Below are 144,179 nucleotides of genomic sequence, written 5' to 3'. Positions count from 1 at the left end.
TTCTGTGGAGAAATGTCTATTTAGGTCTTCTGCCCATTTTTGGATTGGGTTGTTTGTTTTTTTGTTATTGAGCTGCATGAGCTGCTTATAAATTTTGGAGATTAATCCTTTGTCAGTTGCTTCATTTGCAAATAGAAAAGGCCCATTTGGATGGATGTACAGTTAGAGGAAAAAATGCCTCTTAGCATGCATGTTATTTGTTACAAAGCAAAACGAATTTGTAAGCATCTTATTGCAGATGCAAGGGAGGGAGATCCTGAAAAAATTTCCTGCAGTCTTGAGACAGCAAATGGAAAATGAGTTGTATGGTACTGATTGCTGCTAATTTAAGACATGAAAATCACTGATAATCTCTCAGTGTTCTTTGCTTTTTTATGTTATTTATTAAAGGTAAAATAGTCATACTTTTTCATACATTATCTTTATCTCTTTATCTCATTTTCATGTTAAGGACATATGTTCCTTAAACACGTCTACTGCTTCTACTTAGTTTTTTCAACCCACTACTCTTTGTAAGAATTAAATCCTTGTGCTTGGGATTCATCACCTGTGCACTCTCCTTGCCTGGAAAGCCCTAATCTGTCTGCTCTGCTTTGCAGGCTCCTACTCTTCAATCAGCCATCACCTTCTTTGTGAAATGTTCAATACCACCAGCCATCAATGGCTCTTTCTTCTTTGGTTCCATGGGACACTGTCAATGTTTCCTTTATAGCATCTTTTATATTAGGCTCTAGTTCTTTGTGTGCACATCTGTCTCTCCCTTTACACTGGGAAATCTTTGTCAAAGATTGTGTCCCTCCTTCCCTTTCTTCCTCCCAAGTTTGTCAAACATGTATTGTCAGGCCCTGTGACAGGTCTGGAGGGAAGATTGCAACATAGTGTGGGAGCAATTAAAGACCCAGGCACTGAGCTTAACATGACACAATTCCCTCATTCCATCCTCTAAATGACCCTAGAGGCACCAGTTATTGTTCTCATTTTACTGTTGAAAAGCTCAAGTCAGATAGGAAATAGAAGTTGCCAAAGAACATAGTTGGCTGCAAGTGGTTGCAGATTGGTGTTGGGGGAGGGTCAGGAGACCCCCTGGAGGAAGCAATGCCCAGCAAAATCGTGACCCTGAGAAGGATTTGGCCAGGTGAAGGAGAGCCAGAAAGGAATTCCAGGTGGAGGGAGCAGGTTGTGCAAGAACCTTAGTCATCACCTCATGCCCAATATTTGCACAGAGTGTGCCGCATAGTAGGTGCTTATTAAATATTTGTTGTAAGAATGCATTTCTGTTGCTTAAGTCCCCAGGATTGGTAGTTCAACTCTGGGTTCAAGATCATGACATTCCGCAGGGTTCTTTCAATAAGTTTTCATTTTTGCTGAGGTCCTGGGGATGCGAGGACCACTGTCCCATCTTGGTAGAGCATGTCCCCAAATTGTTTTCATTCCACCCCCCAAAGATACAGTACAGAGGCTTCTTCCTCTACCTCCACCCTTTCGATGTCCAGAGAGCACGCCCCAACCCACAGGTTAGTCAGATTGAGCAAAGCTTTGAGCATAGATGGGCAATTGCTGGGTGGACAGCTGGTAGGGTCCCTTGACTGAGGCCATCTATAGGCCACACAGCCTGGGGTACTCGAAAACTGCCCCTTAATGATGGGGACCACACTCAGGAAACATGAATCTTAGGGAGTCTGCTTATGGTCTGGCCATACTGCCTAACTCTTCCTTCTCATCATCTCCTTCCCATCTCTCCTCTCCATAGCCTTGGGGAATATCGTTCTAGTCTAAACTGGGGTGAGGGAGCTGGAGACTCTCCTCTTCCTCTTGCTTTTGCTCAAGCTGCTTTGTCAAGGACAGGAATCTTCTTTCTTTGATAGCATGGAAGTTAATACCAAGGACTCTGGAGCCAGACTGCTAGGGGTTCACAACCTGGCTCTGCTTCTTACCAGCTCTGTGATTCGGGGGAAGATATTAGTTTTCATACCTCAATTTTCCCACTGGTAAAATGGGGTTAGTAACAATACCCATTTCATAGGATTTTACAAGAAAATTTAAAGGAATTAAAGCATTAGGATAGGGCAGTATCTGGCACATTGTTGGTACAATGTATGTGATGATGATGATGATGACGATGATGACGACAGTGATAATGATTAAAATTACACAAACCACTTCTTCTCTTCTGGTTCTTTTGTATACTAAAAGTTAATGGCCCATGGCCCTAACTAAATGGAAATAGTTCTTTTTCTCTAAGAGAAGGTGAGCTTAGACTTTCTTATTGTCTAGAGCAATAAACAAAGGGAAGAAAAAGGAAACTATTGCATTTCACATTAAAATAGTATTACTGCTCACATAAATGTTATACCCAAAGTTGTTTGAGTTGATATGTTACTCAAAACTGGAAGAAACCTAATCTAGTCCATGTACTAAAATTATGATGGGTAAACTGAGACTCAGAGAAAGGAACTGACTAATGCATGGACCACAGACACAAGGCTGGAACTTGAACCCATGTCTCCTGATCCCTTTTCATGTTCCCTGCATTGCCCCACAACCAAGGGAAGAAATACAGGGAAGAAATACAGCCATTTTTTGGAAGGTTCTCTAATTTCTTCTATGACAGTGGTCAGTGAATATTTTGTGTGTGTGAAGAGCCTGATAATAAAATGTTTTCTGCTTTGTGGGCCATATGTCTCTGTCACAGCTACTCATCTCTGCCATTGCAGAGTGAAAGCAGCTGTAGACACTATGCAAATGAGTGGATGTGGCTGTGTTTCAGTAAAACTTTATTTATTTATTTATACTTTAAAAATTTGTTTATTTAATTTATTTATTTTTGGCTGCGTTGGGTCTTCATTAATGCACATGGGCTTTCTCTAGTTGCGGCGACCGGGGACTACTCTTCATTGCAGTGCCTGTGCTTTTCATTGTGGTGGCTTGTCTTTGTTACGGAGCATGGGCTCTAGGCACACGGGCTTCAGTAGTTGTGGCACATGGGCTCAGTAGCTGTGGCTCGCGGGCTCTAGGGCGTGGGCTTCAGTAGTTGTGGCACACGGACTTAGTTGCTCCGCGGCAGGTGGGATCTTCCCGGACCAGGGCTCCAACCCGTGTCCCCTGCATTGGCAGGAGGATTCTTAACCACTGTGCCACCAGGGAAGTCCAGTAAAACTTCATTTATAAAAAAAGATGATGGGCCCTCCCATCAGGAAACTTGCACAAGCCTCTTAGATAGCCTCATCCACCAGACGGCAGACAGCAGAAGCAAGAAGAACTACAATCCTGCAGCCTGTGGAACAAAAATCCCATTCACAGAAAGATAGACAAGATGAAAAGGCAGAGGGCTATGTACCAGATGAAGGAACAAGGTAAAACCCCAGAAAAACAACTAAATGAAGTGGAGATAGGCAACCTTCCAGAAAAAGAATTCAGAATAATGATAGTGAAGATGATCCAGGACCTTGGAAAAAGAATGGAGGCAAAGATCGAGAACATGCAAGAAATGTTTAACAAAGACTTAGAAGAATTAAAGAACAAACAGAGATGAACAATACAATAGCTGAAATGAAAACTACACTAGAAGGAATCAATAGCAGAATAACTGAGGCAGAAGAACGGATAAGTGACCTGGAAGACAGAATGGTGGAATTCACTGCTGCAGAACAGAATAAAGAAAAAAGAATGAAAAGAAATGAAGACAGCCTAAGAGACCTCTGGGACAACATTAAATGCAACAACATTCACGTTATAGGGGTCCCAGAAGGAGAAGACAGAGAGAAAGGAACCAAGAAAACATTTGAAGAGATTATAGTCGAAAACTTCCCTAACATGGGAAAGGAAATAGCCACCCAAGTCCAGGAAGCACAAAGAGTCCCATACAGGATAAACCCACGGAGAAACACACCGAGACACATAGTAATCAAATTGGAAAAAATCAAAGACAAAGAAAAATTATTGAAAGCAACAAGGGAAAAATGACAAATAACATACAAGGGAACTCCCATAAGGTTAACAGCTGATTTCTCAACAGAAGCTCTACAAGCCAGAAGGGAATGGCATGATATACTTAAAGTGATGAAAGGGAAGAACCTACAACCAAGATTACTCTACCCGGCATGTATCTCATTCAGATTCGATGGAGAAATCAAAAGCTTTACAGACAAAAGCTAAGAGAATTCAGCACCACAAAACCAGCTTCTCATTGTGGTGGCTTCTCTTGTTGTGGAGCATGGGCTCTAGGTGCACGGGCTTCAGTAGTAGTGGCTTATGGGCTTAGTTGCTCCGCGGCATGTGGGATCTTGCCAGACCAGGGCTCAAACCTGTGTCCCCTGCATTGGCAGGTGGATTCTTAACCACTGCGCCACCAGGGAAGCCCTATGATTACTGTTTTTGACAACGTATTTTACATTTACTTGTTTTGTGTATCCCTTAATGGCTTATTGTGGATATATATATGATTTTACTACTTTTGTCCTTTAACTTTCCTATTAGCTTTGTTTGTGGTTGATTTACTACTTTTACTATATATTTGCCTTTATTAAAGAGATTTTTCCTTTTGTAATTTTCATGTTTCTAGTTGTGGCCTTTTCTTTTTCACTTAGAGAAGCCCCTTTAACATTGCTTGCAAAGCTGGTTTGTTGGTGCTGAACTCTTTTAGCTTTTGCTTGTCTGTAAAAGTTTTGATCCTTCCATCAAATCAGAATGAGAGCCTTGTCAGGTAGAGTATTCTTGGTTGTAGGTTTTCCCCTTTCTTCACTGTAAATATATTTAGATAAATATATTTATGCCACTCCCTTCTGGCTCGCAGAGCTTCTGCTGCAAAGTCAGCTGATAGCCTTATGGGATTCCCATGTATGTAACTTGTTGCTTTTCCCTTGCTGCTTTTAATATTCTCTCTTTATCTTTAATTATTGCCGTTTTAATTGCAATGTGTCTTGGTGTGATCCTCTTTGAGTTGATCCTGTTTGCAACTCTCTGTGCTTCCTGGACTTGGATGTCTTTTTTCCTTCCAAGTTAGGAAAGCGTTCAGCTATTATATCTTCAAATATGTTCTCAGCCCTCTTTTCTCTCTCTTCTTCTGGGACCCCTATAGTGCAAATATTAGTGTGCTTCTTCTTGTCCTAGAAGTCTCTTAAGCTGTACTCATTTCTTTTCATTCTTTTTTCTTTTTTCTGTGAAGTGTCAGAGTTTTCCACTACTCTGTCTTCCAGCTCACTGACCCATCCCTCTGTATCATTTAGTCTGTTGATTCCTTCTAGTGTATTTTTCATTTCAGTTATTGTATTTTTCATCTCTGTTTGGTTGTTCTTTATATTTTCTAACTCTGTTTAAAAATTCTAACTTCTCACTCTATTTGTCCACTCTCCTGAGCTCTTTGATCAGTTTTACAATCATTACCTTGAACTCTTTATTGGATTGATTGGGTGTCTCCACTTCACTTAGTTCTTGTTCTGGGGTTTTATCTTGTTCCTTCTTTTGGAACATGTTCCTCTGTCGTATTATTTTGTCTAGCTTCCTGTTTTTATTTCTGCATATTTGGTAGGTTGGTTATGTTTCCTGACTTTGGAGAAGTGGCCTTTTGTAGGAGACATTCTATGTGTCCCAGCAGCACACTCCCCTCTGGTCACCAGAGCTATATGCTCTAGGGGTGCCCCCTTTTTGGGCTGCATGGGTCCTTCTGCTGTGGTGGGATGACTACTGTTGGTAGTCTGATAGGCATAGCTGGCTCCCAGTCCAGTTGGTTGCCAAGCCCTGCCTTGTGCAGAGGCTTCTGGCTGCTGTTTGGCAGGGCTGGGTCATGAGACAGCTGATTGTGGAACCCTGGGGTGCCCCAGGGCTACTGCTGGCTCACTGGTGTGTGGAGGTGGGGTCTAGGAGATCCCAGAGCTGGTGCCTGCCCAAGTCCTGGGGGTATTGCTGGCCCACTGGCTGGCAGAGCTGGGTCCTAGGATCTGGCTGCAGGCCCCACGAAGTAATTTTAATCTATTGCATGAGAATTATCCACTTAGTTCCCAGAGATTAGCTTGCTTTATTAGGAAATAAAAAAATAAGTGGAAAGAAGAGAATATGTGTTTAGAGATGCTTTGCTTTAGTCTGAGGAAATCAGTCCACAGAAGAGGCCACAGGCGGGTTGGCAGAGTGAAGTTTAATCTTTATCAAGTAAGTGTGCAGTTAAGAAAATGCCAGGAAACATTCTTTCTGTGAGTTGCATAGTTATTTGCATCTTTTGAAATGGTTTATGATAATTATGTATTAATTATCTATTGCTGCATGATAATCACACTCAAATTTAACAGCTTAAAACAAGACATACTTATCATCTCACAGTTTCCGTGATCAGGAATCCACGTACAGCTTATCTGCCTTCCCTGCTTCAGGGTCTCTCACAAGCTGCAACCAAGGTGTCAGCCAGGCTGGGGTTTCATCTGAAGACTCAGCAGAGGAAAGACCCACTTCTAAGGTCCTACGGTTGTTGGCAGAATTCAGTTCTTTAAAGGTCATTGAACTGAGGGCTTCAGTTCTTAGCTGGTTGTTGGCACCCTCAGTGTCTTGCTGTGAGACATCTCCAGTATGGCAACTGGCTTCATCAGAGCATGTAAACCAAGAACGCAATAGAGTCTCCTAGCAAGATGGAACTCACAATCTCCTGTAAACTAATTATGGAAGTGACCTTTACAATTTTCTGTTGATTAGAAGTAAGTCACAGGTGTTGCCTGTCCAAAATGGAGAGGTTTACACAGGACATGAGTACCAGGAGGTGGGGATGATTGGGAGACATCTCAGAGTCTACTTGCTACAGGGAAGGAGCAGCAGTGATGTCAGCCTATAACGAGTGACATGCTGGGAAGGCCTCTGAAGCCATATTTGCTCTGAAGGATGGGTGATTGTTGACGACTGTCATGGGCAGAAAAGGGGGTTATGTGCTCATGCTGCACATTTTCGATCTCTAACTCAAAGCTCTGTTTTGCTTCTGGGAAATCTGAACTGAGGGGAGACCATTCAACCCCATAAATCTAAGTGCTGTATAAGACAGGGCCCATGTAACAGTTAGGGACTCTTTATGGCAAGCAAGAGAAAATCTAACCCAGCTGGTATAAGAAAAGAGAGAATTACTGGCTTACATAACTGGAACATCCAAGAGTAAATCTCAGTTCAGGGTTTGAAGTGCTATATTTTATTTGTTTATTTATAATTTTTATTTTTTGGATTAGTCTTATTGAGGTAATATTATGTATGGCAAAATCCACCCTTTTCAGTGTACAATTCAGTGGGTTTTGACAAACACATCCAGTCATGTGATCACCACCACAGTCAGGATATAGAACATTTCTATTTCCATCCCCCCGCCAAAAAAATCCCTTCTATCCCTTGGTAGTCAACTTTTCCTGCTACTCTCAGCCCCCAGCAACCGCTAATCAGAATATCTTTTAAATGGAATCCTACAGCACGTTGCCTTTTTATTCCCTGGCATTGAGTCTTCGTTTCTGTGCACAGGCTTTCTCTAGTTGTGAAGAGTGGGGGCTACTCTTCGTTGTGGTGCGAGGGCTTCTCATTGTTGTGGCTTCTCTTGGTGCGGAGCACGGGCTCTAGGAATGTGGGCTTCAGTAGTTGTGGCACGCAGGCTCAGTAGTTGTGGCTTGCAGGCTTAGTTGCTCCGCAGCATGTGGGATCTTCCTGGACCAGGGCTTGAACCTGTGTCCCCTTCATTGGCAGGTGGATTCTTAACCACTGCACCACCAGGGAAGTCCATGTGTTGCCTTTTAAGCCTGTTTTTTTCATTCAGCATAATGCCTTTGAGATGCACCAAGTCATTGCATGTATTAGTAGTTGATTCTTTTTTTATTACTGAGTAGTAGCTGATTCTATAGAAGTACAATTTTTTTTAACATCTTTATTGGAGTATAATTGCTTTACAATGGTGTGTCAGCTTCTGCTCCACAACAAAGTGAATCAGTTATACATATATTCCCATACAATTATTTTTTATCCATTAACTAATTGAAGGAAATTTGTCTTGTTACCATTTTTTGCAACTTCAAATCAAACTACTGTAAACATTTGTGCATAGGCTTTTTTTGTGATATAAGTTTTCATTTTTCTGGTAAAAATGAATTTAATACCTACTAGTGGAATTGGTGGGTCATATAGTAAATCTATGTTTAACTTTATAAGAAACGGCCAAATTATTTTCCAAAATGGCTATACCATTTTGCATTCTCATCAGCAGTGAATGAGAGTCCCAGTTGCTCCCTATCCTCACCAATACTTGGTATCACCAACTTTAGCCATTCTAATAGGTGTGCAGTGGTATCTCAAGGTGGTTTTAATTTGCATTTTCCTAATAACAAATGATGCTGATTATCTTTTTATGTGTTTATTTGCTATCTATTATAACCTCTTTGGTGAAGTGACTGTGCATATCTTTTGCCCATTAAAAAATTTTATTCTTACCTATTTTGAGGATAAACACAATTCTTAGATAGAATTCTCATAGATCAAGTTTGAGTGAATAGAAGCAACTACAATAACTATAGAAAGGGGCCTATTGTAAAAATATAAAATATGCAAAAGAACATAGAACTCAAGGGGCAATAAAATAACAAAATAGCATATAAAATTATATTGCTGTTTTATTATTGAGTTTTCAGAGTTCTTTATATATTCTGAATGCAAACCCTTTACCAGAAATGTATTTTGCAAATACTTTATCCCAGTCTGTGGCTTTCATTTTCATTAACTTAACAGTCTCTTGAAGTTTTAAAAAGTCAGTGAGGCCCAATTTATCAGTTCTTTCTTCTACGGATCATGCTTTTGGTGTCATGTCTAAGAAATCTTTGCTTAACTCATGAACAAAAAATTTTCTTCTATGTTTTCTTCTAGAAGTTCTATAGTCTTAGGTCTTGCATTTAAGTCTATGATCCATTTTGAGTTAGTTTTTGTATAAAGTATGTATCAAAATTTATTCATTTATTTGCAAATGGCTACCCAATTATTTCAGTACAATTTTTTTTTTTTTTTTTTTTTGCGGTACGCGGGCTTCTCACTGCTGTGGCCTCTCCCGTTGCGGAGCACAGGCTCCGGACGCGCAGGCCCAGCGGCCATGGCGCACGGACCCAGCCGCTCCGCGGCATGCGGGATCCTCCCAGACCGGAGAACGAACCCGAGTCCCCTGCATCGGCAGGCGGACTCTCAATCACTGCGCCACCAGGGAAGCCCTCAGTACAATTTTTTAAAAGAGACTATCCTTTCTCAAATTGCCTTCACACACTTGTAAAACACAATTGACCCAGTATTGGTTTCTTTCTGGGCTCTCTGTCTTGTCCCTTTGAACAAGGCTATGTGTCCTCAGAGATGGCTGCATTTTCAGGTAAGCTTTTTTTCATGGTCTCAGGATGGCTGAAAGGTGCCCCTGGAACCCCGTTATTCAGCTTTATGTGTAGTGAAAGACAAGCATCTTTGACCCAGTATTCTCCACAAAAATCCTAAATCCTGAGTTAGACTGCACCTGTTTAGATCAATTTAAGTCATGTGACACTAAATTAGGACACTGTTAAGAACATGAGTCACCTCTCCACCTGTAGGACTAGGAATGGACCTGGTGTGGAGCTGCATCCATGCACAGGGGGCACTTTCTCCTGATTCACCTGCCCAGATGGGGCACCTTTTCCCATTTTACACAAAGGTATTTTATAGGCTAGAGGATGCCCTGGTCTAGGCCTTGAAGGTTGACCCATCTCTAAGTTCACCACCAATGGCTGCATTTATCAGCTTCTCTTGGCACAGATTAGTGGTGTTGCCAGGATGCTGACAAAATGTTTCTGGATAACTCCATGCCCTCTTCTACCTTTTCTGTTTGCCTTTTATTGATTCTTCTCTCCTCCCTTTCTAAGCCTGAGCCAGGAACCCTCCTGTTATTAAAAGCAGTCCCAGTTGCCCATACCTTTCATTTCCTTTGAATTACATTAATTGCCTGACAGCTAAAAAGTGAGCTGCTATTTTCAGATTTTAGCTGCTGGTCGGCAAGAAATATTTACCAGCTCCTGCAGGTTTATAAAGATGCCATAGAGATGCCTGGAGACTAACAATCAGAAAATACAACAGCAAAAAAACACCATTTTTCAAGGTTAAATGCTCAGAATGCTAAAAAGAAATTGTCCATAAAGCAAAATAGGGATTCAGAGGCAAGCAGCCTGTACCCTGGATAAAAGAAAGGAGCCGGAGGTTTAAAATAAGATTTCACAGCTTCACAATAATTATGAATTTAATAAGGGGAGCTTTATTTTTAATTTAGTTCCAGTCTGGCAGCCCGTCTCCTCCCTCCTGCCCCCTCTCCACGGCATAATAATGCTTTTTAATGTGGTTCTAAGGCTGAGGTCACAGTGAGAGCTGGGAAAGACCCCCAGCCATAAGATTTTCTGATGAAGCAGTATTAGACAGATAACGTTCCTGCCTCTCTGCAAGCAGATGGGACTAACTCTCACTGGCTTTACTCCCTCCTGGCAGTCAGAGATGTGTCTTGCTATGTAGGAAGACAGTAGGTTCTGAAAATTCCAAGACAGGAAGATTTTTTTCCCTGATAGGACCGCAGGCGTTGTCTCCTGTTCTCCATGAGCAGAGTAATAAAACTCAGCCAAGGCCACCAAGCATGGTCACAGACCCCCAGGACAACTTCTGCTCCAATGCTTACTTTCCCCCCAAACAGGGTAATTTAAATGTGGTTGGTAAAGGATCACAGATTTTTCCAAAATGCTCTTCCATAGATTACCTTTCAGTGCAAGCTGTTTTCAGGGCCATACATATTCATTTATTTGTTGTTCATTCATTCATTCAACAAATATTTGTCGAAGACCTATTTTTTGAGGTGTTCTTTTTTTATCAAGGTTAAATTGAATGAATTTAACACAAAATGAATCAATTTAAAGTGAGCAAATCTATGGCATTTAGTATTGGTTTGGCCAAAAAGTTCATCCAGTTTTTTCTGTACGATGACTCTGTAAATATAGTAGCACTTAGTTGTCCTTAACTTCATTCAAAACAATTTTATTAGATTGTATTGTGTCATATCAGTGTGCATTTTGAAAAAACATCAAAATTGGTGAATTATTGTGTAGCCGTTTTAATACTGAAGATGGAAGAAAAAAAGCAATATTTTTGGCATATTATGCTTTATGATTTCAAGAAAGGTAAAAACACAACTGAAACTCCAAAAAAGATTTGTGCAGTATATGGAGAAGGTGCTGTGACTGATCAAATGTGTCAGAAGTGGTTTGCGAAGTTTCCAAGATACTTTATCATCCAAAATAAAAACACATACCCATTAAACAGTTACTTCCCCCAGCCTCTGGTATTTACCAGTATGCTTTCTGTCTCTTTTGATATGCCTATTCTTGATATTTTATATAAATGAAATCATGTAATGTGAGACCTTTTGTGTCTGGTTTCTTACACTTTGTATACTGTTTTCAAGGTTCATCCGCATTGTAATGTGCATCAATACATCATTCTTTTTATGGCTGAATAATATTTCATTTTATGGATATACCATAATTTGTTTACCCACTCATCTGTTGATGGACATTTGAATTGTTTCCACATTTTGGGCTGTTGTGAAAGGGGTGCTGTACATTCATGTACCATTTGTTTGAATACCTGTTTTGATTCTTTGGGGAGTAGAATTGTTGGGTCATAGGGTAATTCTATGTTTAGCTTATTGAGGAACTACCAAAGTGCTTTCTCCAGGGCTGCACCATTTTACATTCCCATATCAAATGCTCTTCTACAGAAGAGCATTTCATGATGCTCAATTTTGTTCATGATGGACACATCATGAACAAAATTGACCCTTACATTCTAGCAGAGGAAGGTAGACAATAAAATATAAACATAATAAATAAATATGTACAGTGTAGAGAGTGATCTGTCCTAGGCAAAAAAGAAAAAGTAAAGCAGGGGTGTCACAGGCAGAGGGAACAGTAAGTGCAAAGGCCCTGGGGTACCTGGCTTGTTTGAGGATCAATAAGGAGGCCAATGTGGCTGGAGCAGAGTGAGCAGGGGCTGGGGAGCAGGGTAAGGGAAGAGATCAGAAAGGTAAGATCATGTGGAGCCTTAAGAACTATTGAAAGGACTTTGCTTTTGAACTGAGTGACATGGAAAGCCATGGGAGGGTTTTGAGCATAGAACTAATGTTTAAAAAGGAGGCATTGCAATAATCCAGGTGAGACATGATGGTGGATCATACCAGAGTTGGGGTGGTGGAGGTGAAGAGAAATGGTCAGATTCTGGATATAGTTTGAAGGTAGCGCCAATGGAATTCCTTTATGAATTGGATGACGATTGTGTGTGAGTCCAGGATAACTCTGAAGTGTCTGACATCAGCGACTGGAAGGAAGGAATTGCCATCATCCAGTATGGGACAAGCAGTGGATAGAATGGGGTTCGTGGGGAGAAGATCAATCAGTTTTGGACATGTTGTGTTTGAGATGCTTCATCAACACTAAACGTCTATTAAACTTTGGTCTTTGGAGCTGGTATTGGAGCACAGAGCTGAGAGAGAGGGGTTGGAATGGCTGGAATTTAGCATGGAAGCAACATAGAAGCATATAGTACAGATAGAGGTAGTAGCTTGCTCCACTGTGATTTCAGGGAAAGTCTTTTATCAGGGGTCACAGAGTGATTTCTTCAGGAGGCAGTTATGCTTGGTGAAAATAAGGGATGAAGATGGTGGCAAAATGAAAAACATAGTTCCTGGCTAAAGGAGACTCAGATAAGCTAATTTTCCCATATGAGGAGCCAGGCTTAGTGTTGTTAGATCTTCAGATTTTTCAAGGAAAACTGAAAGTCTGGATTCTTATGTGAAGTCTCCAAATTAAAAAAATAAACTAGCCAACATATATAAGACATTATTTTTGTCAGCTGGGGAAATTGGAATATGAACTATATGTTACACGATATTACGGCATTATTGTTCATTTTCTGAGGTGTGGTAATGGTATTGTGGATATACTGGAAATGGAGAATATCCTTATTATTAAGAAACTTCCATGGAAGTATTCCAGAGTGAAATACTCTGTTGTCTGCAACTTATTTTCACATAGTTCAGAAAAAAGTGTATGTGTGTGTGTGTGTGTGTGTGTGTTGGGGATCTCTGAATATAATTATACTATTATTTGAACTTTTCTTTAGATTTGAGAATTTTCAAAATAAGAAGTTATGCGGGGTGTGGAGTGGGAAAGCATAGGCCCAAGAAAAATATCTGCAGGCAGGAGGTGACCTAGAGGGGTTGACAGTTTCTAATCTCTTCCCTAATAAAATATTTTTTTGGTCTCGTTACCTTTGTTATGGAAACAACCTTTTTATATATATGCAGGTTCCTCAGGACTGTTAGTGTTCCCCAAATAGGGAAAATATCTTCTTCCTTGAATAACTTTGGCCTCCACTAGATAGGAAGAGCTCAGAAGCAAAATGATGGTTCCTAGTGGTGTATCTACAAATTATGCTGGACCAAAGGAGAGGAATTCAGTCATTGTGGTTCCTACAAAATGGTAGGAATGAGACTAAAATCCTGGTTTGCAGGAAAGACAACATCTTGAAAGTTTGCTGTGATGAATTCGTTAGCAGACACAACAGAAATACAGGACACATGCCTTCCTCTGTCTCGTTTGCCCTCCTTCTGTCTGCATAACTGACTCCTGAAACCCCTTGTAGATCTATGCTTTAATTACTCAGAGTTTGGGATCCACCTAATCTGTAAACTCTCCTTAATATATTTATTTTCAGAACCTGGGACAGGGCTCAGCAAACGGCACTCACTCAGGGAGTACCTTTTGAAAGAATGAGCAAATGTTCATCAACCTATGGCGATTGCTAGACAAAGGAATCTGCATTTTATGTCATGCCTATTATTTGTTGGGGAGGGACTTGTGTGAGATTTCCTGTATGAGTTTGGGAAATGCTGAGAGATCTTATTTTTGGTGTTCAATTTTAGGTTCTTATTCCTACATAGGCAACAGGACAGGTCCCTCTTAAGGAATATAAAGAAGCCATGTTCAGATTTCAGGTTCCTCATAAATCTGCTTCCTGTGTTATCATTTTTTATCTGCCTACTTCTGTTTCTCCTGGGTTTGAAGGAAGCCCTTTACCTTAGAAATGATTCACTACTCCTGGGCCACCGAGGGCTTTGAAAGCCACACGATAGAAGTTTCACCTCAAATCCCCCCATTTATAATCATGGGGGAAAGCTGGGTGTTGTCTTGAGGGTTATCAACGATTTCACAAAGCTCAACCTTTGTTCCTCATGTGTCCATTTTTCAAAAACTTACTACTCAAAGTCATTGCCCCTGAGGAAACATTTATCTTTGGTTTGACATCTTTTGCACTGTCTCCCTTTTCAATCCTCCTTTCTAACATAGGATAAGTGGCTTTGTGGGATTTGGAATAAGAGTTGCATATTACAGTATGAGTGTGTAGAAATCCTGCTCCCTTCCCCCATATCCCTGGGTCAGAAGATGAGGGGATAACCAGTAAAGACAAATGGATTTGGGTGATGTGATAGGTTGAATTGTGTAACCCTCATCCCCTCCCCTGCCCCCACCATTCATTGTTGAGGTCCTAACCTCCAGGACTTCAGAATGTGATTTCATTTGGAGACAGGGCTATTGCAAATGTAATTAGTTCAGATGAGGTCCTCCTGGAGTAGGATCCTGGAGTAGTTCTCCTAATCCAATATAACTGGTGTCCCTATAAAGAGGGGACCTTTGGAGATAAACACATGCACAGGGAGAACACCATGTGAAGATGAAGGCAGAGACATAAGTCAAGGAATGGCAAAGATTGCCAGCAAACCATCAGATGCTAGGAGGGAGGCAAGGAACAGATTTTCCTCACAGCCCTCAGAAGGAATCAACCCTGCCAGTACTTTGATCTCAGATTTCCAGGCTCCAGAACTGTGAGACAATAAATTTCTGTTGCTTAAGCCACCCAATTCGTGGTCTTTTGTTATGGCAGCCACTGGAAACCAAAGCAGATGATACGTTTATATTTGTCTAAGGGTCTGTATTTGCTTGGGAGCTGATGTGTAATAGTATAGTGGTTAAGTATTTGGATTTTTAGAACCAGATACCTTGAGTCTGAATTCCAGCTGCGTAATCTGGGAAAATTACTTATTATTTCTAGGTTTCCAGTTTCCTCCGAATAAAATGGGGAATAATAGAGATTTAGACCTTACAGTACTGTCACGAGGATTAAATGAGATTATGTATTTTAAAGTGCTAAGCCAAATACCTGGCACATAGTAAGCACTTGATGAGTGGTATTATTATTGGTAATAATTGACAATATTTATTGACTCCAAAAGAGACCTTTACTACGTAGAGTTTAAAAATTGCTCCTTGGACCACACCTAACCAACAGATGGAACTTCCCCTCTCTCTGACCCCTGCTCTCAAGGTTAATGGGCTGGGGCTCTGTGCCATCTCTATGCCCTTTCAGGGACTTCATCTCTCTGTTGGTCAGGGCTTGTTATAATTGATACACAAGAAGATCCACTTGCCACTTAAGCAAGTGAAAACAAGATGGTTCTAGAAACTGGATGGGAATTCAGACTGACCAGACAGAGTGACCAGTTACCAGGATCATGCATTCATTCTCATTCAAACAACACATATTTCTTGAAAGTCAGTGAGCTCAGTGCAGGATCGGACTCAGCGTGGGCTGTTTCTTTTATCTCCCATGAGCAGGGGAAGGGCTACAGCATAATCATTATTCCACAACAACTGCCACTTATTGAAACGCATGTCAGGTGCTGGACATCCCCTAAGAACCATCACCCTTTAAAATTCTGTAAAGTTAGCATTATCATCCCCATTTTACAGATACGGAAACTGAGACACAGAGTGGCTGTTAATCACATGTAGCTAATGGCAGAATGAGGATTTGAACTCACATCTCTCAGACTCCAAAGCCCATGTTCTAATGAGTCACTGCCTCAGCAGCACCAGGAATCGAGTGCCCTTAGGTGTGTATTTGAAATAGATTGTGAGGAAACCCATTATAGAATGCAATGCTGGCGTGAAAAAAACAAAACAAAACCAAATCCAAAAAACCTTCCAAGAATTGATGGCTGGAGCAAAATGTGCATTTTCCCAATGTTTAAATTCAGTGCCTGAACCTGAGATTTGTTTTAATTTTCAATTGTCCTGAAGCCATTTATCTTACAGGCATTATGGTGCAGGTGCATTTTGCCAGGCTGTTCCTCAGAAGCATTTTGTTGTGATAATAATCACAAGTGTGACCCCAGTACTTTCATTCAGCTTTTTCTCCATCATTTCCTGTGATAAGCACTATTTCAGTAGCTTGCCAGCCTCCTCAATTCTTATTTGTTTAGGGAGAGAATATTAATTAGTGATGCTAAGGAGACTGTGAGCTGCAAATGAAATTTTGATACGAAATTCCTTAGACTGTCTTTGCCTCCCAAGGCATCCTCTATTTAAATAGTCCCATAAAATGTTGTTATTAACATAAATTATAATAGTAATAATAATAATGACAATAATAATAATAATTAACATTGTTTTCTGCTTCAGTTGTTATTCATGGAAAACTGCAAGCTCCTTTCCATCTATATTGGCCTCAGTAAAAGTGGAAAATAGATTCTCATTTTATATTTTACTTCCCTATCATTTTTGCTTTGCTCAACTCATTCTGGGCCTGGCCACTAAATCCTTATGATGGTCTTTATTGAACTTTTTGGAAAAATAAAAAATTTCTTGTTCCTATTTGAAAGAGGAGTCTGCCTGATGTGGGAAACCTCCAATAGACCAACTTTTCTTTTCTATGAGAATTTGCCTTGAAACTCTATTTGTGTGCTGTAAGTCATTCAAATAAAATTTTTTTTGCCAAGTTTCTCCTGGTTTCTAGAATCTCTCTCTCCCAGCCCATCATCTGGACACACTGAGAGTCATGCTTCCAAAAAAAACAAATCTGGTTTTCCACCTCCTTTGCTGAAATACCTAGATAAGCTTTCCTCTGCCCTCAGGATAAAATCCAAATTTTTTACCATACCCTAATGTTGTGACTCTTATTTCCCTGCCTAACCATATACCTCCTCATTCCATCTCCTTCTTTAGTCCAATATTAAATACTTTTGGTTTTGTGGAGAGACTAAGCCATCTCACCTCTGGCCTTACCATGTGCTGTGAGTGGAATACCCTTTCCTCCCTAATTTAAGACTCAACTTAGACACCAAGTCTTCTTAGAAGCTTTCCTGCCTTCACAGATCATGTGTGGTGCCTGATGTCAATTTTAGGGAGGTGTAAGACTGCACACTCCTTCCCCCCTCCAGCACTGCTGGATGGCTTTGAATGCTCTACACATGGGCAGTGGTGTGCTTCAGTACCTCAACTCTTGGCTTGTTGGTTTAGAACAAGGGTCAACAAACTACGTCGAACTGATTATACTACCCAAGGCAGTATACAGATTCAGTGCAATCCCTATCAAATTACCTATGGCACTTTTCGCAGAACTGGAACAAAAAATTTTTTAATTTGTATGGAAACACAAAAGACGCTGAATAGCCAAAGCCATCTTGAGAAAGAAAACCGGAGCTGGAGGAATGAGGCTCCCTGACTTCAGACTATACTACAAAGCTACAGTCATCAAAACAGTATGGTACTGGCACAAAAACAAAAATACAAATCAATGGAACAGGATAGAAAGCCCAGAAATAAACCCATGCACCTGTGGTCAGTTAATCTATGACAGAGGAGGCAAGAATATACAATGGAGAAAAGACAGTCTCTTCAATAAGTGGTGCTGGGAAAACTGGACAGCTACATGTAAAAGAATGAAATTAGAACACTTCCTAACACCATACACAAAAATAAACTCAAAACGGATTAAAGAGGGCTTCTCTGGTGACACAGTGGTTGAGAGTCCGCCTGCCGATGCAGGGGACACGGGTTCGTGCCCTGGTCCGGGAAGATCCCACATGCCGCGGAGTGGCTAGGCCCGTGAGCCATGGCCACTGAGCCTGCACGTCCGGAGCCTGTGCTCCGCAACGGGAGAGGCCACAACAGTGAGAGGCCCGCATAGCGCAAAAAAAAAAAAAAAAAAGAAGAAAGGATTAAAGTTGTAAATGTAAAACCAGATACTATAAAACTCCTAGAGGAAAACGTGGGCAGAACACTCTTTAGCATACATTGCAGCAATATCTTTTTGGATCTGTCTTCTAGAGTAATAGAAATGAAAATGAAAAACAAAAATAAGACCTAATTAAACTTAGAAGCTTTTGCACGGCAAAGGAAACCATAAACAAAGTGAAAAGACAACCCACAGAATGGGAGAAAATGTTTGCAAATGATGTGATCGACAAGGGATTAGTCTCCAAAATATGCTAACAACTCATATAGCTCAATATCAAAAAAACAACCCAATCAAAAAATGGGCAGAAGATCTAAATAGACATTTCTCCAAAGCAGACATACAGATGGCCAAGAAGAACATGAAAAGATGCTCAACATCGCTAATTATTAGAGAAATGCAAATCAAAACTACAGAGAAGTAGAATGGCCATGATCAAGAAGTCTACAAATAATAAATGCTGGAGAGGGTGTAGAGAAAAGGGAACCCTCATACACTGTTGGTAGGAATGTAAATTGGTGCAGCCACCATGGAGAATAGTATGGAGGTTCCTTAAAAAACTAAAATAGAGCTACCATATGATCCTGCAATCCCACTCCTGGACATATATCTGGAGAAGATCATAATTCAAAAAGATACATGCACCCAAATGTTCATAGCAGCACTATTTACAGAGGCCAAGACATGGAAACAACTTAAATGTCCATTGGCAGATGAATGGGTAAAGAAGATGTGGTATATATATACAATGGAATATTGTTCAGCCATAAAAAGAATGAAATAGTGCCATTTGCAGCAACATGGTTGGACCTAGAGATTATCATACTAAGTGAAGTAAGCCAGACAGAGAAAGACAAATATCATATGATATCACTTATATGAGGATCTAAAAAAAATGATACAAATGAACTTAGTTACAAAACAGAAACAGACCTACAGACATAGAAAACAAACTTAGGGTTATCAAAGGGGAAAGGGGAGGGAGGGATAAATGAGGAGTTTGAGATTAATATAAACACATTACTGTATATAAAACAGATAACCAACAAGGACCTATATAGCACAGGGAACTATACTCAATATTTTGTAATAACCCATAAGGGAAAATAATCTGAAAAAATAGGTATATATGTATGTATAACTGAATCACTTTACTGTACACCTGAAGCTAACACAACACTGTAAATCAACTATACTTCAAATAAAAAACAAAAAAACACCACAAACTGTATTTATATACCTGTATTTATATATTTATATTTTTTAATTGAGGGGAAATTCACATAAAGTTAACCATTTTAAAGTGTAAAATTCAGTGCCATTTAGTACATTCACAGTGTTGTACAACTACCACTTCTATCTAGTTCCAAAACATTTTATCAACCCAAAATGAAACCCCACAAGAGTGAAGCAGACACTCCCCATTCCATTATCCTCAGCCCCTGTCAGCCACCAATCAACTTCTTTCTCTGTGAATTTTTCTATCCTGGACATTTCATATTAGTGGAATCATACAATATGCAACCTTTTGTTGCCTGTTCCACTTAGCATAGTGCTTTTGAGGTTCATTCACATTGGAGCATGATCCAATACTTTATTCCTTTTTATGGCTGAATACTATTCCATTGTAGAGATATACTACATGTTGTTTATCCATTCCTCAGCTGATTGATATTGGGATTATTTCCATCTTTTAGCCATGGTGAATAAGGCTGCTATGAACATTTGTGTGCAAGTTTTTATTTGAATACCTGTTTTTATTCTTCTGGATAATTACCTAGGAGTAGAGTTGCTGGGTGATAAGGTGTTTAACTTTTTGAGGAACTGCCAAACTCACCATCTGTTTTTGTAAATAATGTTTTATTGGATCACAGCCATAACCATTCATTTACATATTGTGCATGGCTGCTTCTGTGCCACAATGGCAGAGTTAAGTAGTTGCAACAGAGACTGTGTGGCTCATCAAGCCTCAAATAATAACTACCCAGAACTTTGCAGAGTTTGATGAACCCTGACTTAGAACCTCTGTGTTGAGAAATGTAGACAGCAGGCCCTGAGGCCAGTTATAGCCTTTCTTTAAACAAGAATGGGATGAATATAGCAAAACAAATTATTTTTCTTAAACTGGCATATAGACTTCTGGCAACTTAGGATGTTTGAGTTTGACTTGTAGTTCTGAGGGGTCTATTTTGAATACCAAAGGGTGTATTGTATAAAATACGTCTTGTATAAAAAGTGGTCCAGAAAATTGGGTAACAGGAATGATATCAGCAACATGGCTGAATAAGATGTCCCTCATTGGGCTTCCCTGGTGGCGCAGTGGTTGAGAGTCCGCCTGCCGATGCAGGGGACACGGGTTCGTGCCCCGGGCCGGGAAGATCCCACATGCCGTGGAGCGGCTGGGCCCGTGAGCCGTGGTCGCTGAGCCTGTGCGTCTGGAGCCTGTGCTCCACAACGGAAGAGGCCACAGCAGTGAGAGGCCCGCGTACCACAAAAAAAAAAAAAAAAGATGTCCCTCATTGTATCCCCTTCAGCAACAATAATTTGGCATCCTCCAAGGACAATGGTTCTTTTGTGAGAGCTGAGGGACCCAGCACCATATGTCAGGGGAACCAGGAGGAATCTCACCCACCTGCGTGTTGGGCAATAGGCATACAGACCTCAGTTGACTGTGGACTCTGAAGTGGCCTGTGAACTGGCTCCAGCCTCTCTCAGCCAGGGTCCAGGAGCTCCTGGAGAATAATGACATAGACAGTCACTCATAGATGAGAGAGCCTTTGTGGAAGTCCAGGTTTTTCAGTGAAGAAGTTCCAGCATATTGTTGGAGCAAAGAAATACGAGTTTAGGCATATTGGAAAGGGTAAGAGGAAGAGCGTGACTTTAGCTGCATCACCCTTCTCCCAAGGCAGCACAGCTCAGTGTCAAGCGAGACCTTCTTGGCCTGTGATTTCTCCTGTGGGGTAAAAGGGGAGTGTGTGAGTGAACATCAGCTGTGTGGGACATTGCCAAATCTCTCTTGCTGCATCCAAAGTACTGAGTTGTGCGCTGCATGACTTGGGGTGGGAAGAGGGTGGGAGAGCAGCAGATAGGCTTCTTGGAGGACATTAAAAGGATGCAGATTCTACTAACTGTGTTGTGGACTCCATCAAGAAGCCTACCCATGAGCTGCTGGGAATGTCTTGCTCATAGATCTCCCCAGCGGGCATATGGGTACCACCAGGGCTCTGCATGCCTCACCCACACACACCCCGACATCCTGTGGCAGGCTCTCTGTGTGTGCTCCTAATGATAGCAAGAGCAAGCTTCAGCAGATGGCTAGTGAACACACACAGAAAGGCAGCCAGAATCTGCAGTGGAACTTCCACTGCAGTGGAAGTCCAAAAACTTGAGCTTCCATTCCACACTTGGGAAAGCAAAAGAGAGGCCGTCAGCACCCAGCCTGGTGCTTTATAGGATTGAGAGAAGACATTCAAGCTTAAGAATTCTGCCACAGGAGGGAGCAAGAAGCATGGAGCAGGTGTATCCATAGAAAATCTGAGAGAGCCTCAAAATCCCTAGCAGGGCTGATGGAAGGTATTTCTCTCTTGACGTCAGTTAGTAAGGACTGGAGGAGGTGACTGCTGCTGCAGATGTGAAGACAGAAACGTAAGACTCCAAGGAACATGACAAATCAGAGGAAGCATGAAAACATTGAAGGGTCACAGTAATCTTCCAGTAACTGACCTCAAAGACATGGAGATCTGTGATTTACCCAGTAAAGAATTCAGTTTAGTCCGTTTGGTGACCTCTGAGCTCTACGAACTTGGATATCAAAATGTCTCCCAAGGGCTTCCCTGGTAGCACAGTGGTTAAGAATCTGCCTGCCAATGTAGGGGATGCAGGTTCAAGCCCTGGTCCAGGAAGATCCCACATGCTGTGGAGCGACTAAGCCCGTGTGCCACAACTACTGAAGCCCACGCGTCTAGAGCCTGTGCTCCGCAGCAAGAGAAGCCACCGCAGTGAGAAGCCCATGCACAGCAACAAAACCCCAATGCAGCCAAAAATAAATAAGTAAGTAAGTAAGTAAGTAAGTAAGTAAATACATACATACATACATACATACATTCATTCAAAATGTCTCCCCAGATTTGGTAAATTCTCAGCCTTTATTTCTTTAGATAAACTTTCTGCCCCCTTCTCCCTCTCTTCTTCTGGGACTCCAGTAATTCACATATTGCTTCTTTTGATGGTATCCATAGGTCAGTAGGCTTTCTTCACTCTTTTTCACTCTTTTTTTCTTTGTTTTCCTTGACTGAATAATTTCAAAGTTCCTGTCTTCTAATCCACAGATTCTTTCTTCTGCTTCATTTGTTCTGCTGGTGATGCTGTATGTTGCATTTTTCAATTCACTTATTGTATTCTTCAGCTCCAGAGTTTCTGTTTGGTTCTTTTTAATGATTTCTATCTCTTTGTTAAACTTCTCATTTTGTTTGTATATTGTATTCCTGATTTTTAAAAATTGTCTTTCTGTGTTTTCTTGTAGCTCATTGAGCTACAAGTGCAAGATTGCACTTGTAGAAATTTGAATATATCTTAATCAAAAAAGAATAAGTATAGTTAATTAAAAATTAAAAAATTAAAATTATTCTTAATGTTTAAAATATTTTCTTCTAAAATATTCAAAAATTTCTATTAAATTTAATAAGCAATATGGTAATTGTAATTGAGAAAATAAAAATTTACATAAAATTATTTATATGAAGTTGACTTTGATGTAATTGTTAAGATTAAATTAAATATAATTAAATATTTTAGAAAGATTTTAAAAAAAGAAATGCTGAAAGGAGTTCAGGCTGAAATGAGAGGACATAGTAATGTGAAAACATAAAAATATACAACGCAGTGGTAAAGGTAAGTATATAGTCAAATTCAGAATACTCTGAATACAAAATGAAAAGGCAGTCTATAAAATGGGGGAAAATTTTTGCAAACCATCTATCTGATAAAGGTTTAAAAATGGATATAGAACTCATAAAATTCAAGCAAAACAAAAACAAAAACAATCTGATTAAAAAATGGGCAGAGGATGTGAATAGACCTAGAAGATATACAAATGGCCAAAAGGTACAGGAAAAGTTGCTAAACATGACTAATTATCAAGTAAAAGCAAATCAAAACCACAATGGGATATCACCTCAAAACTCTTAGAATGTTATCAAAATGACAAGAGAAATCAAGTGTTGGTGATGATGTGGAGAAAAGGTGTGGAACCCTTGTGCTTTGTTGGTGGGAATGTAAAATGGTGCAGCCACTATGGAGAAAAGTATGGAGGTTCCTCAAAAAATAAAAAATAGAACTACCATGTGATCTAGCAATCCCACCTCTGGGTATATATCTAAAGTAAATGAAATCAGGATCTTAAAGAGATATCTGCACTTCCATGTTCATTGCAGCATTATTCACAATAGCCAAGATATGTAAACAACCTAATCTATGGATGAATGGATGGTATGGTAAAAAGTGGTATGTATATGCAGTAGTATATTATTCAGCCATAAAAAGAGGGAAATCCTGTCATTTGCAGCAAACTGGATAAAACTTGAGGGCATTATGCCAAGTGAAATAAGTCAGAGAAAGACAAACACTGTGTAATATTGCATGTAGAATCTAAAAAAGCCAAACTCACAGAAAGAGAATAATGGTGGTTGCCAGGGGCTGGGTGGTGGGGGAAATAGGTGAAGATGGTCAAAGGATACAAATTTCCAGTTGCAAGATGAATGGGTTCTGGGTATCTAACATACAGCATGGTGACTATAGTTAACAGTATTATATACTTGAAATTTGCTAAGAGAGTAGATCTTAAATGTTCTCACCACAAAAAAGAAACGATAATTATGTAATATGAAGGAGGCATTAGCTAAAGCTGTGGTGGTGATCATTTTCAATATGTAAGTATACCAAATCATTATGTTATACACCTTAAACATACACAATGTTATATGTCAATTATATCTCAATAAAGCTGGAAAAAAAGATATTTAAAAAGACTTAAAATATACTGGGTAACAGCAGACTCTGGAGTCAGACTTCCATGGGATAAGTCACTTAACCTCTCTGGGCTTCTGTTTTCTCATCTATTAAGTAGAGATTATAACGTTCCTCTTCTTGTAGGATGTAGTGAGGATTAAAAGAAGAAAATACTCTTGGCTTAAAACGGTCCTGGCATAAATATTAGATCTTATGATGTGAGTCTCAGAAAACTCCTAGAAAAAATGATGCAATGGATCAACAATCTAGCTTATCTCATGCTTTAGGATAAAATACTTTACATTCTTTCATGGCACATGTAGTTACGGTTCTGGGTCATGAAAGGGGAAAGGGGAAGGAGCCTCTGCAGGTTATTGTAATTTTAGAGGTTCTAAAATATTTGGGAAAAGCTTTTGAGATAGGACATTGCCTAAACCCCATGGAATAGGGGGAATTTCATAACAGTGCCTAAGACTTTCCAGGCCAACCATCCTTCTTAGTTTCCATTATCCCAGAATCATAGTGTCCACTAATATAAGGGATGCTGCCCAAACAAACTATTATACATAAAATAGATAAGCAACAAGGATGCAAAGTGTGAAGATCCTGTGGACAGCATGTTTGTCCTCTTGTAGGAACACAGAGAAGGTGAGCATGGCTGGAGTGGAGTGAGTGAGGAGGAGGATGGCCCCAGATGATGTCGGAGAGACAGGTGCAGCCAGACCATGCTGGATCTGGTGCTGTCCTGGGGGAGGAGTTTGGACTTTATTCCTGGAGTGATGGGAAGCCAGTGGAGGGTTTTCAGCAGAGGAGGGACATGGTCATCTCAGCTGGTTGCTATTGGAAAGGACGGGTCTGCTAGCTGACCACTGGTTTTGTAAAGTAGTTTTCAAGACTCAGCGATGGCTTGCATTGTTATACGAAGGCGAATTTGACAGCAGCCAACCTGGTAACAGATGTTCTGTTTCACGTGCCATAAATGGGGGCATATATCAAATACATTGACTTTCTACTTCTGAGACCCCAAAAGCAGTACAACTCTAACCCTCAGAGGCCCCATATTAGGTTGGCAAGATACCATTTACTGGGGTTATGGGTAATGGAGCAGCTGTCTAAATTCTGCCCAAATTCTTTTCTACAAGCAGCGAGCCCCAGGGACTTCTTGCTTCTTTGAACATTTCAGAACTATCAAGGCCTTACTGGGGATGAGAGATGCACTGGACTTCTGAGCACCTACAGCCCATTCTTGTTTTGATTGTTTGAATGATATCTGGAGGAGAAGGGGGCAGGAGGCTCATCTGTGGGTGTTCCTCTCTCACTCCCTCCCCTTCCCCCAAAAGGATATCTAGAGCCATTCATTTTTCTGGCCTGGGAAGGAAGGAAGGAAACTAACATCTGTTGAGTAGCAACTTAAGGCTGGCTAGTTATTGTCGGGAGTTACTGAATTTCAATTCATTCATTTATTCATTTTCCAAGAAATATTCATTGAGTACTTTTATGTGATCTGGGCCCTGGAGATAGGCAGTGAACACAATAGACAAAGTCCTTAATTCCCATGGAACCGACCTTCTGGCAAGGAAGATAGACATTAAATAAATAAATACCAATTGGGTGGAGAGGTCCTAGGATGAAAAATAAAGTTGATTAACAGGATAGAGAGAGATTGTGGGCTATTTTATATCTGAAAGGGGGCTGGTCAGGAAAGGTTTCTTTGAAAAGCGGGTATTTGAGAAGGAAACTGAAGGAAATGAGGGAGAGAGGCACCAAACTTTCTGTGCATATAGAACATTGTTATTACTTCTTAGAGAAGAGGCTGCTGAGGGTTGAAGGAATTAAGTGGCTCTCCCGAGGTCAGAAGACAGTGGCAGCTGTAGCAGCTGCAGTAATAGATGAAATCTAGTAAGTGCTTACTCCATGTCAGACACTGGATTAAACATTTTATTTATGTCATCTCATTTAATCCTCGCAAAAAACCTACAAGGTAGATATCATTATTAGTATCCTCATTTTATAGATGATACTGAGGATTAGAGAGGTTATGTAACTCAGCCAAGGGCACATAGCTAATAAGTGAGAAGCTGAGATTCGACCCCCCTGGTCTTCACGACCCTATAACCCTTCCTAGCCCATAGCTGGTGAAGCTGGAATTTGGAGTGAAGTCTCCGTCTGAAAACCCCTCATTTCCAAGAGGCTGGTGCTACTCCTTTCAGAGGAGAGCTTGGCCCTTTAATTAACCCCTGGCATGGGGCTGGTTAGATGGATATTGAGGGCTTCCTAGACTCTGGGGGGGGGGTGTTGTGACCACAGGCATCACATGTCCCATCATCTCTGATTTGCACAGAGGCCTCCCTGCAACTGAGCATTGTGTGCCAAGAGCTTGGGTGTCCAATAAAAGTTGATGGGGACCTAAATCTCTCTTTGAAAGGAATGGGCTGTGCACCTCCATTGGCTTGAAAAAAAACATTTAATCACGGCTTCACAGCTCATCCTCTGATTTGGTAAGAAAAACTACAAACATATGATACAGGTACATGAATGTATAACCCTCTTAGCAAGAATGCAGTTGATCTTCTAAATTATAGGCTCTACAGAGCTATTCAGACAGTGTACTTATAGCATTAGTTCATTCATTCATTCATTCATCACAGTGCCTGGCAGTGGTCTTCATGGAGAATTCATTCCAGAGGGGAGGATGGGGTGAGGTGAAGAAGGACAAAATGAAGCGAATGAGTGGAGGAACAAGACAGTCTCAGACAGTGAGAGTGCCATGAGGATGGCAGCAGGGAAATGTGATGGAGAGGCTGGGATGTCTCCTTATACTGGGCCCCACGGAGCAGGGGCCAGGTGAACAGAATGCTGGTGAGGATATGTGGGCCGTTATGTAGAAAAGTGTTTCAGTGGGAGGGAATATCTCAGTAACGGACCAAAGACTGGACCTGGAGGTACGTGCATGGCCTTACGAATGGTGATAATTAGGTGGTTACACAAGTATTTTGTTGAGACTTGCAAAAATGAAACAAGTGAGAATGCAAGCATGAAAAAAAACCCCATGAAATTTCAAGTCTGTTAGCACTTAAAAGTGGTCGGCTCTTTATAACTTAGAAGTTAATATCAATAATAATAATAACAAAAATAATAATAATAATAACATAATAACAATGATAATAACAATAACAACGTACTTTTGTTGAGGGTTTACTATGTGCCAGACACTGTCCTAGAGCCTGCCCCATCAGTCTTTTCTAGAGCATTTGAAAAGTATGGTCCAAAAGAAAGCTTAGTTAACAGAGAGGATTTAAAAATTTTTTTTAAGATTTGAAACATTTAAAAAATACTTAAAAATTAAAAAAATGTTAAGTACCTTAAACATAATTTTATTAAAGGAAATTCCAAATATATATGAACAAAGAACAGTGTAATGAGTCCCCGGATACCCATCACCTAGTTTCATCAATGATTAACTCATGGCCAGTTTTGTTCCACTTATACCCTCCCCCTATCCACATTATCTTGAAACCAATTTCAGCCACTGAAATTTCATCTATAAATATTACAATATGCATCTCTAAAAGATAATGAATCTTAAAAACATAATCACTATACCATCAGTACAGGTAGAACATTAACAATAATTCCTTAGTGCATCAGATATCCAGTCACTGTTCAAATTTCCTACCATCTAATAAAATTGTTTTAGTTTCTTGGAATCCAAATCCAACTAAAGTTCTACATGTGGAGACTGCTTGGTGTATCTTTTCTTTTTTAAAGGTAGAGTACATTTAATGGAACTATATCACAGCACAACGTTCCCTTACTTACAAAGAGTACAGATTTGTAAAGTCATAAATTTGATTTCATTTTTCAAATAAAGGAAGCTTTAGGTAGCTCTAGAATTTTGTTTCTTCCCCCATACTACAGACACTTTAATTGCAACCTGTTCAAAACTAAAATAATTAACTTCCTTCAAACTTGTTCCTCTGTTGCATTTCCTATCTCTGATAATGACTCCATCCCTCTACCAATGTGTCCGAATGTGAACCCATGTAACTTTTTTTTTAATTTTTGAATTTTACTTTATGTTTTATACAGCAGGTTCTTATTAGTTATCAATTTTATACATATTAGTGCATAGTTGTCAATCCCAGTCTCCCAATTCATCCCACGGCCATCCCCCACCCCCGCTTTCCCTCCTTGGTGTCTATACATTAGTTCTCTATATCTGTGTCTCTATTTTTGCCTTGCAAACCGGTTCATCTGTAACATTTTCTTGATTCCACATATATGTGTTAATATACGATATTTGTTTTTCTCTTTCTGACTTACTTCACTCTGTATGACAGTCTCTAAGTCCATCCACGTCTCTACAAATGACCCAATTTCATTCCTTTTTATGGTTGAGTAATATTTCATTGTATATATGTACCACATCTTCTTGATCCATTCGTCTGTCTGTGGGCATTTAGGTTGCTTCCATGACCTGGCGGTTGTAAATAGTGCTGCAATGAACATTGGGGTGCATGTGTCTTTTTGAATTATTCTTTTCTCTGGGTATATGCCCAGTAGTGAGATTGCTCGGTCATATGGTAATTCTATTTTTAGTTTTTTAAGGAACCTTCATACTGTTCTCCATAGTGGCTGTATCAATTTACATTCCCACCAACAGTGCAAGAGGGCTCCCTTTTCTCCACACCCTCTCCAGCATTTGTTGTCTGTAGATTTTCTGATGATGTCCATTCTAACCAGGGTGAGGTGATACCTCATTGTAGTTTTGATTTGCATTTCTCTAATAATTAGTGATGTTGAGCAGCTTTTCATGTGCCTCTTGGCCATCTGTATGTCTTCTTTGGAGAGATGTCTATTTAGGTCTTCTGCCCATGTTTTGATTTTTGTTTGCTTTTTTTAATATTGAGCTGCACAAAGTGTTTATATATTTTACAGATTAATCCTTTGTTGATACGTTTGCAAATATGTTCTTCCATTCTCAGGGTTGTCTTTTCATCTTGTTTGTAGATTCCTTCGCTGTGCAAAAGCTTTTAAGCTTCATTAGGTCTCATTTGTTTATTTTTGTTTTTATTTCCATTACTCTAGGAGATGGATCAAAAAAGATCTTGCTGTGATTTATGTCAAAGAGTGTTCTTCCTATGTTTTCCTCTAAGAGTCTTATAGTGTCTGGTCTTACATTTCGGTCTTTAATCCATTTCGAGTTTATTTTTGTGTATGGTGTTAGGGAGTGTTCTAATTTCATTCTTTTACATGTAGCTATCCAGTTTTCCCAGCTCCACTTATTGAAGAGACTGTCTTTTCTCCATTGTATATCCTTGCCTCCTTTGTCATAGATTAGTTGACAATAGGTGTGTGGGTTTATCTCTGGGCTTTCTATCCTGTTCCATTGATCTATATTTCTGTTTTTGTGCCAGTACCATATTGTCTTCATTACTGTAGCTTTGTAATATAGTCTGAAGTCGGGAAGTCTTATTTCTCCAGGTCCATTTTTCTTTCTCAAGACTGCTTTGGCTATTCAGGGTCTTTTGTGTCTCCATACACATTTTAAGATTTTTTGTTCTAGTTCTGTAAAAAATGCCACTGGTAATTTGATGGGGATTGCATTGAATCTGTAGATTGCTTTGGGTAGTATAGTCATTTTCACAATATTGATTCTTCCAATCCAAGAACATGGTATATCTCTCCATCTGTTTGTGTCATCTTTGATTTCTTTCATCAGTGTCTTATAGTTTTCTGAGTACAGATCTTTTACCTCCTTAGGTAGGTTTATTCCGAGGCATTTTATTTTTTTTGTTACATGAGATTGTTTCCTTAATTTCTCTTTCTGATCTTTCATTGTTAGTGTATAGGAATGCAAGAGATTTCTTTGCATTAATTTTGTATCCTGCAACTTTACCAAATTCATCAATTAACTCTAATAGTTTCTGGTGGCATCTTTAGGATTCTCTATGTATAGTGTCATGTCATCTGCAAACAGTGACAGTTTTACCTCTTCTTTTCCAATTTGTATTCCTTTTATTTCTTTTTCTTCTCTGTTTGCCATGGCTAGGACTTCCAAAACTATGTTGAATGATAGTGGCAAGAGTTGACACCCTTGTCTTGTTCCTGATCTTAGAGGAAATGCTTTCAGTTTTTCACCATTGAGAATGATGTTTGCTGTGGGTTTGTCGTATATGGCCTTTATTATGTTGAGGTAGGTTCCCTCTATGCCCACTTTCTGGAGCGTTTTTATCATAAATTGGTGTTGAATATTGTCAAAAGCTTTTTCTGCATCTATTGAAATGACCATACGGTTTTTATTCTTCAATTTGTTAATATGGTGTATCACATTGATTGATTTGCATATATTGAAGAATCCTTGCACCCCTGGGATAAATCCCACTTGATCATGGTGTATGGTCCTTTCAGTGTGTTGTTGGATTCTGTTTGCTAGTATTTTGTTGGAGATTTTTGTGTCTATATTCATCAGTGATATTGGTCTGTAATTTTCTTTTTCTGTAGTATCTCTGTCTGGTTTTGGTATCAGGGTGATGGTGGCCTTGTAGAATGAGTTTGGGAGTGTTCCTTCCTCTGCAATTTTTTGGAAGAGTTTGAGAAGGATGGGTGTTAGCTCTTCTCTAAATGTTTGATAGAATTCACCTGTGAAGCCATCTGGTCCTGGACTTCTGTTTGTTGGAAGATTTTTTTTTTTTTAAGGAGTGGGGTTTTTGTTTTTAATTTATTTAATTAATTAATTTATTTTTGGCTGTGTTGAGTCTTCGTTGCTGCGCGCGGGCTTTCTCTAGTTGCAGCGAGCGGGGGCTAATCTTCATTGTGGTGCACAGGCTTCTCATTGTGGTGGCTTCTCTTGTTGCAGAGCACGGACTCTAGACACGTGGGCTCAGTAGTTGTGGCTCATGGGCTTTAGAGTGCAGGCTCAGTAGTTGTGGCACACAGGCTTTGTTGCTCCGCAGCATGTGGGATCTTCCCGGACCAGGGCTTGAACCCGTGTCCCCTGCATTGGCAGGCAGATTCTTAACTAGTGTGCCACCAGGGAAGTCCCAAGACTACTTTGTAAATGGTTGAATCTTTGTCCACCAGGAGACATGTAATGTCTGGTTATCTCTTGTTTTGTGATGTTAGCTGCTGTATGAATAATGCCTGCCTCTGTGAATTCATTAGAGAATTACAAAACAGAGAAGGACTTGGACTTGAACAGACCTGGTTTGTTTTGGAAGTGGTTAATTTCTCTTTTTTTTTTTGCCATTTCTATACCACTAATAATATATAACACCAATCATGTGTTAGAAACTGTTCTAAGGGCTTTACACAAATTAGCACATTTGTTAATTTTCACAAAACCCTCTGAAATAGTGTATTAATTTACAGATGAACCTTTTCTCAGGGCAGGAATAGAGATGCAGACCTAGAGAATGGACATGTGGACACGGTGGGGGGGGGAAGCGGAGGGTGGGATGAAATGGGAGATTAGGATTGACACTACCATGTGTAAAATAGATAACTTATGGGAACCTGCAGTATAGCACAGGGAGCTCAGCTTGGTGCTCTGTGATGACCTAGATGGGTAGGATGGGGGTGGGGTGGGAGGGAGGTCAAAGAGGGAGGGGGTGTATGTATACATATAGCTGATTCACTTCATTGTACGACAGAAACTAACACAACATTGTAAAGCAATTTTACTCCAATAAAAAAGTTTCCTATTGCTGCTGTAACAATTTGCTACAGACATCATGGTTTAAAACAACACAAATTTATTACCGTACAGTTCTGGAGTCCAGAAATCCAAAATGGGTCTCACTTGGCTAACATTGAGGTGTTGGCAGGGAGCCTTTCCTTTCTTTCTGGAGCTTCTAGGGGAGAACCTTGCCTTTTCCAAATTTTAGAGACCATGTGTATTCCTTGGCTTGTGGCGCCTTCTTCCGTCTTCAAAGTCAGCATCATCGCAACTTCAACTCTCTCTCTGATGCTCTTCTTCCTCCCTCTTCCATGCTTAAGGACCCTTGTGGTTATATTGAGTCCACCTGGATAATTCAGAATAATCTCCCTGTTTTAAGGTCCGCTGACCAGCAACCTTAACTCCGTCTGTCACCTTAATTCCCCGTTGCCATAGAACCTAAAATATTCACAGGTCCAGGAATTAGGATGTGGGCATCTTTGAAGTGCCATTTTTCTGCCAACCACAATCAGGCTCTGTGATTCCTGTTTTACAGATAAGGAAACTGAGACACATCTAGGTGAAACAACTTAACCAAGTTTGCACAGATTCTAACTGTTGGAGCTTGGGTACAAACACAGGGAGTCTAGCTCTTGAGTCCATGTTTTGAACCCTACAGATGTAGGGTCACTTTAATTGTTCTTGTTCAACACCACATTTTCTGAGACCTAGATCTTACCAGCCAGCCTACATTTTAAGAACATTGAACCCAATGGTTATCAGGGTATTCCTGTACACAACTGTTAACTGGTGAATTTACTGCCCTCTTGGATGGTGAGTTGGTGTTTTGTCTCCCCAAGGTGGCAAAAATGGGCTTGCTCTTTGTTCAGTCTGTTTCTCTTTAAGCCCAGTCAGTTGTCAGCTTCACTGGGGAAACTGAGTCAGTCCAACAGTAGTTCCCAATCTTTTTGTGTGTGGGTGTGCCACAGACACCTGTGGCTTCTGGTGAAGTCTATGGATTCCTTCCTGGAACAACACAGAAAGTAAGGAACATAGAATTACAAAGGAAACCAATTACACTAAAATATAATAATCAAAATGAAAAAACCCCACCATATTTGTGTCATAGTAAAATGTGCTTCTTTACTAACAAGATTTAGTGGTGGGTCTGATAACTATGTAATTTCAATTAGTGATGCATGTAGAAAATATACTGAGATGTTTATAGCAATTGTAATGAGATATGAAAATATCTGTGATTTATATTGGTGACAAAGTCATAGATAACTGTGAATCCTACTGTGGTTGGTTCCTTCCATTTATAATGGAAGCAAATGCTCAAGTTCAGTTAGAAACTAGAGAAAAATGAGGATGTACTAGTTTCCCATTCAAGTTCATGGACCATCTGAAGTCTGTCCACAAACCCCAGGTTAGGAACCTTGGCCTAGTACCTCATTGGTTTGCACTGCTTCGTTGCTATTTACCTTAATTTGCTGGAATCCAACAAATATCAGTTGAGACTCCATGACTGGCAAGCATGTGCTAGCGGCTTGGTGTGGGGCACTGAACAAACTGATCTGGCCTTGCACTGCATCTGTGGATGGCTTCAGGCAGCATGGCCTTGAAGGAACAGACAGATTTCTTTTAAGCTTTTTTTTTTTTACCTCCCAGTGCTTGTGTGTTTTAACTGTTCACTCTGACCTAGCAAGCCATCCTTTTGGTAGGCCTCAGATGCTATGCACAGAAGAAGCAGGAGGTTCAAGTGTCTCTCAAAGTGTGGTGTGCTCTTCACTAGTGGGACACAAAATAATTTCCTGTGGTACATGGAAAAAACATTTTCTTATTTGATCGATTATGAATTTATATTAATGTGTATAAGAAAAAGTATATACAACTATCCACCTCAACACATGATATGGGTTCTTTTTGCTTGGGATGAGGAATTGTTTTTTCTTTTTTAAAAAATTGTGGTAAAAAACGCATAACATAGAATTTACCATTTTTAAGTGTACTGTTCAATTATTAAGTATATTCACATTGTTGTGCAATAGATCTCTAGAACTTCTTCATCTTGAAAAACTGAAACTCTACACCCACTAAACACTAAGTTCCCCTTTTCCCTCCCCTCAGCCCTCGGAAACCACTTTTCTTCTTTCTGTTACTATGATTTTGATTACTTCATATGAATAGAGTCATACAGTATTTGTCCTTTTGTGACTAGCTTATTTCATTTGGCACAACGTCCTTGAGGTTCATCTACATTGTAGCGTGTGACAAGATTTATTTCTTTTTTAGGGCTGCATAATATTCCATGGTATGTAGAGACCACATTCTGTTTATCTATTCATCTGTTGATGGACATTTGAGTTGTTCCACTTCTTAGCTAATGTTACCATGAACATGGGTGTTCAAATTCCTCTCTGAGATCCCATTTTTCATTCTTTGGAGTATATACCCAGAAGTGGGATTGCTGGATCATATGGTAATTCCATTTTTAACTTTTTTTTTTTTTTTTTTTTTTTTTTTTTTTTTTTTGTGGTATGCGGGCCTCTCACTGTTGTGGCCTCTCCCGTTGCGGAGCACAGGCTCCGGATGCGCAGGCTCAGCGGCCATGGCTCACGGGCCCAGCCGCTCCGCGGCATATGGGATCCTCCCAGACCGGGGCACGAACCCGTATCCCCTGCATCGGCAGGCGGACTCTCAACCACTGCGCCACCAGGGAGGCCCCATTTTTAACTTTTTGAGGAACGTTCATACTGTTTTCCATAATGGTTGCAGCATTTTACGTTCCCATGAACAGTGCACAAGATTTCCATTTTCTTCCTGCATCCTCGCCAACACTTGTTATTTTCTGTTCTTTTGACAGTGGCCATCCTCATAGGTGTGAGGTGAGGCAGGGTGAGGATATTTAAAGATAACATTAAGTGACTAATAGGAGAGGTACTACATAGATATGGCAAAAATGAAGGTGCACCAATGCATGAAGTTTGAGAAATTCTAAATCAGACGATCTCTAAATCTGCTCAAAGTGTACGATGCAGACAGTGTTGACCTGAGAACCATTTGCTACTTGTTAGTGACCAGATAATACAGACATTGAGAGTAAATGTTTAGAAACTTTTCCAGCAATTTAATGTTGATGCAATATGCAAGTGCACGATCATTATTCTAGTAATTCATCTATATCATATGATAATGAAAGTATTAGCCCACAATGGATTGGAAAACAATAGAAAAAGGCCCAGATTGGCCCTAAACCACAGATAGTTTGAGAAGCTCTGCTGTAAAGTCCCTTTCAGCCTTGACGTTTTAACTCTTTGACTTCTTTTGGCTCATATTTCCCATCTGTAAAATGGGGATGAGAAAGGGAGAATGCAGTGCTGACTGCATCAGTTGTAGCTGGCCTGGTGCTAGTAGCTCTGCTGTGGTATTCTCTACTGAAGTGATTTCACAGGACAGCCACGTGGGAAGACTTCACACTGGCCATGATGAAACAAGACAGAAATAAGAGCACTCTGCCATCACATCTGAGCACAAAAGTAAGAATGCTGTGCAAACCACAGAAATGACCAACATTTTGTCCTTCCAACTAACATGAGTGGCTGCTGCTTCCTTACCTGCAACAGCTTTAGCCCCACTCTGTTCCTCCTGCTTCCTAGATAAAAATGGTTAAGTCACCCACTCCAGAGCAAACCCAAGTTCTATTACAAGCCCCTGCTAACACTGTCTAACTGAGACACACCACAGTTCCCGTGTTGTGTGGTCTCCCTGGTTGTGACACATCACTAATCCCAACTTTGTTCAACTACAGGCATGTTCCTGGTGGGTTTTGGCTGGTGGACATGGGCAGAGATAATAATAATAATAATAATAATGATAGGTGGCTATAGGATCAAGCGAGTTAATACATGCAAAGTGCTTAGAACCATGCTTGGCTCCAAGTACAGCTTATATAAATGTTAGCTGCCATTATTTATTATTATTATTATTATTACCAGTAGCATCATCATCTCTGTGTCTCTTGTAATGATTGATACCACATCTTTCCATAGAAGGAGCCCACACTATATTTGCAGTTTGGTTGGGGGTGGATGATGTATTAGTCATCTATTGCTGCATAACAAATCACCCCAAATTTAGCAGCTTAAAATAACAAGCATTGATTATCTCACAGCTTCTTTGTGTCAGGAATTGGGGAGCAACTTAGCTGGGTGACTCTGGCTCAGAGCTTCTCACTAGGTACCAGTCAAGCTGTTGGCCAGGGCTGCAGCCCTATCAAGGCTCCACTGGGGTAGAATCTGCTTCCAAGTTCATTCACGTGGCTTCTGGAGGCCTCAGTTCCTCCCCACATGGGTCTTGCCATTGGCAGCCTGATGTCCTCACAGTGTAGCAACTGGCTTCTTCCAGAGTGAGTGATTCAAGAGGCAGTGTGGGAATGTGCCCATATTCTGTTTATTACACGGACCAACACTGGTACTGTGGGGACAGGGGAGACAGTGAATACCAGGGGGTGGGGACCCATGGGGACCATCTTCAAAGTTGGCTATGACTGATGGCCTCATTGTTCCTCCAAATGTCCTCCAACTATTCCCTCTTGGCTTCAACTTTAATTCAGTTCAAGAAGACATCTCCATTCTCTCTGAATGGACTTCAAGAGACAAACAAGAAATGGGTGTGTGTGTGAAGCTGGGCCAAGGAGGGGCCTACAGGTGTTTGAGAAGGAGCAGGTTTCATTCTGTTAACATTTGTCCAGGCCTCTCTGGGGCCCAGTTTTTGGGAGACTGAGCATCAGCTGCACTTCCCTCTCCCACCCCCCGGCCTGTAGCAAGAGCCTTGCATCTCTGACTGACAGTGACAGATTATCTTATCAAATCACGGGCCCAGGACTGCAGTGTGATTGGCTGGGCAGAACTGTCGTGGGCCTGGAGAATTCTTCTCTGAGAGAAACGATTATAAGACATTTTAAGAACAGCAAACTGAATGCTACTCACAACTGGCAGTTCTTGTTTATAAGTAATAATTGACTCAGGTGCAAAGGAAAGCGGGGCAGGCCCAGCGAGTTTATTTTGAGAGGATGCTCCATGCACAGGGGTTGGGCTCTGGACAGAAAGGGGTGAATGGGAACCACTGGGCTTGGGGGCCTCAGACTGACTCGATTTGGGGCTGGGGGAGCATCGTGGGTGGCCCTGAGTGACAGTCTGCTTTCTTCGGTGCCCCTCATAATACCTTCTGCTGTCCAGGTGGGCAGAAGTGGTGACTTGCAGTTGTGGGGAGACCCAGATGCTGAGCCAACTAACCCAAAGCAGCAGACGTCCTGCATTTGGGCCCAGCCCCTGTGAGGGTGATGGGCGGGGGTCCCCCGTACGAGGTATTTGTGCGGGAGGTGCCCTGGAGCTCCCACTGCCGTCACCTTGCTCTTCAAATCCTGGTCCTTGGGCCAGCAGCAACTGTGTCACCCGGAAGCTTGTGAGAAATACAGTCTCAGGCCCCACCCAGGACCTACTGAATCAGAATTTGCATTTGACACGGTGCTTCACAGGCACATTAAAGTTCAGCACCTTTGCTCTAAAGATGCGGTGGACACTGGAGGGGTGACCCTCTGGCTTTCTCCTCCTAGATGGAGGTTCTCAACCTTGGCAGCACCTTCGAATTACCTGGGGAGCTTTTAAAAACCCCTCTACCCTGAGCGTCCTCCCAGACCAGTGAAGTCAGGCTCTCTGCGGCTGGATTCAGGCACCAGGATGCTTTGCAGCTGCCCAGGTGATTCCCGTGGGCAGCAGGGCTGGAAGCCCCAGCTACTGCTGTAGCTCAGCATTTCCTTCAGAGCCCAGGAACGTGCCTGGACTGGTGTGCACTGGACACTATCTACCCGGGGTTAGCACTCCACAGGTTAATGCCCACTCTTCAGACACCAGCCCAGGCTACTCACCCTTCTGCTCGGCTGATCACAAATTCGGGGGTTCCCAGGACACACCCCCTCCCCTTCTGGTTCAATAGTTTGCTAGAGAGACTCACCAGAACTCAGGAAAGCACTATCCTTACTCTTACAGTTTATTATAAAGGATACAGATAAACAGCCAGATGAAGAAGTACATAGGGTGAGGTCTGGGTGAGGCCCAGCGTCAGGGCCTCTGTCGCTGTGGAATTGGAGTGCATCACCCTCCCAGCATATGGATGTGTTAACCACCTTGGAAGCCCCTGAGCCCCTTGATTTGGGGGTTTTAATCAAGATTGTATTGCCTAGGCATCACCATAGGCATCAGCCACTGGTGACTGAACTCAGTCTCCGGCTCCTCTTCCCTCCTAGGGTCAGGGATGGGGCTGAAAGTTCCGACTCTCTAATCAGGTGCTTGGTCTTTCTGGGGATCAACCCTCATCCTGAAGCTATCTACCACAGCATGAGGGTGAACAGGACACAGCTGGGCCGGTCAGGGGTTCTAGGTAGGAGGGTTCAGCACCTGCCTCATCTCAACGCTGGAAGGAGCAAAGCCGATGGTTTCCAGTCTCTTCACCTCTCGTGAGCTTCAGATCCAGGGAGAGCACACGTCCCTCCCTTTGCTTTCCTTTCATTGATGACAGACGCAACAAACAGGCTCCAATGGGGAGAAAGGGAAATGGGGAATCCAAAGGGGCAGCACGAGAGAATATTTTAGGGTGGGAGACCTATTCTCCCACCCTTGACTATGCTGGTGAATGCCCAGAGAACTGTCCACCCCCAAGAGGGAATTTTTTGGATGCAAACTAAAACATTTTAAAAAGGGCTCAAAAAAGTAAATGGGCACTGCTATTGAAAGAATATGCTGGTATGGATGCGGGGCAGTGAAAACAACCAACAAGTGTTGGTTACAGACGGAGCTCCATTTGTTTACATGGGTTTGTGTGTATTTGGTGATTTTAAAACAAAACATGGGAGTTCCATTAGAGTTTGTATTGCTCCCCCTTTTTAAAATCTATCTATCTATTTATTTATTTATTTACATCTTTATTGGAGTATAATTGCTTAACAATGGTGTGTTAGTTTCTGCTTTATAACAAAATGAATCAGTTATATATATACATCTGTTCCCCCATCCCTTCCCTCTTGCGTCTCCCTCCCACCCTCCCTATCCCACCCCTTCAGGCGGTCACAAAGCACCGAGCTGATCTCCCTGTGCTATGCGGCTGCTTCCCACTAGCTATCTACCTTACGTTTGGTAGTGTATATATGTCCATGCCTCTCTTTCGCTTTGTCACAGCTTACCCTTCCCCCTCCCCATATCCTCAAGTCCATTCTCTAGTAGGTCTGTGTCTTTATTCCTGTCTTACCCCTAGGTTCTTCATGATATTTTTTTTCTTCTTAAATTCCATACATATGTGTTAGCATACGGTATTTGTCTTTCTCTTTCTGAGTTACTTCACTCTGTATGACAGTCTCTAGGTCTATCCACCTCATTACAAATAGCTCAATTTTGTTTCTTTTTATGGCTGAGTAATATTCCATTGTATATATGTGCCACATCTTCTTTATCCATTCATCCGATGATGGACACTTAGGTTGTTTCCATCTCCGGGCTATTGTGAATAGAGCTGCAATGAACATTTTAGTACATGTCTCTTTTTGAATTATGGTTTTCTCAGGGTATATGCCCAGCAGTGGGATTGCTGGGTCATACGGTAGTTCTATTTTTAGTTTTTTAAGGAACCTCCATACTGTTCTCCATAGTGGCTGTACCAATTTACATTCCCACCAGCAGTGCAAGAGTGTTCTCTTTTTTCCACACCCTCTCCAGCATTTATTGTTTCTAGGTTTTTTGATGATGGCCATTCTGACTGGTGTGAGATGATATCTCATTGTAGTTTTGATTTGCATTTCTCTAATGATTAATGATGTTGAGCATTCTTTCATGTGTTTGTTGGCAGTCTGTATATCTTCTTTGGAGAAATGCCTATTTAAGTCTTCTGCCCATTTTTGGATTGGGTTGTTTGTTTTTTTGCTATTGAGCTGCATGAGCTGCTTATAAATTTTGGAGATTAATCCTTTGTCAGTTGCTTCATTTGCAAATGTTTTCTCCCATTCTGAGGGTTGTCTTTTGGTCTTGTTTATGGTTTCCTTTGCTGTGCAAAAGCTTTTAAGTTTCATTAGGTCCCATGTGTTTATTTTTGTCTTTATTTCCATTTCTCTAGGAGGTGGGTCCAAAAGGATCTTGCTGTGATTTATGTCATAGAGTGTTCTGCCTATGTTTTCCTCTAAGAGTTTGATAGTTTCTGGCCTTACATTTAGGTCTTTAATCCATTTTGAGCTTATTTTTGTGTATGGTTTTTAAAATTTATTTTTTATTGATGTATAGTTTAATTACAATGTTAATTACTGCTGTACAAGAAAGTGACTCAGTCTTACATATATATACATTCTTTTTCATATCCTTTTCCATTATGGATTATCACAGGTTATTGAATCTAGTTCCCTGTGCTATACAGTAGGACCTTGTTTTTTTGTTTGTTTTTTTTTTGCGGTACGCGGGCCTTTCACTGTTGTGGCCTCTCCCGTTGCGGAGCACAGGCTCCGGACTCACAGGCTCAGTGGCCATGGCTCACGGGCCCAGCCGCTCTGCGGCATGTGGGATCTTCCCGGACCGGGGCACGAACCCGTGTCCCCTGCATCGGCAGGCGGACTCTCAACCACTGTGCCACCAGGGAAGCCCGCTCCCCACCTTTTAAAAAATATTTATTTATTAATTTTTGACTGCAGTTGGTCTCCGGTGCTGCATGCAGGCTTTTCTCTAGTTGCAGAGAGCGGGGGCTACTCTTTGTGGTGGTGCACGGGCTTCTCATTGCAGTAGCTTCTCTTGTTGTGGAGCACGGGCTCTAGGCATGCGGGCTTCAGTAGTTGTGGCACACGGGCTCAGTAGTTGTGGCTGGCGGGCTCTAGAGAGCAGGCTCAGTAGCTGTGGCGCACGGGCTTAGTGGCTCCGTGGCATGTGGGATCTTCCTGGACCAGGGCTCGAACCCGTGTCTCACTCCTTTGACTGAAAGGATTAAGGGCTCTGTTCCAGTCCTGGACTGGTCCCATCAGAGTGACGTGATGTGATGGAGAGTCCATTTGAAACCAGGCTCTGAAATAAGAATTAGGCGAGGAGCCTGAATCTCACCCTAGGAAGGGTGACTCCATATTGGAAGCCCAGTTCCATTTTAGAAAACCTGTGACCTAGGCCTGAGTAAGGTATGATGTGATTAATTGCTTAAGAATACCCTCTTGCTTAAGAAATTCCAGAAACAGGCCTGAAGGACTTCAGGACGTTCCGCCCTACAGCTAAAGATTAACTGCTTTCTTTGCACAATACGATGATGCTAACCAGACCACGGCATGACCAGCTTCCAGATGGTTGTCGGAGCCAACTGTGCTGTTCTGCACAAAGCCCCTGTCTGCACATCCTTGAAACTTCCCAGTTTTCTCCTATAAAACCCTCTTTCCTCTAACTGGCAATTCGAAGATGGTTTTGGGGATGCTAGTCCACCATCTCCCCAGGTGGCTGGTTTCCTGAATAAAGCATCTTTCTTTTTCCACCAACCCTTGCCTCGAACATTGACTTTTGAGCAACAAGCAGCCGAACCTGAGTTTGGTTTGGGCTCTGGCCAGTAACACATGGACTTTCAAGGCAGACTAAGCAGGTATAAAATTGGGCTCCCAGGGCTTCCCTGGTGGCGCAGTGGTTGAGAGTCCGCCTGCCGATGCAGGGGACATGGGTTCGTGCCCTGGTCCGGGAAGATCCCACATGCCGCGGAGCGGCTGGGCCCGTGAACCATGGCCGCTGAGCCTGCACGTCCGGAGCCTGTGCTCTGCAACGGGAGAGGGCACAACAGTGAGAGGCCCGCGAACCGCAAAAAAAAAAAAAAAAAAAGAATGAAAATAAAGATCCAGTATAAGTAAATAGATAGCAAAAAAAAAAAAAGGTACTCAGGGATTCTAAGGTATAGCCAGGGCTGAAAACCACCCCTTCAGGTTAATAAAGACTGTTGGATATTAGGGCAGCTACCATAAAGAATTTAGTAAAGCCTATATATAATTTTGTCTCTTGTCAACATAAAGTTCAGTTCCTCTCTAATTTTTTAAAATTGAAGTGTAGTTGATTTACAGTGTTGTGTTAATTTCTGCTCTACAGCAAAGTGACTCAGTTATACACACATGTACATTCAGTTTCTTTTTAATTTTATTTATAAAATAGTAAAGCACTTTTCCATATGATTAAAAAGTTTGTTTTAAGAGTTCCTAGGGGTTTCCCTGGTGGCTCAGTGGTTGAGAGTCCACCTGCCAATGCAGGGGACACGGGTTTGTGCCCCGGTCTGGGAGGATCCCACATGCCACAGAGCATCTGGGCCCGTGAGCCATGGCCGCTGAGCCTGCGCATCTGGAGCCTGTGCTCCACAACGGGTGAGGCCACAACAGTGAGAGGCAAAAAAAAAAAAAAAAAAAAAAAGTTCCTAGCAGTGTTAACTGATAACTTTGAGATTTTAGAAAATGTGTTATAAGAAACTATTTGTTTGTTGTAGAAAAGTCCATTTGTCCTCCTAAGGTCATAAACTAAATTTGTCACAGGAGGTTGATTTTGTGCTCCAAGCTTGTGATCCTTAACTACTTTTCAACTCTTCCAGTTAGGATACTGAGTCTTTTCTTATTTGATATTCAAATTAAGTCACCTTTACAAAAATGTTATTTTGCAAATAACTAAGTGACTCTAATGGATTACCTTTAAAATATGATGCAAAATCTCAATTTTCTATGAATCAACAATTTTAAAGAAATTCCCCTATTCATTACACATATGCCAGAAAGAATCTCAGCCTTGATTTTTGATAGCTTCAAAATTTCTGGTTCAAGGATCTTATGAGGCCAAGTTCTTCTTAGTGACCTGGGCTTCTGTGAGATGTCCTTGATACCTTTAATAAAATCCTTAGTTTCTTTGATGCTGCTTTACTGGGTTTCTGTTACTGTCTTTGACTCGGCAATTATTAATCCTGACAGCAGCCCTGCAAAGTGAGTCTTCTTATTCCCATTTTATAGATGTGTAATCCAAGCCCCTGAGGGATCAAGAAACTTGCCCGAGTCCACACAATTAGAAATTGGTTAGCCCTGGATGGCAACCCAGATTTATTTGACCTCATTGCTATGACTTTTGCAGAAGTCCCTGGTATGGCATATTGCTTTTTTAAAAAATTGAAATATATTTCATATCCCATAAATTTCACTACTAAAGCATGTACAATTCAGTGGCTTTAGTATATTTACAAGATTTTTCAACTCTCACCACTATCTAATTCTAATATATTTAATCACCCCACAAAGAAACCCTTTACCCATAAAGCAGTCACTCTTCATTTACCCCTGCCCCCATCCTCTGGCAACCACTAATCCACTTTCTATCTCTATGGATTTACCACTCTGAATGTTTCATATAAATGGAATAATACAATGTGCGGCTTTTGTGTCTGGCTTCTCTCTTTAACGTAATGTCTTCCAGGTTCATCCATGTCATAGCAGGTGTCAGTACATTGTTCCTTTTTATGGCTGAACATTGTATTGCTATGCCACATTTTGGTTATCCAGTATTCATCAGTTGATGGACATTTGGATTATGTTCACCTTTTGGCTGTTATGAGGCACATTGTCTTTTTAAAAATATTTTATTTTTTAATACAATTTTTAAAGGTTACAAAATATTTACAGTTATTACAAAATGTTGGCTATATTCCCTGTGTTGTACACTACATCCCTGTAGCTTATCTCAGACGCGATAGTTTGTGCTTCTTACTCCACCCACACCTGTATTGCCCACCCCCCCGACTGGTAACCACTAGTTTGTTCTTTATATCTGTGAGTCAGCTTATTTTTTTGTTATATTCACTAGTTTGTTGTGTTTTTCAGATTCCACATATAAGTGATATACAGTATTTTTCTTTCTCTGACTTATTTCACTTAACGTAAGGGACACTGTCTTTTGATTAAAATTCTGTCATAATAGTCTTGTTTTTCAAAGTAGACAGGGGCAGATCCTGTTTTATACACTTTAAAAACATCACTCCAGTGGGGGGGGGTCTTCCAGTTACTATTTCTATGCTACAGATAACACAAATATTTAAGGACAATAACAACAATTTTATTATTCTAATGGATCCCCTGGGTCAAGAATTCAGATTAGGTGGGCCTCCCTGGTGGCGCAGTGGTTGAGAGTCCGCCTGCCGATGCAGGGGATACGGGTTCGTGCCCCGGTCTGGGAGGATCCCATATGCCGCGGAGCGGCTGGGCCCGTGAGCCATGGCTGCTGAGCCTGCGCATCCGGAGCCTGTGCTCCGCAACGGGAGAGGCCACAACAGTGAGAGGCCCGCGTACCACAAAAAAAAAAAAAAAAAAAAAAAAAAAAAAAAAGAATTCAGATTAGGTGCAGAGGGGATGGCTTATTTCTGCTTCATGATGTCTAGGGACTTGACTGGGAAATTCAAAAGATGATGGTGACTTGATGGCCAGGAGTTGGAGCCATCTGGAGACATCTTTTGTCACATGTGTGTTTCATGCTGACTATTAGCTGGGACCTCGGTTAGCCAGTTATCTAAAACATCTATATGTGACCTCTCCACGTGGTGTCCCCATGTGGGCTAGTTGGGCTTCCTCACAACATGGTGGCTGGGGTCCAAGAGTGAGCATCCCAAGATAGAAAGGAGGAAGTGCATACAATTTTTATGCTCTATCTCTGGAAGTCAAATAGCATCTTTTCTGCTATATCCTATTGACTGAGGCAGTTGAGGTCCAAGGGAGAGGAATCATGGACTCCATCATTCCACATGAAGACTGTCGAGGTCACCTTATAAGAACATGTGGCATGGGAGCTATTGTCTTGACCATCTTTGGAAAAAACAATCTACAACAGGAGACTTCCACTGTGTTGGGTCCATGATGGGTATCCAGTAGATCCTTGTTGAATTGAATGGAATTCATGCACATCAATAAATTATACCCAGGTCTGTCCCTCTGATATGTTCTTTAATCTACCTCCTCCCTCAGAAGTGACTCCTTTCTGGGCATTATTCTAAAGCTTTGCTTTCTTAACTCTAACTTAAAACACCTTTTTGTAATTTCTTGGCTGAGTGGTCTTGCACAAGTCACTCTGCCTCTTTGAGACTCAGTTGTCTTACTCATAAAACAAGGGAAAATGTTTATTCCCACTCCACAAAATTATCTGGGGAAATCAGTGGGCTAAGGCATAAAAGAGGGCTTATTACAGAGCCTGGCTGGAGGTAGGGATTAAATACATGATAGCTATTTCTATTGCCGTTGTGATTACCCAAATGTAATCCCCATTTATTTATGCTTTCCAGGATCCAGTCTGAACCTTAAGGATTAGGAACAAATCCTATTTGAGAAATTGGAACTCCTCTGCTTTTCTTATTTCCCATTTATTTCTGTTTCTCTTGGTAATATTTCCTATCCTGCAGATGACTTTCCGCTGACTTGCAGAGAACTCAGACAAGTCATGGTGGATGCTATCAATTTAAAATAATAAAAATAATAAAGCTCCAATCTCAGGGAAGTCTCCATAGTCCTAAAGTCAAAACTTCCAACCTTGTCTGGCCCTGGAATTATCCTCAATTAGAACCCGCAGTCTCCCTGCTGCTTTGCTTGTTGCTGTAATTATTCTGTCATCATTAATTCAATGAAGCCTGTTAACCCACATCAGATAGTGGATGTATCTACAATGTGTGTTACCTACTCCTCTAGGCAAGACAGCTATCATACTTCAGGCCTGCTGTCTTTTTGTTGAGGTCCCAAATTGTCAGTTTACAAGTGTTTTATATATAGTATAGAATCTTCATTAATGGTGTTCTTATAACTTCCCAAAGACCAGACCCACACTGGAGGGGTGCTCCATCTCACTGCTGTGTGGGAACCTTCTCCCCTCTTCCTTCCCTCATCTCTCTCCCTATCCATCTTTTCCTCCACGGGCTGAGCTCATGGGCTCTGGAACCAGACTGCCTATGTTTGAATTCTGGCTCTGCCTGGTGACCACGGGGAGGTGGCTTTCTCTCTCCCTGAGCCTCTGTTTCCTCATCTGTAAAATGCTGGTAATAATGGTACCCATTTGTTGTGAGGATTAAATGTGTTAATATGTGTGAAGCACTTAGACCACTGTCTGGCTGACAGTAGGTGTGCCATAACTGTTTTTGTTGTTAGTATTCCCTTCTTTTTCTTCCTTCCTGTCTCAGTCAGACTGCTATTAAAAAAAAATACCACAGACTGAGTGGACTAAACAACACACATTTATTTCTCACAGTTCTGGAGCCTGGAAGTCTGAGATCAGGGTGCCAGCATGGTCAGGTTCTGGGGAAGGCCTCTTCCAGTTTGCAGATGGCCATTCTCTCCTGTGGCCTCACATGGTAGAGAGAGAGAACTAGCTAGCTCTCTGGGGCCTCTTTTATATAAGGGCACTAATCCCATTCATGAGGGCTTCACCCTCGTGACCTAATCATCTCCCAAAGGCCCCACCTCTTTATACTATCACGGGGAGGTGGGGGGAGGTTAGGATTTCAACATTCGAATTTTGAGGGAACACAAACATTTGGTTCATAACACCTCCCTCCCAAAGGTTCATGCACATCTTATGTGGCAGATGCCCAGCTTGGTGCTGGGGACCCACTGATGAACTAGTCCCTTGTGGCACCTCTAGTGAGGGAGATAGGTATTAAACAATTACTAACGGACATCAGTTGTGATAAATGCCACAGGGTACTGGGAATGGGTATAACAGAGGTAGCTCAGGAGGTGGGGCTGGTCGGGGAAGACTTCCTGGAGGAAGTGACATCTGAACAGAGTTCTTAAATAAAAACAAGGTATTTCCAGGAGGAAGATTTCGTTTGTGTGTGTGTGTGTGCACGCATGCGTGTGTAAGTTAAAGGCAGAGCATCTCTTTCTATACAGCAGAACACTGTATAGAAAGTTCTGAAGTATGAAGGAGGCTCCAATAGTTTTTTTTTTTTGGCTGCGTTGGGTCTTCATTGCTGCACGCAGGCTTTCTCTAGTTGCGGGGAGCAGGGACTACTCTTCGTTGCAGTGCACGGGCTTCTCATTGCGGTGGCTTCTTTTGTTGTGGAGCATGGGCTCTAGGCGCATGGGCTCCAGTAGTTGTGGCTTGCGGTCTCTAGAGCTCAGGCTTAATAGTTGTGGTGCACAGGCTTATTTGCTCTGCGGCATGTAGGATCTTCCCGGCCCAGGGCTCGAACCCGTGTCCCCTGCATTGGCAGGCGGATTCTTAACCACTGTGCCACCAGGGAAGCCCCTCCAATAGTTTTCTGAGTAGGTAATACTTTTGCATGGTTCAAACTTCAAAACATACAAGAGGATAAACAGTGAAAGGTCTCTCACTTTTCCGTTTACCATCCCCCCTGCCCTCAGGGCAACAGGCAAACCATCCTAGAAATATGTATGTGTTACCAAATTGTGTGTGCGTGGTATACATACATACACGTATGTATACATACACGTACATATGTTTTCTTCCTCTTTTTTTTAACATAAAAAATGCCCACATAGAAAATCCTAAAGATGCCACCAGAAAACTACTAGAGCTAATTGATGAATTTGGTAAAGTTGCAGGATACAAAATTAATACACAGAAATCTCTTGCATTCCTGTACACTAACAACGAAAGGGCAGATCATAAGATGACTTCACTCTTTAAAAAATATCTTCAGGAAAGGTGATTCCAGATGCTGTTTTAATTATACTTTCCTGTGTTTACCACCCATTATGGTAGAAATACCTCCCTTATATCCAAATGAAACCCCTGATGCTGTAGCTTAAGCACATACTGGAATATTTTTTCACCTCATCAACAAATATTTTCTGAGTACTTTTTATGTGCTAGCATGGAACTGAGTGGCACTAGAGCTACAGAGATTAGTAAAGAAGCCAATTAAAAACAGTTAACAGTCTACAACCCAGAGATAACCACCATAAACATTTGGTGTTTATCATTAAAGACTTTCGTTTTTGGCTGCATTGGGTGTTCAATGCTGCCTGTGAGTTTTCTCTAGTTTTGGCGAGCGGGGGCTACTCTTCGTTGCGGTGTGCGGGCTTCTCATTGCGGTGGCTTCTCTTGTTGCGGAGCACGGGCTCTAGGTGCACGGGCTTCAGTACTTGCAGCCCACAGGCTCAGTAGTTGCTAGCCGCGGGCTCAGTAGCTGCAGCACGTGGGCCCTAGAGCATGTGGGCTTCAGTAGTTGTGGCACATGGGCTTAGTTGCTCCGTGGCATGTGGGATCTTCTCAGACCAGGGATCGAGCCCGTGTCCCCTGCATTGGTAGACGGATTCCCAACCACTGCGCTACCAGGGAAGTCCCTAAAGATTTTTTTTTTAAGTCTATTGTATTAGTCAAGGCTTGCCAGAGAACCAGAACCATTAGGATTATACAAGAGAAGACTTATAGGAATTGGGTCATGTGGTTATGGAGGCTGAGGAGTCCCATGATCTGCCATCAGCAAGCTGGAGAACCAGGAATTATGATAGCGTAATGAGTCCAAAGACTTGAGAATCAGAGGGCTGTTAGTTTAAGTTCTGGTCTGAGTTTGAAAGCCCAAGAACCAGGAGTGCCAATGTCCAAAGGCAGGAGATGTTTGTCCTAACTCAGGCAGAGAGAATGAATTCTCTCTTCCTCCACCTTTTTGTTCTATTCAGGCTCTCAAATACTGGATGATGCCCACCTGCACTGGTGAGAGCAATCTTCTTTATTCAGTCTCCTGATTCAAATGCTAATATTTTCTGGAAACCCCCTCGCAGACACACCCAGAAATAATATTTTACCAGCAATCTGGGCATCCCTTAGTCCAGTCAAGTTGACACATAAAATTAACCATCACATTTATGTAGATATATTTTAAAAACAACAATAAGATTATTACATGCATAACATTTTATGGTCTGATTTTCAAATATATCCTGGATTTCTTTCTATTTCTATGTCACCTTCTATTTCTTTCTTTCTAACTATAAATCTACATTGTAACATTTAAAGTCTGTGGGAGTACATGTAGTGGGTTTTGTTGAACAACTCCTTATTGATTGACCATTTTCCCTGTTGCACCATTGTAAACAATGCTGCAAAGAACATCCTGATATCTTTATCTATGCCCTCTTGTCCTGAACGTAGAATTGCTGGGTTACATTGCTGAACTGCTTTCCAGAAAGATTATACTGATTTGTACTTTCACGAGCAGTGTAAGAATACAAGACACACACACGCACACACACACACACACACACACACACACGGAGGGTGGGAATGGGGGAGCACTAAGAGGAAAGATGATGAAGGCTATTTTGGGATTTTAAAGCTTTATTTCAGGGGGCAGCAAACTATGGCTCCTGGGGCAATTCTGGTCACTGCTTGTTTTTGTAAATAAAGTTTTTTTGGAACACAGCCACACCTATCCACTATGTATCAGCTGTGGCTGCTTTCCCCCTATAAAGGCAGAGATGAGCTGTTGCAACAGGGACCATATGGCCTGCAAAGCCTGAAATATTTACTAACTGACTCTTTTCGGAAAAAGTTTGCTGACCCCTGCTTTATTTCGTTAGAGAAGTTATTTTACTTTTTTTGGGGTGTCTTCATTCACTTCACTAAGGTTGTAAAAGATGCTTTTGATGTGGAATGTGGAAGGAACATCAAACATCTTGTCCCAAAGCCTGAAGATTTTGAAGTAATACAGATCCGAATTTCAACCCATCATTTAATGACTTCGTAACCTGGTCAAATTTTAATTTCCCAGACACTCAGTCTGCTTATGTTAAAATGAGAATGACGACACCAACCTAGCAGGGTTACACATGTAAGGCACACAGCCCAGTGCTTGGCTTCTCGTGCTTATAAAACTGACATGAGGTCACTTTCTCCTTCCCCAAGACTTCTGCTTCTAGAAAGCAAAAACAAGACACTGGCAGGGAAGAGGGACTGAGTTGGTAATGGCTGTTTTCTGCTGTTGCTTCCCATTTTCTGTCCCAAAGTTTGGGGAGTTCAATCCTTTTGCCCTGAGTAACTTCCAAACATTTAAAGCCCCAGATCTCTAAGTTATAAGAATTATGTCAAGGCTCAGAAATGACTGTCTTCTTCTGCTGCTTTTAAACTTTTTAGGAAAACAGAATTTCTCTTACTTACTTGGACTGGGCAAACTTCACAACTATTGTAAAATTTAGGAGTGCTTTGGATTGATGGGATCAAGGAATAGTAGGTCTGCAGCTGTAATTCACATGAAAAGGTGATATTAAGTTAAGGCATGTGGGAGACCTACCTGTAAAAGTATCAGAGCATGCAGGTTTCTCACATGCTATTGACGTCTTAAACCAGATGATTCTTTGTGGCGGGGGCTGTAGGATGTCTAGCAGGATACCTGGTGTGGGAGATAGAATAATAGCCCCCCAAAGATATTCATATCCTAATTCCCAGATTCTGTGTATATGTTACCTTTACATGGTGAAACAACCCAACCAAACCAAACTAAGCCAAACCAAAGCAAACCCTTGCAGATATGATTTAAATTAAGAATCTTGAGATGGGGGAGATTATCCTGGTTGATCCAAGTGGGCCTGATATAATCATAAGGGTCCTTATAAGAGAGGATGTGATATGATGATGGAAGCAGAGAAGGAAGAGGAGATATGGCTGTTGTCTTTGAAGATGGAGGAAGGGGCCATGAGCCAAGGAATGCAGGTGGCCTCTAGAAGCTGGAAAAGGCAAGGAAACAGATTCTTCCCTAGAGTTCAGAAGGAAAGCAGCCCCATGGACTCATGTTCTGACCTCTGGGACTATAAGATAATAAATTTGTGTTGTTTTAAACCACTAAGTTTGTAGGAGCTTGTTAAAGCAGCAATGGGAAATGAATACTTCCGGTATCTACCCACTAGATGCCAGTAATACCCCATCCCAAGTTGTGATAACCCAAAATGTCCACAGACACTATTGCCAAATGTCCCCTGGGGAGCAAAATTGCCCCCGATTGAGAACCACTGTGTTAGGGAGATTCCAACAGTAGCTGCACAAAGTCACAGAGGAAAGAAATCGGTGCCCTGGGTGTGGCTGGCACACAGCCAGCCAGGTGTTGGAGCTGGGAGATATAGACTACACATCATGTTCATTGTCACTCCTTTCTGCTCCCTTACTCTGGGGATTCATGCATAATAATCAGAGAGCACTGCTGGGCTGACTGAGAATATTTATTGAATGTGACAGCTTGCCCTGCTGGGTCCCTGCCTCTTAGCACAAGGATGACAGCTGCTCTCTGTGGCAGCCTTTCCCTGTGGGTTAGACTCCTTTGCCTGACTGACCAATTCCCTTCACACTGGGCGGGAAAGACTTCATTCCATCTGAGCCACAGTAGTGAAGTCTTAGCTGGTTCTAAGCGACAGAAATGGACTCTCGTTACTACAAGGAAAATCAGTCATTGATTGTTAGGATGATAGGGGCAATCTCAGAATGAAAGAAGAGTTTGTTAGGAAGGGAAATACCACCCAAGCTCTGCAGAGCTCAGTAGCAGATGGAATTCATGATCAACTTCTAGAGTTCTGCCATTAATGTGTCTCGGTTTCAAAGTATCAGATTCCTGGGGGAGAAAAGCTTAGTGCTTGGGTCCAGTAGATCAGCCAGCTGAGACCTGGGGATGGACTTGCCCAAGGTCACACAGTACTAATAGCAGAGCTAGGCCACTCCTCCTGACTTCTGGACCTGTTCATTTTCTGTAACTTAGTGCTAGACTCTTTGGGGAGATTGAATTGTCCGAAAAGAGCTAGACAAGAACTCCTACAGTAAGGAAGGTTCTTTGCAAGGCTGCAAAAATGACATCTACACTGGAAAATGTGGACAAACACTGGCTTTTCTTTTCTACTGGGCATCAGGCATCTAGATGTTTTTAGATATCTAGAAATGACATGTGTTTCCTTGACGTGTTTGAAGTTAGTTATAACAGAGTTTTGGGGGGAATTATCGTGGTTCACAGTAGGGTGGAATTTTAAAAACTCCTCCTCCATTTTCAACAGTTTCTGATTCCTATTCAAGTTCTTCTGGATCCTTGGGCAGTTGGCATAGCCTACTTGAATATTCCGTTTCAGGTCCCCTTTCCTGGGCCTGCTTTGGGCTGTGACTGAATTCTTCTCTTTAGGTGTCTATTTAAATAAACCCAATCATCTCAACAGGTTTGATGTAGTTTTAATCCAATAATCAATACGTATTTATTATGTAAAAATTTAAATATACAGATATGCCAAGTAAAGTATTAAAAATCACTCACAAGCTCAACATACATAAAAACCTGTTCACATTTTACTCTATGTCTTTCCAGACTCTTTTTCTTAAATTTTATACTTTATGAAAACCTAGGGTTATACTATATCTCTTTTCTTACCGGCTTTATTCATTTAATTATGAAAACACCTCTCAATGGCTTTAAATATATGTGGATTACACTATATTTTTAATTAATTCATTTATTTTTGGCTGCATCGGGTCTTCGTTGTTGTACGCGGGCTTTCTCTAGTTGCAGCGAGTGGGGGCTACTCTTCGTTGTGGTGTGCGGGCTTCTCATTGTGGTGGCTTCTCTTGTTGTGTTACGCGGGCCCTCGAGCATGTGGGCTTCAGTAGTTGCAGCACACGGACTCAGTAGTTGTGGCACGCGGGTTCAGTAGTTGTGGCTCACAGGCTCTAGAGCGCAAGCTCAGTAGTTGTGGCACGCAGGCTTAGTTGCTCCGCGGCATGTGGGATCTTCCCAGACCAGAGCTCAAACCTGTGTCCCCTGCATTGGCAGGTGGATTCTTACCACTGCACCACCAGTGAAGTCCCGATTACACTATTTAATAGTTTCAAAGTATTCCATTTCATAGTTAGGCCACGATTGATTTAACTTATCCATTATGGAGGAACATTTTTGTTTCTATCTTGTTGAAAAGTTTGTAATGTTGACATGGCTGCAGATAAATCAAACCATGACTTAGGTTTCATAGTTTCACGAATTGTTATGTTTTCCATTTATTTCATTTTGGATTTTTTTTTGGGTACTTTCTGTTTGAAGGATTTGTTATGATACCTATCTGTGGTGCTGGGGAAGGAATATGCTCTTTTTTGGGGGGGGGTCAGTTTCTTTTTTTTTTAATTGAAGTATAGTTGATTGACAATGTTGTGTTAGTTTCAGGTGTACAGCAAAGTGATTCAGTCATACACACATATATCTATTTTTCTTCAGATTCTTTTCACTGGAATATGCTCTTTCCTTAGGTCTTCTCTATGCATTTGATCCCCCATTCAGCCTTCTCTGTGCATTTGATCCCCCATTCAGCCATCTCTGTGTATTTGATCCCCCATTCAGCCGTCTCTGTGCATTTGATCCCCCATTCAGCCTTCTCTGTGCATTTGATCCCCCATTCAGCCTTCTCTGTGCATTTGATCCCCCATTCAGCCTTCTCTATGCATTTGATCCCCCATTCAGCCGTCTCTGTGTATTTGATCCCCCATTCAGCCTTCTCTGTGCATTTGCCCCCATTCAGCCTTCTCTATGCATTTGATCCCCCATTCAGCCTTCTCTGTGCATTTGATCCCCCATTCAGCCTTCCCTGAAAGGCTTGGCCTGCGGAGCCATCCCACCACCTACCTGCAGAGTGGAAAACAAGTCAGCCTACTCCAACCAAATCACAGTGCTTTGTCCATAGGCCATCTTCTGTGACCCTCAAAACAATCCATAAGAGGTCCCACTTTTCTTCATTCATGTGAAAAAGTTTTATTGAGCACATACTGTATGCTTAGCAGTGTACTAGACAGTGGAAACGTATATAAACAACCTTGGGGCATGTCAGTGGTGAAGTTCTTTTTTAAAATCTCCCGGTGATCAGATCTAGTTCATCTCACTTTAAACCTGGGGCTTTGGAGTAGGGAGATCTTGGACACCCCCTAGCTGCATGATATTGGGCAGCTGCACACTCTTTGTTTACACTCTTTGTGCCTGTTTTCATATTCTATTAATCAAGTTCAATGGGGTCATCTGTGTAAAATACATAGCCTATAGTAAGCGGTTCACTATGCAGTGGCCACTGTTATTATCAACAGTGTTATCATCATATTCTACAGAAAGGCTTACCCATCAAGTAGAGGAAATGTATCACCTGTTCATTTATTTTCCCAAGCAGTTGATGAAGAAGGGAGACCTAATTAGCTCAAGGAATTCATAGGGTTATAGGAGGAGGCCGTTTGCTGACTCTCTGGTTTTAATTTAGCCATCATTTTGGACTGGAGCTGGTTCGTTTTGAGTGTGAAAGGGACCTGCTGCTTGTTGATAATTAGTCTGGTTTTAATGAGTTATCAGGTGTTAATAACAGCTCAAGTGCAATATCTTTTCACAGCCTTCAGAAGATGTTCACTGGGTTCTCACTTCTTGGGGTTTTTTTTTTTTTTTTTTTGTGGTACGCGGGCCTCTCACTGCCGTGGCCTCTCCCGTTGCGGAGCACAGGCTCCGGACGCGCAGGCTCAGTGGCCATGGCTCACGGGCCCAGCCGCTCCGCGGCATGTGGGATCTTCCCGGACCAGGGCACGAACCCGTGTCCCCTGTCCCCTGCATCGGCAGGCGGACTCTCAACCACTGCGCCACCAGGGAAGCCCCACTTCTTGGGGTTTTATGTGGGTGTTAGAAGTTCATCCGAGGAGGGCCAGATAGGATGCGTCCATGGATCCCAGGGAAAGAAGCTTTAATGGTGGCTGCAGCATGATTACGCCCAGAATGAGTAATACTGGTATTACGTCGATTGGGACAGATGCTGACCTTTCCTAATGGGAGGTGGCATCTCTTTACCAGTGGGTGACATTTCTTCTTGTCCAAAATAATCCCGACAATTAAACAGTTTAGAAGAAAAAAAAATTCCCAAACTGGAAGCAATGTAAATTTTTACCACTAGAGTACTTGCTAAATGGTCATTAGGATATCCATACAACAGAATACAATGTAGCCATTAAAAAGCATAAGGTGGGTCTATATAGACTGTTGTCCAAGAGATACAAAGTGGGAGAAAACCTGCAGAACAGAAACTAGGATCTGATTTGATGTATGGAAAGAGAAAGGAAGTAAGGAAGGGGACAGAGAGATGAATAAAGGAGAAAAGGGAGTGAGAAAGAAGAGAGGGAGAGAGAGAGAGAAGGAGGGAGGGAGGGGAGAGAGAGAGAAAGAAAAGGAAAGAGAAAGGGAAAGAAGAAAAGTATTTCTTTCCTTTGCAGAGGCACGGTTTACTTCAGAAACCGTGAGAACTAAGGTAGATTTTTATTGCAGGTGTAAAAGGGGTGTGTGCATAGTGGTTTTACACAGAAACACGTGGAAGAGCTACTACAAATCTTTCCCTACACTTTATTTGGAGAGCAGGTGCCCAGACTTGGATTATGCTCTGTGGTTCGATGTGTATCATCAGTACTGAACTATCCATAGCCCTCTTATTTGTTTACTTATAATAGGATGGACACACATCCTTATTGTGATCAGAACAGTTCAGTATTTTTCAATTCTATTGAGATGCAATTTACAATAATTAAAATGTACCCATTTTAAGTGTATAGTTTAATAAGATTCAACAATGAGGGTATAGAACATTTCTATCACCCCAGAGATTCCCATGCACTTCTTCCCAGCTATTCCTTAACCCTCACCCCTTGTCTCAGGCAACCACTAATCCGTTTTTATCATAATACATTACATTTTTCTTTCCTAGAGTCTCCTATAAATGCAGTCATATGGTATGTACGCCTGTGTTAGGAGTCTTTCATTCAGAATAATGCTTTGGCTGTGCATCTGTGTTTTTGTGTGTAGCAGTACTTCTTTTCGGGTTTTAAATTTTGGCTGAGTAGTATTTGATTTTGTAAATACAAAGCAATATGTTTATCCATGCACCCACTGAAGAAGATTTTATTTGGTGATGTGTTTATGTCACCAAAAAGCTTGAAAGCTACATTTTTACCTTGATTCCATATTCTTGAGAATGATCGAGAACTCAATTTACAACATCATTTTCAGTGAGAAAGTAGGTCATGTGTTAAGAGATTAGGTGATAGGATGACTGAAGGGTTTTGTGACCTTATTGAACATACCATGTGGCAGGCATCGCACATATGGTGACCCCTAGTTATCTTCACCTCCTGGTTTTCATGCCCTTGTGTAATATCCTCCCCTTTAGGGTTGGCTGCACTTACTAACTTACTGCTAATGAATTGAATATGGCAGAAGTGATGAGCTGTCACTGTTCTGTCTTGGATGCTCTTTCTTGGATTGCTTGTCCCATGGGAAGCCAGCTACTATACCATGAAGCAGTCCTGTGGAGAGGTCCAGCGGCAAGGGATCAAGGCCCACCAACTACCGCTTAAATGCACTTGGAAGGAGATCCCCCAGTTGAACCTTCAAATCTGATCATGGTATCTGGTGCCTTAATTGCCATTTCGTGAGAGATCTTGAGCCAGAAAAGCACCCAGATAAGCTAAACTCAGAATCCTGATCCATATAAACTGTGAGATAATAACTGTTTATTGTTTTAAGTTGCTAAATTTTGGGGTCATTTGTTATGCAGCAATAGGTAACTAATACATACAAGAATGTTATTGTTGTTATTATTATTCCTATCACTACCATGGACTTTACTCTTCACTGTTTCAATTCCAGGTTTAGCAGAGCCCTGGGGATGCATTATAGGAATAATCACCATGTACTGAGCGTGGAGTCAGGCACCTTGCCAAGCACTTACTTTCATTTTCTCACTGAATCCTCACAGCAACTCTATGAGAGGGAACAATACTTGTCCCTCTTTTACTGACCAGGAAAGTAAACATCAGAGAGGAAAAGGGCCTTAAGAGAAGTAGAGTAGTATGGGAAGGAGCTGGGGTTTGCATCCAGGCAGTCTGATCCCAGTGTCCCAGGTCATGACCATTGCACCATCCTGATGCCTCGGAGACCTGCGCCCCCCACATGGTCATGACTCCACCCTTCTCCTCGGTTCCATTCTTGCCTCTTCTTCCTGTATTCCCCCTTTTCCAACCCTGTCTCACCCCCCATCCAGCCCATGCACAGTTCAGCCATGCCCAAACTGATTTCCAATCAAAGATGTTAGACCTGACTGCCTAGGTTGAAACCTTTTATACTTCTCACCTTGTCCCTCAGATCCTCTCCCTTCCTGACTTCCTTTTCATCCCAGCAACTGTTCTCCTTTTGTCAAACAGAAACTTAAAGTTTTCCTTTCTAGCCCCTCCCAATCTCAGAAATACCCACAGTGAATATGAATTTATATTTGAAGGATAAATAAAGCAGTGACTAACAGAATCACCCACTTGTGTAGAGAGGCACCTGGGACTGGAAATGAGCTTGCTCTTTGGCTTCAAAATTGCACTGGAATTCTAGCTCTGCTGCTTCTTGGCTGTGAGATCCTGGCCATGTGACTTAACTTCTCTGTGCCTCTGTTCTCTCATCTCTAAAATGGAGATGATAATTCTTTTTTTTTTAATTAATTAATTTATTTTTTGTCTGTGTTGGGTCTTCGTTTCTGTGTGAGGGCTTTCTCTAGTTGCGGCATGCAGGGGCCACTCTTCATTGCGGTGTGCGGGCCTCTCACTGTTGCAGCCTCTCTTGTTGCGGAGCACAGGCTCCAGACGCGCAGGCTCAATAGTTGTGGCTCACGGGCCTAGTTGCTCCGTGGCATGTGGGATCTTCCCAGACCAGGGCTCGAACCCATGTCCCCTGCATCGGCAGGCAGATTCTCAACCACTGCGCCACCAGGGAAGCCCTGGAGATGATAATTCTTATGTCAGAGGATTAAGTGAGATAATATATGTAACAGCCCAGTGCCTGGCACAACATAATTACTCCATTTATTATTGTTGTTGTTATTGCTTAATTCTTATTTGTAGATCCTCAAATGTCTTTTCCCAAAGTTCAGGAGCTCTTTAATGAAAAAGACGGTCTCCACCAACAGTCTCCTCCCCTGGGTAATCTTGGAGATAGGTGATTCTGTGATAAGATCTGGCACACTTCCTCTTTGGGATGGTACAGAGGTCCAAGAGTATGGCCTATGCAGTCAGAGAACTGGTTTTGAACTTTAGTTCTTCTGCTTGTTCACCTAATGACCTTGGGCAAGTTAGGAGCATCACCAGGCCCATTGGTAAAATGGGGATAATAATAGCTCCAGCCTGATGGCACTGTGGTGAAGGTTAGTTGAGATAATTACTGCATGTAAGATGCTTAACGTGGTGCTGGCACACAGTGATAACCCAGCAAACACAAGCTCTTATTCTTCTTCTAGGAGTTGATGGAGGATGCTGAGGCATGAGATCACCCCTCCTACAGCTTTTAAAGTTTAGGTATTCATTCTTAAACATTCTGAAAGCACCTGCCAGGATTTCAATTTCCTGCTGCACTTTGGACAGCAGTGGCCCATTTGGATCAGAGGAAGGCTCTCTTCCCTGATCCAAATGGATCTTCTTCCCTGAACAAGAAGGCTTGTTCTTCCTCCCCCAGGGGTTTTCTTTTCATCCGTTGAACTTCTATTCATGGATCATCTGCCAGAGACACGGACCAAGAATTCTTACTCTTTACAGATTTTCTTCCCTTAATGGTCCTGTTCTGTGCTGTCACCCCGGCACCCTCCCTCCCCTTCAGCCCTCAGCAGCTGGCAGGAAATGTTTATAGAAGAAGCGTTTCTTTCTCTTTTTAATAGCCTCCTAGGCTGCAACCTCCCAAATGAGAACCTTGTTAACCAGAAGGACTCTAGGCTACTGATTTATATTCCAGTCACACCGAGAGGAAAAAAAATTGCAAAGGGAGAAAGAATATACCAACGAATCCATGGACTAATTACAACACCCTCTCTGATGAGGAGTGTGTATTTCCCTTTATGCTCTGGGTGCTAAGGGATTCCTTCCAGATTTCAGTATTTGATCTATTATCCTTGGATCACGTGGATTCTTTGTACCTCTTGTGGGTTTACTGAAAACAAGGGTAAAAGTTCCATACTCCCGCTATTTAAACAAGAGATTTATTACTTTCAAATAGTAGAGGCACTTGTTTCAACAGAAATGTTAGTATCTCAGTAAAGATGGTGTCCAAACTCATGGAGCCTTCAGAAGGTGGCTAAGGGCTCGCATTCTACCACCCTGCACGGGCACTGATGGGCCAGCATCCCTCCAGGTAGTTAGTTATGCAAAGGCCATAAAACATACAAGGAAAAGTCTTTAGTGGTTAGAATTCTAGCTTGATGATTCAAGGAAGGCTTCTAGGAGGAGGAAGTACCTTTGGAACTGGGCTTTGAAAGTTGGTGTCATAAAGAATGCAGGCTCGCAAGAGGGAAGGGATATGGGAACAGACGTATTTGTATAACTGATTCACTTTGTTATAAAGCAGAAACTAAAAAAAAAAAAAAGAATGCAGGCTGTCTCCCAATATTTACTCCCCTCTACTTCCATAGTAATAGAATCTAATTTTTAGCTGGGTCCTCACCCCCCACCACACACACAGAATAAAGACTACAGTTCTTTGGAAAATTGCTTGCAGCAATGGCCACAATAATTCCCTTTCCTGTAGGCATATCCTTTTGCAATGTGAGTTGGTATCCCCTCCTATTTAGCGGTAGAGTCTCTGTCCCCACTCTTGAATCCAGGCCACACCTGTGACTTGCTTTGGCCAATGCAATGTGATGGAAGTGACATTGTCCCAATTCCAAGCCTAGGCTTCCAGTGACCTTTCATGCTTCTATGTAACCTCTTGGACTCCTGCCCAACCACCACGTGAACAAGCCAGAGCTAGCTTTCTGGAGGATAGGAGCCCACTTGGAGCAGAGAGAAACTGTCCTAACTGAGGCTGTCCTACACCAGCCAGCACCCAGCCAACCAGACAGCTAACTGCAGGTTATTCATATAGGCTCAGTGAAGACCAAAAAACTGTCCATCTGAAACCAGCCCAAATTGCCAACCCACAGAATCATGTGTTAAATCAATGCTTACTATTTTAAGCTACTGTTATGATGTGGTGGTTTGCGACATAGCAAAAGTAACTGATACAATTTCCCATGCAGCTAGATGTATTCATGTAACTAAGTTTTGTCGAATGACACCTAAGTGAAATGGAGTGTGTGATTCTTGGGGAGTTTCCTTACAGGAAGGAGGCATGCTCTTCTTCCAGCTTCCTTCCTTCCTAGTGACTGGAATGAGAATGTAATAGCTGGAGCTCCAGCAGCCATCCTGGACAATGAAGTAAAATTAGGAATGGAAGAAATCCATGGCAGAGCAATAAACTAGGAGGATCTTATTTCTGTGAAGCCGTACATTACCTTTCCAATCTTATTCTGACTACAATGTATTAAACAAAAGAGTTAAATAAACTTTTATCTTGTTTAGGCCACTGTCATTTTGAGTTTTACAGTTATTCTTAGCTGGATCTAATTCAAACTAATACAGATGGTCAGGATTTAGCTAAGCAGGGATGGTAGAGAAGAGCACTTATGTCAGAGGGAACATCATGGATAATGTCACAGAAAAAGGAAAAGAGTGGGTAGTGGGTGGGAAACAGTGAAAAATTCCATGGTACTGCCTAAGGGGAACAATGGCTGATAGGACTGGATTGGGGCCAGCTTTTGAAAGGCCTTGAAGGGCAGGCTAATAAATTTGGAGAGTGTGGTAAAACAGATGTCTGAATGTTATGCAAATCAGAGTGAGAAAGTCATATATTCTTTCTTTTTTCCATTCCTTGAATCATTTCCTCTGGGGAGTTTATATTCTGGTGAGGGAGACAAGATAACAAGGTAGTAGGGTAATTACAGGTTGTGATTAATGGGCTGAAGTACATAAACTGTGAGATGTGGTAGAGATTAACTTTTGGGTAGAGGGGACTACTTTAGATAGGGTGGTCAGAGAAGGATTTTTTGAGTTCCTAAATTCTGTTCCAGGCATTGTGCAGAAGTCTAGGGACACAGGGATGAATAACACACAGTTGCTGTCATTGAAGAGATCACAGTCTAGAGTGGGGTGAGGTTAATCAGGAACAATTTCCTAGAAGAGGTGGGAGAGAGCCAAAGGAAGTAATTTAGTCTTCTCATATGTGTCAGGCAGATTCAGCTGCAATAAAGCTGCATAACATACATCCCTCCAAATCTTTGTTTAGACAAGAATGATTTTTCTCACTCACAGGTCTGCATGTAGGATATGGTTCTGCTGGGCTCTGTTGGATTAGCTTGGCTTGACTCCAGGCTATGGGTTGGTCCAGGTCTGCTCTATATATCTCCCCATTCTAGGGCCAATGGCTACCCAGGGTTTGATCTTTTCATGGTGGATGGCAGAAGTGCAAGAGATCAAGCTAAATCCCAGAGGCACATTTAAAGCCTCTGCTTATATCACATTCACTAACACTACTGGTCAGAGAAAGTCACATGGCCAAGACTAACAACAGTGCATCAGGAAGAACACTCCACCCACAGTGGGAAGATTGCAAAGGTACAAGGATGTTTCATTCTGCTAACAGAAGGAGCAAAGAGTGGGGAACAATAATTCAGCCTCTCACACCACCCAAGGAAATGGTGCACTTCTTCATAAATCTCTGATAGTTTTACTATTTTTTTCCAAGAAATCTTTTATATTTCTTGTTAGATTTCTTGCAAGGCACCATACTTCTTTTTGTTTAAAATTTTACTTAAAAAATTACATGTGCTCAAGTGGTAAAAGCTTTAAAAAGTAGTGCTAAAAAAAAGTAGTACTAGAAGATATAACAGTGAAAATAAAGCTGGTCCCTATTTCCTTCTACAGAGGCAAATACTTTTTTTTTTCTTTTTTTTATCTGGAGGTATTATCTGTGTGTAAACCAAATATTTGCATACATTTAAAAAAATGCAAAATGACATTCTACTATACTTGTTCCTCTGTGCTTTCCTTTTTTTTTTTTTTGTTCTATTTAACAGCATGTCTTAGAGGTAGTTCCATCTCAGTTTAGCCAGACCCATTTCATTCTGTTAAATGGCTGCATTGTTTTCCATTGTGAGTCTGTGCCATAATTTATTTAATCAAAGCCATATTAAAAGACATTTGGATTGTTTCCAATCTTTTGCTACTATAACCAAGGCTGCATTAAATATCCTCGAACATCTATCTTTATGCACATGTGTGAGTGTATCAGTAGGTTAAATCTCTAAACAGAAATTGCTAGATCAAGGGATATGCATGTTAAAGTTTGATGGATATTGACCCTCTGCTTCTAAAAAGGAAGAAGGATTCCTTCCAGAATCCTACAGATCTTTGTTTCTCCCGTCTTCTTCTGATTCTTGTCCCATGGTATTATTTGGGGCTGAAGCAATGGAATAAAGTAGCTCAAAACTTATTCCTATAGGCTCTCTGGGGAAACTTTGAGGAGTGTTCTTTGGATTTTGGCAGGTGGTCCCTAATTTGAAGATGAAAAGAACTTGGCACTACTGTTGCAATCCAAATCATCCCTTTAATGAGGGTGCTGGAGGAGCGTCAGATGATGTTTTCACAAACAAGTTTACTGAAGAACTCTGTGGTGCAAGTAGAATGATTAATATCCCTGGGAGATCCCAGTAAAAAATGTGCACAATACCCTTTAATTTGATCTGCTTTCCATGTAGCACCCAAACATTTAGGGCAAATAGAAAATAGTTCTGATTTACAATCTCTATAAAAATTTTAAACGACCTAATAGGACATTTGATTATGAAATTGCCTGAAATAATGTTGGCACTAGTCAGCTGTATTTCTTTGAAATGGCCTGTAACTTCAGAGCAAACCCCCAAACATGGATTTTTTTCCCTGCTAATAACAGTCTTATTAATAAAAGAATTATTTTCTTTACTGATCCTCGGCAGCTGTGTTTCAGTGCCTTTGTTCAATAAAGATAGAGATAGTAACTGTCAGTGGAAAGAAAATGTGCTGAGGTTCCCACGAGAAGTGGTAGGGACAAATCTTTTATTAAATCATGTCAAATTGTGTTTTGTTTACTTTTTTTATTTTGTAAGTCACAGTCATATCTGCTAGTCTTTGTAAACCTTGCCTCCCATTTGTCAAAAAAGACTTGGAGGCTTGGTGTTCTCGAGGTTAAATGCTGCATGATCAATTAGGGTGATACACTTCATACAAGTAACTCTGTAATGGCATTTCTGAGTCTGTTTCTCTTTTTACCCCTGCTGCCATCATCTGAGATTGGTTAACTTTTGATAACGGTTTCAGATGTTCTATGGATGCCTAGAAAAAGAGCAGTGGGAAGGTGTAGTGGATAGCTGGAGCTTTTAACCTGTCCACAGATTCATGCCCCCTCTTTGAGTAATAACACCCCATTTTCCTTTGAGGGCAGGTGGCTCAGATGGACCTGATCTATTTCTAGTGCTATAGGTGGGCATATGACCCAGACCTGGCCAATCAAAGCATCGTCACTCAAGTTGGACCAATCAGAGCCAGTGAGAATCCTGAGACTTTTACCACAACTATTGGGAAAGATAACTTTTTTGGTTGGAATTCTTTAAAGAACAAGATATAAGCCTGTTTTTGGTTACCTTTCCTCTCCACGGGGAGAACACTCTTGGAGGAAGACAAAACACAGAAAAACAGTCAAGAAATGGAGGAAGACAGATTAAAAAAATTTTTTTATTTATGTATTTATTTATAGGCTGTGTTGGATCTTCATTGCTGTGCACGGGCTTTCTCTAGTTGCAGCGATCAGGGCTACTCTTCATTGCGGTGCGCGGGCTTCTCATTGCAGTGGCTTCTCTTGTGCGGAGCATGGGCTCTAGGTGCACGGGCTTCAGTAGTTGCAGCACACGGACTCAGTAGTTGTGGTGCACGGGCTTAGTTGCTCCGCAGCATGTGGGATCTTCCTGGACTAGGGATCGAACCTGTGTCCCCTGCATTGGCAGGCGGATTCTTACCCACTGCGCCACCAGGGAAGTCCCCAGGACAGATTCTTGATGCAGAAGATAGTTGATGCTATCACTCTAATGCTTGAATCTAGCTACGCCTGAGGTCTTATCCATCAATTAGGCAAGCTAATAAATTTTATTTTTTTGCTTAAATCAGTTTGAGTCAGGTTTCTGTCACTTGCCTCCAACAGAATCCTAAACACTTGTGTTTTCCAACTTTCAGTAAAGTCTCATGCATAGGAGAGTGTGTTCGGCACCAGCATTACTCGTGTCCATCATAATAATAATAATATGATATGAGCTCTCTTTCCTTCTGTTGTCAGTGGTCACCATTGGATGATGGACTGTCTTCAGGCTGGAGCAACTGCACCAGTCCGTAGCTCATCAGAGGGTCTTGGCTTAGCCTATCTCCTGTCTTTCCAAGAATTCTCATTGCTAGAATGAGTGATGGTTGTCCTATATCCATGCTCTGAGATATGGTATTTACCTGTGCTATGCCCTGTCCTCCCCTACCTTGTCCCAGTAGTTCAGTGGTTCCTTCTGAATGCAGTTGTACTTCTTTCTGCCCCAGGGAGAGTTCAACCTGAGAATTCCAGGCAGCCAGCTACTGGGATCTTCTCCAAGCCTTGTACCTCTAAGATCTTGGGTCCATTTCTAGCTCTTTCCTTGCCTTGCTCAAATTAGGTAATGACCTTATTTGTGGGAGAAGAGATGAGGTAGACAGGGGTACAGACTAATAATCAGTATGGATTTACATTGAGCCTTCTGCATATCAAGCACTGTGCTTCACGTATGTGTACTCATATCAACTTGTGTTCCCCATAGCACTTAATGTCATGTCTACTTAATAATGTTTATGGGCTGGACGCTGTGCTAAGTGTCATCAAGTAATATCTAATTTAATCCTTTTAAAATTAGGAGAAAGGCATTGTTATCTCCATGGATAAGCTGAGGCTCAGAAAGGTTAGGAAATTTCCCCATTGTCCTACAACGAGGAAGTGGTGGAAGCAAGATTTCAACCCAGCCTGAATGACTCTGAATCTAGTTTCCTTCCTTCCTACACGAGCACTTGTATTGTTAATGTTGGTCTGTGCATCTCTCTCACCTGTGAAATTCCTGACCTGATGTACTCTGTGTTTTCTTTGATTCCTGATCCCCACTCCAGAGCCTTGCATGGAGTAGGTTCTCAAAAACTGTTTCCTGAATAAAGGAATCTTTACAACAACTTAGTAAGATGAGCATTTTCTTTCCATTTACACAGGAGAAAATTTAAGCTGAGGATGGCCAGGAACTAGCATTCATAAAATATAATCCTATAATCCTGAAATTTCCTCCTTCAATTGAGAATTGAGAAAGGTATTATATATGCTAAAGAGAGGAGTCTTCAGTCTTTTCATACGTTTCGATATAGGTAGGTTAATGAAGGCTATATTCGGCTGGGTTGCCACGAAGAAAACAGCATAGACATTTTTGTGAAAGAAAGCTGCATCTGTGTTACTGAATCTGTACTTGAACCCCTTATAACTTGTGAGCAGGCAGAACATTGCTTAATGGTGCTGGACAAAACTCAAGTGAAAATAACTCCAGTGGGGAAATCTTTTATAGAAATGGAAACGATTGTTTTAGGAATCTGAATTGTAATTTTTTACTTCTAAGTCTCTGGTCTCTTGAGCCTGGTCTATATCATGGACACATTTGATCTGGAATTCCAGTGACTCTGGCTGTGTAAGGAGCATGTAAAGAAAGGCACACAAGCTCAGAGTGTGGAGGGAGACATGAGTTAGGTGTGTAGCAGCAGAAGCTGGGACTCTTTTTAGATGAAACCTACAGCTCTGAAGGACAGCTCAAGGAAAGACATTTCCCAGGGTGTTTAAGAACATGGGAGCTGAGCCCAGGGTTCGATGTAGCTCTCTCTGTTTGAAAGCTCTGACATTCTGTTAAGCTAATGATGAGTTTTCACTTCATCTTTCCTCCCTACACTAACACTAGGCAAAAATGCAAGGGAAAAAAAGACAAGAAGCAATTTCCAAAGTCTTCAGGGTCCCTAGAATGGTTTTTGAACTAAGTCACACTGCTGTCATCCTCCAGGCTGCTTGTACTTTTGGACTAGACCTCGGCAGATTAATGAGTTTTCTGAAAGTTAAGAGAAAATACTAGCTTAAAATAACCCTAAGATTTTCAAGGACATTTGTTTTATTTTTTGGAAGAGGGTGAAATACTGTAATCACTGTGATGTACTCATGAATGCATGTAGGTTCTGTCATTAGTTAAAATTTCCAACCATGGAGTCAAGATGCATATAATTTACTCACTCACCCACCCTCCCATCCATCCACCCATCGTCTACCCATCCATCCATCCATCCATCCATCCATCCATCCACCCATCCACCCATTCGCTCTCTCATCCACCCATCCTCCACCCATCTAGCCACTCATTTTACCCACCCACTCAACATTTATCAAGCACAGACAATGTGCCATGTATTATCTAAGGCTATCAATACTTGGTTCTCAGGGAGTTCCAAGACTGCATTTTCTTCTATACTATAATTTTGGAAGGTAAATTTACTCTTGGGATTTTCATTAAACTGAAGCAAAATGTTGTATTGAGTTTATATAGATTTTGACTCATACTACTGTACACTTGACATTGAAAATCTTATGCAGCTTATTTGGGAAATAATGGTCTATGGTACAAGTTGCTGCATCATGCAAAAAGATGGGCCACAAGAAACAATTTTTGTTTAGGCTCTGTTTTTCATTAGAAGCCGTGAAATTGTTGAGCTCAGGTTGTTTTGCTTCGTCAGGTGTTGCTAGTCCACTAAAAATAAGCCTGTATCAGTACCAAACGTAAGGTAGATAGATAGTGGGAAGCAGCCGCATAGCACAGGAGGATCAGCTGGGTACTTTGTGACCGCCTGGAGGGGTGGGATAGGGAGGGTGGGAGGGAAGGAGACGTAAGAGGGAAGGGATGAGGAAACAGATGTATATGTATGACTGATTCACTTTGTTATAAAGCAGAAACTAATAATAAAAAAAAAAAATTAAATTAAAAAATAAGCCTGTATCAGGGAACATCTTAGATTCTAAGGAGAGTCAGATGTGAGTGAAGTAATTTAATACACTTACATTTTGTTATGTTCTACCACTTTGAACTCTAGTAAGGGCTTCTTTGAACACAGGCAGTGGAACGTGATGCTGAAAGCACAGGATCTGGAGGCACAGAGCCCTGTTACAGATTCACCTCCTACCACTTACTTGCTCCGTGGTCTTGGGCAAACTTTTTACCCTCCCTGAGACTTAGTTTTCAAAACAAAATGGGACAAACAGTGACACTTACCTCATAGCATTTTTGGTGAGGGTTAAATGAGATAATGCACACAAAGCAATTTCCCCACAGTTTTGGCGAGCAAGCTTGGTACTGCAGGGGCACAGAGTAGATTTATTCATATTCACTGGTCAGAGCAAGCCCCTCACATTTTTATTTCCTTTTTTTACGTGTCCTCCTCCATCCCCATGTCTCCTTAAACTCTCTTATAGGCACTCCTTCTAATATCCAGAATATCTGCTTCCCCATTTCACAGTTCTCCATTCATATGTTAATGTAGTTATATGTACATAATTGATAAAATATATAGAGTTGTTTTCATATGTTTTTGATTAGTTTACATAAATGGTTTGGGACCCTAAACCTTACTTTCCTCCACTCAACACTATATTTTTGACATCTCTTCATTTGTTCTATGTACATCTAATTAATTAAATTCTGACTGTGGCCTGTGAGTCATCGTATGCATAGATCACAGTGCATAGACCTAGTGAAGAAGAACAGGGACATGGAAGTCTTTGCTGTCACAGAGAAAACTACTGTGAACATCCTTACGCATGCGTCCTTATGGTTTTGTTTCTCTGGGGCAAATACCCAAGCAGGGGACTGTTGGGCAGATGAAGAGTTAATTGCACTGAGCACTGAGAGTTTGCTACTTGGAATAGTTGCTTAGTTGACACTTCTCCCTGGCACTTGATGTTCTCCAACTTTGTAATTTTTGCTGATCTGATGGGTGTAAAGTGATATATCATTGTTGGTTCAATTTGCTTCTCTGTGATTACTAATGAGGTTGAGTATCTCTTCATATACTTATTAGCCATTAGTGTTTCCTCTTCTGTTAATTTTCTTTTCATAGACTTTGCCTGGGTTTTTCTATTGGGTTTCCTAAAATTTTCGGGCCTTTTTTTTTTTTTTTTTGATAGTAGGAGTTTCTTTAGATATCAATGTCAGCCCAGTTTTAGATATCTTCTCACAGTCTACAAGTTGTGAAATGTGTGGATGATGTTCTTTTCTGAGCAGAAATCTCAATTTTAATGTAGTCAAACACTTCATGTTTTCCCCTTATGGCTGACTCTTTTTAGAAATTGCTTAGGAACCTGCCCACTTCTAAAGTTGCAAAGATATTTCCTCCATTTTCTTTGATTACTTTTATAATTTGTCTTTCACATTCAGATGTGAAGGAAGGAATCCAATTTTATTTTTCCCACACAGTGAACCAATTTCCCCATGAAAATCTACCAAATAATTCATTTTTTCTTATTGGGCTATGACAACAAATCTCCTATATATGTAGGAGTGTTTCTGGAATCTCTATGCTGCTTCATCGATTTATTTATACCACACTTAAAAGAATAACTATGATTTAGTAATATGTCTTAATATTTAGTAAAATAAATCTTTACTCCCATTTTCCAAAATTACCTTAGATATTCATGCCTTTTAAATTTCCATATACATTTTAGAATCAGTTTTTCCAATTCCTCAAAAAATTCTGCTGGAATTTTCATTAGAACTGCATTAAATCCATGGATTAATGTTGGGAGAAAATTAATATCTTTACAATATTAAATTATTATATTCACAAGCATGGTATTTGTCTTATGTCATTCAGGCTTTTTAAATGGTCTTTATAAGAATTTTACTTTTCTCCATGAAGCCCTAGTGCATTCATTTTTGGGGGTTAGAGTGGTTAAATACATGTGTTGACCTAAAACAGTAAAACAGCCAGTTATTTTATCAGCTAAATTGGCTTATTCAGGAACAGCAAAGAACTGCAATTCAATACATGCAAAGTATGGCGAACCACAGGTAAGTCCAGGGAACAAAGAGGCCATTCTTTTATAGAGTAGAAGGGGGAGTTGGGAGGGGCTGTCAGAAATGAAGAGTCCATTGGAGAAAACTGGGAGTTTGAGGTATAGTGACTTTTCATTTGCTGCGTTGTGCCAGTCTGTCATTGGCTGGGCTGTTGCTGGGCAAGGAGAAATTCTTCCTTCCTTCTGCTGGGTTGTAAAGTGGTAACCTTCTTTCTGTTGGAGATGCCAGGTTTGTCCCTTCCTGTTGGGTCTGCAGTTGAGGTTGAGTGGTAGGGTGTGAGAGCTCCCCCTTCTGGTCTCCTGACTCCATTTTAAAATGAGGTTTCTGTTTACTAATTTTCACAAATTATATTTTTGGTTGCTATCATCTTTTAAATATTCTGTACAATGCCTGACACATGGTGAGTGCTCAATAAATTGTACTTATTGTTACTGTTGTAACTATTATAACAGGAGTGAAATTGTGGAGGGAAGGTCTCCAACTGTCTTTAGGAATCATCATAATATCCTGGAAATAACATGGTTGTGGAGTCAGACACACTGGGGCTGTGAGACCTTGAACACATTTTTTGAACCTCTGGGCTTCTGTTTCTTCCGCAGTGTGAATAATGTTCATCCTACCAGTATTCTAGGTAGGGTATGAGGATAAAATGAGATCACAAACCAGCAACACAGCGACTGGCACATGAAAGCCCAGAAAGCGGTTCCTTTCCCTCTCTAGTGAAGAGGTAAAAGCTCTGTCACAGCTGCACCATTTCCCCCTCAAACAATCTTCTTTTCTTCATCTGAAGTCAACTTCCAAACTTCGTCTTTTCTAACTAGATGGTTACAGAGAGTATATACACACAAAGAAAAGTGAAAAATTAAAAAGAAAAATCTACCCTCCCAGTATCCCCTTTTCAAAGATACTTTGCCTTTTCATCTTTAGAATATAAAGTCCTTGAGGACAGGAGGCACGGTGGTCCCTGGGGTGGACCCCACACATCGGTTTCCCTCCAGGTGGTTTATCCAGGGTAAGCCCAGTAAGTCTATTCCCCTCGTCAGTGATTGGTTCAGGGATGGGCGGGCCCATGCAAATCTGGGCCGATGAGATGCCAGGAGGGGCTTACTGAGGGCTTCTGGGAAAGGAAACCCCGTTTTTCTCCTTCATTGTACTTGAATTAAAGAAGCCCACTGCCCAGTTTCTACAGGCAACCATGTCAGTGAGGGGAGCCAGGCTGGGGGTGAGACCCACACTGTGAAGTGGGGCAGGGGCACAGTGTGGACAGAAGTTCTGGGTTCCTGATGTCAGTGTTAAGCTGCTGCATCAGCCAACCCTGAAGTTCCCTTCCCTTGTCGACTTCCTGTTATGTCATGATAAGTAACCCTCTTATTGATTTAGTCAGCTTGAAGAGTGTTATGAACTGAATTGTGTTTCCCCCTAGATCAGAGGCTAAAGCCCTAACACACAAATGTAATTGTCTTTGGAGACAGGACCTTTAAAGAGGTAATTAAGGTTGAAAGAGATCATAAGGTGGTGAGGGTGTAGTCCAATAGACTGGTGTCCTTTTAATGAGGAAGAGACACCAAGCATGCATGCACACAGAGAAAAGGCCATGCGAGGACACAGTAAGAAGGTGTTGTCTACAAGCCAAGCAGAGAGGTCTCACTGGAAATCAACCTTGCCATACCTTGATCTTGAACTTCCAGCCTCCAGAACTGTGAGAAAATAAATTTCTGTTGTTCAAGCCACCTACTCTGTGGTATTTTGTTATACAGCCCTAGCAGAGTAAAACAAATGGGAATCTATTTAAAGTCTAAAACACTACAGTAGATTCAAATCTTAAGTCTTTGGCATGAGCCTGCAAATAACTGATGCTCAAGAAATGTATGATAATGATTGTGAATGTGCAAATCATACTGAATTTATACAGTGCTGTGAAGCACACAATTCTACTTACTCTAGATGGTTTGAGCTTTCTAATGCCCTTTGGTATAGATGTAGATTTACTATTATCTGCATCTTTCAGATGAGAAAACTGGGGATCAAAGAGGGTAAGTGATAAGCTTGAGTTTGAATAACTAGGTGGTCCAGGTAGGTTAGAACCGAGGTCTTTTCACTCCTATTTTAGTACATTTTCTAATATGCTCAGTCTCCACTAGTCTGTGAGAAACATTGAAGGTGGGAGCTACATCTTATGTTTTTGTAATCATAATGCCTAGCAGAGTCTGTTTCTTAATGGTTGTCAATAAGTGTTAGAAGAATAAATAAATGGCTTGTTATATCTTGAAAGCAACCCTTACAGAAAGACAGGGGAAATGATATCTCCTTCCAAAGTATTTTAACAATGTCCAGTAGTGGCTGTGTCCCATTTCATGGGTGTGGTTCCACCCCTGGTATACCTTTACGTCCAGCTCTCAGCACAGATGTACCAAGCAGTGATCATATTGCAAAGGTTGTACTGCCTAGAGAATCCTTTCAGACACAAAGGAAGGAGTCAAGAAGCAAAGACACAAGAGGTAGTGTAGACCTGTCATTCTGCATACCCCTGGAAGGAATTTGCACTCAACACATAAATCAGGCTCAGGGTCTATCTAGTGAATACAAAGACTTTAGCACCATTTGCTTCTCCTTCAGCATATTAAATTATGACACATGGTCATTGGGTTTTTCAATAATGTGCCCCATAAATCCAGTTAGCATTTTCTTCTGGGTATTGCACCTTGAGAAGCTGCTTAAGTACCTTGAAGGTCCTCACCCAGCTCTGGCCTTGAATCTCAAGGAGGGTCTGAGACACTTCAGACTCTTAACTGGGTAAAACGTTATCTTTGTTATAGCCCTTTATGCCTGTCTGGAAGCTCTTCAAATGATAGATCTTAAAGCTTAGATGAGGACCTTCCCTCCCACGAGGTTCTGTCACTTTTAGAAGGAGCCCCAGTGCTATGGGAGCGGCTCTATGTGTCATTGGTTGTTTCTGTTTGCTCAGCATCACTTTCCTTTGGGAACTACCCCTTGTGTGTTGCAGGGCTCTGATGGGGTTGTCAATCATGAAACTCACCCCCCTTCCCCTCCCGGCCAGAGGGCTGGGTCCATTAACCTTACTGGTCAATCTAAGCTCTGTCTTCTGGGAATCTGAGTCTTGAGCCAAGTCACACAGGGGTGGGAGGTGATTGAAGCAAAGTCATTTGCTTTTGAGGCTGTTGATGAGTTTCTGCTCCTCTTCATTCCTTTAAATTTTTTTCAGCTTTATTGAGATATAATTAACAAATAAATTGTAAGATATTTAAAGTGTACATCATGATGGTTTGATTCACATATACATTGTGAAAGGAATCCTTTACCTGGTTAACACATTCATCTACATCTATGTCTATATCTATATCTGTATCTTTATATCTTCCCTTCATTTCTGTGACCTTCCAAATATCTTTTCAATAAATATTAATTCTGCTTGAATGTGTTTGGGTGGGTTTTTATTGCTTGCTTTTAAATACCTCTAAGTGATACAGATGTAAATAACACAAGATAGTTCATTTTATAATTTTTATTTTCCAAAATGAAAATATCTTTGTTGAATCTTCTGATAATGACGATGATGGTGATAAGAATATTATCTCCATTATTAATATCTTCATGTTAACATAGAGAAATAGCAATAAAAGCTAAAGTGTTCGAAAGCTTCCTGCTTGCTGAGCTCAGTGTTAGTAGGCAATATAGAGGGGCCAAAAGCATGGACTTTGCCTGGGTTCTAATCTAGGCTGTGTCCTGGCTGAGTGAGGCTCTGTGCTGGCTGAGTTTCTATTTTATGAGTGAGATTACTAAAATTCAGAGAGATTAACTAACTTGCCCAAGGTCACAGTTCCTGGCTGTGTGACCTTGGGCAAGTTACTTAACCTCTCTGAATCTTAGTAATCTCACTCATAAAATAGAAATAATAATAGTACTTCATAACATATGAAGCTTAAATGAGTTAATATATGTAAAAATATGCTTGGTGTATGGTAAATACTCAATTCATGTTATCCCCTTATTGTTAGATGTTTTGGCTGAAAAAGAAAGGGGTCTATTGAGCTGCTGTATCTTGCCCAAGGCCACACACTAAGGCACAGTGGGAGCTGGGATTAAATAAAGTCATGCTTCTGAGTGCCTAGCATGGAGCCTGGCATAGAGGGAATGCTCTCTAAACTCTAGCTGCTCTTATTCTTTTAAATGGTTCATCAGCCCAGATTTGAAAGAGAAGTGTGTGAAAATCATGCCCCAGGAAAACTTGAAAGCAGAAATTAGGCACCTTCTCCTCTCTCTGCTGTCACCTGATATGCTTTCCTTTCCCTTCTCCCTCCAGAATCCCTATCAAGCCCCATTTCAGATAATCCCTGCTGCTGTGCTAAGTGATAGCTCTGTAGCTATTAGCTGGTGTTTAAGATAAAGCCCTTCCTGGTCCATTTGCATTTCAGAGGGGAATTCCCGAGACCCTGGTGGCTTCCACATGCAAAGCACTTAGGGGGCATTAGTCTCTCCCTCTGGGGTGACTCTGGAGACCTCTGTTCGAAAGAGGTACTCATCCTGGCTGGGGTCTCGTTAATTAACATCTTGCCTCAGGAGGCTCAGGATGCCTGAACAGTGCTTTCTACTGATCATTTCTACTGTGGTTTACAGGAGATGTATGATTGCCACAGAAGGGGAAAACATGAAGGTCAAGGGCAGGGCCTTATGAAATTAGAATATTGGAAGTGCGCAAGTGCACACACACACACACACCATAAATAATTTATTTAGTCCCATTTGTGCTGTTAGTGCCATGCAGTATGACGTTAACACATATTTAATCCTGTTCTCACAGAAATCCTGAGAGCTTGGTACCATTTTCCCATTTTGTAGACTAGGAAATTGGGGCTGGTAGTGGTCATCTGCTGTCTTTTCTTATCTAACATTTCCCCCTTCTTTTTTTTAAAAAAAAATATTTATTTAGGCTGCATCGGGTCTTAGTTGCAGCACATGGGATCTTTCATTGCGGTGAGTGGGCTCCTCTCTTGTGGCGCACGCACAGGCTTAGTTGCCCCGTGACATGTGGGATGTTAGTTCCCTGAGCAGGGATTGAACCCACATCCCCTGCATTGGAAGGTGGATTCTCAACCACTGGACCACCAGGGAAGTCCCCACCTCCAACCACTTCTTTTGTTCTTAGCCCGAAGCTCAAGTAGAATTGACCATCTCTTGGCTCCTTGTGCCTGAGAACTGGCCCATCTGAATATCCTACCCCTCTGGCCCCTGTGATTGGTTCAGGGATGGATGTGTGAGGCCAATGAGAGCCAATGGGGGACTTTGGTTGGAGGCTTAGGGAACATGCTGTCCTGTTTCTTGTCTTAGGTGGCTCAGGCTGTAGAATATGAGCCTAGAGGAAATGGCCACATCCTGATCTACCAGAGGATAAAGCCAACACAAGGAAAGAAAGGTGGAAAATGGGAGAATGGTTCTAGTTGTTATCATTTGAGCCTCTGAGTCCAGACATGCCTCAAGCCAGAATATCTCTGGACTTTTCTGTTTGTGAATCAACAAAATCACTTTTGTGCCTAATCCAGTTTTGCTCTGGGTTTTTGGTCACTTGCAGTGGAAAGAATACTGATGAATACAGGCTCAGAGAGTGTTATGGACTGAATGTTTATGCTCCCTGCCAAAGTTCATATGTTGAAGCCCCAGTCCTCCCATGTGGTGGTATTTGGAGGTGGGCCTTTAGGAGGTGATTAGGTTTAGATGAGATCATGAGGATGGGGTCCCCATGACGGGATTAGTGTCCTTATAAGAAGAGGAAGAGGCCAGAGCTCTCTCTCTCTTTACCATCTGAGGACACAGAGAGAAAGTGGCCATCTGCAAGCCAGGAGAGAGTCTCCCCAGGAACCGAATGGGCCGTTCGTTATCTTGATCGTGGACTTCCCAGCCTCCAGAACCATGAGAAATAAACATCTGTTATTTAAGCCTCCTAGTCTGTGGTATTTTGTTATGGCAGCCTGAGTCTTGTGTCATGTCATACAGCTAGTGAGTGGCAGAGTCCGGATTTGAACTCAGGTTTCACTGACTCCAAAGTCCATGATGTCTCAGTGGAAATATGAGCTCTGACAAGGAGAAAAGATAGAGCAGACCCTGACTTCAGTTTCAGCCTGGAGAAGAGAGGTTGGGTCCTTGTGGGTTCTGTAGTGGGACCAGGGACAGGGAGGAAATATGGGGCCCTCAAAATATATCCAAATTGGGACTTCCCTATGGTTAAGAATCCACCTGCCATTGCACAGGACATGGGTTCAATCTGTGGTCTGGAAAGATCCCACATGCCGTGGAGCAGCTAAGCCTGTGTGCCACAACTACTGAGACCGCTTGCCCTAGAGCCCACATGTGGCAACTACTGAGCCCATGTGCTGCAACTACTGAAGCCCTCACTCCTAGAGCCCATGCTCTGCAATAAGAGAAGCCACTGCAATGAGAAGCCCACCTACTGCAACGAAGAGTAGCCCCAGCTTGCCGCAACTACAGAAAGCCTGCACGCAGCAATGAAGACCCAACGCAGCCAAAAATTAATTAATTAATTAATTAATTTAAAAATATATATCCAAATTCACTTCATTGCTTCACTGAGTCCATTGTTGCTTGAACTTCAGTTGCCAAACTAGATAAAAATGGTGATTTAAAAAAATGCGTACTATGTGAGAGGTGCTGTGCTGTGCCTTTACACGCATCACCTCATTCAGTCATCAAAGCCATGTTACAAATTAGTACTGTTATCTCCATTTGACAAGATGAGGAAAATGAGGCCCAGAGCAGTTGATTCACTTTCCCGGAGTCACGCAGATAGTCAGCTGGAGCTGGGATGGAACCTGCTATGAATAGAATTGTGTACCCACACACACACACACACCCTACCCCAATTCACATGTTAAAGCCCTAATGTGACTTGACTGTATTTGGAGATAGGGAGGTAATTAAGGTTAAATGAGGTCATAAGGGTGGGGCCCCAGTCTGATAGGACTGGTGTCCTTGTAAGAAAAGAAACACTGGAGATCTCCCTCTGCTATGTGAGGACACAGCGAGAAGGCAGCTCTCTGTAAGTCAGGAAGAGAAGTCTCACCAGAAACAGAATTTTTTGGCACCTTGATCTTGGACTTCTCGCCTCCCAGAACTACGAGAAAAAAAATGAATTTCTCTTGTTTAAGCCACACAAGTTGTGGTATTTTATTATGGCAGCCAGAGGGGACTAGTACAGAACCCAAGCCTGCTTGCTTCTGGATCTCATCTTTTAACCCCCATGCCAGCTGGCTTCTACCACTAGATGCCTCACCCACCATTGCACACAAATTTAACATATGAAAAAAAGAACCTTTACAGAAAGTGGCCTGAGGGTGGAGCTGTCTCCTCACCAGGGCTAGAATGAATTCTGGAGTCATAAAGTTGGAAGGAGAGTGTAAGGTCACATCTACTTGGCAGGAAGAATCCAAACCCTTACAGCAGGTACAGACTAATGTTTTCTGTCCCAGGGGCTAGAATCCCACATAGCTCAGTCTCATCAAGAGAATACAATAAAACTCATTGCTGGGAAAGGGGCAGCTTTATTTCTGTCTAAAAGGCCAAATTGAGAACATCAGTAGCAACTCTCCTTGCAGGAAAAGTGAAGAATATTGGAGTGATAAATTAGTTCCTTACAATCCACTGAGAGATTGATGGATAAATGCAGTGACAAATGACAAATTTTATCTTTCTGCAAGTCTCCCCCAAAGAAGAAGGCTTTATCCTTTTAGACATTCCCTGAAAATGGGATGAAAATATGGCAGAAAGCCCCACTGTCTGGGTGACATATATTATTATTATTATTGCTATTATGTAAGAACCAGGATTCAGGTGTTAAAAGCCAAACATGGGGGCCTTCCCTGGTGGTGCAGTGGTTGAGGGTCCGCCTGCCAGTGCAGGGGACATGGGTTCGTGCCCCGGTCCGGGAGGATCCCACATGCCGCAGAGCAGCTGGGTCCATAGCGCAAAAAAAAAAAAAAAAAAAAAAAAAAAAAAAAAAAAAGCCAAACATGGAGTAATTATGGTGTCACTGAGGCTCAGATAATATTCTTCCTGTACCTCTCCTGTTTTGATAGTTGGCTGTATTGGCAAAAGCCCTGCATCACTGGGGGCTTAAAAAAGTTTAGGGTTATACTTTTCTGATTACCCCCCTTTGGGGCCCAAATAAACAACACTATAAAGATCAACATAGGACACCTCTATATGTTTTTCTCTAAAAGTCCCTGCACAGAAGTCTTATTTTTCTGCCTTGAAAGTATTTTTAACTGAGATCCCAATTTAATTCTGGAATTTCTGGAAATCCAAATTTAATTATGGATTCCAATTTCATTCTGTGGGAGGTCAAGCATATTTCTCTTCTCTTTGTTATGGTGCGGGGGGGGGGATGCAGGTGCTCCTTTGGTGGGAAAGACAAATCTAAACCTTGCATCAGGGGTTCTTGACCTGGGCCACATGTTGGAATCACTGAGGAGCTTTAAAAAAATACTGACACTTGGGTTCCTAACCCAGAGATTGTGATTTAGTTGGTCCCGGCACGTGGCCTGGCCGATGGGATTGTTTTGTGTCCCAGGTGATTCTAACGTGCAGCTACAATTGAGAACCACGGCTGTAAAGCAATTTTAGGGTACAGAGTTCCCCCTTAAATGGTTTAAGGTATAGAAAAATCAATGGTATTGATGCCATATGGATACTCACTATACACCTGCACCTACTGTGAGACCTTGGACAAATGACTTGCCCTCTGAGTTTCCTCAGTTTTCTCCTCTATAAAATTTGGATAAAAGGAGTGCCTAACTCATAGGGTTGTTGTGAGGGTTGAATAGGGTAAGTAGGTAAAATGTGGCCAGCAGAGGGTAGGCAGTTAATCAATGTTGGCTTTATTGTTACTGTTACTGTTATGAGTGGTTTTCAAAATCTTTGGTAGCAGGTGATAGAAACTCTTTTTATTTAAAAAGAGGGGATATTTGCTGACTCATGTAACCAAACCTAGGAAAAGGCAAGAGTGGCTTTGGTCTCAGGACAACGAGGTCCAATGACTCATGTCAATTCTCTCTTGCTGTGTTGTTTCTGCTTCTCCCCCTCATGTCAGTTTCAGACTCTGGACCAGCTTCTCCACTGAAAGAAGGCATTGGTTCAGGCTGATCTGGCACCCCGTCTATAACCAGAAAGGAAAAAGGTAATTTTATCACTAGTTTCAGTTGGAAAAAAAGCCTAAGGAAACACTCTGATTGTCCAGATTTGTGTCACGTGCTCATGACAGCAAGCCAGATTGTTCAGGCGAGGGAGGCGGGGCCTATAGCCAGAAGGGGGTGAGGTGTGAGGTGCCAGCCAACAAAAACAACAGCCACTGCAATGATGAAAAGTCAGTCCCAGTGACAATGGCTGTAACCATTCAATAAGTATTAAGCATCTGTTATGGGCCAGACATGGTACTAGATACTACTTTATAAGGTGAGAACTAGAAAGCATGTTTAAAAAATATTGAGATGTAGTTTACATACAGGAAAATTCACCCTTTTTTATTGAGATGTGATTCACATACAGTAAAACTCAGCCTTTTAAAGATATGTAATATTTCATGTCTTTTGGTGCTATTGTAAAAGGTAGTAAGTTTTGAAATCAGAAAGTGTTGGTCCTCTGACTTTCCTCCTTTGTGAATTTTGACAAACACATACAAACAACCGCCTCAGTCAAGATATAGAACGTTTTAATCATCCCCCAAAATTGTCTCCTGTGTCTCTGTAGTCAGCCCCTCCTTCTACCCCCTGCCTCTGGCAACCACTGATCTGTTTTCTGTCTCTATAGTTTTGCCTCTTCCAAAATGTCATTTAAATGGAATCATACAGGGCTTCCCTGGTGGTGCAGTGGTTAAGAATCCACCTGCCAATGCAGGGGACACGGGTTTGAGCCCTGGTCCGGGGAGATCCCACATGCCGCGGAGCAATTAAGCCTGTGCGCCACAACTACTGAGCCTGCACTTTAGAGCCCATGAGCCACAGCTACTGAGCCTGTGCTCTAGAGCCCGCGAGCCACAACTACTGAGCCCACAAGCCACAACTACTGAGCCCACGTGCCTAGAGCCCGTGCCCCATAACAAGAAAAGCCACCGCAATGAGAAGCCCACGCACCGCAACGAAGCGTAGCCGCTGCTCGCCGCAACTAGAGAAAAGCCTGCGTGCAGCAACGAAGACCCAATGCAGCCAAAAATAAATAAAATAAACAAATAAAAATTTAAAAAAATAAATGGAATCATGCAACATGTGGCCTTCTTTCACTTAGCATCTGAGATTCATAAAGTTGTTGTATGTATCAATAGTTCCTTCCTTTTTATTACTGAGTCCATTGTATATCTACATAGCACATTTTCTCTCTCCATTCACCAGCTGAAGGATGTTTAGATTTTTGCCTCTTTTTTTTGTTTTGTTTTTTTTGGTTTTTTGCAGTACGCAGGCCTCTCACTGTGGTGGCCTCTCCCGTTGCGGAGCACAGGCTCCGGACGCACAGGCTCAGCGGCCATGGCTCACGGGCCCAGCCGCTCCGCGGCATGTGGGATCCTCCCGGACCGGGGCACGAACCCGTGTCCCCTGCATCGGCAGGTGGACTCTCAACCACTGCGCCACCAGGGAAGCCCCGTTGCCTCGTTTGAGTGACTGAAAAAGTTGCCAGAATATTTACATACAGGATTTTGTGTAAACGTGCATTTTTATTTCATTTGTTAAATCCTAGGAGTGGGGTTGCTGAATCATATGATAAATGTATGCTAAACTTTACAAGAAACTTCCAGAATGCTTTCCAAAGTGGCTGTACTATTTTGCATTCCCACTCGCAATATACAAGTGTTCTGGTTACTTCACATCCTCAACCAACGTATGGTATTGTCAGTTAAAAAAAAAAAGACCTCTTTAATAGGTAAGTAGTAGTATCTCATTGTGGTTTTAGTTAATGGCTAATGATGTTGAGCTTCTTTTGGGGTGCTAATTTGCCATTCACATATTTTCTTTGGTAGAGTGTCTGTTCCAATCTTTTGCTGACGTTTTGCTGAGTTGCTTGTTTCTTATTATTGAGTTTTAAGTGTTTTTTTAAAAATATATTCTGGATACAAGTCCAGATATCAGATGTGCATTTTGCATACCCCAGTTTGTGGCTTGCCTTTTCATTCTCTTGGCAGTGGCTACTGGAGAGACTTTTAAAATTTTGGTTATGTCAAATTTGTCATTTTTTTCACTCATGGATTATGCTTTTGGATCATATAAAATATTTTTGCTTAACTCAAGATTATAGAGATTTTCTGCCATGTTTTCTTCCAGAACTTTTAGGTTTTATATTTGTCTATGATCTATTTAGGTTTTATATTTCAGTTTATGGTCCATTTTGAGTGAATTATTGCAGATCATGTGGCATATGGGTCGAGGTTTCTTATTTTGCATATGAATGTCCAATAATTATTTCAGTACCATTGAACTGATCTTGCACCTTTATGAAAAATAATTTAACCATATTTGTGTGGGTCTGTCTCTGGGTTCCCTATTCTGTTCTATTGATCTACATGTTTGTCTTATAACCAGTGCCACACACCCCTGAATTATTGTAGCATTATAGTAAGTCTTGAAGTCAGACAGCATGAATTCTCCAACTTTGTTCATCTTTTTAAGAATTGTTTTTTGCTGTTCTAGTTCTTATGCCTTTCTATATAAATTTTAGTCAGGTTGTTGATTTCTACCAGAAAAATCCCACTGGGAGTTTGATTGGAATTGCATTGAATTTATACCTGGAAGAACTGGCAACTTAACAGTGAGTCTTTCAGCCCATGAAGACAGTGTATGTTTCCATTTATTCAGGTTATCTTCGATTTCTTTTATCAGTGTTTGTAGTTTTAAGCATACAGGTCTTAAATATATATATATATATTATATATATATTTTTAAGTGTTTCATGTCTTTTGATGTCATTATAAATGTTCATAAGTTTTGAAATTGGGACATGCAAGTCATCCAACTTTGTTCTTTTTCAAAGTTACTTGGAGATTCTAGGTTCTTTGCTTTTATATACATATTTTTAGTATCAACTTTTGGAAAAAAGCACCCAGGATTTTGATAGGAATGATGTTGAGTCTGTAGACCAATTTGGAGAGAACTGCCATCTTAATCACATTGGGTCTTTCTATCCTTGGACATGGAATTTCTCTATTTATTTAGATATTTTAAAATTGTTGTCAGCAATGTGTTTATAATTTCCAGTGTACAGGTCTTGTACTTCTTTTGTTAAATTTATCTCTAAGTATTTTATTCTTTTTGGTGCTACTGTGAATGGAGTTGTCTTAATTTCATTTTTTAAAAAAACATTTATTTATTTATTTATTTATTTTGACTGTGCGGGGTCTTTGTTGTGGCATGCATGTGGGATCTATTTCCCTGACCAGGGATTGAACCTGGGCCCCCTGCATTGGGAGCACGGAGTCTTAACCACTGGCCCGCCAGGGAAGTCCCTTAATTTCATTTTCAGATTGTACATTGCTGGTATATAGAATACAGTTGATTTTTGTATATTGATATTCTTTTTCTTCTGGAGTGAGCTTTGGTAGCTTGTGTTTTTCAAGGAAGTTGTCCAATTCAAAAAGTTGTTCATGGGCTTCCCTGGTGGCGCAGTGGTTGGGGGTCCGCCTGCCGATGCGGGGGACGCGGGTTCGTGCCCCGGTCCAGGAGGATCCTTCATGCTGCGGAGCGGCTGGGCCCGTGAGCCATGAGCCGCTGAGCCTGCGCGTCCGGAGCCTGTGCTCCGCAGCGGGAGAGGCCCGCGGCAGTGGGAGGCCCGCGTACCGCAAAAAAAAAAAAAAAATGTTGTTCATAATATTCCCTTGCTATCATCTTAATATCTGCAGTATCTGTAGTGCTGTCACCTCTTTAATTCTTGATATTGATAAATTATGTCTTTGTTTTTTTCTTCTTGATCAGTCTGGCTAGGGTTTATTAAATTTACTGATTTTTTTTTCAAGGGCTTCAAATGCTTGGCTTTTTATTTATTTATTTATTTATTTTATGCCTGTGTTGGGTCTTCGTTTCTGTGCGAGGGCTTTCTCTAGTTGTGGCAAGCGGGCGCCACTCTTCATCGCGGTGCGCGGGCCTCTCACTATCGTGGCCTCTCTTTTTGCGGAGCACAGGCTCCAGACGTGCAGGATCAGTAGTTGTGGCTCACGGGCCTAGTTGCTCCTCGGCATTTGGGATCCTCCCAGACCAGGGCTCAAACCCGTGTGCCCTGCATTAGCAGGCAGATTCTCAACCACTGTGCCACCAGGGAAGCCCAACTGATTCTTTTTTAAAGAACAAACTTCTGGTTTCATTGACTTTTCCCTACTGCTTTTCTGTTTTCAATTTTGTTGATCTGCACCTATCTTTATTATTTCCTTCCTCTGCTTATCTTGGGTCTAATTTATTTTCCTTTTTTTTCTAGTTTCTTAAGGTGCAAGCTTAGGCCATGATTTGAGACCTTTCTTGTTTTCTGACATAAGTATTTAATGGTACAGATTTCCCTCTAAACACTTTTATCTATGTCCCACACATTTTGATATATCAACTTTTCTTTTTTATTAAATTCAGTATATTTCCTAATTTTCATTATACATTCTTTTTTGATCCCTGGGTTATTCAGAATGGTGCTGTTTAATTTCCAAGTATTTGGAAATTTTTCACATATCTTTATGTTATTGATTTCTAAGTAAATTCCATCATGCTCAAAGAATGTACTTCGTATAATTTCAACTTGATAAAGTTTGTTTTATAGCCCAGAATATCTTGTTGAATGATCCATGTGAACTTGAATGGTATTCTCTTGTTGTTGAGTGGAATATTCTGTAAGTGTCAGTTAGACCAACTTGGTTGATAGTCATATATTTTTACTGATTATCAGTCTACTTGTTCTATCAATTACTGAGAGAGAAACGGTAAAGTCTCCAAATGAACTTGTGGGTTTGTCTATTTCTCCTTTCATTTCCATCAGTTTTTGCCTCATGTGTTTTGAAGCTCGTCTGTTAAGCACATACACATAATTAATATATAGTTTAGAATAGTGTTTGCATGGTATATATTTTTTCATTTTAACCTACCTATGTCTTTATATTTAAAGTGAGTTCCTTGTAAATAGCATATAGTAGGGTCTTGCTTTTTAAAATCCAACCTGTCAGTTTCTTTCTCTTAAGGTATATGTTTAGACCATTTACATTTAATGTCATTATTGATGTGCTTGGATTAAAATAGAACATTTTACTGGCTGGGAGTTATTCTTGGTGTTGTGCTTTCTTTCCATTACATTCAAATCTTCTGCAAATTCTCAGAATGGTCTCTGCTGAGCTGTAATGAACAAAGGGGAAGGGCCTATTCCATTCTGGACAGTGGGGTCTCCATCAGAGGCCAGCTGTGCCCAGCTCATTACACTGTTATCTGGGCCTGGAAAGCAACAGAAGCAGCAATATGGCAGAATGACGAGGTGGCAGGTTATTCAACAAAACCCTTGGAGAGTATTATCTCAAAGTGGTAGATATGGGCTTCCCTGGTGGCGCAGTGGTTGAGAGTCCGCCTGCCGATACAGGGGACACAGGTTCGTGCCCTGGTCCGGGAAGATCCCACATGCTGCAGAGCGGCTGGGCCCGTGAGCCATGGCCACTGAGCCTGCGCGTCCGGAGACTGTGCTCCGCAACGGGAGAGGCCACAACAGTGAGAGGCCCGCGAACCGCAAAAAAAAAAAAAAAAGTGGTAGATATAATTGTTACACCTCCAGAGTACAGATGAGAAAATTGAAGCTTAGAAAGACTTATAAGTGACCTGACCAAAATTATGCAGTGGCAGAGCCAAGATTTGAGCACAGGTTTATCTGAATCCAGAGTTTAAAATCTTAATCACTATGTGAAAAGGTTATACATAAATAATTTCAAGGCATACACTATTGATCTCAATCCAAATTGTAATCAATATATATGTTGAAAGATGAAATAAAATTTTCATCCTTGTGAGTGTCTATCCCTTCAAGGCGAGACAATAAAAATTTGATATCATTTTGTTTGCCTTCATTAGAAATCCAGTCATTTACGGGAGACAAGGAAACACAATAGGGTTGAATCCTATCAACTTGTACTGATGAATTGGCCAAGGGACACACCTGCTAATTTGCCCATTTGGGGGGTTTGTATTGAAGCAGGATACAGATGAGTGCTTCAGTGAAGAAAGAAATCTATAAATGAAGATAGTTAGTGGTGAAGCAGAGTGCTTCTGACATCTGCTAACTGGATAAGCACACCGACTTCACCGACTCATTGCCATGTCCTCCTTCTACCCTGTGGAATCCCCTTTTAGCCAATTCTTGATCAAATAATGAACCCATTGAAGACATAAATTATGGGGAAGCACATCCATTGCTACCTCAGTCAGGCTTTTTTTTCTGTTCTATGCTGTTTCCTGTCATGCATAATATAGCAAATTAATTAGTGAATCTTGTGGCATTTTGCTAATACAATTTCTCTCCCTTGCTTGAGGTGAATTATGTTCATGCTTCAGTCACTTGAATATTACTCTTCCATGTTTGATGGAATTATGTTATCAGGTGATGATTATATTGCACACTATCTGATTCTAATTAAACCAGAAAATAGCGACATTGTAAAAGAGGAGAATGTTTCACAGTCTATACTCTCCACCCCCTTGCCGCTGTATCACATCTTTAAAGCTTTCCGGGCTGTGCTTGGGCTGTTTTCTGACGCTTTCTTCGTCTTACTTCTCTCCAGACACAATGCCTTCTTGGGTCTGCTTCATGTAATATGTAATTTGTGTAAATTGAGTCTTGGAAAGATGTAATGTTTACACTTGCCTTTTTTATCAGGAGCACGATGCACAGTAGCGACTGTGGTTATTTCAGATGATATCAAAGAAGAAAATGTGTTGTTTTGTCAAAACCATCCACATAACTTGAAAAAAAGATTCCTTGTTTGAGAGAAGAGAAACTAAAATTTTAGATGGGGAGAACTGGGCTGCCAAGATGAAAGAGGGAAGCAATGTAATGTAGGAGTTAAGATCACAGGCTTTGAGAGCTGGGTTTGAATGCTGGCTCTACCTTCAGCTGACATTACTTCTCTCTTCTTAGCATAATAATAAGTGCTCCATGAAACTGAGGTCCAGAGAGGTTAATTGACTTGCCAAAGGTCTAATGATGAAGTGAAAAAGCCAGTGCTGGGACTCCCACTTCAGCTCTCCTTCATCCCCAACGTATGGGACACTGCACCCTGATTCCGCCAGGACAGAGAGTGAAGGAGGGCCCCTGGAGACTCCAATTAGAGCAGGTCACTGGATGGCAGAGTCTCTTTTCTCATGAGATAAAGATGTCCTTTTGAGTTAGACTGTATTCACCCTCCATGAACCTTGGAGACATTGATGGCCGGGAGAGGTTTCTAAAGCCTTAGACAACTCCGAGGTGAAATAGGCACCATGCTGCAAATGAAAGGCACTTTAATGGTTGACTCAAAAAAATATATAGCATGCTGCTTTCAACTTAGAAAGCCCAAGTGCAAGGTACAGTCCAGTGTGGTCTGCAGGCTTTGGTCTTTTGTCCTGTTCAACAGGTGGTAAGGCTGGGAGAGCTCATTGCTGAATGGGGCTTGTTCCTGTTGGGATAATACTCCTCGGACCACAGGTCTGCTCATTTTCCAGACTATTTTTCTTTTGGAGAAACAGACTCATACTCTGCAGTAACAAACTGTGTAATTCAGGTTGAGATTGGCTGGCTTTCCCACTGATTTTTATCTTCCTCAGTGAAGGCCACTTGGCCTCAACCACCTTATTAGACATTATTCCTGGCCTATATGTGCAGTTGAAAGCCTGACTTTGTCCAGTGGGAAATGGACTTCTCAGTACCTTCTGGGCTGGTGGAAGAAAACGGTTGTTCCTTAAGCTGCTTGTAAGACACAGAAGGTGTAAGAGAAACTCTTTTTCTTTGCAGAATTTCTGCTGTGGGAGGAGGCAAGGCCAAGCAGGGGGCAGGGATACTTAATATATATTTATTGAACACCTACTATATTCCAAGTCATATTCTGTGTGCTGGGGAGAGAGCAGCCAACAAAATGGGCAAAAGTCTCTGTTCTGGGGGCATCAGAAATAGGCATTTAATATGGTGTGGTAGAAAGAGCACTGGGGTCAGAGCCCCAGTCTTCTTTTATGTTTGTTTTTTTTTCCACTAATTTATATTTTAGTGGGGAGACACTGATGTTAAGCAAAACAAAAAAGAAAAGTATATAGTATATTGGAAGGTGATGAGTTCCATGGAGAAAAAGTAAGCAAGGGAGGGAGATAAGGAAAGCAGAGATGGAGTGGAGGAGGTTACAGCTTAAAAAATTTTTAATTGAAGCATAATCGACAGATAAAATTATGAAATATTTAAAATGTAAAACATGATGATTTGATGATGTACACTTTGTGAAAGGATTCCCCCATCGAGTTAATTAACACCATCCATCACCTCACATATCTATCTACCTTCTCCCCTTTTTTTGGTGAAAACATTTAAGTTCTACTCTTACCAAATTTCAATTATAAAATACAGTGTTATCAACTACAGTCACCCTGTTTCACTAGATTCTCAGACCTTATTCATCTTATAACCAAAACTTAGTACCCTTTTACCAACCTCTCCCTATTTCCCCACCTCCAGCCCCTGGCAACCACTTTTCTGCTCTCTGTTTCCATGAGTTTGACTTACTTGTTTATCTAAATTCCACATATAAGTGATACCGTGCAGTATTTTCTTTCTCTGTCTTACTTATTCCACTTATCATGACGCCCTCCAAGTTCATCCATGTTGTCGCAAATGACCAGATTTCTTTCTTTTTAAAGACTGAATAATACTCCATTGTAAGTAGACACCACTTTTTCTTTATCCATTCATCCATCAACGAAAACTTAGGTTTTTGCTGTACCTTGGCTATTGTGAATAATACTGCAATGAACATGGGAATACAGAGATCTCTTCAAGATAATGGCTTCATTTCCTTTGGATATATACCCAGAAGTGGGATTTCTGGATCATACGGTAGTTCTGTTGTTAACTTCTTTTTTTTTTTGTCTTTTAAAAAAAAATTTTTTTTATTGGAGTATAGTTGGTTTACAATGTTGTGTTAGTTGCAGGGGTACAGCAAAGTGAATCAGTTATACATATATGTATATCCACTCTTTTTTAGATTCTTTTCCCATATAGGCCATTACAGAGTATTGAGTAGTAAGTCCTTATTAGTTATCTATTTTATATATAGTAGTGTGCATATGTCAATCCCAATCTTCCAATTTATCCCTCCCTGCCTTACCCCCTGGTAACCATAAGTTTGTTTTCTACATCTGTAACTCTATTCCTGTTTTGTAGATAAGTTCATTTGTACCCTTTTTTTTAGATTCCACATATAAGCAATATCGTCTGATATTTGTCTTTCTCTGTCTGACTTATTTCACTTAGTATGGCAATCTCTAGGTCCATGCATGTTGCTGAAAATGGCATTCGTTCATTCTTCTTTATGGATTCTTGAGGAAGTTTTGATTTTAAACAGGGTGGTCAGAGAAGGTCTCCTGGAGAAGGGGACTTTTGAGCAAAGTCTTGAAGAGGCAAGAGAGTAAGCCATGTGGACATTTGTGGGAAGAACATTCCAGGAAGCAAAACCAGCAAGTGTGAAGTTCTTGAGGTGAATGTGTGCCTAGTGTGATTGAGGAGAGCAAGAAGGCCAGTGAGTCTGAACAAGAGTGAGTGAGAGGGAGAGTGGTAGGAAGTGAGGTCATCTTAAACGATTGTGGTTTCTTTATAAGATGACTGCCAGAAAGAGGGAGGAAGTGGCTAGAGGTATTCAACTAGCAAGGACTTACTAGGTATATGGCACGAGATTAGACGTTTTGCTGGACCCAATGGTAGGAGGGTGACTCTGCTCTCAAGGACCAAGTAGTCTAGTTAAAGATTTAATATTAAATCACATGGAAACTTAGAGAACAGTGAAACCCAGGTGTGCTAATCTATGGATTTCTGAAAGGAGAGAGAAAATTTTAGAGTACTGAATGAAAGAAAAGGCTCTGGAGATAGACTGCCTAGATAGAACACAGCTCCATCACTTATTTGTTGAGTGATCTTGGGAAAGCCGCCTCATTCTCTGAGGTTCAGTTTTCACTTTTAGAAAATGGAGTCCACAAGGAAACCTACATTGCAGAATTGTGTGAGGACTTAACACAGCACATATAACATGCTTAGTAAATGCCACATACAGACTAGGCCCTCCGTAAATATTGGCTGACATTATTGTTATTTGGAGTGCTTAGAGAAAGATTTTTTCAAGGCTTGTAACTGTGGAGTTAGTGAGGGGCTAGAGGGAGGAAGGCCCTCAATGTAAGAGGCAAACTGTGATCACATGTGTCAGTAGGGAGATGGCCAGTGGCAGTGAGGACAGTGGTCATAGTTAACTGCCTAAATCAGTTAGCAATAAAAATGACAACTTACTGAGCCTTTGCACATAATATCTCACTCAGTACACATTACAGTCCTATGAGGTAGGTACTGATATTATCCTCATTTTGCTGCTGAGTAAGTGAAAGCTCAGAGAAGTGGAGTGATTTGCTAAAGGTCACACAGCTAGTAAGAAGCAGATCTGGGACTCAACCTGAGGGAATTGCCAGCATACTGCCTATTGCCTAATTAACTTTTCTTAGATGGTATTTGTAGGGCTTGGATGAGATTGAGATAGCTTTTTGTCCCTAGGGGTATCATAAAGGAGAGAGGTTCAGTGTGTAAGAAATAAAGGGGTGATGGTTGTGCCTTTATGAATAGCATATTGAGCTGTGATCATTTATGCTCTTATGATCTCTTAGAAGCAGAGACTGGGTTCTTTTCTGGCTTTAGAAAAAAGATTTGACCACGGGAATGTGAACATTCCCTAAAATATCTAAACAACACATCTATTTCCATTTTCCTCTCCTCACACCTAGGTGACAACAAGTCACTTCCCTCATGAGGAGAATGGATTTTCCTTGATACAAGTCAGTTTTTTGACTTAAGGACAAGAAAATTCGGAGGCGCCTCAATTGTCATATGGGATTTGCTAGGCAGCTGGGCTGAGCCCAAGGACACCCCATGGGGAAGTAAAGCTGCTTGGGTTCTTGGAATGAGTATGTGGCCTGAGCAGATGTCCTGAGCCAGGCTGTGAATTTCCAGAGCCCAGGGGTTAGAGCAGCCTGACATTTAAGATGGATTATAGTGTCTTACATTCTGTTTTTCACTAATACTTTTCATATATAGAATATCTTCCAAGAATTTCTTTTTTCATGATACTTTGAATTCCTACTTCTTCAAGGATTGAATTCATTGAGCATTTACGGGGTGGTAAGTGCTGTCCTTCGTACTGAAGATGGAAACCAAGATAAAGTTGCTGTATTCCAGAAGCTTTATATTTTAGAGAATGTCATGGTAGCAGGTGCGTTTTAAGTACTTGTTATATATTTCAATGACTTTTTTTTAGTGATAAAGACAAGTCATGGGTTTAAAATAAGACAGGTTCAAATTTGTCATTATACTGTCATTCAAAACATTTTGCTCTATCACTGGATCAACATTTCCTTCAGTGGTTCTGGGATAATGAAGAAAGTTGGTGAACATGTTACATAAAACTTTATGCATTAGAAATCTGGGACTTCTTCTGAAGATAGGAGATTTTAAATTCAGGACTAGAAGCTCCTGGACCAAATTCTAGGGGAAATCTTGAGAAAGATGAAAGGAATTTACCAATGTCTGTCTGTGTGACCTTGGCTAGCTCTCTGTGCCTGTTTCTTCATTTACAAATGACGGAGTTGGTCTGGATGTTTATAATAAAGTCCCTTTCAGCTCTAAGAGTCTATGACTTTGGTCTAGATCTGAAATTACTCTGACAAGGAATTTTAATAGATGTTGCCTAATTGCCAACCAAGGAAATGTTTTCTATGAACACACCAATACTATTTTGGTATTTCATCTTTGTTAAGTAAAAAATGATGTATGTTGTTTGTATTTTATTTCTTTAATTAATTGGAGAGGTTGGGCAGATTTTCATATTATTAAATTTGAATTGTTGCTCTTTTCTTTAAAAAATTCTGTGATTTTGTGATTCAGATAAGACACTGTAAAGTTACCTTGCCATCTAGTTCTTGGCTGATTTATTGGAGGCCTTATTATTATTATTTTCCAGTGAAATAGATTTCACTGTTAAAAAAGAAGGAAGCTACATGGAGGTGAAAAGCCTTTTCAAAAATAGCTCTAACTTATCAAAAAGAAATAAAAATATAACTCATACAAAACTGCTGAAATACATGGAAACTAAAACAGTCTAGACATAAAACAAAGCTGAAGCTTTTTGTGATTCCCATACCAAGATGACTATTTGATCAAGAATCTGAATTGAAATTCACCAATGGCATCAACTGTAGTCATTTTCCTTTCAAAATTTTAATGCCAACTACTTTTTTTAATGCTCTAGAGAATGAGCGTGTTCACTTTATACATGTATTTATAAATGAAAATATCTTTTTTTGGGATAAATTATTCCTTTACTGAAAAAATTAGTGGCTTAATTTATTATTACACAATGTGTTGACATCTGTTGATCGAAAATGCTTTTATGTATTGCTGGTTGTTTAGTACACTGTTGGTTATCAAACCCATGATGCCTTTTAAATATTTTTCAAAGTTCACACAATTGTTATTACATCATTTATGCTGTTGGTAACAACTTTCTCTTTATCCTTGGTTGGAAAGACTAAAAGTGAATTTCCAAAGAGTAATTTTGATTTTCAGGACTGCTGGGAATCCTAAGTTTGAGTCCAAATCTTGCCACTTGACTGCTTGTGTGACCTTCAGCAAACTACTTAATATGATCCTCAGTTTTATCATCTGTAAATTGGGAATAATAATAAAATATACCTCAGAGGTTGTTGACAGAATTAGCTGAAATAATGCATATAAAGTACTTAGATTATTGCCTGGAAATGTATTCATAATTAATACATATTATTTATTATTATCTCACTAGAAAAAAATAATTAAAAATTCCACTGCATTGGAAAGCTATTTCACAACAAAATGATGATGATGATAATTAAAATGATAAGTCATTCTGTTTACTATAAATCAGTGGTATTGTTCTAATGATACTCAAATTTGAGCATGCATCAAAATTAGTTGGAGGGCTTGTTAAAACAGAGATTGCTGGGCCCCATCCCCAGAGTGGGTGTCTGGGGAAGGGCTTGAGGATTTGCCTTTCTAACATTCCTGGGTGATGTTGAGGCCAGTGGTCCAGGGACCACACTTAGAAAACCACTATTCCAAGCATCTTACCAGCTCATTTGATCCTTATCACAAATTCTTGTGACTGTGACTGATTTCCTCAAAGGAGAAAACTTTGCCCCTCCCCCCCACCCCTCCCACTCCCCTCTGCCTGGCAGGAGAGATTACATCTGCAGACCCAGACTCTGCCCGGCCATGTTCCCTCACTCCAGTCTCTGAGGGTGTTTTCCCATTTTAGGGTTTGGAGTTAAGCAGACTCAGAATATTTTCTTGTTGTATATGGGCCCTAACACTGCCAGGCAGCCACACTGCACTTTCCTTGTCCATTCACTCTCCCACTTTCTTTTCTTTTTTAACTTAATTTTATTGTGGTAAGAGCATTTAGCATGAGATACACCCTCTTAAAAAATTTTTAAGTGTGCAAGGCAGTATCATTAACTATAGGCACAGTGTTGTACAGATTTCTAGAACTTATTCGACTTGCATAATCGAGACTTTATGCCTGTTGCTGAGCAATTCCCCATTCCCCCCCTTCCTCCAATCCCTGGCAACCACCATTTTATTTTCTGACTCCATGAGTTTGACTAGTTTAGATACCTCATCTCATATGAGTGGAATCATGCAGAATTTGTCCTTTTATGGTTGACTTATTTCAGTCAGCATGCTGTCCTCAAGGTGCATCCATGTTGCAGCACATTGCAGGATGTCCTTCTTTTTTGAAGGCTGAATCATATTTCATTATATGTATACACCACATTTTCTTTATCCACTCATCCACTGATGGATGTTTAGGTTGTTTCCATATCTTGGTTATTGTGAATAGTGCTGCAAGGAATATTGGAATGCTAATATCCTTCAGGATACTGATTTCAGTTCTTTTGGACAAATATCCAGCAGTGGGATTTCTTTGTCATATGGTAGCTCTATTTTTAACCTTTTTTGAGGAATATCCATGCTGTTTTCCATAGTATCTCTCACTTTCTTAAACAACTGTTTTATACCTCTTCTCTCTTCTCAAACTCCATATCTTCCGCATCCTCACTCTCAGCTGATGATCATGTTTCTTTTCTCATTGGGAAAAATGAATCAACAGTGAGCTCACACTGACTCCCACAAGCTCATCTCCCCACATCCTGGCATTGGCACTTGCCCAACAGTGACTTCCCACATGTGCCCATAGGTGAACTATTTGTGTTCCCATCTAGAGACATTCCTTCTACTAATGCACTAGATCCCATCTCCCTTTGACTGTTTAAGAACATCACTCCATCTATTCTTCCCTTTCCTCCTACATCATTATTTTTCTCTTTTCTGGATAATTCTCATCATTATGTAAACACACTATTATTTTTTCCATTTTAAAAAAAAACCCTTTTGAACCAGGCTCCTTAGAGATACTGATTCTAGGGCTTGGATAGGAAATATGCAAGATAAGCCTGGAGTATCTTGTAGTGTCAGAAAGTTAAAAATATCAAAGAAAGAAAGAAAGAAAGAAAGGAAGAAAGAATCTCATAATGATGGGAGTATGTCAAAGGGATACAGAAGCCAACTGAAAGGGCTTCCAATGGTCAGACCTGGAGCAATTTGTGCAAGAAAATAAAGCTGTATTGGATTATAACCCGATGTATAAAAAATTAAATATCCATGAGTCTATATTGATATAAATTAATAAGTGGATAAGTATTATAGATAAATGAAGGAGAAGAGACAAACCTCCCATGAAGAATGCCAAATAATTTATGTAAATACTCTGCCCTTAAAGAGATGGAGAATAACTCCCCATTTCCTAGATGCAGGTTGCACATAATGATTTTCTTCAAAAGAGTACAGTATGGAAAGGGGTAAAAAAGGTAACTTTATAGGGGAGAAATCTGACAAACACGTTGATACTATGTCCCTTAATATGATATTATGAGAATGGCACTTTACCTCTGTGTTCTTCCTCCCCCCAAATACATTACCTCCATACATTCTTGTGAGAAAAACATGAGATAAATTCAAATTGAGGCTATTTACAATAGCCAGGACATGGAACCAACCTAAATGTCCATTGACGGATGAATGGATAAAGAAGATGTGGCACATATATACAATGGAATGCTACTTAGCCATAAAAAGAAACAAAACTGAGTTATTTGTAGTGAGGTGGATGGACCTAGGGTCTGTCATACAGAGTGAAATAAGTCAGAGTGAAAAACAAATACTGTATGCTAACGCATATATATGGAATCTAAAAAAAAAAAAAAGGTACTGATGAACCTAGTTGCAGGGCAGGAATAAAGATGTAGGCATAGAGAATGGACTTGAGGACACGGGGTGGGAGGCTGGGGTGAAGTGAGAGTAGCATTGACATATATACACTACCGAATGTAAAATAGATAGCTAGTGGGAAGCAGCTGTATAGCACAGGGAGATCAGCTTGGTGCTTTGCAATGACCTAGAGAGGTGGGATAGGGAGGGTGGGAGGGAGGCTCAAGAGGGAGGGGATATGGGGACATGTGTGTGCATATGGCTGATTCACTTTGTTGTACAACAGAAACTAACATGGTATTGTGAAGCAATTATACTCCAATAAAGATCTATTTAAAAAATTCAAATTGAGGGACAGTGTACAAAATACCCAACTAATAATAATGGTAATAATCCTCAAAACTGTCAAGTTCATAAAAAACAAGGGAAGTCTGAGAAAACCATCCAACTGAGAGGAGACTAAGGGACACGACTACTGAATGTAATGTGGTGTCCTGGACAGAAAAAGGGCATTAGGGAAAAAATGAGGAAATTGGAATAAATGGATTTTAGTTAATAATAATGTATCAATATTTGTTCATGAATTGTGACAATGTCTCATACTAAGATATGAGTAAGATATTAATAATAGGGAAACTGGGTATGGGGTATCTATGAACTCTGTACTAGCTTCACAATAATTCTGTAAATCTAAAACTTCTAAAATGAAAAAAACCCACAAACATCCTTTTTTTTCTTGACCCAACTTTCTCTACCAGATACCACTTCATTTCTTTTCTTCCCTTTGCATCGAAACTCAAAAGATCGTTATATATTGCCTAATTTCAGTTCTTTCCCTTCCATTAAAAATAATCTTACTCCATCAGGTATTAGTCTCCTGCACTACACTGAAAATGCTGTTGTGAAGGTCACCAATGACCTCCATGTTGACCTTCATGTTGTTAAAGCCAATGGCTGCTTGACCCATCATCCATACTTGACATACTTGATCAAACCCTTCTCTCCTGACTTCCAGGTTACTGTGTCCCCCTGATTTCCTCTTACTCTATTCACTGCTCTTTCTCAGTATCCTTGGCTGGTTTCCAAACTCTTAATGTTGGAGGGCAGTGAACTCAGTTCTTAGCCCTCTTCTGTTCTTTGTATTCTCTGCCTTGATGATCTCATCTAGCCTCATGACTTTGGATATTATCTTCATGGTGACAACTCTAACTTATTTCTCTAGTTTGGACTTCTCTCCTGAACTGCAGAGTTATACCTCCAAACCTCACTTGCATATCCAATAGACACCTCAAACTCAACATGTTCAAAACCAAACTTCTGTTCTTCCTCCCCACTCAGACCTACTCTAGCCTTCCCATGTTAGTTGATGTCAACTCCATCCTTCCAAATGGTAAGATCAAATGTCTCTTTCCTTTGCATCCCATGCCCACCCTGCAGGAAACCCTCTTCTGCTCTTCCTTCAATATGTATCTAAAGTTCAACCACTTCTCCATCTCCATTGCCGTTGGCCACTATCGTCTTTCACTTGGATTACTGCAATAACGTCCTAACTGATTTTCTTGCTTCTACCCTGTCCCTATTCAGTCTATTCCCAACACAGCAGGCAGTGACTGTTCAAATGTAAGATCATGTCATTCATTTGCTCCACAACCTCCTCATTTTGACCACAGTGAGAGCCAAAGTCTTATAATGGCCCATAAGGACCCCCAGGATCTGTCCGTACCACCTCCCTGACCTCATCTTCTATTACTCTCCCCTCACTCACTCAGCTCTAGACACTCGTCCACTCCCCTTCCATCTCAGGGTTTTTGCATTGATGGTTCCCTCTGACTGTAACATGTCCCTTCACTTTTTCTCTACACTCAGCTCCTTCAATTCTATGCTCAAATGTTGCCCTTTCCAGTGTAGTTTCGATGTGCATTCCTCTAATGATTAGCGAAGTTGAACATCTTTTCATGCCTCTTGGCCATCTGTATATCTTCTTTGGAGAAATGTCCATTTAGGTCTTCTGCCCATTTTTTGATTGGGTTGCTTGCTTGGATGATATTAAGCCTCATGAGCTGTTTGTAAATTTTGGAGACTAATCCCTTGTCGGTCACATCATTTGTAAATATTTTCTCCCATTCTGTGGGCTGTCTTTTCATTTTGTTTATGGTTTCCTTTGCCATGCAGCAGCAGCATGGATGGACCTAGAGATTGTCATACTGAGTGAAGTAAGTCAGACAGAGAAAGATCATATGATATTGCTTATATGTGGAATCTAAAAAAAAAAAAAAAAAGACACAAATGAACTTATTTACAAAAAAGAAACAGACTCACAGACTTAGAGAATTAACTTATGGTTACCAGTGGGGAAAGATGAGGGGAAGGGATAGTCAGGGAGTTTGGGATTGACATGTACACACTGCTATATTTAAAATGGATAACCAACAAAGACCTACTATATAGCACAGGGAACTCTGCTCAATGTTATGTGGCAGCCTGGATGGGAGGGGAGTCTGGGGGAGAATAGATACATGTATATATATGGCTGAGTCCCTTTACTATGCACCTGAAACTATCACAACATTGTTAATCAGCTATACTCCAATATAAAATAAAAAGTTTAAAAAAGTGTCGCTATTTCCACATCATGACCTGCCTCCACTGCACATTCTTAGCACTCTTGGTCCTCCTCCTCTGTTCTACCTTCTCTTTCTTTCTTTCTTCCTTTCTTTTGTCATCTAACAGGTCATAAATTTACTTGTTTTCTGTGTTGGTTGTATCCACTGCAAAAATGTAAACTCTATGAAAGAAGAGTTGTTTTTCTGTTTTCTTCACTGATGTACCCCAAGTGCCTAGAGCAGTGTTTGGCACATAGTAGGTGATCAGTAAGTGGTTAGCAAATAAAGAGTCAATTAATCCTTCCATTTGTCACAACATGGATGAATCTTGAGGGCATTATGCTCAGGGAGATAAGTCAGACAGAGGAAGATAAATACTGTATGATCTCGCTTATATGTGGAATCTAAAAATATCAAACTCATAGAAACAGACAGTAGAACTGTGGTTACCAGGGGTTGGGGTGTGTGGGAATTGAGGATATATTGTTTAAGGGTACAGACTTACCACTAGTGGATAAATAATTCCTGGAGATCTAATGCAGAGCATAGCAGTTATAGTCAACAATACCATATTATAGACTTCAAAGTTGTTAAGAGAGCAGATCTTAATTGTTCTCACTACAAAAGGAAATAATAACTATGTGACATGATATTGCAATATATAAGAGTATCAAATCAACATGCCATACAGCTTAAATGTACATAATGTCATATGTCAATTATAGCTCAATAAAAAAAATGATGGAAGGAGAAAAAAGTCCAAAAAAAAGTTATCTCTTCAAGTTTAGGATAAAGCAGGGACAAATGACTTCTTTGTCTTTAAAACAGTGGTTCTCAACCAAGGGAGATCTGGTCTTCCTTCCTTCCTCCCTCCCTCTCCGCTCCCACCCCTGGAACATTTGGGAATGTCTGGAGACATTATTGGTTGTCACATCTTGGGAGATACTACTGGCATCTAGGGATGCTGCTAAACATCCTACAATGCACAAATAGCTCCCCACAATAAAATTATCCAACCCCAAATGTCAACAGTTCTGAGGATGAGAAACGTTGCTTTAAAAACCTATCTGAGAAAAACAAATACTGTATGCTAACACATATATATGGGATCTAAAAAAAAAAAAGGGTTCCGAAGAACCTAGGGACAGGAATAAAGACCCAGACATAGAGAATGGATTTGAGGACACGAGGAGGGGGAAGGGTAAGCTGGGACAAAGTGAGAGAGTAGCATTGACATATGTACACTACCAAATGTAAAATAGCTAGTAGGAAGCAGCTGCATAGCACAGGGAGATCAGTTCAGTGCTTTGTGACCACGTAGAGGGGTGGGGTACGGAGGGTGGGAGGGAGACGCAAGAGAGAGGGGATATGGGGATATATGTATATGTATAGCTGATTCACTTTGTTATACAGCAGAAACTAACACAACAATGTAAAGCAATTATACTCCAATAAGCTCGGTGCTTTGTGACCACCTAGAGGGGTGGGATAGGGAGGGTGGGAGGGAGGGAGACGCAAGAGGGAAGAGATATGGGAACATATGTATATGTATAACTGATTCACTTTGTTATAAAGCAGAAACTAACACACCAATGTAAAGCAATTATAATCCAATAAAGATGTTAAAAAAGAAAAAAAAAAAAAAAAAGAAAGTACATTGGTAGATGCCAGGGGCCGGGGGGTAAGGGTGAGGGTGGGAGTGGGAGGTGGGGAGGGGGAATGGGGAGTTAGTGTTTAATGGGGACAGAGCCTCAGTTTAGGAAGGTGAAAAATTCGGGAGATGGAGGATGGTGAAAGTTGCGTAACAATGTGAGTGTACTTAATGCCACTGAACTATACAGTTAAATATGGTTAAAATAGTATATTTTATATTATGTGACTTTTACCACAATAAAAAAAATTTAAAAAAAAAGATGTTAAAAAAAAAAAGAGCCCATCTGAGAAACTCCAGGATCACTTGGACATTAATTTCATCCACCACAGCCTTTGCTGACACAAAGGACCTTATTTACTTGTTTCGGACAATGTTTCCTTTCCCAGGGGGCCAAGTCTGAGAGCGGGAGCAAATTTCATTTGCTCCCTCGTAAATCTCTGAAATGGAAAAAGGGTCTCAATATTTCCCTCTCTCTCCCAGTCTTTGAAGCCCTCCAAAGTGGGCCATGGCAGTTAGCTCACAACAAATTCCCCAGACACAATTTAAATGTCATTTCAGGGCTGGGACTAGCACATGAATATTTAAGATGTAAATTGTTTGGGTCGTGCCTAAATCTTTTATGGATTTTATTCGATGAGAAAAATGTCACTACTTTTTGATAAAGTTTGCTTTCCCTCCATATTATTAACAAACCCAGCCAAGTGAACCAGACTGCATCTGCCAGAGAGAATAGGGCTGCTTGTTTGGGGGACAATATTAGATTCTGTTTCATTCCCAGCATGCCGTATTTATGGTTCAAAACCCAAAGAACAGGTAGGATATTTGTCCTAGGTCAGTGTGTCCTGGCTGGCAAAGGCATTTGGCATATACCAAATATGTCTGGGTGGAGGGTGGGAGCTGGAAGTGAAATTAAATAATCTAATCCTAGGTGGAAAATTAGGTACCTTGATAGTTGATCATATAACAATATTGAAATTACCAGATCCTAACACCAGAGATTACTCCTTTCCCATTCTGCAGTTTGAATCCCGAAGGCTGGATATATATCTACATATCACAGGCAAAGAGGTACAAAAGAGGGAGGGGGAGGGAGAGAGAGACACACACAGAGGGAGGGAGGGAAGGAAATATTTAACACCTTTAAATTCCACGGACTCCAAGAAAGAATATCTATTTTAATCTTTTTGGAAGAAATTATGCCTCCTACATCTCACTCCCAGCCCCTACCCAGAAATTAATTTTGAATGTTAATATGAAAGCAACCTCTCTCTTCTCTGAATGCCGCTTTTGATTTTGACAGGGTATCTAAAAGGCTGCTATTAGACAAATTTTCATTAAGTAATAAGCTAGTTCTTGGGCAAAACAAATTTTTTGTCATCTCATGTGAAAATTTTAAAAAGCCATAATTAGGAAGAAAATCACTAATTGTAAGGCACAAAATTTGTTTGCTAAGAGTAGTCATTAAGAGGCGACGAAAGCATTAGCAACTTCAATATTAGAAAACAACAATTAAAATTCAAGTGGAATTGAAGTATTTGCCCAGACATAATAATGGCTGTACATTTTACAGGTCTATAATTGTGGCTTGATTTGAGGTATTGTTGGTACTTTTTAAGGAACAATATGCAGTGGGCCTAAATACTTAAAAGTACCATGGCTTTTGGGGTCTAAATAACAGACTCAAGTTTTAATTTCTGGAAAACATTACCATAGAGAGAGTTACTTAACTATACTGTCAATGCTGTTACTGCTTTAGGATTGTGATGAACTGGGCAAAATCAGGACAAAGAGTAATGTTTCTGTGGCCCAGACAGTTCATGATACCAGCTTTGCATGTAAAGTACCCCACGTCTGACATCAGTGGGAAGTTTGCACATCACTGCCTGATATGTTTCCTTTCTTAAGAATAACTCTTGTTGTTTTTGCTTCCTGACAAGCATACTCTTTGGAGAAAATTGAGGAAATGCAGAAACTTGTAATGAAGGGATTAAAAATTCTTCTTAATTCCATCAAGCAGAGATAACCAGTGTGAACATTTTTGTTGTACTCCCTCATCTTTTTATTGTATTTGAAACATTTTATTGAATCATAGCAATCATATGATAAAGCATACAAATTTTAAGTGTCCAACTTATAATGAATTTTTACTTATACATCGATGTATCCCCCACCTAGATCAAGATAAATAATGTTTCCAACAACACTCCACAATTCCCTTTTCAATCAGTACACACCTCTCTGTCTCCCTTATTTTGGTCCTTCTCGCAATAGTTTCCATGATTTTGAACTTAATGTAAATGGACTCATATAGAATATCCCTTGTGGATCTAGCTCTTTTATTCAACATTATATTTGTGAGATTCATCTATCTTGTTATTGTATGTAGCTATATTCTTTGTTATTGGTATTCTATTGCTATATTGTGATGCCATTGTATCCTATACCACAGTCTGTTTTTCCATTGATGAACATTTGAGTTGTTTCCAGTTTTTAGGTGTTAGGAATAAAGGACACACATTCTTGAAAATGTCTTTTGGTGGATAGGCACTCGTTTCTCTTGGATTCCTGTCCTTTTTGTGTGTGCATATAAGTGTAGATTATATTTTATAGGAAGTTGCACTCACATCTGTTTCTCCATTTCCACATCTATCTCTGTATTCTTATCGACCATAGGAGTCCAGTGCCTCCCAGGAAACAGGCCTGTCTCATCAACCCTGGCAGGCACAGGCATTGGCTGGGGCAGCCTGGGGGAGGCAACATGGCTGTACATGCTGGATAATTCTTTCAATTCTTTAGGTATGTAACCTCTCTCCTCCCTTATCCAGCCAGCTTATCCTAGGATTTAGCCCTAGTTAGTGGCCTGGCATCCAGTAAAGGAAGTGAGGACAGCTCCTGAGGGGAACATCTGTTGCCTTGTCAGGGAGAAGCTTCTGCAGCATCTTCCAGCACAGTGGAGCTCTTACTGGGGAAGAGTGGGCCACATCTGCAAACCCAGAGACTCCAGGGGGTTTTGCAGAATCCATACCCTCCATATCCTGGTTGGCCTCCAGCCAGATGTCTTCATTCCATGTTTCTGGATGCCAGCCTTTCCCCACCAGGCCCCTGTCCTTTGCATAACAGACCTACCGTGGCTGAGCACTCAAATGTCTCTGGGGCTCTGTAAGTTATAGCAATTAGGTCATCAGCCTGCTACTCAGCTGTGTCTGCTCTTCCCTTATAGAAGATAAAGTCTCTCTGGGTCTCACACTTTGCCGTTAACTATTTGTTGACAGCCTCTAATCTTTCCATATTCTTCTGTAGGGCATCAATACAACTTGGTGGTAACCAGCCAACTCTGCATTGCTAGCCCCCTATTTTTAAATTGCTTATATCACTACACTTGCTACAGCATTTCCTTCCACAGGGACATTTTCCCAGGTCACCATCAGTGAAATTTTTAATAATTCAGCCACCAGCTTGTGACAGAGACTATCCATATTCACTTTTCAACCAGGAAGCCATCTTCTTCACCTGCCTGGCACTGGGTGAGCTAGTCTCAGATCCCCATCTTACTGCCTATTTTCTCAGTCCACATCTGGCCTCACTTGTGTTGGTTCCAGTTTTCTGAGAAGCAGACACCAAGACAGGATCAAGGATGGACATGCTTGTGAAAGGAAAAAGTGAGGGAGCCAGAGAAGGCTAGAGGAGCCACCAGGCCACAATGCAAGTCTGACCTGGAGTGAAGGAGAGAGGGACAGAAGGTTGGGTGAAAGCATCCTAGACTATCATGCAGTCTAAGGAAGGTTCACAAGGCTGTCAGGGAGATCTTGAGCCAGCGTTGGCTGTCAGAGGAGTCTCATGTCTCCCAGGATGGCCTGTCTTGGTATCCTGCTGCTCTCAGACATTGGACATTGGTTGGAGGCATCCCATGGATGCATGGCTTTCATGCAAATACAGTGATAGCTTTCCAGTGGCAGCACTTGGGTTCTTGGTCATTTAGCTTGGGCCCTTTAGCTGGAGATCTGTGAGGTGCATTCTCCAGGTCACCAAAAATGGGATAAGCACAATGTCTGCAATAAAGTGTCCATAAGAGTTAGCTGTAGTTACTAACCATTTCCTTACATCCCTAACACTTAGAGTTTTTGATTTTTACTTTCATAAGCAATGCTGCTTTGAACATTTGATGGAACTCATTGTTTCCTTAGAATAGACTCCTGGAATTGGAATGGTGGGATGAAAGAGTGTGAACATTTAACTCCCTTTGGAAAATTTTTTAATTTTTTTATTGAAGTAGAGTTGATTTATAGTGTTTCAGGTGTACAACAAAATGACTCAGTATATGTGTGTGTGTGTGTGTGTGTGTATGTATATATTTTAGAGTATTTTCCATTATAGGTTATTACAAGATATTGAATATAGTTCCCTGTGCTAAATGGTAGGTCCTTGTTGGTTATCTATTTTATATATAGTAGTATGTATCTGTTAATCCAAAATTCCAGATTTATCCCTTCTGCCCTTTCCCCTTTGGTAACCATAAGTTTATTTTCTATGTCTGTTAAGTCTATTTCTGTTTTGTAAATAAGTTCATTTGCATCATTTTTTGAGATTCCACATATGTGATATATTTTTCTTTCTCTGGCTTACTTCACTTAGTATGATAATCTCTAGGTCCATCCATGTTGCTGCAAATGGCATTATTTCATTCTTTTTTATGGCTGAGTAGTATTCCATTGCATATGTATACCACATCTTCTTTATCCATTCATCTGTTGATGGACATTTAGGATGCTTCCATGTCTTGGCTATTGTAAATTGTGCTGCTATGCTGCTATGAATATTGGGGTGCATGTATATTTTCAAATTAAGAGTTTTCTCTGGATATATGCCCAGAGGTGGGATTGCTGGGTCATATGGTAACTCTATTTTTAGATTTTTAAAGAACCTCCATACTCTTCTCCCTAGTGGCTGCACCAATTTACATTCCCACCAACAGTGTAGGAGGGTTCCTTTTTTTCCACACCCTCTCCAGCATTTATTATTTGTAGACTTTTTTTTTTAACTTTTTATTTCATATTGGAGTATAGCTGATTAACAGTGTTGTGATAGTTTCAGGTGCACAGCAAAGCAATTCAGCCATACATATACATGTATTCATTCTCCCCCAGACTCCCCTCCCATCCCAGCTGCCACATAACATCGAGCAGAGTTCCCTGGGCTATACAGTAGGTCCTTGTTGGTTACCCTTTTAAACTACAGCAGTGTGTACATGTCAGTCCCAAACTCCCTAACTATCCCTTCCCCTCGTCCTTCCCCCCTGGTAATCATAAGTTCATTCTCTAAGTCTGTGAGTCTGTTTCTGTTTTGTAAATACATACATTTGTATCATTTCTTTTTAGATTCTGCATATAAGCGATATCATACAATATTTCTCTTTCTCTGTCTGACTTACTTCACTCAGTATGGCAATCTCTAGGTCCATCCATGTTGCTGCAAATGGCACTATTTCTTTTTTTTTTATGGCTGAACAATATTCCATTGTATATATATACCACATCTTCTTTACCCATTCATCTGTCAATGGACATTTAGGTTGTTTCTGTGTCTTGGCCTCTGTAAGTAGTGCTGCTATAAACATTTGGGTGCATGTATCTTTTTGAATTATGGTTTTCTCCAGATATACACCCAGGAGTGGGAATCCAGGATCATATGGTAGCTCTATTTTTAGTTTTTTAAGGAACCTGCATACTATTCTCCATAGTGGCTGCACTAATTTACATTCCCACCAACAGGGTAGGAGGGTTCCTTTTTCTCCACACCCTCTCCAGCATTTATTTGTAGACTTTTTGATGATGCCCATTCTGACTGGTGTGAGGTGATACCTCATTGTAGTTTTTATTTGCATTTTTTCTAATAATTAGCATTGTTGAGCATCTTTTCATGTGCCTATTGGCTATCTGTATGTCTTCTTTGGAGAAATATCTAATTAGGTCTTTTGCCCATTTCTTTGATTGGGTTGTTTGTTTTTTTGATATTGAGCTGTATGAGCTGTTTGTTTATTTTGGAAATTAATTGCTTGTAGGTTGCATTGTTTGCAAATATTTTCTCCCATTCTATAGGTTTTCTGTCTTTTCATTTTATTTATGGTTTCCTTTGCTGTGCAAAAGTTTTTAAGTTTAATTAGGTCCCATGTGTTTATTTTTGCTTTTGTTTTCATTAGTCTAGGAGATAGATCCAAAAAGATATTGCAGGATTTATGTCAAAAAGTGTTCTGCCTATGTTTTCCTCCAGGAGTTTTATAGTATCTGGTCTTACATTTAGGTCTTTAATCCATTTTGAGTTTATTTTTGTGTATGGTGTTAGAGAATCTTCTAACTTTATTCTTCTACATGTAGCTGTCCAGTTTTCCTAGCACCACTTGTTAAAGGGACTGTCTTTTCTCCATTGCCTCCTCTAATGTAGATTAATTGACCATAAGTGTATAGGTTTATTTATGGACTTTCTATCCTGTTCCATTGATCTATGTGTCTGTTTTTGTTGCCAGTACCATACTGATTTGATTACTGTAGCTTTGTAGTATAGTCTGAAGCCAGAGAGTGTGATTCCTCCAGCTCCATTTTTCTTTTTCAAGATTGTTTTTGCTATTTGGGGATTTTTGTGTTTTAGTACAAATTAAAAATTTTTTTATTCCAGGTCTGTGAAAAGTGCCATTGGTAATTTGATAAGGATTGCATTTAATCTGTAGAGTGCCTTGGGTAGTATGGTCATTTTAACCATATTGATTCTTTCAATCCAAGAACATGGTATATCTTTCCATCTGTTTCTGTCATCTTCAGTTTCTTTCATCAGTGTTTTATAGTTTTTGGAGTACAGGTCTTTCCTCCTTAGGTTGGTTTATTCCTAGGTATTTTATTCTTTTTGATGTGATGGGAAATGGCATTGTTTCTTTAGTTTCTCTTTCTGATATTTCGTTGTCAGTGTATAGAAATGCAACAGATTTCTGTATATTAATTTTGTATCCCACAACTTTACCAAATATATTGACCAGCTCTAGTAGTTTTCTGGTGGTGCATTTAGGATTTTCTATGTATAGTATCATGTCATCTGCAAAGAGTGACAGTGTTACTTCTTCCTTTCCAATTTGGATTCCTTTTGTTTCCTCTTCTTCTCTGATTGCTGTGGCTTAACACTCTTGATGCAGGTTTGCCAATTGCCCTTCTGAAAGGCGGGACAAATTCATACCCCCCACTTTGGAGTAAGAGAGGTCTGCTTCCTCTTACCCATGTGAGATACTTCTGTAGTCTGGGTTTATAAATGGTCATGCTACACAATAGAGAGCATATGCTGGGATTCATGACATGGACTAGTGGGAGAGGGAGGAGGCCAGAATGATTAGTTTAGTATGGGATGACTTGTGCATGGACTTCCTTGACCAAAATGGTTAAGTTAAGAGGGGACATGCATTATCCAGACTCATATCCTCCTCGTACCATCTTTACATAGGTACTTAGTTGATAAAACAGCTGTCCTTTATTTATACTTAATTTTTGGAGAAAGAGATATAGAGGTCAAGAGCTACTGATTGCACATTGTGTGAATGTCAGTGTGGAATAGTGGGAAATGCACTGTATTTAGAGCTCAGTGGACCTGGAGTTGAATTCTGGCTCTGCAGGTGGACTGTTGAACCTCTCTGAGCCCCCATCTGCAAAAGTAGTAGCAACTGGAAGTAGGCATTTCTTTTTCTTCCTTTCTTTCTTTCTTTCTTCCTTCCTTCCTTTCTTTCCCTTCCTTCCTTTCTTCCTTTCTCTTTCTTTCTGGCCTCCTATTTTCTTTTTTTTTTTTTTTTTGCGGTACACAGGCCTCTCACTGTTGTGGCCTCTCCCGTTGCAGAGCACAGGCTCCGGACACGCAGGCTCAGCGGCCATGGCTCATGGGCCCAGCCGCACCGCGGCATGTGGGATCTTCCCGGACCAGGGCACGAACCCGTGTCCCCTGCATCGGCAGGCAGACTCTCAACCACTGCACCACTAGGGAAGCCCTGGCCTCCTATTTTCTATTCCCCTTTCCTAACAAAACCCAATCTGCCTTTTGGGGAATTATCATCTCTCTATTATGATGTGGCCATTGTGGGACAGTGATATACAAGCTCTTTCCCTTTGGAAAGCCCTTCTGTGGATGCTCTCTTTTAACAGTCTGGAATATGCAAGGAGGAGGCTTGTGACCTAGGATATGAAATTCTGAGCAGAGGGATGCAGTCACAAGATTCTGTGGGTGCCAATTCAGTCCAGTTGGGGGAGGGCACTAAGGTGAGAATAAGGAACAATTTCTTCTACCAGAAGCATCTCTGTTTAAATCCTAGCTCTTCAGTCTTCCCACTGATGAACTCCTTTTAGTAAATTCCTTATCTGCTTGTGTCAGTTTCTGTTGCTTGCAACCAAAGACCCCTCAAAAGATAGACAGCTATGCTCTAAGGTGTTTTGTGTGTGTGTTTTCAAATGAGAATTAAATGAGAGGGCATATTAGCTCAATCAGACTCTAGAAAGGCTGAAGTTGGGGTGGGGAAAATCTTGATTTCCAGTTTTCTTCCATCCTACAACTTCTGCCTCTTTGTTTTTGCTAGCAACTGTCCTGTTCCTCCAACAGCAATTTTTACTTACAAAATGCTTTATAAGCATGATATAATTATCCATACTGATATGCTGTGCTGTAGAATTCCTTTGGAGAACAGACAATTGAATTGCAAAAAGCTGGGAATTAACTTATCATCTGTTTTGAAGAGATGTGGCAGGGAACAGGGTGGGGCTTTTTGATTGTGGCTCAAAAATTGATTCTAATTGCTATTTTTATTGCTGGTTTAGCTGATGCCACCTTTAGTTCTTTACCTTTGCTTCTATTTCTTTTCTAAGTGACTTAGGAAATGGCATACTTGACTCCACCCCAAATATATTTACTTAAACATTTAAAATATGTCTCCATACTCATGTAGCTGGCTGATATGGGAAACATTGCAAACCCAACAAAATTCCAGTTTTACTTAAAATATTGAGACCAAAGTTGAAAATCTGAATAATTCTCTTAAATACTGAACTACTCATTTTATTCTGAATACAAAGATATGTCTTTAGTACAGTTAGTGGTTATAGTGGTTAAGGTTAACTTTGGAGTTAGAGCTTGGTTTAAATCCTAGTTCTGCCATTTACAAGCCATCCGTGTGAAAACACTAATTTTCCCAACAGTAAAATGGAATAATAATGCTATTAACCTAGGCTTATCTTGAGACTTCAGAGAAAGTCCTGGGGAAGCTTTCCCCAACATGACACTCCCATCCTCAGTCTAGATTAGATTCCCTCGTGATGCACATTCACAGCACGAATTGTCTCATAGACACAATTGCAGTTTGAGTTGCTAACTCTTTTATTAGATTATTTGATTACATCTGCCCCAGTACCCTACATTGCACCAGGTTAAGCTTCGTGAGGTTAGGGCCAACTATGTCTATCTTCTTCATCATTATATTCTCAGTCCCTTGCTCCTGGTTGGTACTCAGTAAACATTTATTGAATGAATGAATAAATGAAGGAATGATTTCCCATAGAGGATTAACTGAGATCGTCTATAAAAACCTCAGTGTCTGGTATGTAGTAAGAACTGAGTAAATGTAACCTCCCACAAAGAAAAACACCAAAAAATACCCCCCTCAAACAAAATAAATCTCCCCAAAACCAAATCACATATCATGCAAGAAATAAAATGTTAATAAGTTGTTGTCATCATTAAATGCTGATTTTTCAAGTTGAGTTATACTCCTGGAACAAACAACCCTTGATTTCAATTATTTAAAACAATGAAGGTTTATTTCTTGATCATGTGACATTTTCAGTGAGAGTCAGGCTTATGGTGGCTGCCTGAATCCCACAAGAGGGTAAGAGGGCCTTGAAGGGCCTCACACCAGCAATTAAACAGATAAATGGGGAAATGATAAGTGACATTTCTACTCAAAGCCCATTGGTGGGAATTAGTCACATGACCCTTCAATCTCAGTCAGCTCAGGCTGCTATAACAAAATACCACAGACTGAATGGCTTGAACAACATAAGATTATTTTTTTAAAGACAAACACAGGAAAGCATCCAATCAGAATGAGAAGTTGTAGAGACCCCTGGCTGTGCCAGGTTCGGATACTTTTCGTTTCTGATTTGTAGGAATTAGAAGCAGGAGGAGCCAGAATGATAGGGGGTGATCTTGGGAGCTCAGGCCAGTAACTCCCACCAGTAGGATAATTAGTTAAATATTTTAACAGCTCATGTGGTTGTATAGAGACACGCTGGTTAATCCTCAGTCCTAGGTAGGGCTGGGCCTCGACTGGGCATGACTATCCCAGAGCTTGTTTAAAACATTTGCTAAGGAGCCTCATTTTACAGACAAGAGATTAAGAGCCAGAGAGGGCAAAGGACTTGCATCGGGTCACACAGCAGATTGGTGAGAGGCAAATAGAGAGAAAGACCAAGAAATAAAGAGAGACACACAGGGCTACAGAGAGAACTGAATGACAGAGCTAGAGGTGAGACACAGAGAGGTACAGAGCTAGAGAGAAACAGAGTTCAAGAGGGAAGGAGAGGGGAACAGTAGAGGTGGAAGAGAGAGCAAGTATGACACAGAGATGGAGAAGCAGAAGGAGTGGAAGAGAGGCCAAGAGAGACGGGGAGAGTGGTGGATACAGACAGACTCTATAACGTGCCATCACACACACGACGTAGGGGGGATGGGGTGACTGGGCCAGTGACATGTTTTTCCATGTTTATGGATTGAGCTGCAAAGGGCCAGTGGAGTAGACAGGACAATTAGGAGAAAGGCGGTTGGGATGGAGTGAGGTGGGGTGGGGGGAGAAGGCAGGACTAGGACACAGCAAAGTCTTTTCCTGGCATTTGTGTGTCTGTTTGTTACAACGGGAGCAGACATGCAGACTAGTTGCAGCCCATTCGTTCCCACCAGCCTGCCGCTCTGCCAGACGGCCTCCCTACCAGGTCATTGCCTCTGAGCCTTATTTATTGCTCCAAAATCTGGGACCAGGAGGAGTCCCTGCCGGGAAGCTCAGGCAGAAGCTTCCATCTAAATCCCAGACTTGGCCTCCAGCCACTGCAGCTGGACAGGAGGAACAGTGGGAGAAGAGACCTTGATTTGTACCAGGGCGGCTTTTTAACACGTGGAGGGTGGTGTTTTTTGTGGCAGGGAGAGTTCTTCCTGCTACCTAGAGATTTGCCTCTTGGCCTTATTCTTTCCCACTAGAGAAACTTTTTAAAACCCACACAGGGGCTTCCCTGGTGGCGCAGTGGTTGGGAGTCCGCCTGCCAATGCAGGGGACACGGGTTCGAGCCCTGGTCTGGGAGGATCCCACATGCCACGGAGCAACTGGGCCCATCAGCCACAACTACTGAGCCTGTGCGTCTGGAGCCTGCGCTCCACAACAGGAGAGGCCGTGATAGTGAGAGGCCTGTGCACTGTGATGAAGGGTGGCCGCCGCTCGCCGTAACTGGAGAAAGCCCTCACACAGAAACGAAGACCCAACGCGGCCAAAAATAAATAAATAAATAAATAAATTTTTTTTTTTTAAAAACCCCACAAATTTCCTAATTCAGCTCTGGCTATTTTAACCAGAGTTAAAGAGCTCAATAACAAAGTAGCTCCTAGTTATTAAGAACTTACAGAGTTAGTGTAAACCAGCTATGCCTCAATTAAAAAAATACAAGAATAAAAATTGATCAATCTGTTAAAAAAAGAACTTGCAACGAGGGTTATGTCATTTGATCCTTGTATAATGTTATGAGGAAGGCACTATAATTTCCCACTTGACAGGTGAGATCACTGAGGCTCAGGGAGGAGAAGAAACTTGCCCAGGATCCCATTTCTGTCTGCACCAGAGCCGATCTGTCTGCCTGCATTTCCCCATCATTGTGCCCTCCTGCCCACCCTGAGCCCATGATACAGATGAAGACATCAAGGCTTATCGGGTCTAACAACTTGCCCAAAGTCCCATTAATAGAAAACTGCAGAGTGAGGATTGCACTTAGGTCTGTCTTCGGGCCTCTGCTCTCACCCCCTGTGCTTTGGGTTGGGTTCTTTCAGAAACAGAGACTCCCTCCTTCCAGATGTTGTGCTTCATGGAGAAAGGAAGGAAATTAAAAGCTCCAATAGAACTGTGTACACTTAAAAAATGGGCAAGATGGTAAACTTCACGTTATGTGTTACTATAATTAAAACTTTTTAGAAAAGGGAAATAAAAAGCTCCAATAGGGCTTCCCTGGTGGCGCAGTGGTTGAGAGTCTGCCTGCCGATGCAGGGGACACGGGTTCGTGCCCCGGTCCGGGAGGATCCCACATCCCGCGGAGCGGCTGGGCCCGTGAGCTGTGGCCGCTGAGCCTGCGCGTCCGGAGCCTGTGCTCCGCAACGAGAGAGGCCACAACAGTGAGAGGCCCGCGTACTGCAAAAAAAAAAAAAAAAAGCTCCAATAGTCACCATCTCAGGAGTGGATAACGCACCCTTGAGTCCTGCTATTTTTATGACGGAGCTTCTGTTACACCCTCCACTAACCTTCCTTTTCCTCCAACTCATGGCTTCTATTGCCTTGTGTCTTCTGCTGCCTCACTGCCTATGCTTCCTGCATTCTCTGTGTGCCTCTGGCCTTCTATCCTATCCTCTGTCTTCTATCTATCTATCTATCTATCCATCCATCTATCTATCTATCTACCTATCTGTCTGTCATTATCTATCATCATTTATCTATCTTTCAAGTCAACCTTCCTAAGAAGAAGATCAGATTGGATGGCATCTTAGGTCTGGTTCCCTGGAAACAAGCTCTCATATGGAGATTTTGGGGGAGAGCTTTAAGGATTAAATGGAGGAGTTAAGAAAATAGGACAGTGCAGAGGAGAAGTTGAACTGTGATGCAGTCTTAAAGTAACGGAGCAGGACCATATGGGACCTTCCCGGGACACCCCTCCCCTATATCCTCTGCTTTAGCTCCTCTCTGAAGTCCCTAGATAATAGTATCTGCTACACATTTCCTGATTTGTTTTACAGATGTGAAAATCCCTACCAAATGGAAGATGTTAACTAATTGATGAACACAAGTATGTAGCCCTCAGGCCTCCTGGAGCCTAAGGATTGAAAATGTTAAACCCTGTGACACCTCCCTGTTACCTCACCATCAACCAATCAGAGAATTGTGCATGAGCTAATCACAAACCCTGTGACCGCCCCCCCTCACTTGGCCTTTAAAAATGTTTTCTTTTTTTTTGCGGTACGCAGGCCTCTCACTGTTGTGGCCTCTCCCGTTGCGGAGCACAGGCTCCGGACGCGCAGGCTCAGTGGCCGTGGCTCACGGGTCCAGCCGCTCCGCGGCATGTGGGATCTTCCCGGACCGGGGCACGAACCCGTGTCCCCTACACCAGCAGGCGGACTCCCAACCACTGTGCCACCAGGGAAGCCCCTAAAAATGCTTTCTTAATAGATAACTAATAAAGCCCTACTGTATAGCACAGGGAACTCTACTTAATGCTCTGTAATGACCTACATGGGGAAGAATCTAAAAAAGAGCTGATACATGTATATGTATAACTGATTCACTCAGCTGTACAGCAGAGACTAACACAACATTGTAAATCAGCTATACTCCAATTTATTTTATTTAATTTATTTATTTATTTTTTGCCGTAAGCGGGCCTCTCACTGTTGTGGCCTCTCCCGTTGCGGAGCACAGGCTCCGGACGCGCAGGCTCAGCGGCCATGGCTCACGGGCTCGGCCGCTCCGCGGCACGTGGGATCTTCCCGGACCGGGGCATGAACCCGCGTCCCCTACATCGGCAGGCAGACTCTCAACCACTGCGCCACCAGGGAAGCCCCTATACTCCACTTTAAAAAAAAGCTTTCTTGCAACCCATCTGGGAGTTTGGGTTTTTTCAGTACTATGTCCCTGACTCCTTGTTGGGTGCCTTACAATAATTGCTGCACTTTCTTTCACCACAACCCAGTGTAAATTGATTGGCTTTAATGCGTGTGGGTGAATGGACCCAAGTTTGGTTTGGTGACATTAACAAAGACCTCAGTGGATCCCATGGGTGCTTGGGGCTGGGCTGGGCATTCAGAGTTGTTCAGGCAAGCAGATTAAGTCTCTGTACCTTGACATCGACCCATCCGTCACTGGATGTGGGTTGCCCTCTGGGTTGGGCGGGGGGACATGACCTTGGGAGAGGTGGCTGTCTTCCACTGAGGGCGATTCCCAGGGAATGAAGCAGCTGAGACCTGTTAGTTACCAGTGCCCCATGAGGGAAGGTGAGAGCCTGAGAAGGGGATCTGGGTGGTGCCCCACAGCAGCTTCTCCTGTTTAACCGCTTTCCAGAATACAGCAGCCCCATCAGGTCCCCTCACCTGCCTTGTCTCCCCTTCTGCATCCTACAGAGGGCTATATTTGCCTCAGGTGCTATTCCTGGTCCAATCAGGTGTGACTAAGGCCTCAAGTCAGGTGATATGGAGCACAGCAACCAAGTTCAGGACCAGCCTGAGGCTTTGCTCTGCAGGGGCCGGGGGCACAGTGGGGTCATCGAGCATCCTGGACTGTTCAGCACAGCTGCAGTGCCTTTCCAGCTTCCCAGAGTCCAGGAGAACTCCTGTATTCCAAGTTATTTGTACTATTTATTAAGACAGGTTGACTCAGCTACTAGGAGCAGAGAGTGAAAGAGACTGATCTCCAAGTAGCATGATTTCCTTTCTGCCCCAGAAACAATTCCCCTTGATGTCATCCAAGCCCAAAGCCCTGGAAATTGGACACCGAGGAGGTGTCCTGAGAGGGCAGGTCAGTCCCTACAGAGCCACAGCCTCACCTGAACAGGAGCCGTACTTTTGCCATCAGCCAGACTGCCCTTTATAATTCCCAGTTCCTCTGAAGTTTGCTTGTGGACAATTATTTTTTTCTGCTTAGTCTACGTCTCTTTTTCCTCCCTATTGATCTCTCCCCATGAAGTTAAAACAGAGGTGGAGACACATATGCTACATGACATCAATATAGCCCTGCCATTCAAGCTGCACTCTCCCCCTGCTGCAGCTGAGATGTGCCAGGGCTCCCATCCTGTCCTTCCCCCTAATTGATTTCCAAATTCAGCCTCCTGGGATGGTGCCTTGGCTGGCTTTCCAACTTCGTCCTGTCAACCTTAATATAATGCTTCTCGGGCGGTGAGAACTTATGTTTCCCACCTACTAGTTGGCATCTGGCTGATTTTCTCATCCTGAGGAATTTAGTTTGATTAATGTCGAGCCTTTGTACGCTGCATTGGGGTTGTCAAAAACAATGCGTACTCATCCTGTTCCCAGTCCTTCTGAAGAGAGAACTTTCACCTACTTCAGGACAGTGTTGGCATTTGGAAGGGTCCAGTAGTGGCCCATACCAAGATTAGCAGCCACAGATTTGCTCCATTTAACTCAAGAATCAGAGGACCCTGACTGGGAATAGCTGATAGATGCTCAGAGCAGTTTGGGTGATTTGAAGTCTGCTTAGCTTTGCCCAGTCAGCCTGGTGTGAGGTCTTGGAATTAAACTTTCCCACCTTCTCCTTCCAAGACTGAGCCAAAGAATCTATTCTTGGAGCAGATAACTTTTCGACACTGAGTTGGCAAGTGTTTATGATTGGTTTTTCACACATCCTTCTGGGCAGGAGACAATTTTTGTTATAATTAAAATTTAAATATAGGGTTATAGTAACCCAAGGCACCTTAGAAGGGCAGGCTCTTGGCAAAATAGTGACATGTGAGGCATGTTTCTTTTCTGTATCTTATTTCTACAACTCTACTCTTTTTTTTTTTTTTTTTTTTTTTTTTTTGCGGTATGCGGGCTTCTCACTGTTGTGGCCTCTCCCATTGTGGAGCACAGGCTCCGGACGCGCAGGCTCAGCGGCCATGGCTCACGGGCCCAGCCGCTCCGCGGCATGTGGGATCTTCCCAGACCGGGGCACGAACCCGCATCCCCTGCATCGGCAGGCGGACTCTCAACCACTGCGCCACCAGGGAAGCCCAACTCTACTCTTTTTAACCGACATTGATTATATACTATGAGTAACCCAAATTACTTCAGGTAAGACGAATATCCCAGGCCTCACCAGCTTGTTGGTACAAATAAAGCCACTTTAAGATAAACATCCATGTGAGAGAGGCACATAGTTTTTTCTTCCTCCTGCTGGATCCCCACTGGCTTCCTGGAGCCCTCCAGGGATGTGTCATGTGTTTAAGAAAAAATCCCACTCAGGGTCTTTCACCCAAGTCATTCTTTGAAATGTATCCTGCAGACCATTTGAGGGCAGCAACTCTCTGCTGTACTGCTGCTGGGGTCTTCTAGGACAAGTCTGATTCCCTGCCATTCTGCTGGGTGCAACGGGCACCTTGGGTTCTTTCACGAATGTGCCACAGTCCCTGCAGTATACTGCTGTTATGTCCCTCTGCTGCAATGGTGGGGAGGGTTTCCCTGTGCTCAACCTTGCATCGAACCTGGCCATCAGGCCCCCAAAGCAGTTCTGCTGGTGCCCAGAGCCTCTCAGCTCAGACAAGTGTCAGTTTCTCTTCTCCCATCAGGGCTCAAGCCACTGGAACATAGAACAGTATTGCTTCTCAGATCTCAAAGCTCATGAGAACTTTACTAAAAGGATAATTGGACCTCTGGATTTTTCTCCCTTGTGTTCAAGGATGAGAAGATGCTGCATTACTATTAGAAAGGGCGGAGGGGACACAAGGGGGAAGATGTGCCACGAAACAGCTGCTAAAAAGCAGATTTAGTGATTCATACTCAGTAACATCCAACAATCAATCTCTCCATGTTGTTTTTTCTAGTGATGTTGTATAAGCCACACATGGTGGAGGCAATGGACTCAGTTCATGCCAAATGAACCACAGCAAAAATAATGACATCATGGACAATAATAAAACAATCAAGCAGCAACAGATGGAAAGGAAGAATTCCAGTTATGCTGGGGAGCTACACAAATTGTTTTGGGTCCTAGCTGATCAAACCAAACTCAGTCCCACTAGCCAAAGAGTAAAAAGAGGCTATCCTTTAGCCAGAAACACTAGCCAATCAATCCCACCGTCCAGCAAAATAGTCCTTCTGGTTGCGTCGGGGGCAGGGCAGCAATTTCAAAGCATCACACTTGGCATCAAAGAGCCCTGTTTATTCACTGACACCTAATAAATCAGAACCAGGGAATCAGATGAATTTTTCTTTTGCCTTTTAGTTTCCTTTATTAATGGAACGCTTTAGAAATCTGTTTATACTTTTTACTTGTACAAAATCACAATCCTTCACACAAAGGGAGCAGGTGGTACCGAAAGCTGGAGATTGGGCCAGAATGCATCTCCTGTAACCGGCACTAACAGAGCCTTGTCTTGGATATAAAAGAACTGGAATCTAATTGTGGGATTGGTTTTTCCAATTCTGTATAACTATGTGTTTCTAAGTCTGTGTTTCTTCCCCTCAAATTTAATGCTCCTCCTTGAGCTCCTGTGAAATAGAAATCTGAGTAGAGTAACTAAGACTGAGTTTTAAGACTGTGGTTTTCCTGGAATGGTGTCACTGATACTCCAAGGGCCTCTACATCCCCAGCTGTCTTTGGAGCCTCTTGTTGATGTGTCATATTTAGTATCGTGAACCCTCCACCTGACCGCAGGTAACTGGGCAGGGATTGGCACTTGAGCCAAAAGCAGCCTATGGAGGTGGGCTTTTGTGAGAATCCTGCCTCTGTATATAGGATTTTGATTAAATAGCCCAATTAGATTCTCTGTCTGAAAATTTTGAATATGTGACATTCTCAGAGGGGATGGGGTGTAAGTCCATGTGAGTGGGAACCTTGTCTCTTTACTGATTTATCACTGTTCTCTCTCATAGTATATGGTATGGCTACCCAGTGAATACTTGATAAATAAATCAAATGCATGGGCCCTTACACAGAAGTATTTTTTTTTGAAACATGAATCTGCATCCATCTCCCTATATTTTACCTTGTTCTTCTGCCTCCAGTGAGCTAGGTCCCCACCCCGTCCCTACCACACACAATTCTAATTATTATTTTAAATATACTTTATTTTTATTAGAGCAACTTAGGTTTACAGCAAAATTGAGCAGAAGATACAGAAATATTCCATATACCCCCTGCCTCCGCCACCCCCCAGCCTCCCCTATTATCAACATTCTGCACTGGAATGGAACATTTATTACAACTGATGAACCTACATTGACACATCATTATCACCCAAAGTCCATAGTCTGCATTAGAGTTGACTCTTGGCACTGTACATTCCCTAGGTTTTGACAAATGTATAGTGACATATATTGCCATTATAGTATCATACAGGATAGCTTCACTGCCTTAAAAGTCCTCTGTGCTCCACCAATGCATCCTTTCCTCCCTCCTAACTTCTGGAAATCACTTTTACTGTCTCTTACTTTCCTTTTAGTGCCTCTATAGTTTTGCCTTTTCCAGAACATCATGTAGTTAGAATCACACAGAATGTAGCCTTTTCAGATTGGCTTCTTTTGCTTAGTAATATACATTTAAGATTCCTCCATGTGTTTTCATTGCTTAATAGCTCATTTCTTTTTAGTGCTGAATAATATTCCATTATGTGGATGGACCACAGTCTCTTTATCCATTCACCTACTTATGGACATCTTGGTTGCTTCCAAGTTATGGCAATTATGAATAAAGCTGCTGTAAACATCTGTGTGCAGGGTTTTGTATGGACATAATTTTTTAAGTCCTTTGAGTAAACACCAAGCATGCAATTACCGGATTGTATGTAAAGAGTATGTTTAGTTTTGTAAGAAAATTCCAAGCTGTCCCAAAACATGGAAGCAACCTAAATGTCCATCGACAGATGAATGGATAAAGAAGATATGATATGTATATACAATGGAATATTACTCAGCCATAAAAAAGAATGAAATAATGCCATTTGCAGCAACATGGATGGACCTAGAGATTATCATACTAAGTAAGTCAGACAGAGAAGGACATATGATATCGCTTATAAGTGGAATCTAAAAAAATGATGCAAATGTACTTATTTACAAAACAGAAGTAGAGTCACAGGTGTAGAAAACAAAGAAAATGCCAAGCTGTCTTCCAAAATGACTGACCAAACCATTTTGCATTCCCACCAGTGATGAAGGAGAGTTTCTGTGGTCCACATCCTTGCCAGCATTTGATGTCGTCATTGTTCTGGATTCTGGCCTTTCTAATAGGTGCGAAGTGATATCTCATTGTTGTTTTAATTTGCAATTCCCTGATGATATATGATGTTGAACATTTCTCATGTGCTTACTTGCCACCTGTATGTTTCCTCTGGTGAGGTGTCTGTTCAGGTCTTTAGCCCATTTAAAAAATTATTATTTTTTTATACTATTGGGTTTTAAGGGTTTTTGTATGTTTTGGATAACAGTCCTTTATCAGATGTGTATTTTGCAAATATTTGCTCCCAGCCTGTGGCTTGTCTTCTCATCCTCTTGACTCTTCTTCTTTTTTATGACTCTTTGCTTTGATGGGCAGTACAGTGTAGTGTTTCAGCATTCGGATTCTGGAGGCATCTGCCCGAGTTTTAGTCCTGATTTTCCACTTGCTCAGGGAATCAATCATTCCTTTCTGACTCTCAGTTTCCTCATCTGTGGAATGGAGATAATAATAGTGCCAACTTGTAGGGTTGTTAGGAGTTAGGACTGTCCTGGCTTGTAGTTAGTAAGCACTGTATAAATGGTAGTCATTATTATTTAAATTTTTCTTTTTTTGCATAATTTGGACCTATCACTAATTTGGTCTCATCACTCACTTATTTGCTCCCTCCTTCACTCACTCCATTCAAGTCACACTGGCCTCTACACCCACCTTGGTGTCTTTTTATTTCTGTTTCCTCCTTCTGAGGTGATTTCCTCTCAATATACTCAGGGTTTACTCTTTCATCTCATGATTCAGGAGTTTTGTCAGTCATAAGCAGAAGCGGTCTAAACGCAATGGGGTTTCCTATTGTTAATGAAGCTGAGCCCATTGATGCCAGGTGTCCCAGAAGGAGGGGCGTATTGAAGGAGCAGTGAGCTGCCGAGGAGAATCCTTGAGGCTGGGAGGGAGAGGGGTCTCTGGTTCAGAGTGGGAGTCCTCCTGGGAGGTAGCAAGACCTCCAGCGAAGACTGATGGTGCTCCCAGGGGGACAGGGTGTCCTTAGCCTGCCAGGGATCCTCAGACCCCAGGTGTAGACTGTAAACCACAGAACCTTTAGAACTGAAGGCACCATGGAGACTGAAGCAGATGGTACCCTGGTGGTAGACACTCATTAATGCCTACGGCAACTTGAAACTAGTTCTTCTGTATCAGCCTGGAGTAAGAGGCTAAACTTCCTGCCAGTTCACAGGGATGGGGGTTCAGAGCCTGAGGGATATTAACCATATAATTTCAATTTATAATTTTAAAATATAGAAAGTCATGTTTCCTTCATCTCTGAGTTTGGACTTAAGAATTATATACAAAATAAATCTATTCTCAAGTTCATCCTTGCCCACTGTAACTTGAGAGAATCTGGTTACTGGTAAAGTTGCCTTTTAGACACCTTTTAACTCTGCTCTTCCCTGTGTCTTTCCCCCTTTCCTAGCCACCCCCCCAATCCTGCAGGTATTGGAAGTAAGTTCCCTTCTCAGAATGCACTTTTTTTTTTTTTTTCTAAATGCAAGTTCTAAAAAAAAAAAAAATTTATATTGAGGCAGGAAAGACAGGGCTGGGCCCAAGGACAGTCTTCTCATGTATAGACATTAAGCAGAAGGCAAACCGCCTGCTTGTTTTGCACTTAATGAGGCCATGATGCATGGAAGAATGGCCTCTAAAACGGAAACTTTGTAGCATCTGAACAAGAAACTCTGACCATGAAAACTTGGAGCGTGCACAATGAAAATGCACAGGTTACTGATGACACTGTACGACTTTCCATTTGTGGTGCTTGACTAGTAAAGGAAAATTTAAGGGAAAACAGCTCTTAGAGTGCATGTACAAGACCATGCACTTCAGGAGACAAATGTACAAGATGAGGGGCTGATGCAACCTGGTGCAATCCAGGCCACACCTCAGCCTTCGCCTCTATGAACATTCCACCCCTAATCAAAAAGACCCACCCATTCAAAGGGCTAAAAATAAGATAAAAAGTGGATCCAAAAAGTCCCCCTTTTGTGAGGCCCCCCACACTCTTCTTTGTGAGTGTAACTTTTGTTTCTGCCCTAAATAAACTGCTTCTCTGCTCCCTTTGCTCTTCAGCTTCGTTTTTTTTTTTTTTTTTTCTTTGTGTTTGTCACCCAAATTCTTTTTGGACTAGTTGAACAAGAGCCTGGACTTTTGATAAAGCTTTTCCAGTATCAAGATCAAGATGCAAATTTTTTAAAAATTCACCATTTTCTGTTTACCTAAAATTATTTTGCAAAGACAAGTTACATGTGTTTTTCCTGCTGGGAAAAAGTGAAGAACAATGCTATGCAATTTATTTTGGAATACTACAGTCATCCTAGCTTTGGTGTAAATTAAAAATTATACCTCAAAATACAGTGAAGTTAGAAAAATGTTTTGGAAACACTGTAGCTTGGTTTTCGTTTCTGTTTTTCGTTTTGTTGTTGTTCATTTTTTTGAATCACACTCCTGAATTGCTCATCTGCCTGGGACAAAGCTTAGTTACTGTGGCATCAGGCACATTGGTTCAGAGAAAGGTAGTCATTACCTCTGATCAATGGAGATTTCTGATCCTCCTCTCTATTGCATACATGGCTGGAACACTTTTTCTGGCCTCTTGCGGTTGGGTGAGACCTGCTAGGGCATTCTGACCAATGACCAGTGAGTGGACATAATGTTCACTGATTCTGGCAAGGAGCCTTTAGGCCAACCTTTAGGCCAAGGAGCCTCTGCCAACCTTTCCTCCTCACTGGCATGGCAGCTGGCAATTTCTGAGATGGTAGCTGCTCTGTCAGCTTGCCCTTATTTAAGATAAGCAGAGCCAGGGCTTCCCTGGTGGTGCAGTGGTTGAGAGTCCGCCTGCCGATGCAGGGGGACACGGGTTCGTGCCCCGGTCCGGGAAGATCCCACATGCTGCGGAGAGGCTGGGCCTGCGAGCCATGGTCACTGCGCCTGCGTGTCCGGAGCCTGTGCTCCGCAACGGGAGAGACCACAACAGTGAGAGGCCCGCGTACTGCAAAAAAAAAAAAAAAAAAAAAAAAAAAAAGCAGAGCCTCCCCTAGCAAACTGTGGGATGAACTTTGAGCAAGAAATAAACTTTTGTTGTTTTCAGTGAGTGAGATTTGGGCATATTTGTTACCACAGCCTCAGCTAGCTTATCCTGACTGATACCCACATCCAGCTATCTGAAGACACTGTTGCCAAACTGTTAAAACCAAAAACAAAAAACCTCAAAACATTGGAACTGGCGTATCTTTACAGACAAAATATTTTGGCTTGGCAAACATGTCCAGAAGGAAGTAGATGTTGCTATATTTAGAGCATGAAGCAAAGGTACTGTTTTGGAGTGTTCAGACAAACATGCCCAAAATCATGTTCAAAATGCTCCACCTATCACCTGATTGGAAACATTAACAAAGTATACAAGTTGACAGTGTTTCCCTATGTATGTTGCATGCCCTGTGCCCACGTGCACCAGTTGGTTGTAAGGAACAGAGAGCATTTGATCAAATTCAGAGATGTTGGATTAATCGTTCAAGATCCAACTATGACATGATGGAGGCCACACAAAGGGCCAGATCTTTGGACTTTTTATCACATGTTGTTATTCTGAGCCTTACAAAGTTTTGTTAACCCATGAAGAGTGTGAAAGATTCTCTCCTATCATCACAGTTGATAGAATTTTCACAGAGTTTGCATATCAATTCCTTGCTGAATTTTCATTATTTCACCATCATCTGTCTTATCCCCTCATTCATTTTGATTATCTATTTTACCCTCCTGGGATATTTTCCTCCCAGTTTTATAATCTACTTTTTAGTGTTTGTATTTCCCTTATTTAGTTTCAGAATTTCTATAGAGGACGGATTTAGGAGTTGAGTTGGAAGGGAGGTTTGGGCTAGAGGTACATTTCTGTAGTACTTAAGAATGAGAAAATTTCAGTTGTGTATATCGAGGGATGCTGATGCGCGATATGGGGGAACAAAGCCTTCTCCCAGACCGTCCCCTGTCACCATGACTACTATCATCCTGGAGAATATTTATGCTGAAGCAGTGGTTCCCCACCTTTCTTCTGTCTGTTCTGTTGAACAAGACTCTCACAAGCTTGTTTTCCATATTGTTGCAATCAGTGGAGAGAATAATGGATTCAGTATCTGATCAATTAACTGTGAGACTTTGAACAAGTTGCTTAGCTCCTTAGACAGGGAACGATGATATGACTTTATTGAATTATTATAAAACTTACACAAGATCATGTCTGGGAATGGTTCTTATGGTGAAGGCCCAAGAAACACTTAATTCCATTCTTTCCCTACAGTTAATGAGAGAAGCAGCATGGCCCAATGGTTAAGTGTGCAAGCTCGGAAGTGACGCAGCTGGGTTCCAATCCTAAATTCTGTCTCTTGCCAGCTCTGCATAAACTGGTGGCAAATTACTTCACTTCTGCAAGCCTCCTGTGCCATGCCTACAAATACAGGGTAAGATGGGACCTGATAAATTGTGGGATTAAATAAGATAATGAATAGACAGTGTTCAGGGTGTTGTAAACACTCAAGAAATGATAGTTTTCATTAGTTTCATTATTAGAAACAAGTTTCTCATATCCAGTCTCTGTCTCGCAATACAAGCCCACAAACCCTGACCTGGAACCCTTGAGGCCGTACGTGTTTTGGAATTCAGAATGCTCTGGAAACTAGAAAGATAATGTGGTGCATATACCATGCATTCCACAATGTCCCGCCCCCACTGGGGCCTGTAGTAGCACTTCATGATCAGCTCATGACTGCAGTGAAATACTCGAATGTTCATGCTAAATGGGATGTGGGAAATTTGATTTGAGCATGCAATTTGAATTGGGAAATGCTCGTATAAATAACTGGGGCAGCTGAATGTGGCAGGTTTGTGCTCTATAGATTTTTTTTTTTTTAAATCTCAGGGTCTTTAGAAGTTCTGCTGTAGCAGCTTAAACCATCACGGGCCTTTGAACTCTGGTTTTGTGCTAGCTAGTTTGGCATCATTAACTGCCTGTCTGGAGTTTTGTAAGTTGAAGTTGCCTAATTAACTTGTACAGTTGGAAAGGAAAAAAATGATTGAACCCCCAAACAATACTATAATTTAGAGAAGTGACAAAATCTTAACAAAAACCCCACAGTTTTTTTTTTGAATGTTTCTAGTAGCTTTATTCTTTTATTTTTAACACCTTTATTGGGGTATAATTGCTTTACAATGGTGTGTTAGTTTCTGCTGTATAACAAAGTGAATCAGCTATACATATACTATATCCCCATATCTCCTCCCTCTTGCGTCTCCCTCCCACTCTCCCTATCCCACCCCTCTAGGTGGTCACAAAGCACCGAGCTGATCTCCCTGTGCTATGCGGCTGCTTCCCACTAGCTATCTGTCTTACATTTGGTAGTGTATCTATGTCCCTGCCACTCTCTCACTTCGTCTCAGCTTACCCTTCCCCCTCCCCGTGTCCTCAAGTCCATTCACAGTTTTTAAGTAGGAAGGAGTATGGAATTATCTAGTGCAACTTCACCAATGAGGAAATTAGGAACCAGAGAGAATAAGTCTCTTGCTGGAGGTCATTGAGACTTTGGAAATGTGATAGCTTTTCCTGCAGCAACAAACAACCCCAATCCCAGAGGTGTAAGTTTCTAGCTTATATTCCCTCAGAGCTGCAGGTGGCCCATGGCTCTCATGGGCTGGGCTGTGCTGGCCCTGTTCCACATGTCTTCTCAAGGAACAACCATCGTCAGGGGCATGCTGCTCTCATGCTGAGTGATGGAAGCTCAAGAGGGGCAGAACCGAACCACAGGAGTGTCCTTGTAGCTCCGGCCTGGATATGGTGTGTGTCACATCTGCTTACCTTCCATGGGGCAAAACAGGTCTATCTGTGAACAAGATAGACAAAAGCCCCTTCCATCAGAGTACCCATTGACTAGTGGGAAAATGATGTCCAGTGAACCAACAAATGCACAAGATGGTTATCATGGGGCGAATGCTGTGCAAGAAACAAGGTGACGAGCTAGAACAACTGGAAGAAGTCACTTAGACAGCAAAGTCAGGAAAAACCTCTTTGAGGAGGTACTATTTCAACTGAAAGTTGGGAAGGGACTGGGCTTGTGCACAGACAGAAAGAGCAGAGCAAAGGGAACATCAGGGCAAAGACTCAGAGGCAAGAAAGGGCTTGATGGGTCTAGAGCTTAGTCAGCAATCCAGAGTGAAGTCTGGATTGAGGTTACAGGGGCGGGTGGGGACAGAGCGTGTGGAAACCTGTAGGTCATCTCAGGAATTCTGGATTCCAATCTAAGAGCAGTGGGCAGACTGAAGTGTTGTAAGCAGAGCAATGGCATAACATGATTCACCATTTGAAAAGATCACCCTGGATGTTGTGTGGACTGCAATGGGAAGCAGGTAGAGACACAGAAAAAAAATCCCAATTTTTTAAGAGAGACCTTTGCTGAGCCTTGGACTGGTGGTAATGTCCGTGTGTTTGCAGAGGAGTGGATGGAATCAGAGCGCTTTTGGCAAGAGAACCAACAGAACTTGTTGATATCATGCATGTAAGGTCTCATAGAAAGAGAGACTCACAGTTGACTCCATGGTTGTTGACATGAACAACTGGAAAGATGCAGAGGCCTTTTATGGAAAGGTGGATGATGAGGGAGGGGCATGGGGTTGGATAAAACTGGAGTTCTGTTAGAATTAGTTTCAGACGCCCATTAGTGGGCTAAGCCGTCTGTCTTCCACTAGACTGTGCTGTATCCTCAGTGTTGAGCCCAGTGCTTGGAGTGTATCGGGTACTCAGAAAGCATTTGTTCAATGAGGGAATCTAAATGATATGCCTAAAAGCTACAGATGACTAATGGCTTCTAGAACAACAGATGATCCAAAGTCCATAGCAATAGCTAATTAAACCATTGCAATCCGATGTCCAAAATATTGTGTGCTAGAGACCCCCCCTTCCTCTCCCCATTAATTGAACAGGCCCTGTCTCTTTTGCTCTTGTAGTCCATTGTTCTTCAAATGTAATTAGCCTTTGTGTTTTGACAGTAAACGAGAAGCTGGTACTTTGATAAATGGCTTGTTTCTAGGAAAGGAGTATTTGTGAATACAAAACCCTGTCTTCTCCCCTTTTTTCACACCTTTTCCTCCTGTGTTCGGAGGCCCTTGGGCTATACTAGTACCCTCAGGAGGGCCAGGTTTCTTAGGAAGGGATAGCAACACAGAAATAATAGTTATCATTTATTGAGCACCTGTTCCATGAACAGGTAGAAACATTATATGTGACAGAACAATTGTGAAAAGTAATTTTAAAAAAATCTTTGTGTTCCAGCTGAATAAAGCAAACAAAGCTCAGAGAGAGTTAAAATCTCATAGTAACCGGGAGGCTGAGTTGAGATTCAAATGTGTCCAGGTTTGTCTGACCCCAAAGCTTGTGTCATTTCTGTGATTCTGTGTCTACCTTAATGGTAAGTATCGGCACCTTATTTGAGGGCCTCTGTGTTCCTCATTAAAAAAATAGTTTATTGAGATATAAGTCCCAGGCTATATAACCAACCCATTTAAAGTGTACAAGTCTATGTGCCTCATTTGTTAATGGAACAAATAGTTTCAGTTCTCATTCTTAGCCAGGAACAGCATCCTTCTGATGACTCAAGTCTGTTATCTCCTGTGATTTGGTCTGGTCTTCTCATCAACCCTCTGACGGGCAGTATGGGGGGATTATCACCTGCATCTTACTGGTAGAGAAACTGACAATGTCACAAGGCTTGTGGTCAGCATATCTCCGTATGGAACCTAGGATAGTCTGACTGTCAAGTCTGCTCTCTTAGCTTTTACATGATCTGCTCTTTGAGAGCTGTATAGCTCTTCTCAACTGACAAAGATTATTTTTTCACATCCATGATGTTATTTGATCCCCACCCCAAAACTGATTTGTTAACCGAGATTTTCAGAGCTGAGAGCAATATGAAAGATCTTCTAAACCAATTCAGCTGGTTTGCCTTGTCCTGACCCAGAGAGGGACACTGAATTTCTCAAAACTGTCTGTAGCGACCTCACACACAATAGGATGGCCTCTTTCAAAAGAAGAGAAAATAACAAGTATGGTCAAGGACACAGAAAAATTAGAAACTTTGTGCACTGTTGGTGGGAATGTAAAATAGTGCAGCCAATATAGAAAAGAGTATGGAGCTGCCTCAAAAAATTTAAAAAAAGAAATACCACATGATCCAGCGATCCCACTTCTGGATACATACGACCCAAAATTCAAAGCAGGATCTTGACTTTTTTAGCTTCCATGTATAAGCAAGATCATATTGTATTTGCTTCTCGGTGTCTGGGTTATTTCACGTAACATCATGTCCTCCAAGTTCATCCGTGTTGTTACAAATGACAAGATTTCCTTCTTTTTTATTCCATTGTATATATTTAGCACATTTTCCTGGAATCTAAAAAAGTCAGACTCATAGAACCAGAGAGGGGATGGTGGTTTCCAGCGACTGGATGTGGGGGAAATGAGGAACTGTTGGTCAAAGGGTACAAACTTCCAGCTGGAAGATGAATGATGTACAGCATGGTGACTATAGTTAATTATACTGTATTGTGTACTTTAAATTTGCTAAGAGAGTAGATCTTAAGTGTTCACAAAAAAATGGCAACTATGTGAGGTGATGGATGTGTTAATTAGCTTGATTGTGGTTGTCATTTCACAATGTATACGTATATTAGATCATCATGTACACTCTAAATATATACAATTTTATTTGTTAATTACACCTCAATAAAGCTGGAAAAAATAAAAAGAATAACATAGCATGAAAAACAAACTTAACATAAATAAAACACCAAAATGAAAAAAAGCACAGGATCTTGAAGAGATATTTGCATACCCATATTCATTGCAGCAAGAGTGGCAATAGCAAAGAAGTGAAACCAACTCCGATGTTCCATCAATAAACGAATAGATAAAGAAAACGTGGTACATACGTACAAAAGAATATTCAGCCTTAAAAAAAGAAGGAAATTCTGATACTTGCTATAACATGGACTAAGCTGGAGGACATTATGCTCAGTGAAATAAGCCAACCACAGAAGGACAAAGACTACATGATTCCACTCACATGAAATATCTAAAGTAGTCAGACTCTGGCTTCTCTGGTGGCGCAGTGGTTGAGAGTCCACCTGCCGATGCAGGGGACACAGGTTCGTGCCCCGGTCCAGGAAGATCCCACATGCCGCGGAGCGGCTGGGCCCGTGAACCATGGCCGCTGAGCCTGTGTGTCCGGAGCCTGTGCTCTACAACGGGAAAGGCCACAACAGTGAGAGGCCCGCGTACTGAAATAAATAAATAAATAAATAAATAAATAAATAAAGTAGTCAGACTCATAGGAACAGGAAGTGGAGAGGTAGGTGCCAAGAGCAGGGGAAGGAGGAATTAGTGTTTAGTGGGTACAGAGTTTCAACTTTGTAAGTTGTAAATGTTCTAGGGACTTCCCTGGTGGTCCAGGGGTTAAGAATCCACCTTCCAATGCAGGGGACGTGGGTTTGATCCCTGGTTGGGGAACTAAGATCCCACGTGCTGCAGGGCAACTAAGCCGGCACGGTGCAACTACTGAGCCCGCGCACCACAACTAGAGAGCCTGTGCGCCGCAGTGAAGAACCTGCACGCTGCAACAAAAGGTCCGGTGTGCCACAATGAGGATCCCGCGTGCTACAACTAAGACCCGACGCAGCCAAGTAAATAAATTAATTTAATTTAATTTAATTTAAAAAGATGTAAAAGTTCTAGCAATCTGTTGCACAACAATATGACTATACTTAATACTATTCAACTGGACACTTAAAAATGGTTAAAATGGTAAATTTAATGTTATTTTTTTGCCAGAATAATTAAAAAAAAAAAAACTGTCTGTGGTAGACTTAGGACTTGAGCCCATGTCTATGGAATCTAAGTGGAGTTCACCCTGAGGGAGAATGTTGTCTGCATTTCTTTTTTTGGCCAGGATTGTGACTTTGTCTCAGGTTGGGCATAGTTGTTTTTTTTTTTTTTTTGCCCTAGCGCCCTTGAGAAGTAAAAGGGTGCTTTTGCCAGCCCTCAGGGAGAACCAGATGAGCGGGGTGGACCTGCCAGAGAGTACCTATTGCAAAATGCTTTCACCTCCCCTGGGATGGAGGCTGCAAATGGCCCTGCGAGATAACCAAGGGTGGCACTATTAGTCCCACATAGAGAATCCAAACTCAGCAAGATTAATTGAGAATTCAAGATCACTTGGATATCAGTGGCAGAGAGGAGGCTAGATCCCAGGAATTCGAGTGCTGGGTTCGGTGTTAGTGAAGTGGGCAGTGTAGCTCATTTTTAAGATTAGAACTTAAGAAAGAGGTAGAAAACTTGGACGCTTTCCTTATTTTTACTATTTTATCTAAAGAAATTTCTAGAACACCAAAGTGCACAGTTTTGTTGAGTTGTCCAGCCCTGACCCCTGATCCCAGTGTGGATTAGTGACCTCATACTTGGGCTCCCTTGCCGGCTGCTGGATCACCGGACGGGTAGGAAGGTACACCTCCTCCAGGCTAGAGGGGGCCCTCTGAGCCATCTCCTTCCAGCAGTAGATTTTCCTTTTTCATGCTTGAACTCCAGAGGCCCCCCAAGGGCTTCTGCCTTAGTTAAAAATTAAATTCACAAATCATTTCTTAAACTGTCTCATAGGCAGCCAAATAATCAGTCATTAGCGGGCGGTCTGAGTCACTTCTGCTTTAATGCTTTTGGAGACATGGGCTTAGTCCCAGCCGGTTACACTGTCTTCTACCACCTCTCTCGCCACAGACCTTGCTCAGAGAACTCTGCTCAAACATTGTAATAGAGAGGTCCGTGTTCCCAGTTCAGAGTGCATTGATATGTCCTGGTCTGTCCCCATTCCTGTCCCGACTCCTGTCTCCTGGAGCTTGTTGGTGCCCTGGGGGCATTGCTGGGGAACACCCTCACTTGGGGACCAGCCAACTGGTGGAGAAGGTCTTGAAACGCCGGCAGAGTGAAGGCCCACCACAAGCTTGAGTAGGCTTCCCTATGAACCATCCCGGACCCTGGCCTCTGCTCCTGGGAACTCAAAGGGGGCCCCTCACAGCTGTCCTTTCCCTAGCCCAGGGCTTCCCAACCTTGGCATTATTGACATTTTGGATGGGATATTTCTTTCTTGTGGGGTGCTGTGCATTGTAGGATATTTGGCAGCATCCCTGACCCCTGCCTACGAGGTGTCAGTTGCAACCCCTGGTTGTGACAACCGAAAGTGTCTCGAGACTTGGTCAAATGTCCCCTGGGGGCACAGGCCCCCTGCTGAGAACAACAGCCCTAGTCTGTTGGCCTCTCTAAGGCCAGTCGTCTGGGTTCAGATTCCTTTTCTCCTTTCACTATTGTTCTCTCTCCACGTCTTAAAGTCATTCAATGCAAAAAAGCTTATTCTACTGCTTTCCTCCTCCAACAGGGATTTAGATCTAAAAGGAAGGATTCAGACCTTGGAAACCGAGAAGAGCCTGTTTATTCAGTGGAGGGTGGGGCTGGCTGGATGTGAAAAGTCAAGTCCCTTTCTTTCCTCTGGAGAAGCTACCACTACAGAACAGTGAGGGTGGCCAGCCAGGATCTTGGACAAGGGCTGTGTGTCTGGAGCCCATGCTTTTAACCACCCTGCTCCCTGCCTCCTCCGAGGACTCACCTCAGTGGTGGTTTGGGGAAGGATGCAGGGGCCACTGGGCATAGTTCACTAACCAGCTGTGTTTCCCTGGGGCAGTCACTCCTCCTGTCTGGGCCTGGTAAAGTGAAACAGGTGAGTTAGATAATCTCTACCATTATTTTCAGCTCTGATGATTAGTTTGCCCTGTCTTCCGGGCCCCACAGAAGAGAGTCCTTCCTGTGTGAAGGCAGAAATCCATCCAACGAACAGGTCATGAGCTCCTCTTGGGGTCCAGGTGCTGTACTGGGTTACTAAAGATGAAGAAGCGAGAGCTCTGTGACTGAGTTTCTCCTAGTCTCAAGGTGGAAACAGACAGGCTAATAGGAACAACAGTGGGTTATTGTTCCTAAAGTAAAGGTACAAGCAAAGTAAGGTGTGGCTCAGTTAGAAATCATCTCCGCATGGGGATCAAAGCTAGTGTCTGGAGCAGCTTGTTTCTTAGGGCCATGGGAATTGGTCAATTTTACTGTCATGGCATCTATCTGCTCTGGCTACCTATTGCTATATCTATATCGATAACAAACCACCCCAAATTTAGTGGCTTAAAACAACTATTTTATTACATTGACAGATTCTGAGGGTCAGGACTTTGGGCAGGAAATATTGGGGCTACCTTGCCTGGGGCCTCAGTTGGGAAGGTTTGAAGAGTTGGTGATGACTCGAATGGGTGGGACCTGAAATCATCTGGAGGCTTCTTCACTCACAGGTGTACCCTTTGGGTTTGGCTGGGACTGTCGACTGGGGTACCTGTAAGTGGTCTTTCCCAGTGGCTTGGGTTTCCTTTCAACATGGCGGCCTTAGGGTGGTCAGACTTCTTTCACAGTGGCTCATGGCTCCAAGAGCAAGTAGCAGCTGCCAGGTGGAAGATGCATGGCTTTGGATGACCTGGTCTTGGAAGTCACATGGCAGCCCTTCTGCCATACTTTATAAGTTGCAGTCATGAGCTCATGCGGATTCAAGGGAAGGGGACATGGACCCCAACTCTTGTGGCAGGAACATAAAAAAATTTGAAGCCATGTTTTAAAACCACCACACCATTCTTATTTCCATGTTCAGAGGTCTGAATTTCTCCAAATCTTTAGTAGAGAATCCCACCCGGAAAAATCTCTCCAGGTGTATTTACACCAAAAGCCTACTTCAATTAATCAATTCTAATGCTCCAATTACTCAGCTTATATTTTCAGACACTCTAATAAGCACCACAAATGAATAGGAATTAAACTGATGGTGCATCACCCTCTGCTATTAGAAAGACCACACTTGATTTCCCAAGCAGCCTTCCCCTTTGTGAGATGAACTTCCTTCTCTCACCTCTGTTTAGCACAGGGAAGTGTTTCCCTGGGGCTGAGGTGGGGTTGGAGCAGGTGGGAAGACTTCCAAGAAAATGTAGCAATTGTAATAAAGGTAAGTTTTAAATGAAGACTGGAGCCTTTTTGGTGGGTGCCTTTTTCGTGTTGGGAAAACCTGGGTTCCTATCCAGCCTTTGCAGTCAACAACCTGGGCCTCAGTTCACTCATCTGTAGAGTAAGAGGGTTGGGCTTGATAATTTCTAAGAACTCTTCCAGCTTCAAAAATGTCTGTGACTATAGGAATATTTACCAAGGGCAATTTTCTAACATCAATACCCAGAGGGAACACCCGTGTCATAATCATATTCATTTGAATAACTTGCCTTCAAGAAATACTGTCACACACCTGGTAACCAGACCTTTTCCTCTGTATTTGCATAAATACACACACAGATTTTTACATAGTGGTATCATAATGTAGATTTTCTTCTGCAATTTCCTTTTTTCCCCACCACTGTAATATATACTGAAAAGCTTCCATATCAGTACATAAAATAAACTTAATTTTTTTCCCCTGCTATATAATAGTGCACCGTATAGATACACCATAAATTATTTAAATAGACCCCTTTTGATATAAATGCATGTCCCTTCCCTTCTTTTGTCTTTATTAACAATGCTGCAATGAATAACCAAGTACATACAACATCTATGCAGCTATATCTATAGAGTAAATGTCTAGAAGCAAATTTACTGGGTAAAGGCTATGGGCTTTTGTAATTTTGATAGATATTGACAAATTTCTCATCATAGACATATACCAATTTATTCTTCCATCAATAATATAGGAAAGAGCTTTTTCCCTCACACAATGTATGATCAAACTTTATAATTCTTGCCACCCTGATAAAGTGAAAATGGCCTCTCATTGTAGTTTTAAGTGACATTTCTCCTTGGTGAGAAAGTCAGCACTTTTCTTATATGTAAGAGTCCTTTGTATTTCTTTTTCTCAGAAATGTCTCCCTGTAGACGTTTGGAAGGAGACGCACTTAGACCATTTTTAACATATATTGTTGAATTTGTCTGATGGATCCACTAAATGGCATTGCTCTGTCCTCCTCTTTATACCAGTTTCTGATGTCGCCTATAAACCCTAAGGCAGATGGGGACATCCTCAGCCTAGCAATCCACCCCTTTATATGAATCTTTGCCTTTGGGTGGACTGGAGCAGGACAGCTGCCAGAGTGACCTCCCCCAACCATGAACTGGTTTGTATTTGCGAGGACACCACTGGGGAGATGATATAAAGCACCAAATCCTCTTTCTGACCCTCCCATGCAGTCTTGTACACCAGACTCAGGAAACGACTGCACTCCATTTTTGATGAAGCCTGTTTCTTCATAGTACATTTTGTTATCATTATGGGTTTTGTCATTTTTTTTTCAGTTACACATATATATATACATTCTTTTTGTGTGTGTGTTCTTTTCCATTATGGTTTATCATAGAATATTGAATATTCTGTGCTATACAGCAGGATAAACTTGTTATTTATCCATTCTATACATAAAAGCTTACGTCTGCTGACCCCAACCTCCCACTCCGTCCCTCCCCCAACCCCCTCCCTCCTACCACCAATCTGTTCTCTATGTCCATGATTCTATTTCTGTTTCATAAATAGGTTCATTTGTGTCATATTTTAGATTCCACATGTAAGTGATGCCATATGGTATTTGTCTTTCTCTTTCTGACTTACTTCACTTACTATGATAATCTCTAGTTGCATCCATGTTGCTGCAAATAGTATTATTTTGTTCTTTTTTATGGCTGAGTAGTATTCCACTGTGTATAGGTACCACATCTTCTTTATCCATTCACCTGTTGATGGACATTTAGGTTGTTTCCATATCTTGGCTGTTGTGAATAGTGCTGCTATGAACATAGCAGCATGTATCTTTTTGAATTACAGTTTTGTTCAGATATATGCCCAGAAGCAGAATTACTAGATCATAGGGTAGTTCTGTTTTTTGTTTCTGAGGACCCTCCATACTGTTTTCCACAGTGGCTGCACCAACTTACATTCCCATTAACAGTGTAGGAGGGTTCTATGGGTTTTGTCATTAAAAACAAGAAAACCAACTTACAGTCTTTCTAGAAAAAGTCAAACATTGACCAGTTTCATCATTTATTGGCATCAGTTTTTCTACTGGTGATGATGGTGATACATCTCTTTTTTCTCAGCAGCTCCTTCATCCTTGCTTTTCAAGGTTTACATATAGAGATGGAAGGAAAGCCAGGTTTGGCTGTAAGCCTAAGGCCATGCTCACCAACACAGTTAATCAGAATTTGAGGTCAATAGCCTCCTGTTCAGCCAGGGATAAAGAAGATACTCTACTTAGATTGTCATGTGACCTTAGTGTTTGGTACTTAGTGTCTGGTACTGGCCTTAGTGTCTGATACAGATAGAGTAGGTGGTCCCTGGAGAAAGAGAACCAGGCCTGGCTTTCTTGACATAAGAGAAGCCATGTTAGGCCTAAGCCATTTTGTGTCTGAGCCTGGGCCTAGTGCTTGCCCTTGCAAAAGGATAGGCCTCAATAGGATTTTAAGAGAACAAAAGAATGTAAGAACAAACAGCTATTACCTGGTCAGGGAGATAACATAACCATATGGGGACAATATATCAGTTGTAAAGCCTCCCAGTCCTGTTTCAAAGGTAAGGATTAGCCTGAAGCACATTCTTGAGCTGTTTTGCAGGACCCCATCCCCCCTGAGCACTCAACCACCCCAGAACCTAAGGAAAGATGATGCTGACCTTTGCTGACCCTCGTGACTTCAATCAACTAGAGCTCGGACTCTGTCAACCTTTGCCCCAGTTCTATGCTGAACTGTCGTCTGCTCAAGCCCCTTCATAACTATGCATGCACTCTTGGATTAAAACTTCCCCAATTTTGTTGTTCGGGGAGATGCTGCTTTGGGAAATATTTCTGGTGTTCTCCTTACTTGGTGCAAGTAATAAGCCTTCCTTCTCCTGCTCTTTGGCTCGGTTGTGTATTTTGGCTCCACACCCACCAAGAGGCAAATCCAGTTTAGGGGTAATAGTACCAGCTAGCTAAAATCCTAGAAGGAGGAAAGTTTGGACAATTAGCCAAGTTCCAGCATTTTTCATGCACCACGTTCTGCGTTAGGGATGCAGAAGTGAATTACCAAGATGCAGCCTTTGGGCTCAGATAGCTCAAACATCAGGGCAGGTCAGTCCATAAGCAGATATTTGTAATATAGTGTAGTAAGTTCCATGATTAAAAAAAGCTTTTCCCAATTTAACCCAAAGGATCCTGGAGGAGGTGCACCTTGGTCATAATATTAGTGTGAATTGCTTTTAGGGAGATAAGACTGTGTGATAAAATAAATGAAGAGAAATAAAAAGATGTATGGATATGTAGAAAGTGGTTTGGTGTTTCTGGAGCAGAAAGTATGTCATGGGCAGTGGTTGAAGAGGTAGATAGAGCATGGTGAGGCCTGTTTGCTCTCTGGAAGACTTACGATTTATTCCACAGGTTGTGTTTTCCCCATGGCCAGACACGTAGATGGCATTCCACTGGATGGATTCTCTTGGGTGTGCCTAGGTTTATCCACAGTTACCAGCTCAATGGTTATATCTTCACCCCTTTCTCTATCCAACAAGTGTGTGAAAAGATGAAGTTTTTACAGTCCTTATAAAGCCTGGACCCATCAGGCTTGGAGCTTGAAGAGGAGTGAGGTCAAAGAAATATAGTCCAGCAACAGATATAACGTCTGAATAGCACAAACCCTTTGCTGTGGAGTTGAATCATCTGTGCATTTTGACTTAGTCTAATTCAACTCTTCATGCTCAGCAAGGAACACAAGAAAGTGAGAGATGGAGACATGCAAGGGAGTTTGTGAGCACAATGCAGATGGTCCAGCAACTCCATCCTCCATTCCCTGGCACAAAAGGGCATGAGAGGAGAGGACTGACATTCATGTCCCATGATCAGGCTCAGTTTCCCATGTAACTCTCATAAATCAGGACACTAAACACAAGATAAAGAACTCACCAGAGAACCAGTGAATGACACAACCATCGCTGGAAGGAAGGCTGGCAGGGTTGGCCACATTCAAAACCCAGCATATATGTGACTTTAAAGAGGTAATTAAGTTAAAATGAGGTCATTATGGCCCTAGTCTAATAAAACCGGTGTTTTTTTTAATAAGAAGAGGACATTTGGAAACAGACACACACTGAGGGTAGCCTATACGAAAGACACAGAAAAGAAGACAGCTGTCTACAAACCAAAGAGCGAGAGGCTACAGAAGAAACCAACCCTACCGACATCTTGATCTCAGACTTCTAGCCTCTAAAACCATGAGAAAATAAATTTCTGTTGTTTAAGCCACCCAGTCTGTGGGACTTTTTTATGGCAGCCTTAAGAAACTAGTGCATTGTAGAAGGGGCCTGTCACATTAACTATGTCTGTCCCATCCCTCTCCAAACTGTTCAAATCTTTATACAAAAAGGGAAACCACTCACAAACGTTGGCACATTAGTTGCTTTTGGTCAGAACTTACTTTGATGCCCCTCACAGCTCATCAGAGGAGTGTGAAAACGTTGTGTGTGATAGGGGCCATGGAAGAATTCAAAGCAGAGAAGAACAGGATGGATCTGAATTTGGGGTCGATCACACCAGCAACAATATTGAAGATAGATTGAAAGAGGGCAAGATGGGAAATGGAGAGCTATTAACAAGCTTTCCCATGCAGTAGCAGCAGAGGTAGAGAGTTCTGGATGGGTTTGACAAATATTTAAGCATGAGAATAGTAGTATTGGCTAATAGGATGGGGAGTGAAAAGAGGGAGGAGAGATGGATGACTGCTATATTTCTATATTTCTAACGGGTATCAAGTATATGGTGACACCATCAATGGAAAAGGACTCTAGGAGAATTTACTTGTTTATTTGCATGCTGCCTCATTCCAGAAAGAACTAAAGTTGGCTTGCACAAATACTGGCCATGCCATCATGAAGACAAGCAGATAAGGAGAGTGAATCAAGGACCAGGCGAAAGTAGGAAAGACAAGATGAATCCAAGAGCGAGGTTAGTATACAGATCTTCACCCAAAGGTTCTAAACACTTGCCAGAGATGGACTGTTTGTTTTGCTTTAGCCTAATGAATGATATTATTCAAACTTGTCGGTTTAGTCAATGTCCACCTCTTCTGAGAACCTGGAGTCTGAAAATTCTGCCTTGGTGTGAAAATCTGGCTTTTGGGTTCTGGGCATCAGAGGCACCAGGAATATGGGGAGAATCATAGATTGAATCTTTGGAGAGTCCATAGAGAGAGGGTCAAAAACTACAAGGTATCCCCAGACTCGTCCTACGGCAGAGTGGCATCTGGGCCCTGAGTTCAGAGACTGTGAAGACAGAGTGTCTGTAGTTTGATGTAACCGTGTAAAATCTGTTTATTTGGGAAATATGACATGGATACGTCACATGCCTTCCATGATGCCACTTGACTGATTTGCGAAGCATCACTGTTTCTGCTACGTGAATATGCAGGTTATATAAGCAATCTGGCAGCTTAAGTCTTGTTACTGTCATTTCCAAGGTGGCAGATGATTCAGAGCTAAGGGGACCTCTCCTGCCACACAATCGAGCGTGAATGCATCACCATCCAGGCACATTTCTATTATCTCTTGATGATCGTACGTTTAGAATATGCCCAAACCACCAGTTTGAAAGCTCTTGGGCTGGGAAAGGGAATGGCTGTCTCTGTGTTCTGTTTTCTAGAGAATCTGTCTTCTGCCAACTGTTAAGGTGAAAGTGAGCAGGGTGTTCAACAGGTTTACATTCCTGCTGCCTGTTGGTCCCTTTCTCTCCTGCAGAAGGGACAGGAGAGGGGCTTTTGAGAGTGAGTTGTATAGACTGGCTCTTGGCACTCATATTACTCTACCTCACTGGGTCCAGAACTGGTTGGAGCCCGACTTGCTGATCTTTGCAGCTCATGAGCGAGTGTGTGTGTGTGTGTTCATGCACATGCGTGCACATATGCATGTGTGTGTGTACATTTGGGGTTGACTTGCTCTGTTCCCTGCCGTGAGTATCTGTTGCTGCTGTCTGCCCACATCCATTCCCCCTTCTCCAGTGAAATCACCCTGATTTCCTCTTGGAGAGTCATCTTCTCCTACTTTCAGTCCAGAGGTGGTGACGTGACTCAGATCATCATCTTCCATCTTTCTGCCTTCTGTGACTGGTTCAGGGATGGACACGTGACTTCATTCAGGCCACAGAGAGCAATATTGGCACTTTTGATGGAACTACTGGAGAAAAGATGTGCTCATTGCTTCTGGGGCTACTGATCTTGTACAATATAAGCCTGGAGTTGCTGGCCGCCATCTTGTCGTCACATGGAGATGGCCCACCTAAGGATGGAACCAACACAGAGGAGATGAGACCTGAGATTTGGGAAAAGACAGCCTGCACCAAGCCATAAATGAAGCCCAATGACATGTGGACCCCATAGAGTTGTAAACCAACAAATTCATTGTTATCATTGTTATTTTGCTTACTCCAGTTTTATTTCCATCACTTCCAACTGCAAGTCTTGCCTAAGACAATCTCTCTACCCTCTATGCTTGATTGTCTCTAGGCAGGATCCAAGCTAGAGTGTTGAGACATTTAATCATAGGCATGTTTAGGGGGCATTCCCTGCTAATCCCCACGGATATACAAAGTATAGGGAATATGTTGTGACTTAACATGAGGGAGGGGCTTTTATCTCAATCCTTAGGTGCCACTAGAGTTACTGATGCTCTTTCTGCTCCATGCTCTTATACCACTTTGTCCCGCAGCCTTTGTCTTCTCCAAGGATCACGTCACTGCTATATTTTCTTCTAGCCAGAGGTTTGTTTTTTTTTTATCTTTATTTTTTATTTTTATATTAGTTTCTGCTTTATAACAAAGTGAATCAGTCATACATATACATCTGTTCCCACATCCCTTCCCTCTTGCGTCTCCCTCCCTCCCACCCTCCCTATCCCACCCCTCCAGGCGGTCACAAAGCACCGAGCTGATCTCCTTGTGCTATGCGGCTGCTTCCCACTATCTATCTACCTTACGTTTGGTACTGTATATATGTCCATGCCTCTCTTTCGCTTTGTCACAGCTTACCCTTCCCCCTCCCCATAGCCAGAGGTTTGACCAGAGTTTTTTGCCTGTGCTTTCAAAGTCTCAGCACCTTGTCCAACCTCCCTGGTATCCCACAGGGATCTGTATTCAAACAGGATACTAGTTCTATCACTTGTGAAAACCTCAAACCTCCATAACCCTCCTGTTATGGAGAAGGCAATGCTTACTCTACCTCCTCACCACCAATCCCCACCCTATCAGCCTATTTTTCTATGCTGTCAATGAGCTTCCACCTCCAAAACAAAACTAGGGTGAGGGTTGCCTTCTGGATGTCTCATAATTTATGTTTTTGGCCCTTTGGCTGAGTTGATAATTGTCTCCACTACAGACTTTCTCCTTCTTTCATGCCGAAGGAATTTTTAGCCGTACAAGTAGATGTCAGAGTAAGGCCGACATTTACCAGCCTGCCTTGCAACTGGGGGCAGCTGTACAACTAAGTTCTGGCCAGAAGGATCTAGGAAGAAAGGGTGGGTAGAAACTTCTGAGAGGCTTCTTCAAGAGACAGTTCATACTTGCCATTTGTTCCTTCTTTTTCCCTTTTCCCATCCTGCTGCCTGGAATGTAGATGGTGCCATCTTGAACCACGAGCATGATGGTCATATCTTAAAAGATGTTAGAGCAGTGACTTGGGAGGGGACTTAGACTTCAATTATAAAAGATGTGCAAAGGAGGAACCCCCCTCTTCTTTGGCTTCATGTCAAGATGATTGAAATGACAGCTTCCATCTTGTGACCATCAAGGGGCAAGCTCAAGGATCAAGGCAACTACTGAGCATGACAAAATTGAAGGAAGAAGAAAGCTGGGTCTCCGATAACATCACCCCCTGGACCCTCCTACCTCCAGACTTTTTGCTATGTTTTGCCCATTGTTTAAGCCACTTTTATTTAGATATTTTATTATATAAAGTCACCCTAACTGATGGGACATGAAGGAGCACAGTCCCAGAACACCAAGGCTTGGTAACTTGTTCTTAAGATGAAGCAAGGAAACTCCCCCTTGATCTTTTTTTTTTTTTTAACATCTTTATTGGAGTATAGTTGCTTTATAATGGTGTGTTAGTTTCTGCTTTATAACAAAGTGAATCAGCTATATGTATACATATATCCCCATATCTCCTCCCTCTTGCATCTCCCTCCCACCCTCCCTACCCCACCCCTCTAGATGGTCACAAAGCACCGAGCTGGCATCCTTCCGAGACAAGAACAAAACACAAACAGATATCACAGTAAATTATCCCTCATATGTAAAAAGCACAGCATGGAACCTGACACATTTAAGCAGCCAGTAAAAGGTAGCTATTTTTCTTTTTCTTATTAGCATAATGCCTCAATAAATGTTAGTTTCCGATGCTATCTCCTTGAATGTCTCTCCCTCTGCTGCTAAATTCCCCAATACCTTTACATTTATCTCCCTTCTTCCCTATTAAACCTGACTCTTGAAATGACTGTCAACTCACTCTCATTGAGGTGTCAGTGATAGATAAGACTTAATGTATGACCTCATTCCCCAAACACCACTGGCTTGCAAGTAAGATTTACATTTAATAGAGTATTAAAACCTTAAGCCAAAGGAATGAATCTTTAATGGTAAAATCTGAGGCATCAGAAAGCTTATGAGAAACTAATATTGCAGGGGAGGGGTCTCCCCTCTGATGATCCCAATTTTCTCAGGGGTTCTTATAATGTTCTCCAAAGTTTCCCAGATTTAAAAACATCACGGCATAGAACAATTCAGTTAGTGGTTGGTAAACAGAGATTCGTGATGAAGCTCTGAGGAACTGGAGTGGGAAGGGGACTTGTGAAATCAAAGGCATGAAAAGAGGGGGCGTCAGGTCCAGAGGGGGCTGTCTGTCGAGTGAGTCAGGCTGCCTGGCCGTGTGGATGGAGCTTCCCTGGGAGCTGGTGCTGTGCTGAACCACATTTGTTTTTCGATGTAGCAGTTTCTTGCTTCCTCTTGACATCAGCGCTTCAGGGCTGTATCACGTTATCTTCTTCCGCACCCCCATCCCCACCCTGCCCTGTTTTTGCACTTGAGTTTTCTCTCCTGGCCTCACCCTCATCTCGAGTCCTCTCTCTGCTTGCCCTGACCTCCCGAGGGCTTCTTTGGCCAGTCTCCTTGAGTTCTGTGAGCCTGACTTAGGGTCTCTCCTCTCCTTGGATCCACCTCTGAATCTCTGGGCAGCTCAGTTGGACCCCCAGCAGTGCAGCGTGACAGGCTGCCTTCCTGGTCTCTGGGATTTCCTCTCTGAGCACCGCAGCCTTCACTGGGTTTCCTGCTCAACATCTCCTCTTGGATGTCTCTGACACTTTAAACTCAACATGTGTGTCCAAATATCTTCCATCTGCCCCCCAGATCCGCTGCCTCTGGGAGACGGAGCCATGTGAACCTCATCAGCTCTGGCTGGGTTAGATCTATTGGGAGGGAGATGGGAGGCTGCGGTGTTTCTTCCCAGCCCCCTTCCTGAGAGGAGCCTCAGCCCCTTTCAAGGTAGCCTGCTCTACAAGACTCCCTCTTCCCAGGCTCTGGCAGCCTTCCTTCCCCTTGTCCCTGCAGGTCGGGGCCCCTCCACTGCTGCCTGCCTCAGGTGAGTGCTCTCGCCCTCACAGCGGGTCCCCTGCACCAGCTGTGTCAGCATCGCCTGGGAGTTTCCTCAAAATGCAAATTTGGAGGCCACATCCCCATCCTTATGAGCTAGAAATAAGATGTATTTCTACATTTTCTACAAGCTGCATTTTAACTAGTCCTCTGAAAGAGCACGATTCTGACGCGTGCTGAAGTTTGGGAGTCACCTTTCCGCACTTTTGTGATTAGTAACAAACTCTTCAAAGTATGCCACATTGAGTGTTACCTCTGTTTTCTGTTGAGATTCTAACTGAATAATAATGATGATGATAATGATAAAAATAGAATTCTGATCCTTCTGCACAAAAGTGACCCTCTTCTAGGGACTCTATTTCACTGGGTGGAGCACCAGGGGATTTGGTCTTCCACATCTTTTTACTCTCAGCACTTACCAGCCTGCCTAGTACATTGTAGGTGCTCAATAAAGGTTCATTTCAATGGAAGTTTTTTTTCTTCCTAGTTCTGTATTTTTCACAACACGCCGTGCATAGATTCAGCCATCCACCCACCCAGGCAACACCAAATAGGCACTGGGCATGTAAAGCCAAGTAAATATAGCGTTTGGTGTCATGGGTCTCATGAGTTAGCAGGTGACAGGTCAGTTCCCTGAGCTTCAGTTACGTCATCTATTCACTGAGGAGCATCCCGTTGTTCACCTCATGGGGTTCTTGTGAGGATTAAATGTAGTAATGCATGTAGGATGCTTGGCCCCAAGCCTGACAACATAATGTCCAATCAGTTTTAGTGTTATTTACTATGATCACAATAGATAAATTATAATGTAGCTTAGGCAAGGCTCAAACAGCTAAAAACAGAGCTTTGTGGAGCCACTTCAAGCCATGAAGCCAGGTGAGCATTTTGCATGTTAAAGGATCATTAAAGTACTTTGTAGATTACTTGGAGTTACATAAGTATAAAGGGTTTATTTACTGGTCCGGCTGTTATTCTTGCCCTGTGTGACATCTCTTCTCTGCTTTCCCACTTCAAGGCTACTCTTTAGTTTCCATTTGACCCAGTTTTATTCCTGTTAAAAAGTTAGCCAGCACACAGGACTAACCCAATGATTTATTCTGGGTCGAGACACCTTCAATCTCTGCACTTATTCTTTTCCCTCCAAAATGAATATAATTTTATCATTTTCATTGGTTAAAAAGGTCTATGTTCATTGTTTTAAAAAATCATGTGATAAAAAGAAGTACGTAGAACAAAATACAAATCACTCAGAGACACTACTTTTAGTTTATCACTCTTTTTGGTGAGCCTCCTTCTGGATGTATCATTATATATTTATCTGCACCTCTATCAAAGTTTAAAATTTTACTGAAATGGGGTCATTTTATACTGGCAACCCACTTTTGAGATAGAAGCCATCCTCAGAAGCTCTTGGAAAATTTCATGGAGAGATGCTCCCTGGCTCTCTCTAATATGACCACCAGATGGCGCCGGTTCCGAATTTATCAGAATTTCCCGTCCCAGGCGCTGGCTTCGGGAAATAAATGGTCAAAGTCCCAGGTCCCCGGCCCTGGGCCTTCACATCACTCTGGGCCAGTGTTGAAGATGGATTGATTTTTGTCTTTAGCGACACCTGTGGAGGGCAAAAGCCATACCCGCATTCTGACGTGGAGCAAATCTCTCGCCTGTGCCCCTCACCACACCTCGGCAACTCGCTTGGACTGAACCATTTCTGAGTGTTAGTTTGTTGGTGCCTGTCTTCTCTTTCTCTCCCAACCTCCTGTCCCTAATCAGATTGTGTGATCCCTGCAGGAGGAGACTGAGTCCCCTAACCCAGAGCTTTGTGCATAGAAAACATTCAATACCTGTTGAGTTTAAGTTTCAGTGAAGAATAAGGTGGTTTGGAAAAGAGAGGTTAGAAAGAAAAAAAAAAAGTATGTGTTTCAAAGTGAAAAGAAAGAAGCATAAAAAGAATATCAGACTGGCGTCAGAAAATCTGACTTTTCGGCTTGGATTTGGTATTGACGGGATGGCTGACCTTGGACAAGCCAGTTGACCTCTGTGGGGGTCAAGTTGGCTTATGTGTGTGAGGAGGGGTTAGACAGAACGATCCCTACGTCCTCTTCAGCCCTGACATGTTTGGATACAAAGATCTCTCTAGGCTTTTTTTCCCTTGGGTCAAACTGCACCTAGAAGTGAATCCCCCTGGGTGATGTCAGGAGCCCTGAGAATCAGGTCCAGCAGCGTCCAGGGCCTGGCCTGGTCTGAGCTCCACTCTCCATCTGCCCTCCTTGCAGAGCTGTCAGCGCTAGCCACCCCATACATCATTATTAGATTCCCTTCATCGTGCTAATTGACACAGGATGAAATATACCCAGCAAAGGAAACAGCAAATGCTTTCTCATTCAGCCAGAGTGGCTGGCAAATGGGAGAAACTGCTGTAAAAGTTAACTGAGATTGAAAACGGGCCTGCTCGCATCTTGTAGGGCCAATATTTCCTGTTACAGGGAACCGGGTCCAATTGGCAGTGTGAATGGTGGGGATGGGGGGGAGGGTGGCCTAGTGGTTCCACGTCTGAAGCCTCTCTGCCTGCTGGGGCCCAGATCCTTAGAGAACCAAGACAGAACAAATATAGGCGGAGCAAGGGGAGAGAGAAGGGGGCTCCTTTGGTCACTCCCAAACTGCAGTGATCATCATAGCCCCTGCTCGGCTTGAAGTCTGTTGAGAATTATTTTGGCATCAGAGTCTAGTACTGGGCAGAGGGGAGTGAGGAATTCCTAGTGTTGGCTTTAGAGCCATGCTTCTCTACTGGGAGATGGGGATGTGCCCCCCGGGGGACACTGGACAATGTCTGGAGGTGTCATGTGTGGGGTGGGTGTGACACTCGCATCTGGTGAGTAGAGGTGGGGTGCTGACAGACATCCGACATGCACAGGGCAGCCTCCTCAACAGAGAATGGTCCTGTCTCAAACGTCAGTAGTGCTGAGGATGAGAAACCCTGTTTTAAAACAGTTTGTGACTATGGACAGGTAACTGAACCTCTCTGGGTTACTATTTTGTTAAGCTATGTTCCTAGTTTTAGATGGTGTGAAAGATGGCTGGCAAAAATGCCCCGATTCTCCAGCCTCCCTGCCCTGCCCATTGCAGCACGGCATCCCAGCTCCTGCTATCAAGACCTGGAGTCTGTGTCTGTAGCCCTTGGATCGGGGCTAACCTTGGGAATTGCCTTGTGATAGCTTGAAGCCTAGGCCTCAGAGGCTTTGCACAGTTCTGCTAGTTCCTTGGGAGCCCAGGTCTGCCATGTGGACAAGCCTGGGCTAGTTTGCTGGAGGATGAGGGGCCTCATGGAGAACAACCAAGGTGCCCTATCTTAGGGCCAGCTAATCCCCCAAATGTGAGAGGGAACCCAGCCTACAGCAAAGCCACCTACCTGACCCACAGCTGACCAGACCATGGACCCCGGCTGAGACAAGAAGAACCAGCCAGCTGACCTGCTATCTCACAGGCAGTAAGAGATTCTTACTGTTTTAACCCAGTGAGCTGCAGGGTGGTTTGTTATGCAGCAAGAGATAACTGACACACATGGGCTTGAATGTCAGATGCAGTTAATGGTGAACTCTGAGGGCCGTGGAGGAACTTCTCAAGATTTGCTTTCTTTCCTAATACCTGATATTTTCTTAAGTTGGATAGCTTTCCATGGTCCAAGATGCATACAGCTGCATCTTTGACACCCAGTTAATGGAGCCGAGCAAGCTCTATCTGGAGATAGGTTTGCTTAAGGTCAGTTTTATCCACTTGTATCATGAAATCAACTCCGACATAAACAATAGGCGAAGGTTATTTATGAGAAGGACTCAGGAAAGCTGATGAATGAACAATCCTCAGGGGCGTGAGGAGTCAGGGCCCCTCAAGGCATCTTGGCAGCAGGGATCTGTGATTCCCCTTCTGGAATGTGTCAGAGGTGACCACAGTGTCCTGACCACCTCCATCCAGACTGAGGACCAGGATGGGAGACTCTGATGGACTTTCTTGTGCCCCTGCCCTGTCGATAGAGGTGAGATCATTTGATTAGCAGCTCAGCCAACCCCACACCGAGAGGGCAAGGGGCATCAGACAGGAGCAAAAGATGCCTTCCACCTTAGCCCTCCCCTTCCCCTGCCCCTCCATCCACAAGGGTACAAACTGGGAGAGGGGAAGAGAGTATGCATAGGATGTTTGGCATAATGTCTGGCCATTCAGGACATCTCACCACAGCCTAGCTGGAAAATGAGAAAGCTTAGTCAGAAAATTAAGACCAAACTTAGCAGTACTGTTGTAACCTTCCCCAGTCACTCTCACCTTGTCGTATGGATGTCAGAATTCAGGGTGATGTGTTGGAAGTCGATAGGGAGTGAGAAGGGGGCTGGTCTCACTCTGTGAAGACCTCACTCTTTGAGTCAGATTTGGACCAGGGCATTCTCCACCACTTATGC

Source organism: Hyperoodon ampullatus (genome assembly GCF_949752795.1).
Source record: "Hyperoodon ampullatus genome assembly, chromosome: 14".
NCBI lineage: Eukaryota > Metazoa > Chordata > Mammalia > Artiodactyla > Ziphiidae > Hyperoodon > Hyperoodon ampullatus.
This window is presented reverse-complemented; position numbering follows the sequence as displayed.